The sequence below is a fragment of the Chionomys nivalis genome, chromosome 4 (genome assembly GCF_950005125.1).
Source record: "Chionomys nivalis chromosome 4, mChiNiv1.1, whole genome shotgun sequence".
In the NCBI taxonomy this organism is placed as follows: domain Eukaryota; kingdom Metazoa; phylum Chordata; class Mammalia; order Rodentia; family Cricetidae; genus Chionomys; species Chionomys nivalis.
The window spans coordinates 58360964-58493143 of record NC_080089.1 but is presented as its reverse complement, the minus strand read 5'-3'; the positions used below and the strand labels follow the sequence as shown (position 1 = coordinate 58493143).

General features: G+C 43.1%; 2 protein-coding genes across 3 annotated transcripts; one reads left to right on the top strand and one right to left on the bottom strand.

Moving 5' to 3' along the window:
* Nucleotides 1-11013: 11013 nt before the first annotated feature.
* Nucleotides 11014-48373, top strand: Bbs4 (Bardet-Biedl syndrome 4). The gene is made up of 16 exons (XM_057768136.1): nucleotides 11014-11043; nucleotides 20824-20866; nucleotides 21905-21984; nucleotides 23527-23590; nucleotides 24885-24996; nucleotides 30099-30171; nucleotides 33772-33825; nucleotides 36833-36960; nucleotides 40233-40287; nucleotides 41171-41239; nucleotides 42709-42861; nucleotides 42959-43130; nucleotides 45443-45512; nucleotides 46104-46245; nucleotides 46752-46950; nucleotides 47381-48373. The coding sequence occupies exons 1-16, from the start codon at nucleotides 11020-11022 to the stop codon at nucleotides 47488-47490; spliced, it is 1548 nt and encodes a 515-aa protein (XP_057624119.1). The 5' UTR covers nucleotides 11014-11019; the 3' UTR covers nucleotides 47491-48373.
* A 4750-nt stretch (nucleotides 48374-53123) lies between these two features.
* Nucleotides 53124-84986, bottom strand: Adpgk (ADP dependent glucokinase). 2 transcript variants are annotated; one of them, XM_057768583.1, is made up of 7 exons: nucleotides 84706-84986; nucleotides 78230-78455; nucleotides 72625-72687; nucleotides 59161-59281; nucleotides 56184-56380; nucleotides 55529-55627; nucleotides 53124-54594 (listed from the first exon to the last, which is right to left on the bottom strand). In XM_057768583.1, the coding sequence occupies exons 1-7, from the start codon at nucleotides 84930-84932 to the stop codon at nucleotides 54040-54042; spliced, it is 1488 nt and encodes a 495-aa protein (XP_057624566.1). In that variant the 5' UTR covers nucleotides 84933-84986; the 3' UTR covers nucleotides 53124-54039. The 2 variants fall into 2 exon arrangements, with proteins under 2 accessions (XP_057624566.1, XP_057624567.1); XM_057768584.1 differs by having other exon boundaries at nucleotides 53124-54591.
* Nucleotides 84987-132180: the final 47194 nt, after the last annotated feature.

Below are 132180 nucleotides of genomic sequence, written 5' to 3'. Positions count from 1 at the left end.
TTCCACCCACTGGGGACCAAGTATTGAAATAATGAGCCTATGTGAATCATTATCTAAATCACCAGTTATCTTTCCCATTTCAGTGAAAATGGATAGTCATTCCCATTAATTAAATTGCTTCAATACAGCATTGGGCACTGGAGGTTCAACAGTCCACTGAAGGGGTCTGTCAGTTTGTGTGAAGCTGTTAACCAAGGTTGTTCATGCAAATGAGTGGCCCTGTAACCCAGCCAGTTACCAAGTGGAGTCACATCTGGCCACTTGACACTACCCAGATAGCCTTAGCAAAGTACCTGCTAGGCCTTAAAGACTTCTAATAGGTTTTTCTAGGAACTCGGTGGCAAATTTTTTGTTGAAAACTTCAGATAAATCCAGCAATTTCTCGTATTTAGGAGTCACCCTATTTTAATGAGTTAAGAAGTAATAGGACCTTATATTTTCAGACCCTTCAAAGATTGCCAATCCTGACATGATGACATCGGCTCTATATGCATAAAGTAACATTTCCTGAGGACTACTTTGTGCCTTAACTAGCACCTATAAAGTGTTCCTCACTGACTACATCTGTGTGAAAGTGGCTCATTAACTTTGCAAGCTCCTTGCAGTCTGCCAGAAAAGGCAAAAAGTCAAGATTTCTGTATACAGACTAAAACAGTGCTGTACAAGTCACATCAATAGCTTTTTGAGTCTTATGCTGTGGAGATCCAGCTCTCTGGAGGAGTTGGTTCAGACAGAGATTTCAGAAACTTGTATCCTAAAACTTTAAGGGACCCTATCAACAGATGAACACTGTAGCTTGCTGCTGCTACACTTGGTACCATTCCTTGGGGTATAATATAAAATAATGCCTTGCCCTTACAGATGACCTTGTGGGCTTACCTGGGCAGCAGACATTCTAATGAGATGCTCCAAAGTCGTCAAGTACATTCTCAGATCATTTATAACTTCATTGCTGCTATTCCTGGTATGAATGATGCTTGCTTATTAATAAATTCCTATCACATATCCTGGCTTGTGGTTCATTTCTACCTGTATAAGACAAATAGAATTTTCTAATAGAAAAATATGGCCTAAATTTTTACATGATTTGGAAAAGATGTACTCTCAATATTTTACTTACAGGATCTTGCCATAATTACATATAGGTCCAGGCTGGCCTCTTAAGTTGCAACCCTCTTGGTACTGGGATTTTAGGTGTGTGCCACTATTCCCTGTCCTAGGGAGTGATTTGGAACACTAAAGATCATGACAGTAAACACCAGAGAATATGCTTCAAGAAGGGTGGTAATACTGTTCTCTATGCCTTCTCCCTCCCAGAATTTGTTATTTTGACTAGCTTGCAATAAGCCCAACAAAATAAGTAGTTTAAAGAACTCCATGTTGTAAAAATCAAATGAGTAATGTCAGTGCCTCACAGTGACCAAATGTTAGCATACTAACTCATGGGATCAGATGGTTGGTTCCAGGAAACTGCTTTGTAGATTGCAAATGCTGTTTATTTAGAGGACACTGAGTGTGTCTTTAAGATAAATGTCATAATCTAGGGCCTTGCCCTAAACAGACGAGAGCCCACAAATCACACTGAAGAAAACAGAACTGGAGACACATGCTCCTGAAATAGGCCTTCCATATCCATCATGTGTTTAACTGGCTATACTGTACACATCTTAACGTTTAGTTGGATATTTTAAGAACTGTGTACACGTGTCATCAAAAATGATGCAGGAGAATACTATTAAGCTCTCTTTAAAGTCATATTTGAGGCCCCTTTCCAGTGCTCTCTTGCTGGCTTTAGCCACTCAAGATCAGTCCTGAGCTTCATATAAATGGGTCATATGTACTTGGGTGGCTAATTTATAATGCCTTAAAGATTCTTTAAATTAATGTGTTAGGCCGGGCGATGGTGGCGCACGCCTTTAATCCCAGCACTTGGGAGGCAGAGGCAGGCGGATCTCTGTGAGTTCGAGACCAGCCTGGTCTACAGAGCTAGTTCCAGGACAGGCTCCAAAGCCACAGAGAAACCCTGTCTCGAAAAAACCAAAAAAAAAAAAAAAAAAAAAATTAATGTGTTAGATCATTCTGTGTAGTACATATTATACATAATACCAGTTTCTCAAATTTCCTACTAATAACTTGTTTCCTATTGGGGCAACATGAGTTTTTAATTTTTTAAAGTCATCATGTATGGGTGTTTTGCCTGAATATAGGACTCTATCTTTGGAAGGCTCTGTATCCCCTAGAACTAGAGTTATAGATGGCTGTAAGGCTCCATGTGGATAATGGGTCCTCTTGCAAGAGCAGCCAGTGCCCTTAACCAATGAACCATTTCTGTAACCCGTACTATGATGTTTTTAGATACATGCTTTCTTTTTTCCTGGTTAAATAGTAGTAAAACATTGCTGGGTCACATGGTTACTTTATATATAAGGTAATAAACTGTCCTATACAAAAGGTACATCATTTTGTATGCCTATGAGTGCTGTATGCAATCTCTAGTTTCTCCATATCTAAACATTTCCTGTTGTCAGTGGTTTGTTTTTGAGACAGGAGTTTGTGTAGCTCAGGCTGGACTTGAATTTAAGATGCTCCTACCTCAGCCTCCTGAGCACTAGGATTATAAGCATGCAACACCACATCTAGCTCTATCACTGTTTACTTTTTATACTAGCCATCTTAGCAGGTAGGAAATTTCTGTAATTTTATTTTATTATTATTATTTTTTATTTTTTTATTTATTTATTTTTTTTTTTTTGGATTTTTCGAGACAGGGTTTCTCTGTAGCTTTTGGTTCCTGTCCTGGAACTAGCTCTTGTAGACCAGGCTGGCCTCGAACTCACAGAGATCCGCCTGTCTCTGCCTCCCGAGTGCTGGGATTAAAGGCGTGCACCACCACCGCCCGGCTTGTAATTTTAATTTCTGTTATTTTCCCTTGGTGATATGCAGTCCATTTTCAAGGTTGGGATGTAGCTGTGTTGAGTGCTTGCCTAGCCTGTATGAAATACCTAGGACCTGGGATGGAAGTTGTGACAATTATTATTTTACATTATTGGGCATTAAACCTGCCCTTGTGCATGGTAGACCTACTTTTTATTTCATTTTATTTATTTTGACACAGGGTCTTGTTATTTTGCCCAGCTGGCTTCAAATCCCTGGGCTCAAATGATCTTCCTAATTCAGCCCCTGCTGTTTCTGAGACTGAAGCCTCTGTGCTACGGTGTCCAGCTTGTAATTTTATATTTTGACTTTTATACATTTTGTGATTTATGATTTTATGAGTTCAATGTCATAATTGAACTCATAATCCAGCATGTTTTCTGCTGGAAATTTAACGATGATCCATCTCAAGTTAATTGTTTAAACTTTTATGGTGCTTTACATTTAGGTGATCCAAAGCTCGAGGTTGATTTCTGTTAAGAGAACCACATTTTATTTCAACATGGACATTCAATTCCAGCAGCTTATTTAAAGGGTTTCTATCTCCCATTAGCTCTCGGTTGGCATTTAGGTTGAAACTCAGGTTGAAAATCTTGATAGGTTGCATTAAAATCAGGTCAGTTTAGGAAGAATATTTTATTAGGGATGAGTTCAACTCTGTCTATGAACATGGTACATATTTTGCCATTTATGTTTTTGTTTACTTTTTTTCTGCTTGTGTTTTGAGGTAGGGTCTCAAGTAACCCATGTTGGCCTTGAATTTACTATATGTAACTAGAAATGACTATGAATACCTCAAGTACTGGGGTTGCAGGCATGTGTGCCATGCTTAGCTATTTAGGATTTCTTAATTTTTTTCATAGTAGTGCTTTGTAGTTTCCCTTAGTTTTTGCTCTTGGGTATTTGAAAATAATACATACATACATACATACATACACACACACACACACACGCACGCATTCCATTTAGTTTTTTTTTTATTTTGTTTTTAGACAGGATCTCATGCTTGTAGCACAAGCTATCCTTGAACTCAAATTTTCCTGCCTCAACCACTTGAGTACTATTGTTATAGATGTAAATGACCATGCCAGGCTGATTTTTATTTTAAAAATACTAATTTTTAAATGCCATTTTTAGTTTTGCTGTTATAAAGAAATAAAACTGATCTTACATGTTGATCTTGAAGCCATTTACTAAACCTATTCTAGAAATAGCTCAGTGGGTTACAAATATGCAAAATCATTTCTGCAAGTGATTTTTTTTACTTTTGTTTTTTCATATTTTTATTTTGCCTGTATGGGGGCATACATGCCACAATACATGTGTGGAGATCAGAGGACAATGTTCTTTTCTTCCACCTTGCTGAGGTAGTGCCTATTGTTTCTGATGCTGGCTGGCTGGCTGGCTGACTCCATGTTAGATAACCCACCACTTCTAACTTTTTACAAGGGAATTGAACTCAGGTTGTCAGGTTTGTTGCAGCAGCAGTTTTTATCTTCTGGACAATCTCCATGTTCCCCCTTTGGGTTGTATGCTTATTCTGTTTTGCCCTTCCATCCTGGTGCTAAAATCTAGTACATTGCTAGAAAAATGTCACAGTGACTTTCTGGTTCTGTTCCCAGAATCAGAGATAAGGATTTTTTATTTTTTTATTTCATTTTTTTGGTTTTTGGAGACAGGGTTTCTCTGTAGCTTTGGAGCCTGTCCTGGAACTAGTTCTTGTAGCTCAGGCTGGCCTTGAACGCATAGAGACCTGCTTGCCTCTGCCTCCAGAGTGCTGGGATTAAAGACGTGCTCCACCGTCCAGCATAGAGGTATTTTATTGGGTTTTTATTAAGTGTGATTTAGTGGTAAGTTTTTTGTTGTCGTTGTTGTTTTGTTATTTTAATTTTCAAGATAGTGTTTTTCTGTATAACGGCCATAGCTGTCCTTTAACTAGCTTTCTACAAAGGCTGACCTCGAATGCAGAGACCCGCCTGCCTCTGCCTCCCAAGTGCTGGGATTAAAGTTGTGTGCCACCACTGCCCAGTTCTAGTGGTAATTTTTTTTAAATGTATGTACCTTACAAACCTGTAGGAGTTTATTTCTATCTGTATTTTACTAAGCATTTTTATTAGGAAGCATTGCTAAATTTTATCAGATGCTTTTCTGATTCTAAGTGTCATAGAGTTTTGTAGTGTGAAGAATTAACAGACTTTAACAAACTATACCATGGGCTAAATACAGTTCAAGGGCTTTGTACATTAAACCCTTGAGCTATTTTTAAAACTTTAAGCTGCAGGTCTAGTTGCTGTCCAGTCTGCTGCCTGCCTATCTGCAGGCAAGTATAGTCTATTTAAAGGGAGGAGTAAGATGACTCAGCAGGTAAAGTGGTGCATGCTGCTGAATCTGATGGCCTGAGTTCCATCCCCAAGACACACAGGGTAGGAAAGAACCAGTTTCGGCAAGTTGTCCTCTCGCATCCACACACATCATGTACAGGCTTCTCCTAGTGAAGATAAATGTCATTTTTAAAAATGGAGGGGGAAAGGTTTCGGAAGGGGAGAGGAAGAAGAGCTACAGATACGTGCATTGTAAAGCTTAAAGTACTCTTGCTACTAAGCCTGGCAGTGGTGGCACACACCTCTGATCCCAGCAGAGTCAAGTAGGTGGACTTATGAGTTCGAGGCCAGCCTGGTCTACAGAGTGAACTCCAAGATAGCCAGGGCTACTCAGAGAAACCCTGTGTTGAAAAACCGAAACTAAACAAAAAAACAGTACCCTTGTTCCCTCTCACTCTACAGTAACACTGCCCAAGGTGATGGGAATATACATTGTACTTAAAAATATGGCAGCTGATTGATGGTTATTGAACACTTAGATGTGGCTAGTATAAATGGAATTTTATTTTCAGTGAATTTATAATTTAAAAACCTAATATGTTCTGTATGGGTCTGTGTAGAACTAAAAATCACATATATGTGTGTGTTGTATATGGTACTTTAATACTTTCATGATTTATTTGCTTTTTATATATCTATAAACTTTAGAGTACATACTGTTATTCTTCCTGGTTTCCAGTAAACCTAAGGTTTCATCTGGTCTAATTTCTCAAGTCTGAATGCCAGGATTAAACCACACTCACTAGGCAGTTGCTCTACTGTAAATTGTACATCCAGCCCTCTACTCTCCTTTCTCTAGAAATGAATTCTCTGACTTTTCATTGGTGGAAGAATGTATTTTCATTTTTTTCTTTATGAGGGCTGTTTTATTTGGATACAGAATTGTAATATTCTGTTTGGGACAGGGTCTCGTGTAGCCCAGGCTGGCCTCAGATTTTCTGTGTATTAAGGATAATCTGATCCTCCTGTCGACTCCTCCCAAGTGATTATTTTTTGGGTATAGAATTCTCATTCCATGCTGACCTTTTATTCTTTTGGGACTTTAAAGAAGTCATTTAATTGTACTCTGCCCTTGGGTGTTTTGCTCAAGTTTTTATTACCTGTAATGCCCCTTTTCCCATGGTTGCAATTTTGCTGTAGTAGTTTAGCCAGTTGCCTGCGATACTTCTAGCTAAGTTGTTTTGTTTTCAAAGAGATTTTTGTTTTGTTTTTCAAGACAGGGTTTCTCTGTGTTAACAGCCCTGGCTGTCCTGGAACTTGCCACGTAGATCAGGCTGGCCTTGAACTCAGAGATCCATCTGTCTCTGCAACGTCCAAGGAAGTGGTGAGACTCCATATGGGTTCTGAGAATTGAACCTGGGTCCTTTGCAAGAACAAGTGCTCTTAACTACTGAGCCAACTCTCCCACCCTAAAATTGTTTTGAGATTTATATATTTTATGTGTTATGAGTATTTGCTTGCACTTAACGTTCTTGCACCACATATGTACCTGGTGCTTTATGATGATCAGAAGAGGATCCCTGGAACTAGAATTATGAAAATTTGTGAACCACCATGTGGGTGCTAGGAACCAACCCTGGGTCAACTGCAAGAACAAGTGCTATGGGCTGAGGGATGGTGGCGCATGCCTTTAATCCCTGCACATGGGAGGCAGAGGCAGGTGGATCTCTGTGAGATTGAGGCCAGCCTGGTCTACAGATTGAGTTCCAGGATAGTCAAGGCTACCAAAGAAACCCTGTCTCAACAAACTATATTTTATATATACATATATATACACACACACATATATATGTATATATAAACAAAAACGAATGCTCTTAACCACTAAGCCATGTCTCTAGCATGTTTTTGTTTTTAAAGGATTTGTTTTTATTTTATGTGTTTGTATATGAAGGACCGTATATGTGCATTACAGAAGCCAGAATGGGTGTCAGATCCCATGTAACTGAGTTACAGGCAGTTGATAGTTGCCTGATGTGGGTGCTGGGAACTGAATTCCAGCCCTCGGAAAGAGCCACAAGTGCTCTTAACTAATGAGCCACCTCTCTGGGCCCAGTAATTTTTTTTGGTTGTTTGTTTTCAAGATAGGTTTTTTTTTTTTTTTCTGTGAAACAGTTCTTGCTGTCCTAGAACTCACTCTGTAGACCAGGCTGGCCTCAAACTCACTGAAATCCACCTGCTTCTGCTTCCCAAGTGCTGGGATTAAAGGTGTGCACCACCACTGCCCAGTCTGGTAATTTTTATTTTTAATCAACAAATGGAAGCTTATCATATTTTTCTTCACCTTTTTCCTATATAACCTGCAGCTGCTTATTTTTTTTTTTTACATGTCCAGGAATTTTTACAAGCTAGATAGTATATCTTACAGTAGCATCTCGCTTTGATTCATTTAAACTGTCCTTGGTGATGGACATTTGGAGATGTCTAGTATTTTTGTCTTATAAGCAAAGCACTGTCTGCTTCGGCTACATTCTCCACTGACTACAGTCATTTGTACTATCATGAAGAGGCAATATTCCATGAAAGATTTTGAAAAATATGAATACTTAGTACTTAGTGTACTTTTAAAAGGGCATTTTCCTACAATGTTGACAGTTAATGGTGTGGGTTCTGGGAAGCCTGAGATACTAGAGAGATGCCTAGCAGGTGGCTTCAGAACAAAGTTGGCTGAGGACCTTAAAGTCCAGAAAGTAAATACTCCAAATAGAGAAATGTAGCTGCAGTTTCTTTAGACTTACACTGGAGAGATGGACGTTATGATGCTTAATACCTCTCCTGCCGCCATTAAACAAATGAAGGAATAGCGATTGTTCATAATTCATCCTACAGCTACATAATTTGAACATTCTGATGAGCAGAGCTGCTCTGGTGGGAGTTTGCCAAGGGAAACGAAGATGTGCTTGTGACACACTAAACATGCTCTAAGGAATTCCTAGGATTTTTCTTTGAGGATATTCTAATTACCTAACTGAAACACTAAGTTTGATGCAAACAATTTGAGAAACAAATGCCCTTTTTAAAAATGAACATGGTAGCCCTTGCATTAAAAAAAGGGAGGGGTTTCTACCTTCTCCCTAAAGTCTGGGGTCACAGAGAGATGGGTGGCATGGGCCAGTGGGAAACAATGTTTGCTGCCAAGCCCAACGACCTGAACTCCATCCTCCGGACTGACAGTGGAAGGAGAGAACTGACTTCCAAGAATTGTTCTCTGACCACTACATACGTGCCATAATATATGCAACCCTCCTCATGATAAATAAATGTAAAACATATAATAAAGGCTTCTTCATACTAAAGAATATTATCCTCACAGGGTTCCTTCAAAGGAGGTTTATGTACTGGGGAGCAAGATCATTAACTTGCTACTAACATCCTTAAGGCTCTCTACCTTAGTAACTGGCTGAACAATTCACCCAATTTGCTTTTGCTTTTTGTTTTTCGAGACAGGGTTTCCATGTATAGTCTTGGCTGTACATAATTTGTTTTCGCGGTTAGAAACCTGGCAGTATTCCTTTAACATGAATCTCTTTCCCTCATTCACCAACATTAATTTTTATGATCATAGATTTACTCTAGCTATTTCCTACATTTCTTTAATGTCTTATATAGACTAGACAGGCCTATCTTGGGTGATCCTCCTGCCTCTGCCTCTTAAATGCTGTGCCACTATGACCAGCCTGTTTGTTTTGGAGAAAAGGTCTTACCATATAGCCACGCCTAGCTTGGAACTCACGTGTAGCCCACAGTAGCCTCAGATTCATGGCAGTCCTCTGGTTTTCAGCCTTCTGAGGGCTAAGATTGCCAGGCCTGTTTTTTCCTCCTCTGTTATTTTTATTTGTTTACTACTATTTTTTGAGACAGCGTTTCATATAGCCAGGCAGGCCGACCTGGAGCTCACTATGTTATTAAGGCTGTTCATGAATTTCTGGTCTTTCTGCAGCCTCTCCAGTGCCAGGGTCACAAGTGTGTGCCACTAAGCACCTGCTTTTCTATTCTTTTGTACCATCTCTTTATCCAAGGAAACTAATCTCTCTTAGATTATCAATTCTTGACATTATTCTTTTTTGAAACAGGGTCTCACTATTTTGCTTTGACTATTCTGGAACTCCCTACTATAGACCAGGCTGGCCTCAAACTCATAAAGATCCACTTGCCTTTACCTCCCAAAGTGCTGGGATTAAATGCTTGCCACTGCACCCTGCTAATTCTTGGCATTCTTAATTAATTCTCCACTCAGTAGTTAACAAGAATTCTTTAACTGTTCATTCTTAGCAAGCCATTCCTTACTCAAAACTCTAGTGCCTTCCCACTGCCCTTTATAATAGACTCCCTCACATGGCCTTGGCGGGTCTATCCTACCAGACTGTACAACCTCCTCAACCACAGAACCAACACTTCCTCAATTTTTTCTTTTCCAGCTGTACTGTCCTCCTTTGTGCTGCAAACTAGCCAAGCTTTTTCCATCCTCAGGGTCTTGGCACAATTTCTTTCTCTGCCTTAGAATTCTTCCCTGGTCTGCATGCTTCCTCAGTCTGTTTCCTCCAGCTAATAATGCCTTATTCTTTAGATGTAATTTAAAATATCAACCTACAAGAAGCTTGCCTTGCTAGTTTAGGGTGAAGCCCCTGGTTATTTTCTCCTATTGTTCTACATTTCTTTCTTAGCAGTTCTCACCACCCAAATGCTATGTGATATTTTGTTAATTTTATCTTTATTACTGGCATAGATAATACGTGCATATAGTGTAAAATTAAAAGTTGTAAAAAGTCTACCTCTGTTCTTTGCATCTCTGCTACCCAGTTCTCTTCCCTAGAGGTAACCACTTTTAGTATCTGAATATTCTTCCAAAAATATTTTCTAATAAATAACTGTGTACATATTCTTTATTTTTGCTTTCTTTATTAACATAAATACTATATGCATTTTTGCACGTTGTCATTATCTATTAGTGTACCTTGGCAATTCTTATCATGTAAATAGTTGCCTCTTTTCATATGCCACATAATATGAACTTCTTATAATTTATTTAATTTCTACTGTTGGGTATTTAGGTTGTTTCTCAAGCTTTGGTTTATTCCAAACAATGACACACTGGATATCTTTGTATATAAAGCCATGTTTCATGTCTATACGTATAGAATAAATTCCTATAATTAAAACAATTGGGTTAAAGGTTATGTGTATTTTTAATTTTTTTTTAGTTGCTAAACTGCTGTTGAGAGCTTGACCAATTTGTTTCCACTGGTGAAGAAAGCATGTTTTCCTCACAAATATGTCGGTGACAAATTTTGTTGTCAACGTGAGGTAGATCAAATCTCTTGGAAACATACCCTTGCATTATTCCTCTTCCTGGTAGTTTTATTTTCGTATGTTTAGGAGCTACTTGTATTTATTGAGTGAACTGTTTTCTTCATAAACTTCTGACTGACATGTTACACTCTAAAGTCATCCAGACCGGTGCAGAGATCATGTCTGACCTCCGGCTGCGAGTTCCCTCACCTTTTCCTTCCGAGCTATGCCATCTGTGGTCACGCCACTCTATGGAGACGCCAGGAGTTTACTAACCTCACCGCCGCTGCCTTCCTCTCGGCAACCTACTTCCTGGCTCGGGTTCCTCCTTCCTTCCCCGGTTTACGACTTCCGGTTCTGCTGGCTGTCGGGGAAACGGTTGGCTTCCGGTCGCGCAGCGGTGGGCGGAGCCAAGATGGCTGAGGAGAAATTTAGGATGGTAAGCGCTGAGGTTCTGCTGTACAGTGACCGCCTCAGGGCGGGGCCCGGCTGGGTAGTGAGGCCGGGCGTGGGGATGCGACGCGGCCAGGTCGCGCTCCCCGCCAGGCTGGGCGAGTGCCAGGCTGTGTAGTGCTTGGTCTGTATCGGGACTGCTCCTCCGCTCGGGCAGAAGAGAGCGTTTTTCACTGGTGATGGCTGTTTTTCCTGCTCTGTAGGTTTTTTGTTTTTCCTGGGGAGGGCGTACGCACCTACGCTAGACAGTTTTTGATAACCGTGGATTCGAAATTTGATAGGATGGAGCCCGTGAGCTCTCAGCGCTCCTGCCCTCTCACTACGACTGGCCCTTGTTTCCCCTTGTGGTTATGTTTTGGAAATGAGCTCTTTCAGAACTCAGCTGTTTAAATTAAGCTTTGGTTAATTTCACAGACCGCCTACGTGAATTCAGGCTGACCCAGTAGTAGTTGGCTTTTTGCATCCCTGTACATCTCTCATGTCCTTGCTTGTTTGTGCGCGTCTTGTATGTACTTAGTATTTGCTAGTTAGTCCAGGCTGCTTTCGGATTTGCCACAATCCTTCAGCCTTAATCTCCCTAGTGCGGGGATTACAGGAGTACGTCATCACTCCCAGCTGAAATTTTTAATTGACTTATAATAATTGTACGTTTATGAGATATAGTATGATGATACGTCAGTTCATGCGTACTGTGTGTAATGGTCAAATCTGTAATTAGCATTTCTATTTTAGTATTTCTTCTTTGCGGGTTTGGAACCTTTAAACTCCTTTCCCCCCTAGTTCTTTATAACTATAAATTGTGAACAGTAGCCATCCCGCTGTGCTGCCGGTCATAAGCATTTATTCCTCCTATCTGTCGGCATTTGGTTCCTATTATTGAACTTTCTCCCACTCCATCTTTTCCTTTTCCCAACTTCTTGTTCTGCTACTTTGCTAACCTCTTGTTCTACTCTATTTTCCCATGAAATCAATGTTTTAAAAGCTTCCACAGAGGAGCAAGAACGTGCCTTGGCTTTATCTGCTCGGCATATTTTACTTGGCTTAACTTTCCCCACACTGCTGCAGATTAGACCTCATCTTTTTTCTGACTAAGTGATATATTTACCCATTTGTTTGTATCCGTTGTTGGGCACCTCCACTGATTCTCTGCTTTCATACTATGAACAGTGCTGCAGTGATTGTGTTTTCTTTATGTCTGTCCTCAGTGGTAGGCTGGCTGGATCATAGGGATGTTTTGTTGTTTTGAGATAGGGTCTTCTCGCATATCCCAAGCTGCCATTCCCTTGTCTCAGCACCAAGGTGCTGGTAATATAAATATGTACCTCTGGGCCACTAGGCAAGGACTGATGATTCTATTTTTAGTTTTTTGGCAGTAGGGTTTTTTTTGGGGGGGGGGGGTTGGCTTTTTGTTTTTTAAAGGAAGATGTTCATAATTGAATTAAATTTCTGAGAAATCCCAAATACAAAACCTTCTCCCTTACTTTACTGTTGGGTTTCAAACTTTGCCCTGCACTCCTGCACTAATAGAATCATTTTAGTTTTTTTTTATATTTTCATTTGAAAAACACCTTGGAAAATATAGACTAAATTAGCTGCCTCTGGTTGACAGTTTTATAATGTAGTGTTGTCTCAGGTAGAACCCTCTGCTGTTTGCTCGTTTATTTGTGGGGTAATCACAGCAGTCTGTATTCAGAAAACTCAATACAGAGAAAGAAGCTCAGTGCATAAGCTAAAAATTAAAATAGCATGATTAGTGTTATTAGGTTTAAGATATTGGCACCACCATCGTGGGTATCCACCAGAGAAGATCCTGGGACATGGATTTAAGCCAATAGAAAGTCTTTATTAGCTGGCTGGCCGGCAATTACACTAGATGTTCAAGATTCCATTGTAGCACCAAGCCTTTCTTAGGGTGAGCATTTAAGCACAAAAGCCATACTCTGGTTAACATACTTCAGTCAACAAGAACAGTGAGATGGAAGCATAACTACAGAAGTCAGAAAGGAAGCTTAGTACATTTAGAGACTTTCCCAGAACTATGGACTTCGATGAATTAGGTCTTTGTTTTCAGGTAGTGTTGTCTGTGTGCTGAGTTTTATGGCTTGAATGGTACTTTCATCATGGAGTCAGTTATGCCAAGACCTCAGGGCCTACTAAGGTCTAGAGGCCTATTACAACCATAAGAGAAATGCATAATGTACACAATCATAAATATGAGAGATGAAGAGTATTATAATTCCACAATACTACTGTATCATACTTTTTTACTGTTTTTGAGAAAGGGTCTAAGTTAGCATGTGGTCCTGGCTGGCCTGGGACTTGCTGTATAGCCTGGAACTAGCCTTCAACTGCCTGAGATCTGTCTGCCTCTGACTCTCATGTGTAGTACTTAGATCAAAGGTGTGTGCCACTGCACTTAGCATGTATATTATTGCTACAGAAGATAAGTGTGTAACAGACCTTGAACTTAATTTCTTTGATGGCACAAATTGTGCTGTATGTTTGAGTCTAATTGTATTGAAAGAGAATGGCTTTAGTTTTGAAATGACTTTTATGTTTGATCCTTCAGTTAGTTATTTTCATTGTTACGTTTACTGCTACAAGTTTTCTCTTTTTTGTAGCAATTTCTTATTTTCAGTGCATGGAAACTAGAATTTCAGGAAGGTGTTTTTGTTACTGGTTTTTGAGATGGGGTCTCATTCTGTAGCTTTGGTTGGCCTGGAGTTAGATAATGTAGACCAGGCTGGCTTCAAACTCACAGATACTCCTGTCTCCGCTTCCCAAGTGCTGGGATTATCTATTCATTTTAAAAGTGATCTTTAAAAACTCTCTAGAGGCTAGAGAGTTCGCTCAGTGGTTAGAGCACTTGCTTGAGAATCCTCCTGAAAAAGATCCAGGTTGGGTTCCTAGCACCCACATGGTGGTGTTTGTTTTGTGACAAAGGAAAACATACGTAGATCTGTAGGTAGATGCTGTCTATTTGGAAGAAAGGAGCTCAAGGTGTAACATCCTGGTGTGGTACTTACCTAGCACATATGAGCCTGAGTACACCAAGACAAAAACTAGAACTACCACAGGCAAAACAGTTATCAAAAACAAAAATAAAACTCCACACTTTCCCCACCATAGTCCTAGCCTTGCAGTGTTGCCATGGTTAACAGTTGTTCTAGGATACACCTGCAAGTTAATTGCCGGGTCGTCGCATGTGCACATCTTCAGCTTAATAGTTTATGGGAAACTTAAGGTGTTTATCATACTTATGCTTCTACCAACAGTTCTTTAAAATTTTGCAGTTATGGTAGATATGAAATTATGCCTTACTGTTATATTAATTTTCATTGTCCTGATTATTGGGTAGAAAATCATTGGCTATTCCTTCCTGAGGTATAATGATTCTTTGTATTGCTTATTTTTGTGCTCTTCTGTTTTCCTGATTATTTTGTATTTAGTTTCTGCTGCTAATCTTTTGTTATATGGGGATTTTTTTTTTTTTTTTTTGGTTTTTCGAGACAGGGTTTCTCTGTGGTTTTGGAGCCTGTCCTGGAACTAGCTCTTGTAGACCAGGCTGGTCTCGAACTCACAGAGATCTGCCTGCCTATGCCTCCCAAGTGCTGGGATTAAAGGCGTGCGCCACCACCACCCGGCTATATGGGGATTTTGTAATGCAAATACATCCCTTTAATTTTTTGTTCATTTCTGAGGAGAAAATGAGCCTTAGACCCAGTTTCTTCTCCTATATACACAATATGACAAGTTGCTTCCTATACCAGATGTATGTGTGAGGCTTTCCTTGCACACCAAACAAGGGAGCGATTCTGCAGCAGCAGATAGCAGCTGGATGTCCTCTTAAACCGAATTCTGTTCTGACAGTACCACGTGTCCAGAGCTCAACCTCCAGGATTGCCCCCTTCCCGTGCCAGTTGAGCTGCAGCCTGTTGGTTTGCTTCTAAGCAGCTGAAAATTTAATTCAAGATGCTTATTTATTGGTTTATTATAAAGGATTCTGATGAAGAGATATATAGGACAAGGTATGGGAGAAGGAAGTCAGAGTTTCCAGCCATGTCTTCTCCAGTTTTTCACCTGTGAACTTCCATGTGTTATCTCTGCAGAAACTCTAAAATTTCTCCTTTGGGATTTTTATGGCTACTTCACTGTATAAGAATGATTGCTGGGTTGAAGAGATGGCTTGGTGGTTAAGAGCACTTGTTCTTGAAGAGGATCCAGGTTCAATTCCAGCATTCGGATGGTGATGAAAGCCACCCATAACTCTTATATAACAAAAGCTTTTCTTTTGCAGGTATTTGTGTGCATGTTCTCTGTATGTATGTTTACATATGTGTGGGCTTATGTCTGTGGTGGGTGAGTGTGCACATGATGCATGTGAAGGCCCAAAGGTATGGTATCCAGGTGTCTTTCCCTGTTGCTCTTTATTTCTATTTATTGAGACAAGGTCTCTTCTTATTTGAACCTAGATTGTACCAAGCAGCTAGTCTAGCTAGCCAGCTTTCTTAGAGGATCTTGTTTCTGCCTGCCATGCCTACCTAACTTCTGTGTGGGTTCTGGGGATCAGTATTCCAGTTTTCACACTTTCAGGGCAAGCATTTTCTCCATGAGGCATCTCGCAGCACTAATGAAAATTTTTTATAGAGGGTGGGTAGAATCACTAAAAGCCCATTGCTGTCTGCTAGTAAGGTTCTATATAGCATGTAAAGATCTCATCACTTATATCGATTTTTTTGCTCAAAGAGCAATGTTGGGTACAACAGTTGCATGGGTGGCTAGTCTTCCATAATCCACAGTCATTTCTATGAGCATCTTGGATGCTGATGTACACCTTCCCACCTCTGATGACCTTGACTGGGGCTGAGTGCTGGTTAGCTTGACTCATGCCCAAGGGAAGCAGGACTGAAGTTTTGCCTGCTGTGCTCCTGTTGGAGCTGCCTCTGATTCTAGCAGGCTCTGGGTCAGCACTGTGGCACTTACTTTTCCATTACTAGACTGTTGAAAGGATCTTGGCCCGAATGAAGCAGCTCCCCCTGCAGTCTATTTTCTCGCAGGGGAGAAATGGATACCACATGCTCTGTCCACCTCTGAAACAAGCTTAAGATTTTTTTAGTTCTGCTTTTTTTTTTCTTAAGTCATTGATGCATTCTGTGAATTTTTGCTTGGGCTTTAAAAGTTCCCTGGCACCACATGTTTTTGTTGTTAATTTTTTCACTAATAACTCTTGTCAACACAAGTCTTGCCACTTTTGCCTTATAATGTCCTGGACAGAACCCATTCTCTGTTTTTTCTCTCATTCCCATTTGAATGATTTGGTATCTTACAAACTAAATTTATGTATATGCCTATTAAAGTACATCTTCCAGGGCTTCTCCTACTTCATAAAGATCTTATCCAACCATGGGATTCAATAAAACCACAAAAGCCCCATGCCAGTCCTGAGTACCTGCTGAATAAATACCTTTTAAAATGCTTTACAGGCTTGTGGGTTCCAGTGATTGAACTCAGGTTGTCAGGCTTGTGAGGCAAAAGCTTTTACCTGCTGAGTCATCTCACTAGTCCTTCTTTCTTTAAAAGTTTTTTATATTTACGTGTGTGTGTGTACACAGTAGTACACATGCAGAGGTCAGAGGACCTTCTACCATGTGGATCCTGGGGGTTGAACTCAAGTTGTTAGACTTTCTGAGCCATCTTGTAGTGCTTTTGGACCCCAGTAGACTGGACATCAAAGCCTGCCTTTCTCATGCCTAATCCCTCAGTAATGTCTGTCACTCTATTGTCTTCCAGCCTGTAATAACCAAGTGCCCCTAATGACTCACTCGTGTGAGTCAGTCCATCAGAAGCTTTATTTCCCTTGTATTGCCTTAACGTTCTGCAGCCTTTGGCTCAAGGGATAATGGGTAGTTATTTTACTAAGTTTTTCTGCTTGCATGGCACTTGGACTGATCACTTCACCTCCAAGTCTGTAGTCTCTGGCTATGAGAACTCTTTCATTTCCTGTTTAAAAGTCTTCCTCCAGCCCAAGAGTTCAGATGGCAGAATATTCCCTAATTACCATAGTTTCCTATTCAGGGCCATGATTCAGGCCTCTGATTGCACACTGAATCATGGACTTTCCCCTTCCTCTATCTTGAAGGTCAGACTTGAGGGGCATCTTCTCACTTCTGTGTTCCTCTTCTACACTCCAGTTCTTCCCATGGGTTCCAAGTTCTTGGATCCTAGACAGAGAGCTTCAGATCTGACTTGTATTCTTTCCCCTGTATCCTGTCAGCTGTAAGACATGGCAAGGTAGCATCTCCATCGCACCCTCCCCCTTTACTGCTAGATCAGAGGCTGATGTAGAGGACAGCCCTGCCTTTTGTTTACATAGGCAAATTCTTTGAGGCAGACAGCTGAGCTTCAGTTGCATGTCTTCTTGCCCACACTAAAGTCTGTACAATAGCTGCTACACCCTGTTTAAGGTCTACTTTCAGAGACTGCAGTGTATTCTCTAGTACATCAGTGGCTTGGAAACATCCTCAAATGTACATGGTGGTCACCCTTTATTAAAGAAGCTTGACACCCCATATTATATACTGTATACTGGGATTCCTCCCTAAGGACACTTCAGTCTTAGATGGTGTGGCTTTAATCAGATGTCTTATCACCCATTGCAGGACACGTGTAACTGCCAGTATAGTAACGAGACATACTATGCCATTCTATCTAGGGAAAGATAGCCATGTCAGGATTAGCTCTGTTCCACTCTAAGACAGATCAGCCTCAGTTAACATGTCTCCTCACCTTCATCATAGGGACCATGCAACTACTCCTCCCTACTCCTCTTTGGTTCTCTTGGTCCCTGTTTGGGTACCAGTTATGTTGTGCAACTTTTCTTGGGGCGATATGAACAAACATTTGTCCTCCCTAAGGGTAGGTTACTTAAACAAGCCAAAGAAATGATTCTCCGACTAGTTGGTGAACCAGAAAGTTTGTGTGGGGTTACTTATGATAACATAGGTGACCTAAAAGGCAGCTACATCGCAGAAAAACCCACCCTAGCATTGGTGATGACTTCCCAAGCCTGCATTCCTGCACAGCTTCACTAAGTCTGACCCGATTGTCTCCCCAGCAGTTATTTACTACTTTGATGATCCTGTGTGTATAAATCTTGAGCTTCATGAGAACAGTAAGTTTTTTCAACTATTTGAGTCTAGTAAGACTCCTTCCTTCCTCCAGGAGGAAGTAGCCACAGAGCATCTTCCTTTTGTGAGTACTGAAGACATTTAGGATGCAGACTTAATTTCTGCATGCTGCAGGAATCATCAGATACTTCAATACCCATTGCTATCTGCCTGTTTATTCTATTGTTTTTGGTTTTGTCTGTTTATTGTTTTTAATTTTGTGCTTCTGCCTTGTACATACCACAAGCTACACTTTTTCTTTGTGTAACAAGTTGCTAATACTCACATGCTTTTACCAGTTCGTTTGCTCATTTCACTCCCTCTTTCATTCTGTGATTGTTCTTTTTTTTTCATTTCCTAATGTAATTTCTTTAAAAGCATAAGAGTCTATAAACTGGAATTCTTAGTCTTCAACATTTGCCTTTTATTATTATTGTTGTTGTTATTATTATTTGTGGAACTGAGAATTAAACCTGGATCTCATCCATGCTAGCCATGCACTGCACCACTGCATGATGCCCTAGCCCTTTAGAATCTGTTGAGCTGGGGCAGGATCTCAGGGGGAGTTACTTCCTATACTGCTTTTTATTGCCCTTGCCTTACTTTTTTGGTTGTTGTTGCTTTTATTGTTTTAGGTTTTTTTTTTTTTAAACAAAGGATTACATGTATGGGGGTTTTACCTGAATATGTGTGAGTATAACATGTGCCTGATGCCCACAGAGCCCAAAAGGGGCACTGGATTCCCTGGAACTGGAGCTACAGACTGTTGTGAGCCACCACGTGGGTGCTGGGACTTGAACCTGGGTCCTCTGTAAAAATAGTGAATGCTTTTAACAGCTGAGCTGTTGTCTCCAGTTCTGTTGTTTTGTTTTTTGAAACAGGGTTTGCCTATGTATCTGTGGTTAGCCTCAAACTGAAGATCATCCTTTCTCAGCCTTCTAAGTGATGGGATTATAGGCATGCATCACCATGCTTGGCTTGGTCAGGCTTTCCTCATGATTTATCTTGAGTATGGAGTTGCTTTTGCCGGTATGGAGATGCAACTAGTAGTATGGATTGGAGAGGCGGAGACAGGAGAGTCATGAGTTTTAGGCCAGCCCACACCGTACCTTTTCACAATTTTTTGTTTTGCGACTGGAGAGATGGCTCAGTGGTTAAGATTGTTTGTTGTTTTTGCAGAGGACCAAGGTTCCATTCTCAGCACCCATGTGGTGGCTCACAACCATCCATGACTAATTCCAGGGGATCCAATGCCTCTTCTGACCTCTGTGGGTACCAAACACAGACACAGTAAATAAACATGCAGGTAAAACATTCATACACATAAAATAAACAAATATTTTTAAAAGTTTCTTTTATTTCTGAAAAATTACAGCCAGTATTTTCCTCCTTATATTGAGGCATATAAATCTTTTTGTTGTTCTTGTTTTTGTTTTGAGACAGGTTATCACTATATGGCCCTGGCTGTCCTAGGTAGATTGATAGTCTTTAACTCTGAGATCCTTCTGGCTCTGCCTTCCTAAGTACTTAGATTAAAGGTGTGTGCTACCACAACTGGCCCATATCATGGCATATAATGTATAAAATTAGGGATCTGATATAAGAAAAATCCATTTAAAGATTTTCTAATAACTTACAGGGTCAGTTAGTACACTGTCATCATGTCCAGCATCTTCCTCTATTGCTCTCCACCTTATATATTTATTTTTTTTAAAGATTTATTAATTTATTATGTATGTATGTCTGCAGGCCAGAAGAGGGCACCAGACCTCATTACAGATGATTGTGAGCCACCATGTGGTTGCTGGGAATTGACTCAGTACCTTTGGAAGAGCAGGCAGTGCTCTTAACCTCTGAACCATCTCTCCAGCCCCATCTCCACCTTATTTTTTCAGACGGAGTCTCTCACTGCACTTGGAGTACTGATTTGGCTAGGCTGGCTGGCCAGTGAACTCCAAGGGTCTATTTGATTCTGTTTCCCAGCACACATGCCTCCACACTCAGCTTTTACTCAGCTACTGAGCACTAGAACGTGGGTCTTCATACTTGTGCTAAAGGTACTTTATTGACTGAGCTGTCTACCTTTTATCAAACAGAGATCATGGACTGGTGAGATGGCTTAGTGGATAAAATGGCTTGTTACCAAGCCTGACAAGAGCTAGGTCCTTGGAACTCACATCAGTGAACGGAATAAAAGACTCTTAAAGGATGTCCCTTTTGCATGTGCACATGAGTACACACACACACACACACGCAATATGAAAAACATTTTCTGGTTTGGTTTCTTAGAAGTAGAACATTAAATATACTTTATGAGGTATCTATCAGTTTAGTGTATTAATATGAGTATATTTTATACATTGTAATTTTGGTAAGTTATAAATGCACATATAATATGTATTATGCATTATGAGCAAGTTGGATAGCCAAAGAATAATGTGGTAATTTAAGTCATAATCAGAATGCCTCTTTTTATACGTCTCTTCATTTAATGGATTGATTACATGGCTGGTGAGTTACTGATCATTCTTGTTATATGAATGTGCTTTTAATTAGCAATACGTGGGCTGCTTTAACACACATAACTTCTTTCATTTCAGAAAACTCAGGTTCCTGAATCTCAAAAACCCAGACCAAAAAAAGGTCTGTATGTAATTTATATATATATATATATATGTACCTGTTTCTTTGTCTTATTGATTCTATTGTATATATTTAGCAGAGCTTTGTAAAGCATGTTAGGAAATGGTTCAACCCTTACACAATATCTAGGTTTTATTTTATTCAGTTAGATTTATTAGTGACCTGTAATGTACTTAAATGTTCTTTGGTTAATATGTCAGTGTACACTAATTTTTATTTGCGTAATAGGCATTCAGTTCTTGTACAAATCAGAACTCCACTAATTTTATGCATATGTTAAATAAGTGTACCATTTAATTTTATTTAAAAACTTTTTTTTCTTCTGTTAATTTGCTGAGGGAAAAATCCATGTCCTATTTATCTTTAAGACTGACTCAAATTCACTGTGTAACTCAAGCTGGTCTTGAACTTAAAATACTTCTTTCTCAGCCTTCTGAGTAGCTGAGATTTATGAAATTCAGTTGTAATTATGCAAGTGTCTGACATAATTATTAGTATTTTTATACCATTTCTGGATATGAGAATCATTCTGCTGATACCTCATTTAATAACCAAATGATTGAGCTAGTTAGTAGGGCTAGTTAGTATGTGCTGTGATTGTCAATCCAGTATGTATTTTACCCTTTCTCTAGAGTCAGACCCATGGGTCACTTGACCACAGGCCTAGAAGAGGACTGTATGTCAACCAAGAATTAGTCCAAGGGTCAGCAAAATGGATCAGTGAGTTAAGGGACCTGCTGCCACTCTGATAGTCCAGATTCAATCCATAGGACCCACATGGTGGAAGGAGAGAACCAACATCTTCAATATTGTCCTCTGACTTCTATATATACAGAAGTATATATACAGCTGTGGAACATGTGTACCCACACATGGAGAGGCACAAAATAAATATAATTCAGAAAACAAGATATTTACTATTCCATGAAGAATTTAACTTGGTATCATAATTATTTATGGTTAGTTTAGACATGATATGCTAAGGGAGAAGATCTAACACTGATTATATTGTTTGTTATGTCAAAATATACTTTCTAGCTCCAGAGTTTCCTATTGTGGAGAAACAGAACTGGCTGATCCATCTCCACTATATCCGGAAGGATTATGAAGCATGCAAGGTGAGGGACTGCAGCAATGGAAGGGATGAGAGGCAGACTGGGCCAGCAGTGTCCGCAGCACAGCGTGGCAGTGAATGTCTTGAATTTGCACCCCCTACCTTCCTGCTTTAAATTTCATTATTTTAAATAATAGTTTATCTATCAACCTTGACTTTAATCTTATCTCTTTTTTAGTATGTTTCTGTATAGCAAATAGGACCAGGTTCCTACTTGCTTAAAGCTATCACAAATTTCCCCATATGCTCAAACCCTTTAGTATGACATTTTCAGTCCTTCTCTTTCTGACCCTCTCTTTTCCTTCAGCTTTTCTTCCACCCCTTGCCAACACACAGTTTGAAACTTCACTTTGGTAAGCCTTCCTTAATTCTCTGAGTTGGAATCAGATGCTGTCTTTTGAGCTCCTAAAGCACCCGAGCCGAGTCCATGTGATTTGCTGATCAGAGAATCCCTAGTGTCTGCAGTGGTACTAGCTTCACTAATTAGATTTGAAATAGGGGTTGAGAAATTTTTTCTGTCATGAACCAGATAGTAGCTTAATTAAATTTTTTTTTTTTAAAGATATGGTCTCACTTTGTATCCCTGGCTAACCGGGATCTTCCTAAGTAGACCAGGCTGTCCTCGAACTCAGAGATTCACCTGCTTCTGCCTCCTGAGTGCTGGGATTAAAGGTGTGTTTGCCTCCACGCCAGCCTAAGACAGTAATGTAGACTTTACAGTCACTGTGGTCGTCATCTCATATTTGTCATCGTTTCGTTGGTTTTGTTTGAAACAGGGTTTCATGTAGCCCAGGTTAGTCTCAAACTCAATAGTTAGTAGGGGATGATTTCTTGATCTTGTCTTTACCTCCTGAGTTCTGGGATTGTAGGCATGTGCCATAATTCATGGCTCCTTTTTAAAATAATGCAAAAACAGAAAACTTAAAAATTTTCAATATATGTGTGTGGATGTTTGCCTACATGTATGTCTGTGCACCACATGCAGGCAGTGCTGGAGGAGGCCAGAACATGGTATCAAGTGCTGGAGTTACAGACAGTTATGAGCTGCCTTTTAGGTGCTGGTAATTGAACCTCAGTCCTTTGGAAGAGCAACACGTTCCCTTACTGCTGAGCTGTCTTTTCAGCCCTAAAAGTATTCTAAATGGAAGATATACAGAAATATGCCGAGAGCCCTTAGATTGCTAGCCTCATTCTAAACTAAGTGATGGTAAGAAAAACAAAACTCTTGGGCTGGAGAGATGGCTCAGTGGTTAAGAGCATTGCCTGCTCTTCCAAAGGTCCTGAGTTCAATTCCCAGCAACCACATGGTGGCTCAATGAGGTCTGGTGCCCTCTTCTGGCCTGCAGGCATACATACAGACAGACACATAATAAATAAATAAATAAATATTTAAAAAAAAAGAAAAGAAAAAAAGAAAAACAAAACTCTTGAAGGAACTACCTGACTAGTCATTATTAGTATCCTAGGTATCTCATCCATGCCCTTGCCTATTTCTACTGTTTTCTTGGCAATACTTAATCACTACTCAAGTGTTCTTCTTTTTTAGGCTTTGATTAAAGAACAGCTTCAGGAGACTCAGGGATTGTGTGAATATGCGATCTATGTCCAAGGTAAGACATATTGTTTCTTTCCTTACTGAAAAATATATTTAGTCTAGGTTCTTTTTTTTTTTTCATTTATTTATTATGTATACAATATTCTGCCTGTGTGTATGCCTGCAGGCCAGAAGAGGGCACCATACCCCATTACAGATGGTTGTGAGCTACCATGTGGTTGCTGGGAATTGAACTCAGGACCTTTGGAAGGGCAGGCAGTGCTCTTAACCTCTGAGCCATCTCTCCAGCTCTAGTTTAGGTTCTTGGGGAATAAAACAACCAAACAACTTAGGAAATACTTAAATTCAGATACTGTCTCACAAAAGTCCTAGTCACTATCCTTTGAAATTTGAACACAATTCTGTGTGTGTGTGTTACACATGCACCTGGGAGTAGAGCATGACACCAGGTGAATATTTTTTTTAAGATTATGTATTTATTTATTTATTTATTTATTTATTTATTTATTATATATGCAGTGTTCTGCCTGCATGCACACCTGCAGGCCAGAAGAGGGTATCAGATCTCATTAAAAATGGTTGTGAGCCACCATGTGATTGCTGAGAATTGAACTCAAGACCTCTGGAAGAACAGCCAGTGCTATTATCCCGAGCCATCTCTCCAGCCTGAATGTTTTTTATTTTTAAATATATGTTAAAGTTATTGTTTGACTGTTTTGCCTACATGTATGTCTGTGTATCATTTTCATGCCTGATGCCTGTGAAGGCCAGTAGAGAGCATTGGGTCTCCTGGAACTGGAATTACAGATGGTTGTGAGCCACCATGTGGATACTGGGAATTGAATTGAACTCTAGTCTTCTGCAAGAGTAACAAATACACTTAACAAATTGAGCCACCGCCAGTCCTTCCAAGTATTATTCTTTTTTTGGGGGGGGGGTTTCTGAGACAAAGTTTCTCTATATAACAATCCTGGCTGTCCTGGACCTCATTCTAGACCAGGCTGGCCTCGAACTCCCAGAGATCCGCCTGCCTCTGCCTCCCAAGTGCTGGGATTAAAGGTGTGCGCCACCACCAACCACCCAGCCAAAATATTATGAAGAAATTCTGTGATTTTCAAAAAGATCAGTTATCTGGGTAAGATGTTGGGAGCAAGGGCAGGTAGAAGTTAGCTTATTACAGGTTTACCTTACTGACACTTTGCTCGCTTCTGCTCATTTGGTGATAAGTTATTCAAAGTTATTTAACCCTTTCTCTGATGTGGAATCTTTCCTCCTGCTCCAGTTATTCTGATGCCATCCTCTTCATCCAAGAATTTGGTTTATTTTCTGTATTTTCTTTTGCTTGGCAGCACTGATTTTCCGCCTGGAAGGAAATATCCAAGAATCCCTAGAACTCTTTCAGACGTGTGCTGTTCTCAGCCCTCAGTGTGCCGATAATCTCAAACAGGTGGCCAGATCTTTGTGAGTATTGGAGCAATCACAGAGGACCACATAAAATGCTTTCTCCTGGGCTGGGCGGTGGTGGCGCACACCTTTTATCCCAGCACTGAGGAGACAGAGGCAGGTGGATCTCTGTGAGTTTGAGGCCAGCCTGGTCTACAGAGTGAGTTCCAGAACAGAGAAACCCTGTCTGGAAAAAAAATTAGAAAAATAAAAAGGCTTTCTCCTGAAATGCATTCTAGGGAGAACCTGTTGCTGGCAGCCAGATGCCTGAGAGGTGGGAGGCCAGTGAATACTAAATAGTAGAATGGGCTTCATTTTGGAGACCATGGATTAATCTGGAATCAGCTAATATTAAGGAACTTAATTAGTCTTTTTGTTGAATGAAAACACTGTTTGTCATAGTGTGTTATACCATAACTCTTCTGTAGTCATATAAGCAACTCATAGCCTGTTCTGATATTTAGTGGAGTATTTGACATATAATAAGCTTGTGGTATTTTGAGTGAATGACCTGCAAATTCCTAAATGGAAACACTTCTGAAGTCTTCATAAACTTTGAGAGTGGTCCAGTGTTCTATGCGGTGCCACCTCCATGTTCCTCCCTACACTGCCATTCAGACTTGCATCATTTTTACATAGAAATCATTTTTTTTCCTTCAAACTCATGATCAAGGAAAGAAATTTTGATTCAGGAGGAAAAGACTTGCCCTTATTGGATGATGTTGATAAATAATGACAGCTTGTGCTTAATGGCAAATCATTTGACTTTTTTTTTGTTTATTTTTATAGAATGCTATCGGAAGTTATAGTGGTATATTATTTGTGTTTTAATAAATGAACCTTGCCTAAAGATCAGAGAGCAAAGCAGCCATTCAACTTATAAAGAGAACTAACTGGATCCTTCCTTGCATTGTATGGGACACACCAATAACTGGAACCCCTATATTCTATAGTGATGCAAATAAATCAGGAAAGGCAGGTTACAAATCAGAAAATTTAAGTAAAGTAGTTCAAAACCCTTATGATTCTGTCAAAAAGTCAGAAATATATGCTCTTCTCATGGTACTAAGGGATTTTAAAGAACCTCTCAACATAGGTACTGATTCGCAATATGCAGAAAGAGTTGTTTTGCATGTTGAAACCACTGAATTTATACCAGATGATACAGAATTGACTTCATTATTTATTCTGTTACAAGATACAATCAGGAACAGGAATTATACCATATTCATAACACACATCCAATCATTTGATCAGCTATAACTTGCCAAAAGACAATCTCTTCAAAGTTAGGATTGGGGAAGGGTTTTGTTTCTGTCTTTGTAGGAGAATAGAGGTATGCAACTAAGGAATCAGAAGACCACTGGACAGATGGGACATCTGAAGAAAATGGACAAATCACCCAGAAAAAAAGTCCCAAGAAAAAGAGTAAATTGGCCTATTGGCGTATCACATTTCAAATAGGATAACATTTCTTAAATCTTCCCAAATGTTTGTTTCTGCTGTTCTCTACAGACACATAACACAAATGGTCTTTTGGTAGTCCCAGTCCAGTTAAAGATTAAAGCCGTCTTTGGAGTTGGAGTGTGGCTCTCTCCTTCTCTAAACCCAAGCACGCTTGTTAAACTAAAATTCAAAATCTCTGTCTCATGTCAGAAGAGCCACCTGATATGTAACAGAAGAAAAACAAAAATTTAAAGACTATTTTATTGCCACTAATCTCATAATCTTTTGGTTTTATATTGACTATCAGCTTTTCTTAAGGTATAAGTTTTGTAAGATTTATATATATACATATATATTTTAACATATAAATATATATATAACATATATATAATATAATATCATGACAAAAAGTTTGTGGTATTAATGGTCGGTCATGATATTAATGGTCATATAGAGTACTAACTAATTCTAGAAAAAAGGTTTTATCTACCTTCATGTACATGATTTTGGGTTTGAGTCCCTATCAGTTTTCTTCAATGAACCATGAGCCTAACAGCAAGCGACCTTTGAAGTTTCCAAAAGGAGGATGGGGCCCCACAACAATTCCTCCAGGACTATGATAACACCACTGAGTTGAAAAACACTATCTAAAGATGGGCTTTGGACTACAAACTGCTCAGAACAATTTTGAGGTGGCTAGCTGAGATGATCCAGCCTCACAGACTGCTCTAGCCAGGACCTGAGACAAGCCCTGCCCTTCCCACTACACAGAGAAGGAACAACAAATGATAGAGCTGCCTCTCCCAGGACTTGACAAGTATCCTAAATTTTTCTCTTCAGGATCCCCTAAAGATACAGTCACCCCAGACAGCAGGAAGTAAATTTAATAATACAATACCCATACGAAAAGAAAAAAAGGGGGATACATATGATACGATAAAAGTTAGATTATTAAATCTACTCTGAAAAGAAAAAAGGGACGATGTAGTAAGGAGGAGTGGGCTGGCTAGCTTAACCCCTGAAATAACCACACAGAAAATGAATTAATTAAATTACTGCCTGGCCCATTATATCTAGCCTATTCTTGGCCAACTCTCACACCTTGATCTAACCCATTTCCATTAATATGTATCGCCACTTGACTGGCTTACCGGCATGAGTCTAACCAGCATCCATCTTGGGCAGGAGAATCATGGCATCTGCCTGTCTCTGCTTCTCGAGTGCTGGGATTAAAGGCATGCACCACCACTGCCTGGTTCTTTCACGGTGTATCCTATGTGCTAGGTTCATCTCAGTCACCAGTTGAGTGAAGTAATTTTTGAGGGTGTTTATGGCAATCTTTCAGGAAGGAGTGATGTATCATACCATATTGGTCTAGAAGCAATCCACAGGGTCTCATCCTCTGTGAAAACAAAAGAAGAACCTCTTTTCCAAACTTCATATCCTTAGACCCAAATTTTGAAGTAATAATACTTTTATAATATACATGCTGGTTTAGCTTAGCAGCACATACAATGAAAAGTCTCTCTGTACTTAGCTCCTTCACAGTCAAAAAATTTAAAGAAAACACAATAATAGACATAATCCAGACTCTCTGTGAATTTTCCACTTTTACATGGCTTATATTTTTTTACTTCCTTGAATCTATGATTATCTGGAGGTTATAGATATGAAAGATAAAAGGTTAAATTACTAAGTCTACTTTTAAAAAGCAACTACTAGTTTTAAATATTTTACATTGGATTGGACTTTTGTATATTGTATATGAATTTTTTACTGATACAAATTTGAGATTAATTTTGTTAGAACATACTGTACATACATTTCTACTGTTGTTCAAGGTATTTATTGTCCCTATACAACTCATTTAACAATGTAATGTAAATTTCTAGTCCTTGAAAATTATTATTACTCACTGTTTAGGATAATAAGGACATGCAGGTTAGTAGTTAATCACCTATTATAATCAAGTTGTAGTCATATTAGATATGTTTTAAAGGTCAAACAAAGATATATTTTAGATAGACAGGTTATCTTAAGACACTTCAGAGATCTATAGAATATGGTATTTAAGATGTTTTAATAACATAGATTCTTTTTTATGACAATGATACATGTCTGCTGGCAGCATGGATCTACTTCAGAGAAAATGATAGGCAGCAAAGAAACTCCACATGGAGTTTATATTCTTTGTGGCAAAAGTAAGTCACTGGGCAAGAAAGTGCCCTTGCCTCAACTGCTGACAATATGCTGTCCTAATTGGATAAGCAGGCCACAAAAGAAAGTGATTGCCAAACATTGTGAAGACAAAGAGAAATAGCCCTTCAAAATATCCTGCTTCAAAGAGAAGTCTGTTGGAAGTCCTGGGCCTGTAGGCTGAAAATGGATGCCCCAACATCGAGGAGGAACTTTAGATGACTGTCCAGGCAGCCAGCTGTTCCTGTTATTTCTCATATTTTTTGGAAATCGCTTGCTTGAACTTTCTGCTTACTCAGTTAATATTATTTCCTTCTTGTGTCTCTGAAGGAGTTGAAGATTAGATATAGTTTTCTTTGTTTACCAGACACAGAAAGCAAGCTATGATAGAAAGTAAATTAGGTACAAGTCTTTGGACTCACCAAGATAGCATAAATATAGAGTATTTTCTCTTTATTTGTCAAATGCAAATGGACTAGACATTGTTGATGTATTTATTACTTGTATATACTGCAATTATTGCCTATAGTTATTGTATTTATTGTATATAGTTTTTCTTATATTATAGCCTTTTTTTTTAGAGAAAAAGGGGAAATACAGTGGTATATTATTTGTGTTTTAATAAATAGAGCTTGCCTGAAGATCAGAGGGCAAAGCAGCCATACTAGTCAGCCATACAGACCAGGGAGTAGTGGCACACACCTTTAATCCCAGGACTCTGGAGACAGAGGCAGACAGATCTCTGTTAGTTCAAGGCCATCATACAAGATTGAATGTATCTAAAAGAGAAACAGAGCTCACATGAAGGTGATCCCAGCACTTGGGCTCACACACCTTTATTCCTAGCACTAGCAAGGTAAAGACAGTAGTGATATGTCTGGGCAGAGAGAAAAATATAAGGGGGAAGAGACAGGAACTCAGTGAAGTGTGGAGTGTGGGCTGTTTAATCTTCAGGATTCGTGGAGACAGGATCTTGCCCATTTTTGGTCTGAGGTAGCGGTAAGAGCCAGTGGCTGACTCCTTTGTTTTTCTGATAATCAGGTTGAACCCCAGTATCTGGGGTTTTATTATTTGTGCTACAGGAAGTAGTTACAGAAGAGTGCCACCAACATTGGTGTGTATGAGACTAAGGCTTTAGAACAACTGCCAATGCAAGCCTTATCTCTGAAGCTTCTGCTCTTGGGACACAGCACTGTCCCTTACTTTTCCCACACAACCAGCTCAAATTTAGCAAGTTTTAGCTCAATGGAATATGTGTAAAGTGTGAACTTGTAATCTTAGTGGAGTTTAGGTTATCTCGGTATGGCAGTACACACCTGTAATCCTAGTACTTGAAAGTGGAAACATGAGGATCAGACGTTTAAGGCCATCCTTGGTTACACAGTGAACTGGAGGCTAGCCTGAGTTATATGAGAACCTGCCTCAAAACAAACCAAAAATAATGAAATTTGAATAATTTTAGAAATGTATTTTTACAGATTTCTCCTGGGAAAACATAAAGCCGCCATTGAAGTATATAATGAAGCAGCTAAACTTAATCAGAAAGATTGGGTAAGAAACATCATTTCTTTCTTTGCATGTTAATAGTTTCATTTATCAAGTGGCTTTTTCTTTGGAGACAGGGTCTGATTATGTGTGTAGCCCTGGTTGGCCTCAGATTCATTATGTAGAGCAAGCTGGCCTCAAACTCAGAGAGATCTGCCTTCCTTCTGCCTCCATAGTACTTGGCCCTTGTCTAGAATTCTTAGATGATCAAATTGTCTTATTGATTCTGTTTTTAGCATGACATTTCAACATAACTGTGCATCGTTGTATAGTTTCCAGCTGTTAGTATTGCTGATAGTTTTTCACTGCTCTGATCTTGCTATGATTATCCATCTGATTTCCAAGAACTTTAGGAGTTGAGTTGCTTTACCTTTGGAATTTGAAAGCATCAGCAATAGATGTCTCATTGCACATTTCATATTTTCCCCTATCTGCTTGGCAATCAGTCAGCTATTTCTTTTGCCTTTCTTTGGGTCATGACAACTTTAAGTGGCTCTTTGAGTACTTTCCTTCCACTGTCTTCCTTTTCTTATTAGTGTATATTAATTGTACAAAACAATGGGTTTTACTGTGATATTTTCATAGCTTGACCATAATCACTTTCCCTATCCCTTTATTTCCATCATCTGCTTATATAAATTTGGGATTATATGTAGCACAAAATCAGACTAAACATTCTCTTTACAAATTAAGGTTTTTCTTCCCTGTGAAAACCCATGTCACTGGTTTTGACTTTATTTGGTAGTCCTAGAATTTCAGGGCTGAGACTTACTCATAGTTAGTTAACTGATGACTGTTGCAGCTCAGAAGTATTAATTCTCAGATAAGGAGCTCAAAGAAGCTAGAAAGAGCAAGCCCTGATAGAGCCTGTGCTTCAGCCACAGCTTCTGAAAGGAAGGCTAGAACATACCTTTTGAACTGGAACTCTACTGGTATAGGACTCCCTATTAATAAATGGGAGACTCCCTAGAAAAGGAAAACAAGAGTGTGTCCCATGTCTGAGTGTGTCAGCCCTGTCTGTACACTAATTGTCGCTTCCTATCAGATACAGCAATTTTGGCTTTTAACATACTTCTCATTTTCTGTTATTGTATATCCAGTGTATAGTTGGATATAAATGATGTTTTAGGTTATATGTGAACATTTTAGAGTCAGGAACATAAAGTTAGTGACTGAAACTATGAAACTGGCTGAGATAGTCCTTTGGCAGTGAGTTGAGGATGGAGTTCAGGAAGAGCAGAAAAAAAGGTGGAAGATGAGTCAGGAGTGCTGTGCAAAGGGGAGATGAAGCCCATCTGCTGCTCTGTGGAGCTGAAAAAGCTCACCTGGGACAGCAAACAGCCAGATACCGTCTATGTGATACCTGATAAATATCTGTAGGAAGTCTTTTAGCTCTACTTTCTTGTACTCATCATGATATTCCACAATCCGGTTCTAACAAGGGGATAATAATCCTGCATGTTATTGTCTTGACTTCAGAATCAACTGTTAAGTAGGGAGAATTTCCACTAATGTCAAGAGAGAAATCTGAGGCTTTGGAGATGGAATGGCATGGCAAAGGCACATAGCGAGGTAGTGGAAGAACAGAAGTAGATTGCAGCCTACAGTGTATGATTGCTAACTATATCTGAGATCTTTCTGCAGAGTCTACTGCCTTGGCAGGATGTCCCTGGTTACTGCTGTCCTTTTCTCGAAGAGATAGGATTCTGCTTTTCTTTTCACATTTCCTGTGCTGTTAGTTGTTTGAGGAATATTGATGCTATCTTCTCCAATATCACCTACAGCAGTGATTCACAAGGTTAGGGGTCAATTAGTGTGCAGAGCATTAGTGACTAGAAAGGTAGTGTTTCTCTTATCTGTTCATGTACTTCTATAGCATGAAAAATGGAATATGTACAAGTTTTGGAGACAGGCTTGACTTGAAGGCACAGTCATTGGTAATGTAGACATTATTTCAATTGTGGTTTAAGAGAAATAATTTAAAAATGTGAGATCTTTATGAGACATACTGGCTTTGTTTTTGTTTTTCAGGTAGGTTTAAAACAACTTTTTAAAAAATTTACTTATTTTCCTTTTGTGTGTAGGTGCTTTGGCTGCATGTATGTGTGCAATGTGGGAAGTGTTTGCAAGGCCAGAAGAGGACATTGGATCTCCTCCAAGTGAGGTTATATATAGCTGTGAGCAATCATGTGGGTGCTGGGAACTGAACCCAGGTCTGTGGAAGAGTTGCCAGTGCTTTTAACTGTTGAGCCATCTCTTCAGCCCTGAAGTTTTTTTTTTTTTAAAGACCATGTTGTCCCTATCTTGAAAAAAAGAAAATAAGAAAAAAAAAACACCTTTTCATTTGAGAAACATACTGAAATACTTGTGAGTGAAATGTTACACTATTTGGTACTTGGTTATAAAATAATAGTAGATAGGATAAGGATTGGATGGTTGTCAGGCTCATGAGTCTGTGGTGCTACTGTTTACAAACTAAAGGAAAAGGGGAAATAATCCTAATGCTGTCACTTTCTGTGTTAGGAAAACTAACTTCTCTGAGCTTCCATTTCCTATAAAACTAAAAAAACTATATTGATGTTGTAGATTTCTTGGAAAATTAAAGCAATATATATGAAATCATCTGGCATCAAGTCTACTGTATAATAGGTCATCTACCACTAATTGTTTCGCTGTTCTAGGAGATGTGGAACTTATTAAACTACTTGTCTGTGAGCCCTGTGGTCTGTGTTCCTGAGACAGGGTTGCATCCCTACCACTTATTGGGCCCTGGGCCCTTGCTGCCTTCCAGGAGCACTTTTCATACTCCTGGTTTCTTTTCTAAAGCTGCTAAAGTCAGATTTATTACAAAGGAATTCCAGAGATTTCACAACACTTAGGTCAGAAGACAGATCAGTCTTAGAGTGAACTAGAATTAGAAATTGTCAGCAGCCAGAGTAGTCACTGTGGATTTTTGATTCATCTTTCTTTTCTGCAGGTCAGAGGTTGGCAGACTTTTTTGTAAAGGACTATTTAGTATATAGTTATTACATGTATCTATACAGTATTGCATCTTTTTTACACTTACAGTTACATAACTCTGTAGTTTTAGTTCCAGTGTAGAAGAGCCATAGGAAGTCTGTATTCTGATAAAGTGTAATTTACAAAGAAAAAGAATGCATTTGCCCCACTGACCTATGCTATAGGTTTCATCAGATCAGCCATAGATCTGGGAAGATTCTGTCTTCTCTTTTGCATCTTATAATTTTTTTGAAAAATTATTTGTGTCTGGGTGTTTTTTGTCTCATGTATGTCTGTGCACCACATATATGCCTGGTTCTTGGATGCCAGAAGAGGGCATGTTAACTCCCTGGAACTGGAGCTGCTATGTGGGTGTTGGAACTCAAACTCAGGTCCTCTGCAAGAACAACCAGTGCTCCTAATTGCTGAGCCATCACTCCAACCATACATTTTACAATTTTAATTAAAAAAATACATTTAGGAAATTTTTTTTGTAGAATCACGTGTATTTATGAACACAAATACCCTCAACTACAGTCTTTAGACTGCTGTGCTCTACTGCTAACTATAGCCTATCACCTAACTACCTTCCTTTCTTTTGTGCAGGAGATCTGCCATAACCTGGGAGTGTGCTATACTTACCTAAAGGAGTTCAACAAGGTAATTCATAAAAATGGTGATGGTGGTTGACTGGAGTACACTGTGGGTCATTTGTTACAGAAGAGCCACTGTCCATTGTGTCTGCAGTAGAGTTAATTTTTACTTGAGGAGTAAAAATTGCCTTTTATAGTTACTGCCATGTTAATACTTGTCATTACTCATTTTTCCTACTTTTTTATGATTTATTTTTATTTTATGTATATTAGTGTTTTGTCTGCATGTATGTCTGTTGTAAGGGTGTCAGATCCCTTGGAACTGGAGTTACAGACAGTTGTGAGCTGCCATATGGGTGCTGAGAATTGAACCTGGATCCATGAAAGAGCAGACAGTGCTCTTAACCACTGAGCCATCTCTCTAGCCCATTTTTTCCTACTTTTGATTTTAAAAGGGGAGTGGAGGCAGGCAGTGGTGGTGCACTCCTTTAATCCCAGCACTAGGGAGGCAGAGGCAGGCGAATCTCTGTGAGTTCAAGACCAGCCTGGTCTACAAAAGCTAGTTCCACACTCGGGAGGCAGAGGCAGGCGGATCTCTGTGAGTTCGAGACCAGCCTGGTCTACAGAGCTAGTTCCAGGACAGGCTCCAAAGCCACAGAGAAACCCTGTCTCGAAAAACCAAAAAAAAAAAAAAAGCTAGTTCCAGGACAGGAACCAAAGCTACAGAGATACCCTGTCTTGAAAAAACAAAAAAAGGGGCAGGGGTGGATTCTAGACTATCAGTGGTCCAGTTGCCTTCTCTCTACCTCCCAAATCAAAAAGTGGACCTTCTCAGGCCATTGTGGCACACTCCTGAAATTTCACCACTTGAGAGACTCATTTCAGAAGAATCTGAGTTTGAGACCAGTCTAAGGCTAGTGAGACACTGTTTCAAAGTCTAAGGCTAGTGAGACACTGTTTCAAAGAAACATGTGGGCACCTTGAGCCATCATCATGACCATAAGAACCATCCTATGCTTTGACAATAACCGATTTTTACTTTTTGTTTTGTTTTTGTTTTTTGAGACAGGGTTTCTCTATGTAGCCCTGGCTGTCCTGGAACTCACACCAGGCTGGGCTCAAACCCAGTGATCTTACTGCCTCTGCCTCTGCGTGCCGGGATTAAAGATGCACTATCATGCCTGGCCTTGATTTTTCGTTTAAGGTCAATGAAAATGAATTTAGAGTGGTTTAAATTTTGATTTAGATAAGATTTTTTCTGATATGAATTTATATTTTGCTCTGAACAAATCTGTGCTCTAAGACTTTGACATAAGACAAAGCATGTTAAGCTGACCTTGGTTCTCAAATTAGGGAATAGATACCTGTTTTTTTCTTTAATTAAAACTGAAATTTTTTTATTTTATTATGTCTATGGTTGTTTTGCCTGAATGTATGTCTGTGTATTATGTGTGTGCTGGTTCCTTTGGAGCCTAGAACTTCAGATCCTCTGGAACTGTAGTTAACATGTGGTTCTGAGCCATCAGTTGGGTGTTGGGACTTAAACTCAGGTCTCCTGAAAGATCAGGCAATGTTCCTTTTTTTTTTTTTTTTTTTTTTTTTTTTTCTCGAGACAGGGTTTCTTTGTAGCTTTTGGTTCCTGTCCTGGAACTAGCTCTTCTAGACCAGGCTGGCCTCGAACTCACAGAGATCCGCCTGCCTCTGCCTCCCGAGTGCTGGGATTAAAGGCGTGCGCCACCACCACCCGGCATCAGGCAATGTTCTTAACTGGTGAGCCATCTCTTCAGCCCTAGATGCATGTCTTAACTGAGGAACAGATGAATTTTTGAGAGTTCTGAAGGGTAGTGATGGTTATGAGGTAGTTTGCTTCGTGACCTGACGAATGAGGCTTTGTTCTCCTTCTTTCTTACTGCCACCAAGACTGACTCTTATTGGTACCCACTGAACAAGGCTTTGCAAGATCACAGTAAAACCTAGTCTATCTTTCAGGAATATGAAAAAGATACCTGCATTATTAGCAATTAGAATGTAAGAATTATTTTTTGTAAGACATAATAACATATATGTTCAGTGGGATACATAAGTTTTCTTGGTGAATCTATAGTTCTGTACAGCTGATTAAATTTTCTCTTCTGAGAATATTTTTATCAGGTACATTCCTGTTCATAGTATAACTAAGTCAGGGGATAGGGATCTATACTGAGATGGAGAGTTATATTTAGATTTATTATAAAGCCTAATAGGCTAAAAAACACAACACCTGGCATTTATAGAAGCCCTCATTGATCAGTAAATGAACAAAAGTTTTATACAGCCTATTAAGATGTAGGCTTCTCCAAGCAAAAAGTTATTTTATGTTTGTTCTTTGTTGTGTGGTGTTGGAGATTGAACCCAGGGCCTCCACAAGGCAGGCACAGCCATAGCATTCTTTTCTTTTCTTTCTTTTTTTTTTTTAAAAGATTTATTTATTATGTATACAGTGTTCTGGGCACCAGATTTCATTACAGATGGTTGTGATCCACCATGTGGTTTCTGGGAATTGAACTCAGGACCTCTGGAAGAGCGGTCAGTGGCCAGTGCTCTTAACCTCTGAGCCATCTCTCCAGCCCCCTAGCATTATTTTCTTGCTAACTCTGGTATAGCAGACATCTAGACCAGCAGGCACTCAATGAGTACTTGTTGAATGAATAAATAAAAACTTTTGTATTCACTTGTTTTCATATTATTGAGGAAAACAAGGCCTAGCTGGAGAATGTTGTGCAGGTAGTCAGGAGTGTAGGTGGAATCGAATTTGCTGTGGTATTCTATACTGTACTATGATGCCCCTTTGGGGTTATGAAGTTGAAGTCATAGGTGTAAATGTCAAACAGAAAACATTCAAAAACTTGATTATCTTGTATGAACTCAGCAAGACCAGCTAGGCTATGCTTGGGTTTAGGTGGCAAAAGCTATTTTCTGAGACAAGGTATTCCCACATAAGAACACCAAAGGCCTGCCTTCACGTTCACCACAGAAAACCACTGTCCTCCAATGGTATTGACTTGGTTCTGTTTACTCCATTAACCTTTAATTAGGCACAAGAGCAGTTGCACAGTGCCCTCCAGCTTAACAAGCATGATCTGACTTACGTAATGCTGGGGAAGATCCACTTACTGGAGGGAGACTTGGACAAAGCCATTGAGATCTACAAGAAAGCAGTGGAGTAAGTGTCTCTTTCTCTTAGACTCTAACCAGCATGTCCTCCCTTTTAACACTGCAACACGAAATTATCACTTACAAAGTTCACCCTCAAGAACTTCACAGTTGAATAACAAAAAATTCTACACACACGAAAAAAAAAATCTTAGTTTTCTGTAAGTCTGCTATTTTTGTTGGGACACATTCATAGCTATTATGTAATGTATGCAGCCCAGGGACACAGGTTGGGCACACCTACTGGAAGCAATGAGAAAAGCAATGGAACAGATTCGTAAACTCTTAGGAGAATAGATGGTTTTTTTCTTCTGTAACAGTGTCTACTTGAGGCTAGCTACTTCACAGACCAACTTGGGATTTAGGTTCCTTAGGTGTTTTTTTTTCCACTTGCATGTTTAAAGCTGAGTAACTAATTATAACATGTGTTCCAGGCCATATTGAAGGAAGATGATACTGGAAGCTAAATATGGAGTAAGCATCTCTAGTTTTAAATAACCCTAAAATTGTACACTTTTTGGAATTAGGTAGGAACACACAGCTGCAGGGGAAGTGGGCTGATATGCACTCAACAAGAATTTGGAGTCAGCTGGCAGTGTGATCGTCTAGTTTAATACTTTATAGCAGATCCTATGTTCCTAGAGATCATATCAGGAACAGAAATCTCTTAGTGCAGTAGTAGACATCTGTCTTTCTTAGTCTAAGACCAATATGTTTTGTGTTACTGATATTCTGGTTTTTTATGCTGAGGATAGAAATTTGCCCATGCTTAATCAAACACGTGCTAAAACTGAGCTGCATTCTAGTCCCAATATCATGGGTTTTGTTATTGCTGGTTTTTAAAACGTATCATTGGGTGGTCTAACCTGTTGATAATGGATAACTGAATTTCTCATGCCACTGTCCCAAGTTCCCTCTCTGGGGACACATGAAATCTTGTCTTTTCTGTGTGTTATTACCTTGTTTTGTTTATTTATTTTGAGATGAGATCTCAGTATGTAGCCCTGACTGTCTTGAACTTGCTATGTAGATGAGGATGGCCTGGAACTTACAAAGATCCACCTGCCTTTGCAACTGACTTGTTTCTTTTAAATAGGACAGCTGGCTGGAGAGATGGCTCAGCAGTTAAGAGCATTGCCTGCTCTGCATAAGGTCTTGAGTTCAATTCCCAGCAACGACATGGTGGCTCACAGCCATCTGTAATGAGGTCTGGTGCCCTCTTCTGGCCTTCAGGCATACACAGATACAGAATATTGTATACATAATAAAAATATTAAAAAAAAAAAAGTTATGGGCTGGAGAGATGGCTCAGAGGGTAAGAGCACTGGCTGCTCTTCCAGAGGTCCCGAGTTCAATTCCCAGCAACCACATGATAGCTCACAACCATTTGTAATGAGACCTGGTGTCTTCCTTGCCAGCAGTACATTGTATGCTCAATAAATGAATAAATATTTTTTAAAAAAAAATAAATAGGACAGCTGTAGTCAAATGCTCAGGTGTCTTGTTTGATCACAGAATAGACTATGTGTGACTCCTGGACTAAAATTTGGAACTGGTGCAGTGTACTAGTCACTTTTTAGCTTTGTTGCCCACAGGATGAACTTCCTGGCTATATTAATCATAGTGCTGTTTTCTGCATTTTATTTAACCACATTTTGTGACAGAAAAATCTCTTGTGTTTGGTAAGCTACAGTAATTTCTTTCTTTTTCTTTCTTTTTTTTTTTTTTTTGTTTGTTTTTGAGACAGGGTTCTTTTGTGTAGCCCTAGCTATCCTGAAACTCCCTCTGTAGAGCAGGCTGACTTGAACTCAGAGATCCATCTGCCTCTGCCTCCTGAGTGCTGGGATTAAAGGCGTGCGCCACCACTGCCCAGCGCTATAGCAATTTCTATCATCAAAATGTCAGGCTTATGTGGTCAGGTTGGAAGGAGCCATAGAACAAGTCAGAGGCTCCTGTAATGCTGGAAAGTAGGCCTGTTCCTGACCCTTATCCTATACAAGGTAGCATTTTGAGTTAGTGTACATGAACCCCAGTGAGGGTAGTGACCACTCAAGAGATTTGAGTCACTTGGCTTTCCAGGGGACAAAACTAGAAAGTTGAGTATTTGAGAAGGTAGGTTCAAGACCCGAAGCTTTGGAGAAGACTGTTCTTAGGTAAGGGATAGGTACTGATGGAATCAGAAGAGTAGGAAGCACAAGTTACATATGTGGTTTGGGAAGAAGGGACATGATCAAAACGTATACTTACCACAAAAAGTGAGAGGCAGATTCTCAGTTTCACTGAGAAAGTTGTTTGCCAGCTCCCGCATGGGTTGGGTTTTAGCTTTGCAGGTTCTGTACTTCCTACAGGGAACAAGCATGAAACAGCTCTTTGCTCTTTGTTGCGTTAGCCATTGAGACTGATGATCCTATATTCAGAGGGTCGCAACCCTGGCTTTTTGACAAAGACAAGTATCAGTGAGAGACCAGTGTCTAAGTCTTCCCAAGGGCTGGTATGTGCCTTCCTTCTTTTGTTTAGTTTGGCAAGTTAGTTTAGAGAGCACAGTGTCAGGGGCCTAAATGACATAGGAAGTAGGCTGCCTACCATTGTAAGCATAGGGAAAGGGGCAGAGAGACTTCTCAACAGAAGGACTAGCATATTGTGTCCTGACTGACTTGGCTTATGCTTAATTCGTTTCAGTGTGATGAATCATTCATCGCAGTTCTTTTTTAAGGTTGCTGTTGGTTCAAAAGAAAAGGTCTAGCTGGGCGGTGGTGGGGCACACACCTTTAATCCCAGCACTCGGGATGCAGAGGCAGGCGGATCTCTGTGAGTTCGTGGCCAGCCTGGTCTACAAGAGCTAGTTCAAAGACAGGCTCCAAAGCTACAGAGAAACCCTGTCTCGAAAAACCAGATAGGTAGATAGATAGATAGATAGATAGATAGATAGATAGATAGATAGATAGATAGATAGGTAGGTAGGTAGGTAGGTAGGTAGGTAGGTAGGTAGATAGATAGATAGATAGATAGATAGATAGATAGATAGATAGATAGATAGATAGATAGAAGCTTTGAAAAGGAGTCTGGAGTCTAAGTCCCATTTCGTTCTTCTGAGCAGGTCTTCTCTGTTGACAGGATTGAGATGCTTTGCTTTTGAAGGAGATTGCCCAACTGCCCTCAGAAGTTTACTTGGGAAAGAAAGGGGTTTAATAAAGGGTCATTGGGTGTTGGCAGTGGGGCAGATGGCTGTACAAGTCTTTATCTCATAGCCATGGTTTCCTTGTGAGCATCTCTCTGTTACAGGTTCTCGCCAGAAAATACAGACCTTCTTACAACTTTAGGATTACTCTACTTACAGGTAATGAAAACTGTTTTTCACACACTGGCATTAGAAATGCTTCAGGGTTTGTATCTGTGATGGTCTCTTTCATTTCTCTATGTGACACATTTTACTAACAGTTACAGTGCGCACATGACCGTGGTTTGTTTTACATACTGATGGCTCTCAAGTCATAATTCTGTTTCAGTCTAGTATAATAGCAATACACACACACACGAGACAGCTGTGTGGTTGGGGCTATCATCTTATTGTTGTGGGGAAGAAGGAGAATCTGACATACTTTACTGTTTTGTGGGATTCTGAGGCCAAGATTGTTCTGCTGGTTCATCTTGCTAGCCAAGGTCCTGCAGGAGAGAGAAGCAAGAGAAACCTCCCCTTCCTTTCAGATTCCTAAATGTCTGCCACTTCTGTCCACTTGAGTCCCCGAAGCCTCAGGTCTCTGAGCTGTCTTACCCTGCCTACCTGACAGGTCCCTGCTCAGCCTGTGTGTCTCTAAAGTAGCTTTTATAACTACTGCTTTAAGAACAACCAAGAGTTTAGCTTGGATCTGCTAGGCTTTGGCTTGTGAGCAGGCCCAAAGGGACATGAAGCTAACTATCACAGTCCCAGTCAGGAGGCATTAATATGGATCAGAATGAGTATTTCTGAAATGGTTTTTTAGCAAAAGGTACTTTAACCTTATCAAGAGAAAAAATAAGACAATCTCACAAATATGGAGATGTGCATTTTATTTGGTATACCCACTTTATTTTTATTATTAATTATTATTATGATTTTGGGGGTGGGCAGGGTCAAGAAAACTCACAAATGACTGCATGTTTCCATTCAGGGTACAGTTGACTAGACTCCTGAACGTCACATCACCCCCTGAGGTAAATTCTTTGGTTTGTTTTCTTTCAAGCTCGGTGTTTACCAGAAGGCATTTGAACATCTTGGGAATGCACTGACTTATGACCCTGCCAACTACAAGGTATTGCAGGCTGTGGAACTACAGAGCCTTCCTGTGCATGGTCCCATGACCTCTAGAGATGATCAGACCCTAGGGAACAGAAGATGGGTTTCTCATTTTAAATACCCAAAAAGTTAAATTTGTGTGTATCTGGATGTTGGTGCTGCGGTACAAAACCAAAGCTTTATGTGTTCTAGGCAAGTAATCTACCACTGAGGTACATCCCTGTACCTGAAAACACTTTTTATATATAATTCTTACTTTTAAAAGTTAGTCCTTAACTCAAGGGTTAAGAGCACTGGCTGCTCTTCCAGAGGTCCTGAGTTCAGTTCCCAGCAACCACATGGTGGCTCACAACCACCTGTAATAAGATCTGGTGCCCTCTTTTGGTGTGCAGGCATACATGTGGGCAGAACGCTGTATACATAATAAATAAGCAAATCTTAAAAAAAAAAAAGTTAGTTCTTACTGAAACTCTGGTAAAATGTTGATGCTCGACATCAGAAGAAGCACATTTGTGGTAACAAACTGCTGCAAAGACTGAGTGCCGTTAGAGTTCATTTGTTACTTGAGAATTTAGCCAATCTTCCACAACAACTATTGAAGAAGAATGTCTTGATCCTAATGGATTTGAAATTATAAGTTCCAGATTGGCCTGGGGGTGAGAAAGAAAATCAAGTGAATGAACATTACTGAGGAAGATGTAACTAGATTGGGCTGTTAGCTCGGTCGTCATTTAGGAAGTCAGTAGCCTGGCTTTGTGGGCTACCCACCTTGACACCTTTCCTTAATGAAATGATAGGGCTGGACTGATAAAAACTAAAGCCAAGCCAGGCATAGTGGCACACACCTTTAATCCCAGCATTTGGGAAGCAGAAGCAGATCGATGTCTGTGAGTTTGGGGCCAAACTGTCTTGAAAAACCAAAAACAAACAAAACCCCCAAAAAACTAAAGCCATCTCACATTGCATCCTGAGCCAGGAAGAGCTGGGTATCAAGTAGCCATATACAGGTGTATGTGAGCTGTCTGGAGCAGTTAGTGTACAAAGATGAAAGGCAGTAGTTACCAGAATACTGATTTCCCTAGCTAGAAAGAAACAAATGGAGTTAGATAGAGCCAATGACAGTATATGTTTTTCATGCTGTGGGATTCCAAAGACATTTTTTTTTCCTTTGGGAGGAGAGGGGTTCCAAACAGGGTTTCTCTGTGTAGCTTTTGGAGTCTGTCCTGTAACTCACTCTGTAGACCAGGCTGGCCTCGAATTCAGAGATCTGCCTGCCTCTGCCTCCTGAGTGCTGGGACTGAAGGTGTGCATCATCACCACCTGGCTCCAAAAACATTTCTTATGAGCACTTGCTTTAGTAGTTTGGATATATTCATACCTGGGAGAAGTTTCTTGTTCATTTCTTGTGCTGATGGCTTATATATGCATGGCCTTGGACTTCTTAGATGACTGAATTACTAACTTTACATGCACTGTGTTTTTCAGGCCATCTTGGCAGCAGGCAGCATGATGCAGACCCATGGGGACTTTGATGTTGCCCTCACCAAATACAGAGTCGTAGCTTGTGCTATTCCAGAAAGTCCTCCACTTTGGAATAATATTGGAATGTGTTTCTTTGGCAAGAAGAAGTATGTGGCAGTGAGTGTTCCTTACAGTCCTTGTTTATACTTATCCATGTGGCTATTGAGTCTGCTGAGCTTGTCTTACCCTGGGTGGAATGCCCCTGTTTCTGCAGGCTATCAGCTGCCTAAAACGAGCCAATTACTTGGCACCCTTTGATTGGAAGATTCTGTACAATCTGGGCCTTGTCCATTTGACTATGCAGCAGTATGCATCAGCATTCCATTTTCTCAGTGCAGCTATCAACTTCCAGCCAAAGATGGGGGAACTCTACATGCTCTTGGCTGGTAAGGCACATCTATATAGAAACCCCTTCTTGTAAGTTATAATGATGGAAAAGTTAATTAGGATCATAGTCATTAGCTAAATGCCCTAACATAGACATTCCTTTGGAGATCCTATAGGAATCAGAATTACTGCCTCACTTTGAAGAAGTTTAAAAGGTGACCAAGTATCTGGTTGTTTTTAACTGAGGGATTTGAACTCAGTCTTAACAGGTTAAGTCAAGATCATCCACATCCATGGCTTTTTTTTTTTTTTTTTTTTTTTTTTTTTGAGACAGGGCCTTACTATGTGATCTCTGCTGGGCTGAAACAATCCGGGGTCTCCAACTCAGAAATGTGCATGCCTCTGCTTCTAGAGTGCTGGGGTTAAAAGTGTGTACCACTATACCTAGCTTTTTATAAAAGGATTAAAAATTTATTTTTAATTATGTATATATGTATATGTCTGTGTTAGTTTATGCACATGTGGGTTCAGGAAAAGGCATTGGGTTCTTTGGAACTAAAGTTACAGAGAGTTTTAAGCCATCTGATGTGGGTATGAGAACCAAATTTGGGGGTCTCTGCAAGAGCAGCCAGTGCTCTTAACTATTGAGCCATCTCTCCAGACCCCCATAATTCTCCTCTTACCATGTTTTTTTTTTTTCTTTTTCCTGTTGGTGTTTTTTTTTGTTTGTTTGGGGTTTTTTTTTTTTTTTTTTGTGTGTGTGTGTGTGTGCTGGAGACTGAACCTTGGGCCTTGCATGTAGCTAGGTAAACACTCTACCACTGAGCTGTACTAACAGCCCTTATATACTCATATATACTGAACCTAATTTATTTGAGCTCAATAATTAAGAACCTGGGTGTAAGGTGGAGTTCTGCCTCCACTACTAATTGTATATACTCAGGATCAATGTGAGGACTGTATGTATGGCTAAATATAATAAATGTTAAACCTTTGGAGTTTATCATGGTTACTAAATCATTTGTCTCTTTTCAAAAACAAAAAACAAAACAAACATTTATACCACAGTGTACATATGGAGGTCAGAGGATAACTTGAGGGAGATGTTTGTCTCTTTTCGTCACGTCATATGGGCCCTAGGGATCCAACTCAGGTCATTAGGCAGCAAGCATCTCACCCACTGAGCTATCCCATTGATCCCATTAGTACTTTTGTTAATATAACTGGTCTTTGGTAGTTCAGGTCAAATTAGATTATTCTAGTCCTAACTTCTATTTATACCATACAAAATAAATTAAAATTAAGGTGGGCAGAGGTGTCTATAATCTAAGCTTTTGAGGTAGGGGTAGGAAGATAATGAATTTGAATCTAGCCTGAGCTACATTAGTGAGACCCTGACACTGTGACAAACACAACAAAAATCACTTTAAAAAACTAATGAGCCGGGCGGTGGTGGCGCACACCTTTAATCCCAGCACTCGGGAGGCAGAGGCAGGCGGATCTCTGTGAGTTCGAGGCCAGCCTAGTCTATAAGAGCTAGTTCTAGGACAGGCTCCAAAAGCTACAAAGAAACCCTGTCTCAAAAAAACCATCAAAACAAACTAATGAAATATTTCTTCTGGGGAGTATTTTCTGGTGTGTATTTTGGTCATTCCTGTGGTGTTTTCAATTTATGAGAGAAAGGTTAAAAGCAACTACATGGTTGTTTGGAGAACACCAGAATACAAAGCTAGTTCAAGTTTCAGGAGAGGCTCAGAGCCTTAGTGTAAGATAAGAGTGCCTCATCAGGGCAGAAGTTTCAGGAGAGCTCAGAGCCTTAGTGTGAGATAAGAGTGCCTCATCAGGGCAGAAGTTTCAGTTCTAACTTGACAAAGTAGAGCCAGCCTCACACAGTCCTAAGGACAAACTAGACTTGAATGGCCACATAGTGTGTGTCTGTGGAACAACACAGGGTCCTTCTGTATTCCTTCTTCTCATAGTTGCCTGTTTGGCTGCTGGGAGGTGGAGTTGCCTTTAAGAATAGCTATTTTTAGGTATATTAGACTCTCAGGAAATCCTGATTTTGGATTAAAAAAAAAAGGTGAATGTTCTGTGGCTCACTAAAAGTTTTAGAAATCATTGTGGAGAACATCATCTATAAGATGAGGATTCTTAGGTAGGACAGTAATGTGGTCACTGTATTTGTAAGTCGGCGAGAGGCTGGAGGCAGGTGGGGACAAATGGAGACCTTGGTTTGGGCTTGGACAAGGCAATACCTGAAAAGCAGTGGCAGAAGTAGGATGCTTGCTGAGGTGAGGCACTAAGCTGAAGGATGAGTGGTCTAAAGTATTATTTTTGCTAAGATGAGCTCTCCTGATTTTCTCTGTGGCAGTGGCTCTGACCAATCTGGAAGATACAGAAAATGCCAAGAGAGCTTATGCAGAAGCTGTCCGCCTGGATAAGTGAGCATTCTGTTCTATGGGGAAGGGCCAGGGAGTGTTATTCTGCAAAGTGTGCCATAAGACTAATGCTTGCTGGAGTCAGCTTAGTCACTATGCAGGATAAATTTAGAAGGTTGTGGTTTTTAAGCAAGTAGAGCATGGCAAGAATTAAAAGCCGTAGAAAACAACTTCCAGTTCTGAGCTCTGTAATCAGGAATCCAAAGCAAGTTAAAGAGTTAGCAGCACTCTGGCTTGGGTTGCTGATAAGCTGTGAGCTAAACAGATTAGCAGCTGGGACTCTGGGCTCATCTTAATCAAAAATAAACGAGATTCCTGGGGAAAGTTTATTCCACCAGCATCTGCTACACAACAGGTCTGGGATTTCTTGTTCAGCCCCTCCCTGGGAGGCTTTGATAGTGCCAGTCTCGGTCCTTATCCTGTTTTGCTGCTTGGGCAGTTAGCTCCTTGACACTGGTTCGTGGGTCAGTCATAACAGCACTTTGCTGTATAATGGGGACAACCCTATTTTTGTTTGGATTTCATATAATGAGAAGGATTTTCAAATGACTATAGCAGAGCCTTAGTCCCACAGAGTCCCTGTCTCTGCCACAGGTGTAACCCTTTAGTAAACCTGAACTATGCTGTGCTGCTGTATAACCAGGGTGAGAAAAAGGGTGCCCTGGCCCAATACCAGGAGATGGAGAAGAAGGTCAACTTTCTTAAGGACAACAGTCCTCTGGAATTTGACTCTGAGGTATGTCTCTTATTAGCAATTATCATTATCATGTTATCATTATTACCATGTCTGTTATTAAGCAAACTGCTAGCAGATGAAAGGTATCATAAGCTCATGTTTCTTTCAGCTTCATGTTCATTGCAGCATGAATTTACCAGTTTTAGACAATTTACAGTCTTAGACAAATACTGCTAGAGGAAAGTAACAAAAGAATTCAGGTTTACTGAGTTATTAGTTCTCACTAATACAGTTTATCAGGAACAGGCAGTTTGGCCAGTGAAGCATCAAACTTGAATTATTGCATTTTGAGATCCTGTAAGGATTCCCCTTGGTATCCAGTAAGCAATTTCTATTCTCCATTAAAGAATGATTTCCATAGGACAAGCATGAAAACACTTGTAATCCCAGCACTTAAAAGTGATTTCCTTATTATAAGTACTTCCTCCTTCAACTGCTAGTACCAGCAGGCAGCTTGGCTCTGCTGATCTTGTCAATTGCTTTTTTTCTTCCCATGTGGGCACAAGATGGTAGAGATGGCTCAGAAGTTGGGAGCTGCCCTCCAGGTTGGAGAGGCACTGGTCTGGACCAAGCCAGTCAAAGATCCCAAGTCAAAGCACCGGACCAATTCAGCCAACAAATCTGCTCTCCAGCAGCCTCTGGGCTCCAATCAAGCGCTAGGACAGGCGATGTCTTCAGCAGCGGCATACAGGAAGCTCCCTTCAGGTAGGAGGCTACACAGAGCTCTGTGAAGACTTAGTGGAGAAAAGCTACTTCTATCAGCAGAGACCCCAGCTTTGAGTAAGGCTTGCACACTGCAAACTCATGGCCAATTTAGTACTAGCCAAGGGGGAAAAGCCCAGAGTGGAAACCAGCATTTATTTCTCAAGGGCAAGCTGTTAGGTAGATAACAGTACAGGCAGGCTTAGCTGAGTAGTCAGTTTTTAGGTTTAGAAATGCATTATTAAGTGCACGCTGTTGTACATTTTCGCTTTAATTTTCACAAGCTTAATGTTTTATTCCTTCAGTTATGGGCATCCCTCCTAGCTGCAGGATGCACTACAGTCTTGATAGTCTCAGACAATACAGAGTTCCCTCTTAAATGATTTCTTATGAAATGGAATAACTAAGAATTCAAGTTTTGTTTCTTTGCAAGGTGTTGTAGGAGGAGCCCAGCTCACAAAACCACCATCACTTCCATTGGAGCCAGAGCCCACTGTGGAGGCAAGTCCAACAGAAGCATCCGAACAAAAGAAAGAAAAATAGCAAAAGGCACGAGAAAAACAGGATGACCCTGGAGTAGGGGGTCTCTTTGGTGAGACCATATAGAAGATGGTCAGTCATAGGACCAGGCAGGTGGAGGCCAGCTCTGTTCCCTGGGTGAGCACTGCAGAATTCAAACAGAACCCAGGGTGCGGTGTGATGATCAGGAGGAGCATATAAGGCCCACGCAGCTCTTGGCTGGCCCCATCATCTAGGAACAAGGGAGAAGACATGCTAGATAGGCTTGAGGCCCTGCGTGTATAGCTCCAAGAGTCAGCAAGGCAAATGATCAAAGATCATCACTCGATGAAGGACTTTTATGTTAATAAAGGGAAAGGGACCTCTTCAGTAGTGGTGGTGTAGCCCCATTTTCACTGGATTGTGGAAACATATCAGTCTCCACTGTAAATGTAAACACAAACCTTGGATTAAGAACCTAGTTAAATAGGGCTCTCCCCTCCCCCTCCTTAGATTAAGTTGAGATCCAATCTGGAATGTATCCTAGCTATATTGGCTCAGAGAATCTAAAACAAGTCCCTATTTTCATTCTTTCAAGAATGAAAGAGGTTAGACTCTGGAGCCAGATCATGACAGTATAAGTAGTAGGAGTCAAGGCTGGTCTGGAATCGGCACCAAGGATTTAAAGAAAAGGGTGTGGGTAGGATGACTGAAGAATAGTTCAGTTGTTAGAGCTCCTGCTCAGTTTGCCAAGGCCCTGGGTTTGATCCCTAGTACAGCTGAAAAAAGAACAGAGCTCTTAGCCAAAGAATTTTAACCAAGACAATCAACGATAAATGCTGACAGATGCTCTCCTGGCCCATTAGTGGCCTTTGTAAAGATTATGGACCACAAAGAGGTCTCATTAAAAACTTTTTAAAAAGCAAAAAACCAAAAACCTGTGATCACTGTCTTTGTTTGTTTGTTTTTTACCTATTTCCAGGCCTGGTTTGAAACTATAACCACCTCCGAGCTAAGTTGGTCTTAGCTATAGTGCAGCCTCACAGCAGCCTAGAAGTTGGCCCCGGAGGCAGTCCCAGTTTTCACTATAGCTGGCAGCTAGAAAACTGACATGCTATCAAGCCAGAGTGTGGAGTTTGGCTGGGTCTGATTTGACAGTACTGAACAGAGGCCCTCTTCAGTTTTCTCATCTCTGATGGCAAGCACAGTAATTCCTTTGCCCAGGTAGCAGGAGTAATCAAGAAAACTCACCTCTACATCAGCACGAAGGGTAGTACAGACTAAATTGATTGACTAAAACTAAAAGTTGTTGGTGAGAAATAATAAGGGTATAGGCTTAGAGGGAGAGAAGAGAAAAAAAGGAGAAGAAAGAAAGAAAAGAAAGAAATGAAAGAAACCCAAGCGCTAAATCCGAAGAAAGGAGGGTCTGGTTGTAGGTGGCAAATGAGGAGAGGCTATATAGGTAAGTAGATACTCATTGTGGACTAGGAATATGGATGACTAGGATCAAGGACTTTTCAAGACTGGTTATAAGCTGGTCTGTCTTTGCGGTAACCCAATGATACCTTCTAGACACCTAAATCACCTGACTTGAGAAAGAAGTCTGTTTAAAAGTTCTGCTAGAGAAGGTTCTCAACCTGTAGGTTGCAGCTCCTTCTGGTGTCAAACAACCCTTTTACAAGGGCCGCATATCAGATATCCTGCATATCAGATAGTGCACATTATGATTCATAATACTAGCAAAGGTAGCAACAAAATCATTTTATGGTTGGGGTCAGCACAACATGAGGAACTGTATTAAAGTTTTGCAGTGTTAGGAGGTTGAGAACCACTGAGCTAGAGGAATCTGGATTTTTGTGCTAGCTGAAGAGCATGGGCTTAGAAAGTCTTTTAAGATTAAGGCAGAAACAGAAAAAGGAAAACAAGCCCGGCAGTGGTGGCAACAGAAGCCCATGAAGAGATTAAACTACTCATTTTATAAAAAGTAGAGGGAAAACTAAGATTTTTCTGAATTCCTTACTCTGAGAGGACTTTAAATATTTTTAAGACAGGGTCTCATGTAGCCCAGGCTAGCCTCAAACTCAATATATAGCTGAGAGAATAACCTCTACACCTGATCTTCCCGTCTGTACCTTCAAATGCTGTGGCTAACAGGTGTGTGCCACCACCCCTGGCTAAAGTCTTAGTGTCTAGGGACAGATAGGGGCACAGTGCTGTTCTCTTCAGGTGAAGTTGGTAGAAACTAAGAGGCCTGCTCTTTTCCCCATTCCTCAGGGGCAACACGACACCTTTCTTCCAGGAATAGTCACAGGCAGTGCTTTCCATAGTGCTTGGACTTAGGCTTTCTTAGGTAACAGGCTGCACATGTCCATTCATCTGGGTGTCTGCATTCAGTTTCTCATTCATCCTGAAAAGAATAAAAAGTTACTCTATGAAGGGAGCTCACAGCACAGTTTTAACAGACTTAGGAAAATAAGACCAAAATGATAATCACAGATACAGCTATGGCTATGAGCCTTTGGAAAGACCGAAACCCAAAACACTGACAATACTAAGTGCTAGCAAGGCCTCAGCATAGGTACCTTGGAACTAAATCTGGCATATTCTTTAAAAACTAAACAAACTGAACATATAATCCAAGAATCACACATAACGTATTTGCTGAAATGAATTGGAACTAATCACAATCCCCCACACAGACGCCCAAACCTGGAAGCAAATCAAGACATCTACAAGTAAGTAGGTGAATAAATTTCAGTAGAGCCAGACAAAAGGAAGAGTACAAAATGGAGCTGAATCAAGCTGAGAAAATCTATGGTTAGTGCATAATACTAAGTGAAAACCAATTTGAAATACCCACAAACTGCTTGATCCCAATGATGATCTGGGTATCTAGTCATTCCACAATGTGAGCAGTATTTCAAAACTATGTTATCCACACACAACACACATATACATAAAAAATAAATCTGTCCTCAGATTAACACTGCATAGGAATTAAGTCAAACTCCATTACGGACCTAACTGTAAACACTGAAGTTATAAAGCACCATGAAACCCCCACCTGAGACTGCATGGATTATGTGTCATGTTTCCCAGGGAAGACAACTGATAGGACATTAACATTAGGCTGAAGCTTGGAGAAAACAGACCTAACAAAGACCTTATCAGACCTGAAAACATGAAGAAATCGTACAGCTCAATAATAAGCAAACCACACGAACCCAACACCCAATTAGGACAAAGTGTTGTGCAACTTTACAGAGGGAAGTATAGGAGTGGCCAATGAGCACTAGCACATAGCGTTTGTCATGTGAGAAACAGAAAAAGCAGTCATTACCCACCAGAATGGCTCCAACTGAACGCTAAAAACTCCCACTGTTAGCAAGAACAAGACAGAATCAGAACTTGTCAGCAGGAGTGTAGTCTACAATTCTGGTCCTACAGTTTCTCATCTGAAAAGAACCTACTCAAGCTCTTGTTGGTGAGAGATTCTTTACCTCAAAGTGGGAACTTGTATGTACTTACAGCCATAAAATACGGAGCTGCACGATACACGTATGACTCTCTATACTGTTTTGTTTTTTGTTTTTGTTTTTCAAAACAGGGTTTCTCTGTAGCTTTGGAACCTGTCCTGGATGTAGCTCTTATAGACCAGACTGGCCTTGAAGTCACAGAGATCCGCCTGCCTCTGCCTCCCGAGTGCTGGGATTAAAGGTGTGCGCCACCACTGCAGGATTCTCTATATTCAATGAGCAACTTTATACAGGACTAGGCAGTGGAGGGAAAAAATAGTTGACTAGGGGTCAGGGTTAGGGACGGGATGACTTGAAGGAGGCATGGAGGATTTAGCCGGTGATGGAAATACATTTGCTGAGACTTACCAAGTGATAAATCGTGCAGCTTCATCACGTAAATTTTTAACCTAAAACAACAAAACAAGAAAAAGCTGTATCACAACAACAGCTTTCAAATGACTTAAAGTGGTCTTAGGCCCAGAGGTTGCCTGTTCAGCTTAGTGAGAAGTGATTATTAAAATTATGTGCTGTATACTGTGTTAAATTCGTGCAGAGCGCATCTGTCTCCTCTATAAACAACCCCGAGGAAGGTACCACGATAGCCCCATTTTACAGCTAAGTGAGGTTAAGCCACCTGTTAGACAGCATTATCAAGTAACAATCGCCAACTCAAATACCCTTTATGAATTTGGATTATGCCTCTTGATGTGTACCCCTGCCTTAAGCCCCTCAGTAAGAGAATAAAATGCAGACTCAATGTGATGATAAGGGTTACCTGCCTTTGACTGCCATCTTCTAGTGGTATTGCAGGCTGCAGCTTTTCACAGGTTAAATCAATTTCAAGGGAGCGTACCTGGGCATGTACAGTTTCTAGGTGGCCTCTATTACTGACTAGGGGACGGTCAAACCCTTTGTCTCCTTATAAACCCTGTGTGGAAACCTGAGTCTGGGGTTGAGGAGCACAGCCCCACCTGTTGAGTTCCACCCACCTCTGCACATTCATCCCAGGCAACAGATTCTAGTCTTGCTTTTATGGCTTAGCCTCCTTCACAGAAAGGTATTCTGCAGACAGGTGTATGCCCTGGGCATTCAATCTATACAATACAGCTAAAACCTAACATACATTCTGGTACATTTTACTCTGGTCAAAAATTGACCTATCAATTTTAGACAATTTATTTATTTTGTGTTTGACAGTGTAGGTGCTGGGATCTGAACTGGGTCTTCCTCACTGCAGTAGGCACTCTCCAGCTTCCTGGATCTAGCAACCATTAATGCCCAAGGTCCATCTGTGACAAACACTTGGAGGGGCTGGCCCTGCTAATTCTCAGGGGGCAGCAAACATGCCAGTGGCGTAGGTGGCGCTCACTACACCTGTCACTATAGTCTTTATTGGTATTACCAGCAAAACCCAGAAGGTGTTTGAGACTATATACTTAGGGCAGAAGCTGAACAAATAAAGCCCAAGGGAAAGAACACATGAGAGTTTACAAAGTCTTGGCCTTACGAAAGTTATCTCCTCTCACTTCAGCTTCCTGAAATGCTGAAGCCCTGGTGGTGCTCAGCACTTAGGTGACTAAAAAGGCGTAGAAACTTTTTTTTTTTTTTTTTTTTTTTTGAGACTGGGTCTAACTGTGTAGATCAGGCTGGCCTCAAACTCAAAGATCTGCTTGTTTCTGCCTCCCAGAAAACTAATTTTAACTGAGCTTCCTTGGAGGTGAAGGGTTAAGCGACAGCCACCAGTATCCTTGGATGTTTGCTTTCAATTTCAAGATTCATATTTGTGTAGACTTCAGTTTTCTCTAAAACAGAGCAAGACTTTCCCGCTTACCCAGAGCAGAGAGGGTAGTTTGCGATCCCACGAGCAGCTGCAGGGCTGGCGTGAATGGCTCCTGTTCTGTGCCATACACATCTTGCTCTTTGAACTAGGAAGCTTTTGGCTCTTTGACATGGCTATGTTTTCACTTATCTTGAAGGTAGCTCCACAGCAGAAGCTTCTGAGCCTTTGATCCTGACAAGCCTACTGCTAGGGCTCAGCTCGGGGACTACCTAGCCCATTGGCGGGAACAAAGAACAAAGGCCTCAGCAGCCAAGTGCCATGTAAGTCACTAGATCTGTTCAGAGCGAGATGAGAACAAAATCCATTAGACTCAGGATCCCTGAAGTGTAAATTCTTTTAATATTTTTAAAAGCACACAGAAATCTTGATTTATTAAAAAAATATACAACATGACACATTTATTCATGATCTTGGGGCTCTTATGAGGTCAAATTCTTTAATGGCTGTGTCAAAGCAAACATGAAACACATGTGTTCTACACAGAAACAATTCCAGTTGTAAAGCAGATCTCTTCAAGGCTCAGGAGGAACAAGTACCAGGGTTCTGCTGTAGAGAGCTCTTCCAGGGCTGAGCAATGGGGCTGACTGAGTCCAGCCAGCCCCAGTCTATGGAGCTGGGGCAGGAAGGCATGGTCCTTCCAAGCAAGTTTAGATTGATGAGGTGGCTCAGGTCTTGCCAGCATCTCCAGTCTGAGATCATAAAGCACAGGACACTTTTATCCTTTCTTGTGGCTCTGACCTATGTCTGAGCAGGAGGCTGAGAAGGAATGCATATCAAATATTGTCACTGTAACACTGAATGAACAGCTTGATTCTGCCCAGGAACATAAGCTTTATGAGCAGTCAGGCTTGTGGGGAGGGACTGCCCTTCTCTAGTGGGCAAGGAGAAAAGTGCTCTCTGTGGCTGGATGAGCTCTCCAGAGATAAATGTCATGTAACACCTGGTGGTACATCAACTGGGGACTCAGGAAGGGAGGCTCTAACCTTTGTAACACAACATAAACAAAAATCTCATTAGTACATGACTAAATTTCAATTAAACCTGAAGTGTTTTTATGCAATTGCCAACAGGCTGGAATGTATCTGTATAGTTTAATCTGCTGTGATTTCTTTGGCTGTCTTCCAATTCGGTCTAGGAACTGTTCTGACACCCACAGCCTATTTTCCAAGCTATATTATTCCTGGAATTCTTAAGATGGGTGGTTTTCATTCCTCACACGAACTGCCTACAGTCTTCCTAATCAGGATGTGCTTCTTCTGAATAGAAGAGGCCTTCAGCTGAAATGGCATCACCAAGGCCCACAGTTCGAATGGGGTCTTTACACACCAACACAGGTGTGAAATGGAAGGTTATTCCCTCCCTGTGCCACTCCACCACTGGCTTATTTGGGTTTAATACAATTCTGGAGCCGGACTCCGAATGGGATGTCATGAACTCTTGAGGTGCTCTTAGAGATACTCGGCTGGCATCTATGGTTTCAGTGGCGCAGGCTTGTGTCCCAGCCACACGAGCTCCTGCAGCCACAGCTGCAAGCTGGTTGGCCCAGTGTCCATCCACAGTTGCCAGGATGTGGTAGACCAGCGTGTGGAAATGGATCCTGGTGAGATCTGAGGATCTGGTTTTACTCCTTCCATGTTCCTTCAAGATCCAGAAGAGAATGTCACTGACCATGCCCACATCAGGAACACCATCCCAGGAGGAGAGAGAAGCATGAGGTCCAGATGCTGACTGGCTGAGAAACAACAGCTCCTGTTCATTCAGCCCAAGAGAAGTCACTGCAGGAAAGACCTGCTAACAAAAATAATGACAGGTCTCTTTTTGGTGGACACAACCTAGCTCCTGGTATATTAGTATTAGGACACAGCCAATGATGAAATGTTAGGCAGGGACCATCTTTCTTCTTACCATGGCCCGTCTCTGAAACCAGTTTCATGAATTAAATCTGTTTCCACTTCATGACTACTTGGGAAACTGTATAGAGTTGCCTCATTACCCTCCAGACCTAGACTTGCTATATGTCACTGTAGAAAGGGCCAAAGACTTGCTGTGCCTTTGCCTCTGCACATAGATCAGATACTCTTACCACTCAGAGCTCATGGGTGTCAGCAGGCATCCTGCCTGTTAAACTTCCATGTTTTCTTACCAATGTATAAAATAAGACTGGAGTTATAAATGGAACTGATGAGATTGCTGAGCAGGTATGGGGTGGAAGCAGATGTCACCCCAGATCTTGTCATACTATCTGGTGTAAGTTCATGTCACCTAAGCTCATAAAGCTAATGAGTAGCTAAGCTGACATGCCAGCCCAGGTGTGGAACGCCTATGTTTAGGCCTGACTCAGTGGGACTTATCCAAATCATCCCTGCTGTCTAGAGGGAGGTAACCTAAGATACCTAGCACTAGGGAGTCATGTTTACCTAAAGTTTGGGTTGAATTGAAAGGAGCTGACTTGGGCTTTCAGCTCTGCCTCTGAAATCTGCGAAACAAACAAACAAAATCCCCCAACACTCTTCACTTCAACATCCTCTCTCCAAAGGAAGAAACATGTCTCAGGCCATGGGTTATTCTGCCACAGTCCTAACCCAGTAGGAAATATTATCCCAACACAACACCTACATGTCAGTTAGTAAACCTGTCAGAGCCCAAACATCTGATCTCATGAGAAAGGAACTTCCCTTTGAGGCCCCAGGGCCAGAGGCAGCCAGCGAATGGCCCATGTGGTTACCTGATGCACAATGCTGCTCATGAGCTCCCTGTTGGTCATACTGGCCAGCTCTAGATGAATTGGAATACCAGTGGGGATGTCAGAAATGGAGGTCACGACCTGCAGAGAGGAGGACAGCAGTGCCATTAGGATAGAAGTCAGGCAGAAGGGAGGGCAAGATTAGGTCCTGAGTAGCCGGGATGTACTCGAAACACCCTTTGTGTCCTCATGAACTGGGAGTAGCGTGGGTCCCCACCTCCTCTGTGAACAATGGCTGCTTTTCCCCAATAGAAAAACTCTACTTTGTAGGGAGCAACCAGGGCCTTAGAATCAGAGGACACAGAACTGCACCCGTATGTTCATGTCTCCTATTCCTGGGACCTAATCTGAGCCGTTGGCCCCAATGTATACAAACCTGCGTGAAGCACAGCATAGCTGGTGTGAAGTGAGATGGTACGGAAAACACAGGACATAGCTACAAACCTTGCAGCTTGTAGCCACACTCAGTTAAGCACAGCATGTAGAGGCGCAGGCAAGATGTCTTCAATTGCCCTTCTCCTGCTACTACTTTGACAGAGCAGAGCCTAAGACAAGCCAGCATCAGCTAGAGGCTCAGTGGCAGGAGCCTGACAGGAAACACCAGCTGAGACCTATGGGTCTGTAACAGAGCCATTACCTCCAAGAGCCTCTTCCTCTGGAGCTCCTTGCTTTGTCCCTCCATCATGTGCAATCCAGAGAGGACCACCAGGTCAGGCTGGAACTCCTCCAGGCTAGACACAAACACCTCCAGCATATTCATGGCCCCGTTGGAGAGGTCGTGAGAGAAGATGAACCGGTTGGCATGGGGAGCTTTAAACGGGCCCCACTCCTCCCCTAGAAAATCCCAGTCAACACATGGGAGAAAAGGAAGAGGCTTTCAGTTTCCCAGCTGCAGGGCACAGCAGGGGCCTCACAGGAGCCTCGGCTCTGAGCAGACCCTAGAGCAGTATAAGGTCTGCAGGGTGCTGCATCCAGGACCGGACTGCAGTAGATAAAAACACAAATCAAAACCTAAACCCAAATCTAATAAAGAAACAGAAACAGGATGAGCCCTGTGCCTTTTAAGGTCACCAGCTCCCCTTTAGTTCCAAAAAAGCTCTGCTGAACTCCAGCACAGGTCATGACTACAGAGCACACAGAACATATCAGCATACATAGTAAGCCTGCACACCCAACAGAGGGGCCATGCTGCCCTCTCAAGGGCCATACCCTGAGCACTTTTCAGAGCTGGAAGCTAAATATGCTGAAAGCCTGAGCCTAGCTGACTGCACCTTTTGCTGCTGCCCACTGAAGGTTTCTGGGCTTGTGGTCTAAGACTATCTAGGTGTTCCAGCCATTTCTGTGCAGAGTGGCTTTGGAGTAGTGACTATTCAGTGGCAAGTTAAAATACTACTTCTTCCCTGAATGCGTCCTTCTCCTACTTCCTTGGCAGGGCCACTAGTTTGCCCTACTGTAGGACCTGGCATAGTTCTACACTGACCTGTTCACGTATCCATTGCCTACAGCCCCTGCGCTGAGGGCAGCTATGTTTCCCTCATCACATCCCTACTGCCTCACAACGCATCTGCCACACAGCCACGAGAATGAATTAGCAAAGAACAAGGGAATCAGAAAACAGACAGATGACCTAAATGACCACAAGGACAAAAAAGAAAAATCTAGTACTTCTGCCATCAAGACTACACAATGGTTAAAACAAGCTATTCTCCATTGGACACTGCTAGGAAGTACTGTCCCTCTTAGCCTGGGGAAAAGAGCCTCTGAGTTCTTCAGGGAATGACCAGGCAAAAGTAAACAGGCCTTTCCCAGGCAGGACAGGAGAGAATGGAGAGTGCTGCTGTTTCCACAGACATAGGACTGAGGGAGTGGCCTGACACGGGTGCAGCTAATGCTCCTCTCCTCACCAAACTCTATTAGTTTCTACAAGCAATCTCTTCTCTCAATGTATCAACTCAGTGAACCTCTGCAGTGACTCACTTAATTCCCAGACTAAGCCTGAAAGTGAGTTTTTCTGAGGTGCTCTGGAAGGACACAGAGAAGAAAAAAAGAAAAAAAAAGAAAAAGAAAGTTGAAAAATGTTCTTGGAATTTACCAATTCAGGCTACAGAAAAGCCAGGAACTGCTTCTGTTAAGGTTACCGAGGGCTGCTGCCATCAGACTCTACCTGGAACCTATGGCAGCTTCACATGAGGGTAACAGAAGGCCACTGCTTTGTCCAAGAAAACAAAAAACAAAAAACCTAGGCATCTGAACGAACAAAAATAGGAGGCTTATTAAGCCAAGGACAGAGATTCTTTTTGAGAGAGCTGAGTGGTCTCTCTACCAAAAGAGTCAGAGCTCTGACACAGTACCATTTCCACTCCCAAGTCACCGTGAGAAATCAACCGCAAAATGCCCAGGCATTTCTATGGATGCCTATAGAAGTGGCAGAAGCAGGGCCCTGGCACACACCTTAACGATCCAGAACCTTCTAGGCAGTAGTCCTAAAGCAGTTCACAAGGCTTAAAACCCACTCCCAGGTTCATCTTTGCCACCACATTTAGTGGTAAAAAGACACATTTATGTCCCATTTGGGGAACTGACTCAGCAACTCAAAGCCTGGGTATTATTAAATGTTGATTTTCTGCTAAAACATTCTGCTTCTAAGTTTAGACCTGCCCTCCATAAGTCCCCGGCTGTTTCTAGTGTATGTCAGAGGACTGGAAACATCCAATCCCTCTGTGTACTTTTTAAGAAGCATATATTTGTACCACACATGACAGTTTTTTTGTTTGTTTGTTTGTTTTTTGTTTTTTTAGTTTTTCGAGACAGGGTTTCTTTGTAGCTTTGGAGCCTGTCCTGGAAGACAGTTTCTTACTTTAGATGAGGGTCCCTGTTTGACTTAGAAGTGACTCACTGAAGACCATTAAGTACTGCTCTAGGGACACCCATCAGTATGTGTGGATGCCCAGTCAGAAAATAAGAGTTCTTCAGCACAGGAAAAGATGTAATAGGAAACACACAAAATTATTTGTGTCCAGGTATTAAAGATTTGTTGAGAGACCAGACCTTCATTCTTGTAACATAAAATCCACTGGGATAGGTTTACTTTGGACTCATAACACTGGAATATTACGTAACAGGAAGAAACATAAATAACACTGCATTTCTCCTCCAGGAAAAGAATGACGTGCTCCATGAAAGCTTGTCAGAGACCTGGTACCAACCTCAAGCAGCCTGGAAGGGCTAGGCCTGAAAAGTTCATGGCAGAATCCAAGAGAAATGAGCAAACATTTGCTGTCCTTCTTAGCTCTTGGTAATAAAGAAAAACTTTATTATAAGCATGTGCTGAACACATTCTTACTTTTAATCAAGACAGATCTCTCCTGCAGCCTTTTTCCCTAGGTTCATACCAGTGCAGTCTGCAGATGGGAGGCAGCACTGTCTTCAATACTGTTATACTCCATGGAGACAATGGCTAATGGCAGCGCCTTAAGACAATGGGCTGAGAAATCTTTGGTTCAGGAGCCTATCATGACAAGGACTTGTGGCACAGTCACCCCTGCACACAGTCCTCTTCCCGTCCTCCCATGAGCACTCGTATGCTCCACCACCCACACCCCTGCCTTCCTCACCTGCTAGGTACTCTAGAATGAGGTGGAACTCATCCACTTCCTGCAGTGACTCTGGTGGAACAAACACATTGTCATCAAGAAGTTCATGCAACTTTGGACCAATTGGACCACAAAGAAGAACCTAGAGAGAAGAAGCAACATCAAGTCAGTCTCCTGCAGAATCCAAACAGTAACTAGGAAAGTGTGTTTGAGTCAATTCTATTCATTTAGCAAGCTATCAGAATCCAACTGAATTTCAAAAGCTCCTGCTTTGGAGGTTTGTAGGACAGGACTCCTCATTGCCAAGGCTTAGGATTTTAGGAGTATGACCATAATGTGCCTAGAAATGGGAATGACAAAGTCCTTGTTATTCGGTATCTATACAACTTCTGTGGCCCACACTCAGTTACAGAATGAATGTGTCTTCCTCAAGTCCGGACACTGAAGGCCTAACCCCAAGGTGATGCTGTTGGAGCTAGAGCCTTTATGAGAATGAAGATTAAATAAGGTCTTAGTCAGATGGAACTCAGAGAAAACAATCTGTACACCCCTCAAGGCTACACTGGAATACAGTTGGCCATCTACAAGCAGCAAAAGGGCCCTTTACACCTCCATGAGACCTTCATTTTGGACCTTTGAGCCCCCAAAACTGAGAAAGTAGATTTTTGTTTTAACACAGTTTATACATACACACACCCTATATTCTCAGGATAGAGTGGGTGTCTTGTTTTCTTTTCCCGAGATGATACTGGCTAGCTAAGTAGCACAGGCTGACCTCAAACTCGCCCTCTGCCTCCTTAGCCTCCTGGGTAGCTGGAATGGCAAGCGTGCATTACTGTGTGAAGCTCCTACAAAGTCTTGTTAAAACTCCTTGTATTTTGTGGGCAGATAGACATGGAGGTGTTTGCACAAAGCTGCCAGATAATAAATACTTGTTTGGAATTTTTGCGTAGTATAGGAAAAGAGGGCTACTTCCTTTCATCAGACTGCAATGCCCAGTGACTTAACCTGTGCGACTGCACACTCTCACCAGCCTTAACTGTTACATGGCCACACAGCCTTTCAAGCTTAGGGGGCATGTGCTGCAACTTTTCCAAACCCCTTTCTTCACCCTGGACCTGAGACCCCCGGCTGTGACCTCTAGAAGCCCCTCCCATCACATCTGAACCACAGTCCAGTGTGTAGTTTCTCTCACACCCCGCAAGGTCAGCCTTGGGGACGAAAGGGATGGACCCTAGAATCCCTAACTTTGGTTCAGATTGATGCACCCTGCTCACACACTTCAAAGCCATCTTCAATGGCAAATGAGCTCCTTATTTGTATACTGTTTTGTACACAGACTCTTGAGCTTCTGGGTAAAAGTTCACCTCCCTCCCTGCTCTCCACTTTGACACAAGCCTCTTGTCAGTTCTGAAAAGTTTTGGTCCTGCCACTTTATTTCCTTCACCTAATTTTAACTTGGAGTTTTAATTCTGAGACAATAAGAGCCACATTCCTAAAACAACAAAAAACAGGTCAAAAATACAGTTTCAAAGCACTTGGACATTAGGCAAAGTACAGGATGTATGATGAACCTGTTGAGCCCTACAAACACATCTTACCATGAAAGGGCTTCCAGATGTTCAAAATCTGAAAGAATTTATGATTTACTAGCATACCCCTATCAAAGAAAATGTTATTAATAAAAGGAAGTCCTTTAGGCAGAACAACAACAAGAGAAGGTGGAACTATAGCTCAAGAACAGGAACGAAGAGAAACAGAAATGCTAACTCTAGAGTCATGTTGCTTGAAAGATAAAGTTAAAGACATAAACAACACAGCCAGAAGATTGATAACACATGTAAAACAGGTACAGCAATAACAATAGATCCTGAGATGGCTCAGTAGGTAAAAGCAATTGCCACCAAGCTCGATGGCCTGAGCCTGATCCCTGGCGCTATATGGTTGAAGGAGAGTACTGACTTCCACAGTCTGTCCCCTGGCTTCCATAAGTATCCATGTGTATGCTGTGGCACATGCACATCCACACATAAACAAATGAATATATAAAAATACAGAAACTGGGCATGGTGATACAAGCCTTCAATCTCAGCATTCCAGAGGCAGAAGGAGCCGCAGATCAACCTCTTAAATTCTAGGCCAGCCTGGTCTACATAATGAGTTCCGGGTCAGCCAGCAGTACACAGTGAGACCTTATCTCCATATAAAAATATATATAAACAAATTTCTATATATCTACATATATAAACAAATTAAAAGTAAAAATCCCCCTATTTTTAAAAAGAGGTAATTACTAAAATCTAGTGTATTTAAAATCCTTTGGAGGTCTACAAAACTTAGCATTAAAAGGGAAAAAAAAGTTCAGCATTTTAAAGATCTTACTCTGAGAGAATAGAGCTCCCAGGCTGCTCCTGAGGCTCATGGAACCCTCATGTCTCAGCAGAAGAGGACAGCCCAGCTCCCCGCAACCTCCCACCCTCTCCACTCTTACTCCTGTAACTATAAGAAAGGTTGTGGTCTTACCTAGTGCCTGGTTTCTAGGCTGGAGTAAGACACAGTCTGGAACTCCAGCCATTCCCCAGAAGCTGTGAGTCAGAGATCCCCATTGTGGAGAGATCTGAAGGCTCTTCCAGCCCCCCTCCCCTGCCCCTCATCATGTTATGTATAACAGCTAGCTCTGCTAAGACAGCTGCTCTCTACTCTGGCCCATCCCCTATAAAGGTCTTTGGAAGGTGATCTTGTGTCAGCTCCTTTCCAGAAACCTGTCATTCTTTTCTTATCATTTCTAATAACACATGGCTGTAATAAATTGTGACATTCTGTTTTCCGGGAATGACACTGTCATTGTCCTCTTGAAGTTTCAGCAGTTGTGAAAACTTTTATTGGGGAACAGAGGTTCATTAGGCCACAAACTCACAAGGTTCTGTTCTCCCCCTCTCCAAGAGGCAGTTTACTAGGAGATGTTTTGTGTGTGTGTGTGTGTGTGTGCATGCACATGCATATGCACACACACCCATGCGTTTCCTCAGTGGTGTATCAGCTCCATGTTCCCATAAATAATGCCTCACCCACACTCTTAAAAGCAACACTAACTAAACTCACTGGTTCTGCAAGCTAGATTTGAGTGTATGCCTTACTTTGGTCTGCTGGTGGTGCCCTATTTGGGGTGAAGAGACACTTGTTTGTCTTTCTGGGAAAGATTTACATAACTGTGATAAAGATATTCAGTGTAGGACTGGAGACATGGCATGATGGTTAAGAGCACCAGCTGCTCTTTCAGAGGAACCAGGTCCAATACCTAGCACCTACATGACAGCTGTCAACCACCTGCAACTCCATTTCATATGGGAGAAGCCCTTCTGGCTTCCATAGGCACTGCACATATGGGATGCACAGACATACAAGCAAGCAAAGCACCCATACACATTTTAAAAAAAGATGTTGGCCAGGTGGTGGTGCACACCTTTAATCCCAGCATTCAGGAGGCAGAGGCAGGCGGATCTCTGTGAGTTCGAGGCCAGCCTGGTCTACAAGAGCTAGTTCCAGAATAGGCTCCAAAGCTATAGAGAAAACCTGTCTCGAAAAATGGGGGTGGACGACTTGCTTCCAAGCTTGACAGCCTAATTTGATCCCCGGAATCCATATGATGGAGGGAGAGATCCAACTTGGAGGACTTATCTTCTGACCTCCAGAAGTGAATTGCACATGGGGCGTACATGCCCTCCCCCAGCACCTTGCCCCTTATAGAATCAAAACAAAACAAAACAAAACAAAACTGGAGGCAGAGGAAATAATCTCAACTTACTCTACTATACAATGGCATTATTATTCTCATAGCAAAACCAGACATTATAAGAAAAATACAAATCACTATCTCTCCATGGAAACTGACATAAACATTTTAAACAAAAATTTAGTAAACAGAACTCAAGAACTTACAAAAGAGTAATGAGTCATAAACAGTTTACCCCAGGGATGCAAAGGTGTTTTAATATTGAAAAATGAGGCTAGGGGTGTAGCTTGGTAGTATAGTGCTTCTCTAGCATGCACAAGGCCCAGCAACATATTAAAAAAAAAAAAAAAGAAAAAAGAAAAAAAAAGAAAGCCAGGCATGGTAGCACATGCCTTTAATCCCAATACTTGGTGGGTAGACACAGGTAGATCTTTGAGTTCAAAGCTAGCCTGGTCTACCCAAATTCCAGAACAGCCAGAGCTACAGAGAAACTATGTTTCAAAAATAAATAAATAAAAAGGAATATCAATATTTAAGAAAGGACAAGTCAATATTTAAAAAAGGGGGGGTGCCCTGGATGGCTCAGTGGTCAAGAGCCCTGGCTGGACATGTACATATGTATGCACACGTCTTTTTAAAGGCACTGCTTCTCTTCTGCCACCTGACTTCACTTTTACTGCTGCACTAAACTGGCCTTTACTAGACTCCCCAGGTCTACTTCTAAGAAACGGAGTACAATTCTGAAGCTGCTCTACTTAACAATAGGCAATGAGCTGTTCTGACTTCTGTGCACTTCACTCTCCTATCTCCAAGGGGGAAAATAAAAAGAGGACTTTCTTACAGGCATTGGTGAGGATTACAGGAATAAGTGTGTGTGTATATGTGAGTAGCCCTTCCAACAGTGCCTGGGCTGTGGTAAGAACTACGTATGGGTTAGCTCTTATTAGCACCTCTGGAAAACCTAGTTCCTTTTTTGGTTTTTCGAGACAAGGTTTCTTTGTGTAACAATCATGGCTGTCCTGGAACTTGCTTTGTATAGTGATATTTTATTTGTGTTTTAATAAATAAAGCTTGCCTGAAGATCAGAGTGCAGAGTTAAGCCACTAGAGATCAGGGAATGGTGGCAAACACCTTTAATCCCAGGACTCAAGACCACCCTGGACTACACGAGACTCAATCTGTCTAAAAAGAGAAAGAGACTCACACAAAGGTGCTCCATGCACTAGGGAGTCACACACCTTTAATCCCAGCACTAGGGAGGTGGAGACAGGGGTGGTAGGCTGGGCAAAGATAGTTATATAAGGCAGGAGGAGACAAGAGCTCACTGCAGTCTAAGGTTGATGGAGAGCATTGTAGTCTGCAGTCATACTGAGGACGGGACCATGCCTTTATTTGTCTGAGCCTTAGTAGAACTCTCTAGTGGCTTGGCTGCTTTGCTTTTCTGATCTTCAGCTTGAACCCAATATCTGTCTCTGGGCTTTTATTATTTGTGCTATATCTGGCACCTAACTTTTGGGGTACAAATTTATAAAAAAACCATTTGCTGGTGGCTGGACCAGAGCTACATGTGCCCAGAGTCACTACCCAACAGGCTAGGTTTTGCTTTCTTCTCTCCTGATGGGATTTCCCTGAATCCCCCTATTAAGCTGCTGCCAAACTAGGTAGCTGCCTTGAAATCCAGTCAGGTTTTTATTATTTTACACAGCAGCAATAAGCTTCACATCCTCATCATCATTGGTAGCAGATATGGTAAGAAAATTGGGAATTTTTTAAGGGAGAAATTAGTTCAAAGACAGAGTTTTTTCCCATGTTAAAAAATGGGAAACACAATTACAATAAAGTTAGATCTCTGTATGATTATGTAATGCATGATTTAAAAATGAAACAACTAAATGAAGGGATAATCACATAACCAGGATTGATGTACTGTTAATTATCACTTTGATAATCCTTGTTGTTGTTGTTTTGATAATTCTTGGTTTATCTCTTAAAAAGTTATTTGGTTTGACTGCCAAGATACAGTCTTTAGAAAAACTAAATAAAACAGACATAGAGATATTCAGATCCAGAGGAATTTAAATGACAACCAATTTCAGCATTGCATTATAAGGTTAGAGAAGAATAGCCTATGATGGGGGAGAGTCTTCTGTTTTGTGTTAATTTCATTGGTTAAATAAAGAGACTGCCTTGGCCCTGATAGGACAGAAAATTAGGTAGGTGGAGTAGACAGACAGAATGCTGGGAGAAAGAAGCCGAGTCAGTCAGTCGCCATGATTCTCCCACTCCAGACAGACGCAGGTTAAGATCTTTCCTGGTAAGCCAGCTCGTGGTGCTACACAGATTATTAGAAATGGGTTAGATCAACATGTAAGAGCTAGCCAATAAGAGGCTGGAACTAATGGGCCAGGCAGTGTTTAAAAGAATACGGTTTCCGTGTAATTATTTCGGGGCATAAGCTAGCCGGGTGGCGGGACACAGCCCCGCCGCTCCTCCTCACTACAAGCCTAAGTTTTTCAAACAACCAACCTTAATATTCAGTAACCTTATAGGAATTGCCAAATGATAGAGGCTCTGAAGAGCTGAAAGGGCTCCTGTGCCAAAGTTAGATTTAAGGAGATTCAAGGAAGTGACAGCGTCATATGGTATGTATTCACCTTTTGCAAAGCAAATATTAAACTTGTAGTCACTCTGTAATAGAATTATCTCAAAAGACTGGATAGACTTGGTTAAAGCTGTTTTAGAGCCTGGTTCACAATTACAATGGAGTATTTGGTTCAGAGATGAAGCTAAGACTATTGAACAATGGAGTAAAGCTGGAGGTATAGAAATCTCCCAAGATCAACTTCTTGGAGAAGGGGATTATGCTACAATAGAAAGACAATCTTTATATAATGACCACACCCTGGCTTTATGCCATGTAGCAGATTTGAATGTTTGGAACAGAACTGGAGAAGTAGAAAAAAAATTGACTCATTTACTAAAGTTATACAGGGCCCAAAGGAAACCATCACAGATTTTAAGAAGATTGACTTCAGCAGTAATAGAATGATACCAAATCCAGAAGCTAGACAAGTGATAATTGAATCTCTGGTTTTTGAATATGCTAATTTTCAATGCAAAAGGATAATTAGGCCTTTAAAGGCAAGGTCAGGACCTTTGGAGGAATGGATCTGAGATATAATCAATATTGAATCTCATGACCATGATGATGCTTGGCTAGGAGAGGTGATTTCCAGAGGTTTGAGGAAAAATCAAAATGTCAAGTGGTTATAATTGATGCAAACAAAGTCACCTCAAAAGAGATTATAAACAGGACATTCCTAGAAACAATGTTTTTTCTAAGCATAATCCAAACAGAATGCCTTCCCTTCTAGATTATGCAGGTGTGGCAAAGGCAGACATTGGACTAATGAATGTAGATCAGCCAAGAGATATTCAAAGTTTGCCATAGGGAAACTCCTTGAGGGGCCTCTCACAGGCCCCTATGCCAAATCTGGTCCAGTCATTTCCTGTCATCATAGAGGAAAACTCCTTCCCAGAGCAATTAAAGAACATAATGCCTATTGTAAGAAACTATACTGCTCTGGATAATAGAACAGCTATAAAAGAGAGAACAAAAAATTCAGAAGAAACAATAGAACGAGTATTTTGACAAACATATAAATGAACAAAGATCAAAATTAAAAAATATGAATAAATGATGTTGTCATCAAAGGTATGGTAAACACAGGTGTGTATGTAACAATAATTTCACCAGAATCTTGGTATCCAAATTGGCCTCTTCAGGAGGTAAATGTTCAGCTTTTAGGGATCAAAACTTTATCTTGGGTAAAACAGAGCGTGAGATAGGTCAAATGTATAGAGCCAGAAGTACAGGAAAGAAAATTAAGACCATATGTGGCTAACATAGCAAAAAATTTGTGGGAACATGATTTGTTACATGGAACAATTAGATTAATATTCTCCCAATCTTAGAAACAAACCATAAATTAACCTACATTTCTGGAAAAAATATTAGAAGTTATTATAAAAAAAGCAGTCACTGACCACCCAGGTTGTACAAGAACAGGGTACAACAGATGCTGAATTTCCAAAGGCACCAACAGCCCTACTTTTAAAATGCTCAACAGACAAAACTGTATGGGATGCGCAAAGGCCTTTAACAACAGAGAAACTGCAGGCTTTAAAACATCTGGTACAGGAGCAACTAAATGCTCTCAGCACATTGAAAAATCAACCAGCCCTTGAAATTCTATATTTGTTATTAAAATGAAAGCTGGAAAATGGAGAATGGTAACAGTTTTAAGAATTGTTAATAAGGTGATTCAGCCAATGGGTTCTCTACACTCTGGAATTCCTTTGTCTTTTCTATTGTCTTATAGTTTTTGATTTAAAAGATTGTTTCTTCACTATACCTTTAAAGAAAAAGACAGAGAAAAGTTTGCCTTCACAGTGCCTATTTACAATAATTCTCAGTCTTATAAGAGATATCAATGGAAAGTTCTCCCACAGGGACTGTTAAATAGGCCATCCTATACCAATATTATATGTCAGCCATTGAAAATAATATGTAAGAAATTTCCTCAATCTATAGTTTACCATGATATGGATGACATCTTATTAGTTTAATCAAATACAGATACTTTAGAAAGAATGTTTGAAGAAGTAAAGAAAATTTTGCCTTGCTAGGGATTACAAATTGCTTCTGAAAAAATACAAAAAGGATAGTTTATTAACTACTTTGGTTATAAAATAGGTTTACAAAAAAATTAGACCCCAAAAGGTACAAATTAGGAGAGATCAATTATAGACTCTTAATAACTTTCAAAGATTGCTAGGAGACATTTCCAATCCACAGCCCACTATTGGGATAAAGCCTGATGAACTGAGTAATTTAAACAAAACCTTAGATGGTGATAAGATGGTAAGTAGTCCCAGGAAATCATCAGCTCATGCTGAGAGAGAAATGGCTTTGGTGAAAAAAAATTACAGAAGGCACATGTGGATTATGTGGATCCAAATCTTAACTGTATTCTGGCCATATTACCCTCCAAACATTCACCTACAGAAATTTTAACACAGAGGGAAGATATTATCTTAGAGTTGATCTTTTTGCCACACAAACCGAGTAAAAAATTAAAAAACTTATGTGGAAAAGGTCTCTAAGTTAATTCTAAATGGAAAATTGAGACTTCATCAATTAACAGAACAGATCCAGCAGAAATTGTAGTACCATTCACTAATGATGAAATTGACAAATTATAGGAAGAAAATGACCCTAGGAAAGATCTTGAAGTAATTTTTTAGGAGAGATTAACAATAAATATTCCAAAAGCAGGAGAATTCAACTCACAAAGAGAACCAACTGGATCCTTCTTCACATTATATGGGAAAAATCAGTATCTGGAGACCCTACATTCTATACTGATGCAAATAAATCAGGTAAGGCAGGTTACAAATCAGAAAATTTAAGTAAAATGAATCAAAGTCCTTCGAGTTCAAAAAAGATTGACTCAGTAATCATACCATTTTCTAGAAGTTATGGCCATCATGGGTATTCCTGTACAAATAAAGACAGACAATGCTCCAGCATATGTCTCTAAGAAAATGAAACTGTTATTTGCTTATTATAATATAAAGCATATTACAGATATAACATGCAACTATACAGGCCAGGCAGTTATAGAAAGATCAAACTGAACTCCAAAAGATATGTTAAATAAACAGAAAGGGATGCAAGACCCCCAGAAATAGATTGCATAATGCTTTATTAACTTTGAGTTTTAGAATTGCTAATGAGAAAGGAACAACAGCTGTGGAGAGACAGTGAATACTAGAAAAAACTATGGAATTAAATCAGCCAGTATACTTTAAAGATATATTGACCTCAGAATGGAAACCAGGACATGAGTTACATTGGGGGAAGGGTTTTGCTTTTGTTTCCACAGGAGAAGAAAAACTATGGATACCATCAAAATTGATAAAGGTTCAATTTGAACAAGAGACACCTCTTAATTAGAAGAGATGATGATAGTTCATCAAACAGCATAGCTGTTTAATCTAAACTAACCTATAAAACTAACAAATCTTTTCATTTTATCAGATATGGCATGTCAAAAGAGAATCTCCCCAAAATTAGGATTGGGGAAGGGTTTTGTTTTTGTCTTTTCAGGAGAGTGAAGGAATCCAACTAAGGAATCTGAAGACTAGTGGACAAATGAGACATCTGAAGAAAAAGGACAAATCATCTAAAAAAAAAAAAAAAAAGAGCAAATTGGCCTGTTGGTATATCACCTTTCCAACAGGATGAAATTTCATAAAACTTCTCAAATGCTTGTTTCTGCTATTCTCTCCAGACATATAATGCAAATGGTCTTTTTGAAGTCCCAGTCCAATTAAAGATTAAAGCTGTCTTTGGAGTTGGAGTGTGGCTCTCTCCTTCTCTAAACCCAAGCATGCTTGTTAAAGTAAAATTCAAAATCTCTGTCTCATGTCAGAAGAGCCACCTGATATGGGACAGAAGAAAAACAAAAATTTGAGAACTATTTTATTGCCACTAATCTCATAATCTTTTGGTTTTATTTTGACTCTTTAACAGTTTTTCTTAAGCTATAAATAGTATCTCAAAATTTACAACATTTATATATCATATACATATACACATATACACACACACACACACATATATATATATACACACACACATATATCCTTATATCATGATGTTAACAGTTGTATAGAATATGATACAGCTACCTCTCCCAGGACTTGACAATTAACCCAAATTTTTCTCTTCAGGATCCCCTAAAGATACCATTGCCCTCAGACAGCAGGAAGTAAATTTAAGACTATGACACCCACATTCCCAAGAGGTACAGGTGGGTGGGTTTTGGTCTTTTAATGGGTTATAGATATTTGTCATTGTTGGGGGTTGGTTACAATTTGTGATTGGAAACAGGAGGAAAGCTGAATAAAGGAGATTCGGAGTTCCTGTTTTGAGAAGAAAAAAGGGAGATACAGCTGGGCGGTGGTGGTGCACGCCTTTAATCCCAGCACTCGGGAGGCAGAGACAGGCGGATCTCTGGGAGTTCGAGGCCAGCCTGGTCTACAAGAGCTAGTTCCAGGACAGGAACCAAAAGCTACAGAGAAACCCTGTTTTTTTGGGGGGGAAGGGAGGGAGATACAGATATGATAGGATAAAAGGGTAGATTACTGAATCTACTCTGAAAAGAAAAAAAGGAGAATATAGATATGATAAAAACAAAATTAGATTATTGAATCTACTTTTAAAAAGCAACTACTAATTTCAAATATTTTGGATAAGATTTTTGTATGTTATTATTGTATATTTTACAAATTTTGCATATTAATACAAATTTGAGATTAATTTTGTTAAAACATTCTGTATTTATGTTTCTAATCTTGTTCAAGGTATTGTACCTATACAGCTCATTTAATAATGTAATCCAAATTTCTAGTTCTTTAAAGTTATTATCACAACTGTTTAGAATAATAAGGAAATGCAGGCTAGTAATTAATCACCTAGTACAATTAAACTTGTAGTCATATTAGGTATGTTCTCAAGGTCTAATAGAGACATATTTTAAATAGACAGGTCATCTTCAAATACTTCAGAGATCTATTGAATATGGCATTTAAGATGTTTTAATAACATAGGTTCATTTTTTTTTTCACAATGAGACATGTCTGCTTCTGGTAGTAACAATCTACTTCATAGTAGATAATGGGCATCAAACAATATCCACATGGAGTTTATTTTCTTTGTGGCAAAAGTAAGCTGCTGGGCAAGGCTGCTGACAGTACGCTATCCCAATTAGACAAGCAAGACACAAAAGATAGTGACCTTGTCAAGAGGCAGGACAGTCCTTCAAAAACCCTCTTCACAGAAAAGTCTGTCAAACATTCTAGGCCTTTAGTCTGAAAATGGATGCCCCAACATTGCAGAGGAATTTTAGGTGACTGTCCAGGCAGCCAGCTGTTTCTGTCATTTCTCATTTATTTTGGAAATCATTTGCTCACACTTCCTGCTTACTCAGTTAATATTATTTCCTTGGCTTGGCTGCTTTGTTTTCCTTATCTTCAGCTTGAATGCAACATCTATCTCTTGGTTTATATTATTTGTGCTACAGCTTTGTAGCACAAGACCAGGGTGGCCTTGAAATCACTGAGCTTGCCTCTGCCTCCCAAGAACTGGGATTAAAGATGTGTACCACCACCACTCAGCTGAAAACCTAGTTCTTAATTTCTGCTACTTCTCAGGTACTATCTGGTCCATATTGGGATGCATTTGGACAAGTTAAACTGAATTTCTGAGAGAGCAGTAGAGGAAGGTAGTCAGTCTGGAGTGTAGTGTTTACATTGTAGCCTTTCCATTCTCTAGCTTAGGTAACCTTGGACACCCTATTTAGCCTCTCAGGACTTCTTAATTCTGAGGATCATAAAACCATGAGACTGCAGTAAGGACAGAGCAAGTGCTGTGTCTTTTCTACTCTCAAGGCCAGGCTTGTTTATTATAATGTCTTGTAGTCCTAGGCTAGCTTCTCCAGAGACAGAAGGAACACTATCCTCAGGAGAGTCCATATGAAAGGTTTAAAGTAGCTTCTGAGTAGGCAGTTTTCTTCTGCACTAAGTGGCATTGGGAGGACAGTTGGAGGCTATTGCTATTATACTGAAATCATCTTTGTTAAATCTCTGCTTACCATTTTGGTTTTGGATATATATTTTTCTTTTTTGAAAGCTCTAATCCAAACTCTGTTTTACAGTGCAAAGGCAACTACCGTCACGCTGGCTTTCCCCTTTACATCTATCCCACTACTTACTCAGATTTTACTTTACACATATCACAAGCAAATAATTAATATTTATTTATTTGGGAGATTGTTTTTGAGGCAGAGTTTTGTTATGTACTCCAACCTGGCCCAGAACTTGTGATTTTTCTGGGATTACAGATATGTACCACTACACCTGGCTAAAGGGGTCATTTAAAAGTCTACTTACATCAAAAAAGTTAAGACTTGAATATACACCGCTACGTACTTGCTTTTGTCTCTGGAGTCACCACACCTGACAGCGCTAATGTTTTTGCACTTTGGATCCAGGTTCACCAACACAACCAACTTCATTTTCTCTTATCACTTGTATTAATCTCCTACTTAGCCTGACTCCAGAATCCACATGCTTTTAGCCATTACATGTTCATCAGAACATGGGTTCTTAGGTCAGGCTATCTAGATAGCATCTGAGCATCCATATGTATTAGTGTGAATGCCTCTAGGCCTCCCATTTCCTTATGCAGAAAGCAAGAACAGTCCCATCAACAGCAGTATTAACTATCCTTTCATGACTGCAGAAGAATTGATCTAACAAACGGTAAGTACCCAAACATTAGTTACTACATTCATCCCCAACACAATACTGCTTTCTCTCCAGAAGCTCAGGTAGACCCACAGATTGAATTAAGAAACCAAGACCCACTCTTGCTCTTAACATTGAGGAAACACCAGTTGAAAGACACTGGGGCTGGAGAGATGGCTCAGCGGTTAAGAGCACTGACTGTTCTTCCAGAGGACCTGGGTTCAATTCCCAGCACTCACATGGCAGTTCACACCTGTCTGTAACTCCAAGATCTGATACTCTCACACAGACATGCATGCAGGTAAAACACTAATGCACATAAAATAAAAACGAATAAATTTTTAAAAGACACATTTTAATTTGGAAATGTGACTTACCTTCAAGTCTGCATTGGCAGCAAACCTCTGTCCAATTAAAGCTGCATTTCCTCCTACATAGTGCTGTAAGACAATTCAAGGTTATCAGCACTCAAACAAGTGCATAACCCGCCGGGCGGTGGTGGCGCACGCCTTTAATCCCAGCACTTGGGAGGCAGAGGCAGGTGGATCTCTGTGAGTTCGAGACCAGCCTGGTCTACAGAGCTAGTTCCAGGACAGGCTCCAAAACCACAGAGAAACCCTGTCTCGAAAAACCAAAAAAAAAAAAAAAAAAAAAAAAAAAAAAAACAAGTGCATAACCCAAGCTTAATCATTTCTAAGGTTAAAAACACAGTCCATTTCTACCCCAGCAATTTTAACTCTTTTTTTTCCAGAATTGTTTTTATTTTGTGTTTATGGGTGTCTTGCCTATGTCTGTGTCTGTGTACCACATGTTTGCGATACTTGAAGAGGCCAGAAGAGGATATTGGATCCCCTAGAAATATGAGCCTCCATGTGGTGCTGGCAATTGTACCCTGGTCCTCTGCAAGAGGAGTCAGTGTTCTTAACCATTGAGATATCACCCCAGCCCCCACTAATATATTTTGATTTTTCTTTTTTCCTGGTTTTTTGGGACAGAGTTTGATGTAGCTCAGACTAGCCTCAAGCTTCCTATGTAGCTGAGGCTAGTGCTGAACTTCTGATCCTTCTGTCCACTTCCCATGGGCTAGGATCACATATATCTACCACCAAGCTACCTGCACCAAGCTTGGAGGTGACGTAACAACAAAGATTACAAAGAGGTTAATAAAACAGAAACAAAGCCAGGCATCACGGTGGCTCATGCCTTTAATCTGAGCACTCTGGAGGCAGAAGCTGGCTTAACTCTGTGAGTTCAAAGCCCGCCTCATCTACAAAGCAAGCTCCAGGACAGTCAGAGCTACGTAGACAGACCCTGTCTCAAAGCAAACAAAACAAAACAGACATGGAGTAAGAAGGAAAGATGGAGAGAATAAATATGAAAATCAGTATGATTGTTTGAATTTAGATCAAACTGGCCCTGAGCTTCCAGGCAGTTAACGCAGAGAATAGAAACCACAAAAGGTATGACTGTACCTTATCCCACATACTGTGATTCCTTAATGGAGCATACAACTATGTCATTCTCCTAAATATCACTCAATACCCGAGCACATCCTTCTCTCAGTGCTGGAGCCTAGGGCCTATGAGTGCTTTCAGCTGCATCCTTAGTCCTAAGATGTAGCTGCGCAGTTTTGGTTTTGGCCATTTAATTTGTTTGTTTTTTTCCTCTGCCTCTTGAGTGCTGAGATTAGGAGTTCACATCATCACACTGGGCTCTAAAATGTAACTTTCTGTGGGGACTCTGGGGTGGAGAAGTGGGTGACACAGTGTCTTGCTATGTAGCTTAGGGCTCACAGCAATCCTCCTATATCAAGCTTCCAAAGTGCTGAAATTACAGGCATGAACCAACATGCCTAGTTTAAAATGTCCTTTAAAAAATATTTTGTATTTTATTTAATTCAATATCCATAATACAGGCAAGCTTTGCTTTGCTTGGTTCCAATATGTATGCATAAATTCCAGTTATGATCATTTAATTAAATAACATTAGTGTGGTGATATTTTGTGTGTCCTCTAACAAATAAAGTTTGCCTGAAGATCAGAGCGCAGAGTTAGCCGCTAGTTAACCATAAAGGTCTGGAGGTCTGTACAGACAGGCAGGAAGTGATATGGCTGGGTGGAGAGGGGAATATAAGGTGGGAGGAGGAGACAGGAGACAGCAGATAAGAGTTGGTTGTGGCTTGCTCCTTTGTCTCTCTCATCTTTCTGCATTTACCCTGATATCTGGCTCTGGGTCTTTATAAGTAAGAGCAATTAGAATTTGCACTGCACACTAGTTTCTCCAACAACACAGCTTAAATTTCAGTTTCTATGGTAAGCGTAGCTGCATAAAGTACAAACATTGCTTCCAGACTTTTCAGCTTACAAATTACCCCACCAAGGAGAGATGTGCATTATGAATAATTAATAACATCCTCTCTTTGTATTCTATACGTTATCCACTTTAGGAATAGACAGTAAAGTATGTAGCTGTGCTGCCTCTGTTTCCCAGTGTCAAATCCACATTAGATTTACTACAAGGAAAGGCCTAAAGGAGGAAATGCCAGCAAAGAGGGAAGTGTAAGAAAGGACCAAGGGGATACTGTGGGAAACGAACACAGAGACTAGAAGCAGCATCACTGAGGAACGCTGACATTGACACTGTGTACAGTGGGTGTACAGAGCCTTTCTTGCTTTCAGCTCATGATCTCTCTTCCACCCCTATCTTGCAACGGTGAAAGGTAGTTCTCCAAGTTAGCCTTCCTCTGGGTCCCTGGACCTTTGGTTAGGACACCCTGCCCTTCTATATTAGGTATGGTCCTGAGTCCTTTCCAACAACATATGATACTGACTCTGCTCCCCTTTTCCTACTGACATCTCAGTCTCTAAAATGGTCCTCCCGAGACAGGATTAGGAATCTCTTACCACATAATTTGAATAGCCTTTAATACAGCTCCAGCTCTTAGGTGATAAACATCTGGAACCTCCTTCAGGTTAGGGATCACCTTCTTAGGCTATGGGCTAAGTAAATGTCTGTTGCTAAGTTTGGAGAGAGGGTGGAAGTAGACGTGTTAGGAAATACAATGGCCGCCCTGGTAATAAACTCTCCCAGGTAAAGTCCCTCACACAGGACAACTCCTATTCTCTCCACGCTGCAGCTCTCATTTAGAAAGCAGGCAGTTCCAGCTGGTACTTCATGTTGCTAAGCATGGATTCGGATGCCTTGGGAACTCAAATAACAGTCAGTTCAGTTAAGAAGCCTGAGAAGTTCTCCCTGAGCAACACTCCATCTTTTTGGTCCTTAACCCACGCAGAGGCAGAGATTAAACAACTTACTCTAGATGCTGGCCATTACTCTCACCCTGTGCTTTAGGTCAATCAATCTGTGTTTAGGCAGGACAGAGATAGCTTTCTACATAAAAATTTAGGCCGGGCGGTGGTGCACGCCTTTAATCCCAGCACTCGGGAGGCAGAGGCAGGCGGATCTCTGGGAGTTCGAGGCCAACCTGGTCTACAGAGCTAGTTCCGGGTCGGGCACCAAAGCTACAGAGAAACCCTGTCTCGAAAAACCAAAAAAAAAAAAAAAAAAAAAAATTTAGAATTTTCTGTGATGGGTAGCTCAAATTTGGTCTACATGTCAGATTTAATGTTTTATTTAACTACAATGGATAGAAGAATTCACTAGGAAATGTTAGGGAAATTTCAAGATAGCTACAAACAGACACAGAGTTTGCACAGGATGGTTTATCTGCTGGTTGTCAGGCCACCAGCCTTACAGCTGATGGTAATTTGAAAAGGCACCAAACTGAGGCATCAGTAGAAGGTAAGCAAGACATTTTTATAACGTTTAGAAATAATGTGGACCATCGAAAAGCAGAATTTAATTCCTGTAGGATTCCTGCCCCCTCCATCAAAGCAGAAGAGGACATAAAGCAAACTGGCTTAAATACTAGGATCATAAAGACTAGTGTTCTCTTCCGAGAGAAGACTTCTGCTGCTGAGCTTAGCTGTCCGGATGGATATGACAACTGTGTCCTTTACAGACTTAGCTGGCTAATGCCTCGCTCATTTCTAATGCTCAGGATGGCCACTTCAAAAACCAAAACGAATTTAAATATCAAAGGGATCAAAATCAAATGGTCACCAAGGTTTGCCTGTGATTGGTACCAATTAAAAATGTTCTCCTAGCAGGGCTGGAGAACTGGCTCAGCAGTTAAGAGCACTGGCTGCTCTCCTAAAGGTCCTGAGTTCAGTTCCCAGCAACTATATATGGTGGCTCACAGCCATTCGTAATGAGATCTGATGCCCTCTTCTGGCCTGCAGGCAGAATACAAGCAGAACACTGTATACATAATAAAAATAAATCTATAAAAACAGAACAAAACAAAAAACTTCCCTAGTCAGAATTCAGGTTCATACTTATGTAAGACCTGTCTTTTGCATAAAATGAAGGCCCTACATAAGGAGGAAGAATTACTGGGGCTTAGTGGTGCTGGGATGACAGAAATCAGAACCAAAACTCATCCCCAGGGTACGTAGAGGACAGGCATGCTGGTAAGATGGGAAGAGCCAAGGCTGCGTCTCCAACTCTAGAACTGACTCTTCTACCACACACTGTGCTTCTACCATGCGGGTTCCAGGGTTTTGTTGATAATTACAGGTGATCTAAAGATCCTGAAGTTTCTATGTTTAGTGTGTTTTGCTCTATAAACAAGTGGTTCTCAAAACAAGGTCCTCAATCCAATAGTGTTAACCAAGAAACTTGCTAGAAAAGAAAACTCTAGGTTTCTACAGACTGAACAGGAAATCAGAACACCAGTGGCAATTTCTTTTAAGAGAGTCCCTATCCCACCTACCCTCAGGGATTCCAACACATACTTCAGCCTGAGAACTACCAATCTAGACCAGCAGATTTCAAACAGTGTGATTCTGCCAGCGCCTCTTCCCCACAGGAAACACAGGAGAGTGTCTGAGATAGTTTGGCCATCACAGTGGAGAGCAGAGCTTTGCACTCAGCAGTCTGAAGTGGGAGGTTGCTGACAACTCCCTAACATACAGGACAGCCCTTCTCACAGAGCATTAGCCTCCACCCTCTCAAAACACTCTGGTCTGGACAGACGAAATAAAGGTGAAGACACTCCCAACCCCCTTCCCAAAAGGATTTAGATAGAGCTCTGTGTGGGTTTATCTTTTTTTCCTTCCTTCTTAGCAAGGACACAGACATATTAAGATTACTATATATAAAACTATATATAAAAAATTATAACCTGAGGGGAGAGGGACTGGGAGGAAGAGAGGGAGGAAAACTGAGGCTGGGATGTAAAATAAATAAATACATTTATTAAAAAATAAAGTATAGAAACACACACAAATATGGAAAAAATAAATTATAACCTAAACTAGGAATAGACATACATACTTCTAACCTTTAGTCTGGTAACAAAGAAGGGGGGAGGGTGTTCTGTATGACCCAGAACAGAAATCCAAGAAAAAGAAATAGTAGGATTAATGACATACACAACACAAAATTTTACAAAAAGGGTCAACCCACAGAATTGGATTTTGGTGTACAATGAAAGAGAAAAGAGAAAGCTGCCCTTTTTTGGTTTTGTTTTATGGTTTTTGGAGACAGGGTTTCTCTGTAGCTTTGGAGACTGTCCTGGAATTCCCTCCGTACTCCAGGCTGACCTTGAACTCAGAGATCCACCTGCCTCTGCCTCTGGAGTGCTGAGAAAGCTGCTTCTAAGAACACTGTTTTTTTTTGTTTTTTTTTTTCGAGACAGGGTTTCTCTGTGGTTTTGGAGCCTGTCCTGGAGCTAGCTCTTGTAGACCAGGCTGGTCTCGAACTCACAGAGATCCGCCTGCCTCTGCCTCCCGAGTGCTGGGATTAAAGGCGTGCACCACCACCGCCCGGCTAAGAACACTGTTTTTTTTTAAAAAAAAAAAAAAAAAAGACTATCTCCCTCCCTTAACAAAATTTGTAGCACTGGTAATTGGGGCAAACCTGGGCTCCAGGGAACTCGGATGCAGTCTGGGCAATGTCATGGAAGGTTTCCTTATCGCTGAAGAAGCGCTCAGCAGCAGCTCCCTTCCCCATGAAGTACATAAAGGCTTCTTCCAGGTCACTTCTTGAGTGCAGAACAGCATGATCTCTTCCACTCCCAGGACTGAGACCAAGCGCCTGCAAAAGCTTCACGCCAGAGATCACCACATCCACACAGGCATTGACTCTGGAAGGAGAGGGACGAAAGGAAGCTAAAGCATGGGGCGGCAACTCTGAATTTACCTGCAGAGAGCAGCTCTGCAGATAGCTGGTGTAGGTTTGACACAAGGATAATAAAGCAAACATCATATATCTAAAGAATGATTTTATCTGGACATACATATTGGAACTCTTTTTCAGAGTCAGGCAAACTTTTATTGTCAGCTACAAACTGAGAATGCAGGTACTCAGCACTCAGAACAACAATATCATGGGAACAAAAACGCATTTATGCAAAGATGCTAGCAAAGCTATGCTGTCTGGATATAAGTCCCTTCAATTTCTGAATCTGTTTCCTTGCCTATAAAATGGCAACAATACAAGTTAACTTACAGTAAAGATTTAATAAATTAATATATGTTTTAAAGTGCAAAAAAAAAAAAAATCTTGTCAAAAGGCAGCTGTCAGACACTTTCCTCCAAAGACAAGACAGGACATTGGGCAGACTACACTAACTACCAAATACTCCGAGCTGAAGCTGCATATTAGAACTGAGCATGGCTAGGAAGACTTGGGCGGGCCTGTAACCTTGCTGTTAGCTCAGTACTTGACATGAGTTCACAGAAGTGGTCCATGCACTTCAAAGGGCTGTTGAGAAACCAGTACAGCATCACCTGGTTGGTTGTATGAAATTATAAAGCCTCATCAACTTAGTAAGACCTTGTTTCAGAAAAAAAAAAAAAAAAAAAGACCAGGTATATTGGCTTATGCCTTTAAGTCCAGGATTTAGGAGGCTGAGACAGGATTGCTGTGAATTCCAGGACAGCCTAGATAAGTTTAAGTGTAAAACCCTCAGCAAAAATAAACAAACAAAAAAATTCCTAAAAATAACAGAAAAATGTTACTGACCATCTACTTATGTGCAGATGCCAAACTAATAACTCTATGTACCTGTCACACCCTGTCACCAGTTAAACTCTCTCTCTAAAGCTAACAACATCCTTCAACATCAACAAGTACATTGCCAGAGCTTCACTGTGGAGAGGAAATTAAGACAAAGAAACTAACAAATTGTGCTCACTTGACAGGAGGGCAGAATTTCAAAACATATAAATCGTTGTGTGATATGGAGAAAACAAAATCAAACAATTAGGGAACAAACAGGACAAAGATATCGAATGTCTATCTAAGAAGGGAGTCAGAGAAGGAACTGGAAGCCTAGCTTCCTGGTCTATGAGCAGAGACCGGGTGGGAGCAGCGTTCTTCTCCCTAAGCTGAAGCGTCTCAAAGGATAGTGTTGCTTATCACTTCCCTCTATGGCATCCTCGGTAAAATGTTTTCTAAAGTTCATTCTAGCTTTAACAGTCTCTGCCTTGGATATTGAAAGAACTAATCATAGTCACGAGATATCTGGCTGAAGAGAATCAAGGACTGGGGGTGCTATGCCCTGGAAGGTGTCTAGTGAGGCACCAAAGTCAGGACAGGCATGTTCAGATAAGGAACACCAAGTCAACAAGGGCTGTGAGCTCAGTTATTAGTCGCCATGGCTCCAGCTGAGAGGAGCTATAGTAGAGATTAACTAACGTTCCAAAAGCCACAGACTGGAGCAGCTTTAATTCAAACTCAGATTCCTCTACACTGAATTCCTCGCGGGGGGCACAGGTAAGCAAAGCTATGAGGAAAGGTCTATAACATGAATGTTCATCTAGAGTGGAGAATTTAGAGGGAGCAAAGCTCACGGCAAAGAAAGACTCGAGTCAATGTGAGGTTGAGGGCTTCATTTTTATCCCATAGGCAATAGATATCCAGGTCCAATTCAGAAGCAGGGAAGAGTCACATTTTTAGAAAGTCAAGGTGGGCTTCATTTAAGCACTGGCATCTCAAAAGTAAGTAGTCCCGGTCCTCAGCAAACTTCTAACTTCAGCCTCATTCTCAGAAGCCGCTTCATCTGAAATCCCACAAGTCCTCTGCAGCCCAGTTTAACTGGCTCCTTTCTTTCTGTCTCTTATTCTGGTAATCATGGGGCCTAAATACGGAAGCAGAAGTGGGAAAGACCAGTCTTACACTGTTATTACAGCATCTGATGGCTCATGTGTATGTGTGTGTGACCTCGGGAAACCAGTATTTCTAAGACAGCTTGTCATTTGTGATGACTGAACACTTACAACCACCTGCTTCATAAAGTTGCTACACCTGGTATGGAGGGCCTGCTTTCTTTAACTGCCCATCCACCCTGCTATCCAGCATCTCCAATCTCACCCTCCAGTATCACTGCCAAGCAATGGTTTGGGTTCTTTCCTCCCTTCACCAGAGCCCTACAATGGCCTCTTTACCAGTATCAGGGTCTCCAGACAACCTGCCTTACGGATCACACTAAACCATGTGCTTTGAGTGAGAAATGAATCCACATGTCACTCCAAACCCACCCTCACTCCAAAATGAAATTTTAGTACATTTGCTCCCTAACCCCATGCCCTACTTTTACACTTAAACACCTCTGGGTAAGAAACAATGTTGCTAGTTGCTTTGTACTGGTCACAAAAAGGTGCTGAGCAGTTAGAATAGGTTAAAACAGCTGCTCAAAAATCTATCTTTCCCGTTCCCATCAGACATTTTCAACAAGGAACTTTAGCGGCACTCGCCTGTTTATAAAGCTTTACTCTCTTCTCCATCACCAACTCCAAATTCCCTTCTCAGCATTCTCATTCTCAAATCCTGCTACTGTAGTCCAGGATGGCCCCAAACATACCCTCTTCCCATCTCAGCTCCCAGGGCTGCAATTACAGGCGTGCACCACCACAACCGATGCCGCCTTGTTTCTTCTTCGCTATGGACTTTTTCCACACTCGGTCCTTGCTTAGATGTATCTGTTCCCTTGCCTTGATCTGAAGAAATCTTTTTCCCTCTAGATCTATCACACAAGTTACCATGAAATATATTTTCTATCATGGTCTCAACAAGATGTTCCATCCATATGGTTTTGTTACAATGTAATTTTGATATTCCTCCCAACAAGGAGTAACCCATGTCCCCTCCCCTTAAAACCAGGTAGACCAAACTCTGGGAAATCTGATCCTATAGTTAAACCATGAGACATTAAGCCATCTGCCTGATCCTCTTTGGACATTCTCCTAGCCTAGTCTCCCTGTTCTGAGAATCCAAACAGCCAGAAGATGCCTCCTGTAGGTGGAAACTCAGTGGATATTCCAGCCTTGATCAATCATAATGATAAACCTAGTCTCAGTCATCACCCTACTATAACTGTAGAAGACCCCAAATGCTAGAAGTGCTCAGCTGAACCCAATCATATCTTAGAATAACAAAAGGTCATGAAATAAGGCAGTTTTAAGTAAGTTTTGAGGTGATTCATTACTATGTAACAACAGAAAATGGAATGCCATTTCCTTGGAGTGCTTTCTACTATCCCATCCTGGGAGGAATTAGCAATTCTTCGGAATAGCTGGACTGCCTTACTCTTATCAGGAGCCAAACACAGCACCTTTCACAACTGTTATGGACAATGGTAACCCCTACCTCATCTCAAATTCCTATGTGGAAACCCTATGGTGGTTTGATTAAGAACTGTTTGGGAAGGATTAGGAGGTGTGACCATGTTGGAACAGGTGCATTACCAGGGGTGGGATTTCAAATGCCCATGCTCTTCCCAGTTAGTTAGTTCTCGTTCTCTCTCTCTCTCTCTCTCTCTCTCTCTCTCTCTCTCTCTCTCTCTCTCTCTCTTTCTCTCTCTCTCTGCCTACTACTTTTGAACAAGGATATAAACTCTCGGCTACTACTCCAGTGTCATGCTTGCCTGCCTGCTGCCATGTTTCCTGTCAAGATGGCTATGGATTCATCCTCTGAAACTGAAGGCCCCAATAAACTCTTTTATAAGTTGCTTTCGTTGTGGTGTTTTGTTATGGCAGTAGAGAAGTAACTAAGACAAACCCAGTCCCCAGTGTAACTGTATTTGGACTTCGGGCATCATGGGAAGCAATTAAGGTTAAATGGGTGGCAGAGGTAGCCCCTAATTCAACAAGCATGGTTTTCATATAAGAGGAAGAGACATCACTCTGGACTACGCAGTAAAAGTCATGTGAGAACACAAGAAGCTGGTCAGTTGCAAGGTAAACGGCATCACCACAAATCAGCTTCCCTAGAAACCACTGGAACCTTGATTTGGGACTATCAGTCTCCAGGGTCACCAGAAAGCTTTTGTTGTTTTAAGCAATTAGTCTGAGTTATTCTGTTCTAGCAGCCCATGTAGTACAATCTATCTGCTTCCAACAAATGCAGCAGAAACTTGGCCTCCTCCATACATATACTGAGAACCCAGCACATACCCGACACAGCTCAAAGAAAAAACGATCAAGAATCTGATAAGAGAGCTGGGCTTGGTGGAGCACGACTTTAATTCCAGCACTTGGGAGGCAGAAGTAGGTGGATCTCTGTGAGTTTGAGGCCAGCCTGGTCTACAAAGAGAATTCAAGGGCAACCAGGGCCATTACACAGAGAAACCCTGTCTTAAAAGAACAAAACAAAAAAGAATATAAGACCAGGTATGATGGCAAAGGCCTTTAATCCCAACACTCACACTCGGGAGGCAGAAGAAGGCCAATCTCTGAATTTGAGGCCAGTCTGGTCCAAAGAGTGAGTTCCAGGACAGCCTGGGTTACACAGAAAAATGCTGTCTTGAAAAATAAATTAAAGATAATTTAAAAAATGTAAAAAAAAAGGAAGAAGAAACAAAATCAGATAAGGAGGGCTGGAGAAGGCTCAGCAGTTAAGAACACAGGCTGCTCTTCCAGAGGAAAGAGTTTAATTCCTAGCACCAGCTGGGGTAACTCACCAGCACATGTAACTCAGCTCCAGGGGATCCAGCACTCTTTTCTGGACTCCAAGGGGTCATGTACTCCCACAGACCTGCACTCCCACCCACTCCCACACAGATACATTTTAAAATTTTTAAATCTTAAAATAAGACTCTGATAAAGAAGGCTAGAGAGATGGTTCCGTGATTAATAGTAGGGTCCTCTTGCAGAAGACCCAGGTTCAAGTCCCAGCACCCACGTGGCAGCTCACAACTGTTCATAATTCCAGTCCCAGGGGATCAGAGGCTTTTGGCAGGCACTGCACGGGCATACATGCTGACAAAAACACCCATACACACAGAAGAAGAAAAAAAAGAATCCGATAAAAGGGAGGGTGAAGAGAGTATGAATTTGTAAAGAGGTAGGAAATACACAGTAAAGACTACTTGGATACAAAACTAACTAGTTAACATGTGAGTACTTGCAAAAGCTAACATGTTATTAATAACGTGATTATTTCATCGATGCAGGTCACCTTTGCTTTGCTTTACTCCACTTAGCCACAACAATGGCACAAAATAGGAGGGACGAGTTGTTTTTGTACAGGCCTCTTGGGCATGTAACACCAGTACAGGAGGCAGGAACAGGTACATCTAGATTTGAGGCCCATTCCTCATCTATATAAGTTCCAGACCAGCCAAGGAGACCTTAGTTCAAAAAGAAGCAAAAACTCAACAAATCCAACCTAAAGAAAAGCATACTCCCCAAAAAGATAATAAACTTGGCGTTGTATGGCACCCTTGACGTGACAAGAAAAACCAAGGCGAACTGGGAGAGGGACTAAGGTTAGTGTTAATAAAATTCCGTTTCTGTGAGTTTTACAAAGAAAGGAGGTACTGTGATTTGAGAGAACCTTAAAAACACGGACTGTCACTCAGGATGGAGAAGGAAGTAGTTCTAAGGAGGGAGTGCTAAACGTGAAAGGCGCAGAGAGCAGACAATGAAACCTTAACCAAAAAAAAAAAAAAAAAATGCTGAATTTGAAAACGAGCAGTTTTAGTACAGTGGTCTTCAGACGAGATGACGTAAATAGCTACAGAACTCATTCAGCTTCAAGTTCAGAATAGGAAGAGCGCTAGAATAGGAATCTGTGACCGACAGAGAACAGTTGGCCGCGAAGGGGTGAAAGTCACGACAATGGAGTAACCTCAAAAAAATACAGGTGACAGGTTGGGTTAGATGTCTAAGAGGCTATTAGGGCTGGCTGGTTTTACACGGAAAAGAGAAGAGCAGAACCAGCCGAGGGGGAAAATTGTGCTGAGTGTCCCTGAAGCGATGACGAAAGGCTCGTCTCACACGTTCGACACTTTTGCCAGGAGGGCAACGCGGACACCAGCGCGTCCAGGGCAGACCCCGGAGCGCGCACACTTCCCGGGGAGGCCCAGAGCCGCAGGCCCCGCAGGCACTCACCCCACAGCCACGCGGCGCCAGCGCCGGGCGGGCTGCACGATGAGGGCATCCCAGGCGGCCGCCAGCCGGCCCTCGGGAGACAGAGGTCCCGGGGGCGCGGGCCCCAGCCGCAGCGAGCTCCAGAGAGAGCGCAGTGCCGAGCCCGGCAGCTCCGGCTCCAGCAGGAACACGCAGCCCACGGCCAGCGCCAGGAAGCCAGCGCACGCAGAGCCGCGCCACAGACCCATGTGAGAACACGGCCGCACTGGTGGCGACAGGCTCCGTTCTCTGCTCGCGCCTCCTCCCAGCTGGGCGCGTGATGACGTAGACACGCGTTGGCGTCACACCCGCGCGCCACACGCTCCTCCCCCTATGGGCGGGCGGGGCTATTGGAGAACGGGCGCTCAGATGTGGGCGGAGCTATGGCTGGACTTTGGGCGGGGCGATGGGCGGAGCGACAACGGCGCGAGCGTTGGAGAGTCTGTACCTTCACATTGTGAAGCTGGGCGGCGCTGTTGTGCGGTCCCGACCCTGAATGAACAAAGACGGGAATGTGGCCCTAATCCCTGCACGTCTTCCCGGAGCTCACCTGTAGAGGGGAATCCGTTTGCTTCCCTAGTAAAATGGGACAGGCAGAAAACGAAGCAGGCAATTATGTAAGAGTCAGTCGGTTTCCCGGTGACACAAGCTGAGACTGAAGAGAGCCCCTAGAGATCTTGTTCAATCTAGAGATCAAATTCAACACTCAGACCCCTAACAGGGGTGCTATTCCTTTTAATAACCTCAGAATAATCCACAAAGGCATACGATCTTATGTACTATATGGAGGGACTATAGACTCGCTTTAAGACATCCTGGTTTAGTTCTCGGCGATACTGCGGAAGTCCAGTCCTGTCTTTCTTGGTGTGACACTTTTGTGTGGGAAGGCAGGTTAAGAGCTTGTTGCCAGCTCATTCTCAGCCTCATCTTCTACTCTGGGTTGTTTCTATTCTGGTTTCCAGTTCTGCCAGCTCCTGACCAATTTTCTTATCTGTCATGACGTTTGGACTTGCTAATTGAAATGTATTTCCCTAGCTGTGATCTTGGACAATAGTCTTTATTCTCCCCCTCCTCCCCCAGCTGACCTGACCATTCAGTCCTTTTCAAAGGAGACCTTCACACAAGAAGAGACTTGGGATGCTTTGGGAAAGACAAACCAAGAGGCTTATGAGAGTTGTGTAAGTCCGTGAATACTATTTTTCCTAGAGTTACTTATGTCAACCTGTTCCAGAGAAACTTTCTGTAGTGGCTCTCGTTTTCAAGTTTCCTTGCCACCATCATCTATTTCCAAAACAGCATATCCATTAACTGGCCAGAAACTGTTTACTGGTTTGTTTACTCACTTTTGGGTTTATTAAATAAGGTCTTGTGTAGCACAGACTAGCCTCCAACTCACTCTCTTGTCAAGGATGATTTTGGTTTTTTTTTTTTTTTTTTTTTTTTTTTTTATTTTTTTATTCTTTTTTAATTAAAATTTCCACCTGCTCCCCGTTTCCCATTTCCCTCCCCTCCTCCCAAATATTGCCCCCTCCCCCCACTCCCCTCCCCCTATCCCCACTCCTCTTCTCCTCCCCCCACACCATTCCCCCTCCCTCTCGATACTGAAGAGCAGTCCAAATTCTCTGCCCTGCGGGAAGACGAAGGTCTTCTATCTACGTCCAGGAAGGTGAGCTTCTAAACAGGCTAAGCTCCCACAAAGCCAGTTCATGTATTAGGATTGAAACCTAGTGCCATTGTCCTTGGCTTCTCATCAGTCTTCGTTGACCGCCATGCTCAGAGAGTCCGGAATCAACCCATGCTTATTCAGTCCCAGACCAGCTGGCCTTGGTGGGCTCCTAATAAATCAGTTCCACTGTCACAGTGGGTGGGTGCATCCCTCGTGGTCCTGATTTTTTGCTCTTGTTCTCCCTCCTTCTGCTCCTCATTTGGACCTTAAGAGCTCAGACCGTTGCTCCAAATTGAGACTCTGTCTCTACCTTGATCCATCGCCAGATGAAGGTTCTAAGGTGATATGCAAGATATTCATCAGTATAGGATAGGGTCATTTCAGGTTCCCTCTCCTTAGTTGCCCAAGGTACCAGCTGGGGACATATTCCTGGACACCTGCGAACCCCTCTAGAGTGAAGTCTCTTGCCAACCCTAAGATGGCTCCCTTAGATAGGATATAAAGGATGATTTTGGATTTCTGATCCTCTGCCTCCACCTCTGGATTGCGCTAGGATTACAGGTACGTATCATTGTGCTTAGTGCTTAGGAAACCCCAATGTCTTATGCCTTCTAGATAAACTCTTTACCAACTGAATTGCATTTTTAGTCTCTGTTTACTGAGAACCAGGTATTTACGATGAATTGGTTTGGGTGGTGAATTGGCAAAGTTATGTGCTTGAAGGTTGGATAGAACCCATTAAGTTCCCAAGATCAGCTTTGGGAGGAGCAGAAGAAGCTAACTGTGAACTAAAGCACACAGGCAGGGAGGACTAGGGGAAGACTCCCAATAATGTGGAGTTCCCTTGGAATTCTGCTGAGTTTCCAACACTTCCCACCTGATTCTTCTGCTTCTTTCTTGGCTAGTAGAAACTTTTGTTGTTTAGTCTCAGAGGTTAAATAGCAAGAACTGGAGCAAAATCTAAGTTTATTTCTCATGTAAAAGTCCAGATGCAGTGTGGGTGCCACTGTGGGCGGTGTCAGCAAGCTAGATCCCATCTGGCAGTTCTTTTTTGGGGGGCGGGGAGATCTGGGCCTCTTCTGGATTTGGGTCAATGTGGGTTTCTGTTGGGGAAAACAGGGAGATGGGAGTTGACCTCAAATTCAACTGCAGAATAAGGAGCTGGAGCTCCACAAGGTGAAGGGCAGACACCAGCAGCAGCAGTTCATGGAGACTGGTGGAGCTTCTGGTCACAGACACAATCGCAGCAGCCTCGATTCCCTCTCCCACTTGTTGGGGCTCAGAGACAGGCACTCAATTCTCTGGAAACTACAGGCCCTCTTGAAATACTTCCTTAATGAACAAAGTCACTTCAGATTATCTGTTTGGCATCTGGAATGCTTTGCTAGCCAGTTGTTTTCCAGAAGTTAGATTTCTGGGGACAATTATACAAAACAGTCCCGAGTATAGACAAGACTCCATTGCCTGAGCTGAGGGAGAGAGAGAGAGAGAGAGAGAGAGAGAGAGAGAGAGAGAGAGGGCTGAGAGCGCCTCGTGACTACTCCTCCCCTAACCCAAATTACTTCCAGACATGGCCTTTGCTGTTGTTTCTCTCTCCTAGGGCTTTAAAATGCAAGGGGAAAAAAAGTAATTGCATTCCAGAAAAATTCAGAGAACAGCCCAGGCATCAGGTGTTCCACCCAAGACCCTAACCTGGAAGGCCATAAAGCGTACCTAGGATTTAAACAGGAAATAGCAGAGCCTATCAGAACATGAATCCACATCACCCCCACGTTCTGGAGGGTTTTGAGAACAAGTTTGCTCCCACCTTGGAGAAGAAACACAGGGACCAAAAGTCCCCGTGTTGGCTGGGCTAATCACCTTTTCCATAAACCAGGGCCTCTGGGGCTTCATCCAAGTTGCTTTCTGGAAACTACTTCCTATCAGGTGTCTGTTGATGCCAGGAACACTGCCAGCCATAGGTCAGAACTGGACTTTAAAGGTTATAGGAAAAACTCCATAGAGACAAGAGAGGGAAGAAAGGATCTCAAGACCTCCAAAGAGAAACGTCTGTGTCAGAGGCAATGGGTGCTCTCATCCCTGTCCTGCATTAATAGAACCCTAGAAGGGCTCAGGAGATGGACTGAGGCAGGGGCATGACCAAAATGGCAGCAACAAGCCTTGAGAAGGGCATGATTGTTCCTTGATGGTGACAAGATTCCTTGCATAGACTGGGGGTGGCATCTTCTCATCTTGGGAGGTGGGTCCTGAGACTTCCACTTTGGGATGAACTGCCCTGGACTGGGGAAGTGCTGAGCCTGGGAAAGCAGAAGGCTGGAGTTGTTGGTTTCTGTCTACTAGGAGCCCAGGGCCTTCAGAGGACCAATGAAGTACAATGAAGCCTGGGCTTCCACAGTTTTCCCTTGACATCTCAAGCTGTTGGAACCTTACTGTCAGACTGCCAGCCAAAACCCTTTAAGTTCACGGACACTCCAGCTTGGGTTGTCCTCTGAAGGTGTGGAAGCCAGGCCTGCTGGCAACCAGACAGCAGATATTGCAGGGATGTGGTTTGCGTTTCTGTAATACAATGATTTGGAAAGCAATGGAAAGTTAGCCTAACTCTGTTGGCTTTTCTTCTCCTTCAGCATACAATCTGAATTTGGTTCTCAATACCCATGTTGAGTGGCTCATAACTGCCTATAAATCCACCTTCAAGGGGATCCTATACCTTTGGCCTCCCAGAGTACCCACACACACGCCTCAATTCCCATGAACATACACATAATTATATACAAAATCTGTTTTAAAAAGAAGCCACGCATGGTGGTACACACCTTTAATCCCAACACTTGGGAAGCAAAGGCAGGTGGACCCTGCTGAGTTAAAAAATAAAAATAGAATAAGAAGAATAAAGGAAGAGGGGGATTAAAAAGAGGAAGGGGTAAAGATTACATAAAAAGGAAAAGGCAGAGGTATTACAGGTACGCTAAGCTGGGTTGAGAAACAGTCACAGCAGCCTTGAAACCTCACCGAGTTCTATGCAAACACTAAGCCATCACACAGCACACCTGCAAGAGTGGAAGCGAGCTAATAGGAAATAAAGAATAAGGGTACTTCTGGGACAAACTGCTGGTGCAGCCGTGCTGAGTTACTGTGAAGTTCTCAGAGCCCTCAACTGTACCAGTTTCCATGCAGTAGTTACGGCTGGATGAGCAAGGGGCCAGTGAGAACCACTGGTCTGTGAGGGCTCCGTGTTCCTTGGGGTCTGTCATGTGGGGGAAGGGAAGCCTTAGGATCTTTCCTGGTGGTTCTTGTGGACCTATAGAGTCTGTGGTAGCCTCCTGAGGTCCTGTAGATCTCTGAGTGTGTGGAACAGTACTTACCTTGTATCTTAAGTACTTACCACTCTAGCTGAAGTTTTGCTAGTTGGAAAGGGGCTTCCAGCCGGGCTGTAATCCTAGCTTTCTTGCCTGCTTCACTGTAGAGATCTCTCCTGGCTCAATGGGTTTGCTTACAGACTTTGTCTCTTGCAAAGAGCTCACTGTATATTGTCTTCGTTGTTTACTTTCCTTGAGTTTCAGGGGTCTTCTCCACTATCTTACCTGGCATTGTTTTGCCAGTCATACTGATGAGGGTCACTCCCAATGACCTCATTTAACCTTAGTGATTTTTTTTAAAGACCTGATATCAAATTTGACTTTTGTGCATGTGTTACATGTATACATGTGTGTAGATGTACACAGAAGTATGTGTGTGCATGAAAGCCAGAGAAAGATATTAAATGTCTTGCTATCTGTCACTTTAGTCCCTTGAGACAAAGTCTTCCACTGAAGCTGGATAGTTCCAGCAATCCTTTGGTCTCTGTCCTTTATAGCTCTGAGATTATAGGTGCTTGCAACCAAGTCCTGCTTTTTATATGGGTGCTGAGATCCACACTCAATTCATCATGCTTGCACAACAAGCATGTGTACCCGCATGAGCCATTTCTCTAGCCCCAAAATTTCAATTTTTGAATTTTCTGTTTTGGGAATGGAGAAAAAACAATTTGGGTCATTTTCTACTTAGTAACTGCTGTGGCTACATTGGCATTATATTCGTTCTTTAATCTTGCCTATAATATGTTACAGGAATCAGGGTCTTTCTCCCATGTCCATGTCTCTTCCGGTCCCCTCACTGGGCAGTATGATCTCCTCTGTTCCCCCGTCTAGGCTATGGCAGAAGTGATGCTGCAGTTCTGAGCCAGTGCCTTCAGCAACATGCTTCCACTCTTTCGAAACTCTTCATTAACACATAACCAAGCCCACACTAGCTGTGAAAGACACATGGCCTAGAGATTCCCATCTCCCCAGCTCACAGCCAGCCAATCCTAAGAAGAGCAAAGCTACCAGCTGATTGGTGCTAGAGTTAATACCATCTGAGACCAGAAGAACAACCCAGCGGAACCCAGCTCAAATCACTGGTTTACATACTATAGATTGAATAAATGGTTGCTATTTTTACGCCACTAATGTTTGAAAAAATTTTTTTTTTCCGAAACAAGGTTTTTCTCTGTGTAATCCTGGCTGTTTTGGAACTCGCTCTGAAGACCAGGCTGGCCTTGAAGAACTGAGATTGGCCTGCTTCTGCCTCCTGAGTTCTGGGATTACAGGCATGCACCACCACTGCCCCGGCTTTTTGTTTTTTACGAAGTGAAAGCTATCTGATACCCTTTGCTCTAACTCTCATCTGTGTCTTGATGTTTGCATGCCTGGCTGCCCTGATCTATCCTTCAAATCGCTTCTTAAATACACTATGTTCCAACAGGCCTTCTCTGTCAGAGCAGCGTAACACCATAACTTAGGGCTGTCATCACTTCTGACTTCCTTCTCTGTCTAGCATTACCTAAATCTGTTCATTTTTTTGTTTATTGCAGCCTCACCCTGTTAGAATATGAATTCCATGGGAGCAGGGAGCATGCATACTCCAGCCAGTGACTACATTAGTGCCTGAAAGTCAACAAGTAGTTGCTGGATAATCAAATTCAGAATCCTCTACAGGGGCCTTCAAAGGCTGCCAAGCCTGACAGCCTGATTTTGATTCCCAGGACCTATATGACAGAAGGGGAAACAGATTCCCAAAAGTTGTCACCCTGACATTCACACAATGATGTGGCGCATAATAAATAAATGAGCAAATACATGAACATAATAAATGTGTTGTTGCATGAATAATAAAAACCCAGAGACAAATATTGGAGTTCAACCTGAAGATCATAAAAGCAAAGCAGCCAGCCACTGGCTCTGACCTCTACCTCAGACCAAAAATGGGCCATCCTGCCTCCACGAATCCTCAGACTGAGACTGAGAGTAAGACCTGTCTCCTCCCATTTTATATTACTCTAGTGCTGGGATTAAAGGTGAAGGCATGCACTACTACCATCCGACCTCTATGGCTAACTAGTGTGGCTGCTAGGATTAAAGGTGTGTGTAACCACTGCCTGGCCTGTGTGGCTCACTAGTCTGGCTGCTTTGCACTGATCTTCAGGCAAGCTTTATTTATTATAACACTGTAATGTGTTTTAAAGAAAAGAATCTCCCAGCAATCACATTATTTTTCCATGATGTGGATGTGAAACTAGGCTGCTAAAGGAAAGCACTTGCTCCAAACTGCACAATTTAACGCAAGGCTATTGGAGAGGATGCTGTGGCTTAAGTCTTATGACACCCCATACTTTGTGTTGTTGTTGTTGTTGTTGTGAGACAGGGTTTCTCCGTGTAGCGCCGATTGTCTTGGAACTCACTCTGTAGGCCGGTCTGGCCTTGAACTCACAGAAATCCGTCTGCCTCTGCCTCCTGAGTGCTGGGATTAAAGATACAGGCCACCACTGCCTCGCTCCATACTTTGTTGTTAAAGTATGAAGAACCAGAGTAGACAGAAGCTGACTGTGGTCACCTCCTTCTGTGGCAATGGTTCTTATCTGTAACACAGACGGGCTATATAGTGCTTGAGCCAGGAGTAGCTGATCTCAGTGGCCAGTCCTTGGGGGAAGGAGTCCACAAGGCTTTGGCAGCAGTGGCTGTGCCTGAACTGCACGTTCTCTTGTTGTTTCTTCCTAACATCCAGAAGGAGCAAGCAAGCAATTCGCCAAATTCCCATTAATGTTTATTCCTCCCACCTCATCTCAGTCAATTAATCTTGCAACCAATCTACTTTTTTTTTTTTTGAGACAGGGTTTCTCTGTGTAACAACCCTATTTGTCCTAGAATTAGTTCTGTAGACGAGGCTAGCCTAGAACTCACAGAGATCTGCCTGCCTCTGCCTCCCGTGTGCTAGGATTAAAGGCGTGCGCCACCACCTCTCAGCCCAATCCATTTCTATATCTTCCTTTGAAGGGACATTCCAGTCCCTTGAAGTTTATTTCAAGTAAGATTAATTAAGTGATTCAGTCCCAATGTTGAAACTGTAATACAATGGCTTTTTGATTTCTTTTAGTTTTGGGCACTATTTACTGTTTTGAACAATTGAGATTAACTTATAGTATAAAACGTGAATGATAATTCATTGGGAAAATAGTCTAACAAAATCATAGTATTTTCAAAACAAATACTACCTATATTTAGTCAAAGTTATGTTAACAAGCTACAAATCAAACATGGTGGTACAGGCCTTTAATCCCAGCATTTTGGAGGCAGAAGCATGTGTTTCTGTGAGCCTGGGCTGCATAGTGAATTCTAGGCCAGCCTGGGTTACATAGTGAGATCCTCTCTCAGAGAGAGAGAGAGAGACAGAGAGGCAGAGATGCCTCACAAAGTGAGCTGTGTGTTTTGGAGAAATGCTAATTAAAAAAAACAGATTCTGTTGCTTTCTTTTTACCAAGTTCCACTTTGCTGAGTCTTAGAAGGCAGGAGACTGACAGTTTCAGTACTGTCTCTGTGCCTGGGAGAATCTGGGGGACCTGCTCCAGTGTGATAGTTTGGTTTGTCACCACAGACTCCATTAATATGATGGCTTTACCTCTTTAAATAGCCCAGAGCTGCCAACCTGGGTGATGTGGAGAGATTCTGCTGCCACTTCACTAAAAGCTGGTCCATGTGTTCCAATTTGCATGGAGCTAGAACAAGAGAAAAACCACATCTTACTGCAAGTGTGCAAACTTTTTGCAACAATGACTCAGCACATGTGTCCATTACTCAACCTGTTACAACATGAATAGATACACATTGCACTTTAACCCTCAGAATATTCCCCCATTACAACATGAATACATACATATTGCACTTTAACCCTCAGACACCCTCTCACTCCCCCTTTCTCCCCACCCCCACCTTCTGATTTGCTCTCTCAGTGCTAGGTACGAACTGAACCTAAGGCCTTGCCCATGCTAGTCAATCACCCTATTATTATTTCTTATTTTGAGAATGGGTCTTGACTCAGGGTCTCCCTCCCTGAGTTGCCCAGTCAGGCCTTGAACTTTCAATAATGTTTCAGCCTCTGAAACAGCTGAGATCCCAAACCTGTACCACCAGATTTTGTCTTTGAAGTGTGTTTTAATCTATGATACAGTCTGCTCATGCTACAAACCCTGTTAGCATCAACACTGAAAAAATTTTTGTCACAGTGCCGTTCTTCATTAGGAGTGTCTCTTGGTGGCTATTTTTGTGGCTATCCTGGGAACTGGGAAAAGGAAATACCAAGGTGGATCATAAACATCTGTAATGGGATCTGATTCCCTCTTCCGGTGTTCTTTTTTTTTTTTTTTTGGTTTTTCGAGACAGGGTTTCTCTGTGGCTTTGGAGCCTGTCCTGGAACTAGCTCTGTAGACCAGGCTGGTCTCGAACTCACAGAGATCCGCCTGCCTCTGCCTCCCGAGTGCTGGGATTAAAGGCATGCGCCACCATCGCCCGGCTGTTCCGGTGTTCTTGAAGAAAAATAAATAACTTTGGAGCCACTCCTGGAACTTGTAGACCAGGCTGGCCTTGAACTCACAGAGATCCACCTGCTTCTGCCTCCCAAGTGCTGGAATTAAAGGCATGCGCCACCACGGCCCTGCTCTCATTAGGCTTCTTGGGGTAGGGAAGAAAACTATTGAGGTTTTCTGCTTAAAAGCAAGCCCACAACATATCACACACACACACACACACACACACACACACACACACGTATTGTTTAGAAATGCAGAAGAGTAAAAAGAAATTATTTTATTTCATTTCTGAGACACAGTCTCACAGCGTCTCTTTGGCTGGCCTAGGATTCACTGAGTTCTGCATGCCTCTGCCTTCTCCATGCTTAGGTTAAAGGCGCTGGCCACTATGTCCAGTTTACAAAGAAAGTTTTAAATCACTGCTTAATGCTAGTATTCAGTCTTTTTAGTTCATGTTTTGAAGAGTTTTTAAAAACTTATTTAACCAATGAATAAAATTATTTTAATGTGCACACACATGCATTTTCATAGAAATGGACTGTTATTTCCTGTTTCTTTGGGTACTTGGGATCAACCCAGGGCCTGGTACATGCTAGGCAATTGTCCTACCATTAATCTACATCTGCAGCCCAATTTTATTAGTCATGGTATATTGTGACCTTTTTACCTAGTAACAGAGAGAGTATTTTGATAGATCACTAATGCATTTTATTCAATAGGATTTTTCTTGTTGGTGTAGGCTCTTATTTATTTAAAGTCCTAGTAGAGGGTTAGGCTGTGTACAAGTATGGGGCTGTTGTAGACCATGTCTAAACATTCCTAGAGCAAAATCCTTGCTGAGTTTCTTTTTTTGAAACAGGGTCTCTCTACATAGCCCTAGCTATTCTGGAACTTATTATGTAGACCAGACTGGCCTTGAACTCACAAAGAGTTCAACTCGCTTTGTTGAGTTTCTTTATTGTCTCCTTAGAGTCACACAGAGTCACACCTTATGCTGTGGTCAAATCTTTCTTAATGCAGTAGTCATAGCTCTTTTGGAAGTAGCTAAAGGCAAACCCACCTCACACCTCTATCTTCCTGCTCTGTAGAGTTCTCAGATCAAGAAAACTGGGCGCGCAGGGTGCTACACAGCCACACCAGAACCCTGTAGGACAACAAAGGGAGCAGGAATATGGGCGGGAAATGAGTCTGGGTGAGGGAAGTCCTTAATGTCTCATAATGATGCATTGGTTTGACTCTTTGGGCGGCGGTTTCCTCAATGGTTATAGGATTCTGCATCCATGAAGTTGCACGGATGAGGCGCCTCCGGGTGCAAAAAACCGAACCCGGCCTGCAGGAAGGAGCCCAGCAGCAGCAGTAATGGGCTGAGCCAGGCCCCTCCAAGCCCCTCGGTGCTTCACACAAGCGGGCGGTTCCCCGGGGTGGCCGGCTCGCGGAGCGCGCTTTATTGCCAGCAGGGGGCACTGCGAGCACATCGCCGGGGCCGCTGCGCTGGGCGAGCCACTCTGTGGTCCTACCTTCAGTTCTGTTCATTTCATTCTCTTTCACAGAGGAAACACACACACGCACACGCACACACACAGGATCTTGCTTTCTCTCTCACAGAATAAAACACACACACACACACGCACGCACGCACGCACGCACGCACTCATGCACGCACACCACTCGGGTCTCGGGTCGTTGAGTATAAAAAAGGGAGCCGTTTCTATCTCAGTGAGCACGGGATGACCCGAGAGGATCGTTACTCCATCCCAAACCTTCAGGGAAAAGAGAGAGAATGAGTGAGCAGGGCAGGCAAGGAGGAGCTGGCAAGGTGCCTGTGTCCCCCGTGAAGGGAAGGAGAGCCAACCTTGGTGGGAAAGTCGGCAGGAGCCCCTGTTTATGCGTGCACCCCATGTGGCCCCTTCTCCTGGTCTGGAAACGCCACAGAGCGCGCGCGGGGGGGGGGTGTGTGTGCATGTGGAGGCAGGAGGACAACCTTGGGTGTCATCCTTAGGAATGCACTCTACCTCCTTTGAGACCGGGTCTCTCTGGCCTAAAAAGCTCAACATTTGGGCTAGGCAGATAGCTGAGCTTAGGGATCCTCCTGTCTCTGCCTCCTAGTTCGGGATTTTAAGTGTGCCACCATGCCCAGCATCTTTATGTGATTTCTGGGAATGAATTCCAAGTTCTGCTATTTAGAAGGCAAGCACTGTACCAACTGAGCTAACTCCTCCTCAGCCCTCTCACCCCTGAGCTGTATATTTGTGTGTTGGGTGTGTATGTGTGCACGTGCGCATGTACTAATTGGTCTTTGTGTATGGAGACCAGAGATGGATGCTGAGTATCTTCCTGGATAGTGCTCCACTTTATTTATGTATTTATGTATGTGTGTATGTATGTATGTATGTGAGATGGTGTCTTACTGTGTAGCCTTAGCTAACCTGAAACTCAATGGATAGGCTGGCCACAAAGACCCACCTGCCTCTGCCTAACCACTGCTAGGATTAAAGGCCTATGCCACCAACCAGGCCTCACTTTATTTTTTGCCACAAGGTTTCTCACTGAACCCTCCCAAGTGCTGGGATTAAAGGTGTGTAGCACCATTGCTTGGCTGAAAACATGCATCTTGCATGAATATAAATTAAGAGCCTATGTCTAAGATTTAGAAACTCATGAGAGGCACTGCTAATATGGGCAGAAGACAGTAGGAAGACTAAGTTCACAAATGGTCAGTCACTTAGATTATGAAATGAATTTCATAATTGATACAAAACTAGCTTCTTCCACAGTTGGGCAGGAAGGGGGTGGGGTCATTTCCTTCTTCACTGCACAACATTTGTCGGTGTTGCCTTGGTCAAGAATAAATTGTATTATTTTTAGTTTTCCATTGGTTAGAGTCAAGGGGAAAGAAAAATGGAAATATCTATATGCAGTTGGGTCACCTGGAAGTGCACACTAGTCCAGCATTCCATAGACTGCTTCTTAATCCCTGTTTCAAAAGTCTGTCCAAACTTCTGCTGGCTGCTTAGACAACAGGTTTGGCATGAATAAAAGTTTCCAAAACAGCTTAATAGCAGTGGGATTAATTTTCCAAGTGAACTCTCACAGGAAGCCCTTATATATATATAAATATCTCAACATCGAAATGATTTGTTACCATTAATTGCATATCAGTGTAGAAAGTCAGGCAAACGACATTTAAGTAAAAATGTAGCCTGCCTTCATGTCCTCCTTGTTCTTGCTCTTCGTATCTACCAGCTTCTGATGCGACTTATGATTGCTTTACGTGCCTCTGCAAACATGCACAGGGAAGATGTGTGGTGTGTGTGTGTGTGTGTACTGACGCCTGCACGTGTGCTTGCCTGAATGGAGACCAGAGGGGGATGTCGGGTGCCTGCTCTTCCCCTCCCCACCTTATTCCCTTGAGACAGGGTCTGTCCTGGATCCGTAGATAGGCTGGCAGCCAGCAAACCCCAGTTCTCCTGTCCCATCCCCCACAGTGCTGGGCTTACAGAGACAAGAGCAACCATAGCTGCATGAGTGTTGGGGATTCAGATTCAGATCGTTACCGCACAAGCAACAAGCACTTTTACCCACTGAGTCACTTCCCCAGCTCAACACATGCATTTAAGAACATAACTATAGCAGAAACAATCTGGTTTTGTGTATCTATTTTTTTTCAACTAAAGACTATATTGTGGATGTTTCTCAGAACATAGAGGGCTACCTTTAGTTTTTATTATTTTATTTTGTTTATAGCACAGGGGAGTGGAGAGGGGGCCTTGCACTTACACTCTACACCAACTATACCTTCAGCGATCCTCAGGATTTTAAATGTTTAATACTGTTCCATGCCTTGCTAGTCACTTCTGGGCAATTGTGCCCAAAATCCTTTGACATAAATAACTTAAAACGGGAAAGGCCTAATTTGGCTCCTAGTTTCAGAGGGTTCATTCAGGCCATGATGTCTCAGCCCCGTGCATTTGGACAGAAATAGCGTTGTGATGGTGTGGTAGCCAGTGGGATGGGGCGAGTCCAGTATTTATAGGAGGGCAGCTCCCAGTGACCTGCTTCCTCCAGCGAGCTTCCAGAACCTCTCAAATGATCACCAGCAGCTGGGGACTGCACGTTCAACACAGGAGCCTGTGGGGGAATATCTTATGTTCAAATCGAAACTATGATGTGATGTTTTAGTTTGCTTAGAATTCTATTAATAGATACTTTTTAATGCTTCTACTTTTATGGAATTATAAACAAATGCTACGATGAATTTCCTTAATTTTTATAATAATAAAACACTTAAATTTATTTTTATTTATTTGTGTATGTGTGTACCTGCTTGTATTTATGTGTATCACACATGTGCATATACCCAAGGATGTCAAAAGAGGGTGACACATCCCCTGGAGCCAGAGTTATAGGCAGTTTTGTGTAAATAGAGGTTTCTTTCCCTCCCACAAGCTCCTGAATAACCACTCAGAGGCTTAAATTAATTATAAATGTTTACCTGATGGCTCAGAATTATTACTAGCTAGCTCTTACATTTAAATTAACCCATTTCTATTAATATATATATAGTGCCACATGGCCGTGGCATTATCTCATTTTCTCCATATCTCACTTCCTTGGCATCTGTCTGGTGTCTCCCAGACTCCACCCTCCACCCCTTCTTCTCCTGTATCTCTGCTTGGATTTACTGCTTGGCTCTGTCCTGCCTTGCCATAGGCCAAAGCAGATTTTTTTTTTAATCAACCAATAAGAACAATACATATTCACAAATAACAGAAAGATATCCTACATCAGTTGTGAGTCGTCACATGCAGATGCTGGGAACTGAACCTGGGTCCTCTGCGAAGCAGCCAGTACTTCTAAGTGCTGAGTCACCTCTCTAGAGCCAAGCTTCCACCATCATCATCACCATAATAGTAAAACTATTGTTTTAGATTTTATTTTATATATATGTATACATGCATATATATGTGTGTATATGTGTGTGTGTGTGAACCTTCATGAGTTAGGTGTACTATGTGAGTGAAGGAACCCACAGAAGCCAGAAGAGGGTGTTCAATTGTAGTTATAGGCAGTTGTGAGCTGGACACTTAACCAGGGTCATCTAGAGGAACAGTATGTATTCTTCACCACTAATTCTTCTCTCCAGTTCCTAATTTTTTTAAAATTCTGAGGCAAGGTCTTAAGTAGCCCAGGGTGACCTTGAACTCTCTGTGTAGTAGAAGATGACCTTAAATTTATGACCCTCTGTCTTTACCTCTGGAGTTCTGGGGTTACAGACATGCATCACCATACCTGGTTTTACATGGCGCTGGGCCTGGAACCCGGGGGCTTCATGTATGCTAGGCAGTCACTCTGCCAACTGAGCTACAGCCCCAGCCAGCCCTGTCTCTGTTTTCGATTTTTTAAGTCAGGGTCTCACTATTGCAAATTATAATCACCCTGTCTTAAGCTCCTGGGTGCTGAAATGCATATCACCGTGCCTAGTGTGTGTGTGTGTGTGTGTGTGCGTGCGTGTGTATCTGTGTATGTATGTGTGTCTGTGTGCATGTATGTATGTATGTGTCTGTGTGTGCACGTGTTCCTGGGTGTGCATGTGTGCATTTGTGTGTGTGTCTATGTATATGTATGTGTGTGTGCGCGCTCATATGTGTCTCTGTGTGTACGTGTGTATCTGTGTGTGTATGTCTGTGTGTGCGTGTGTGTGTGTCTGTATGCGTGCACGTGTGTGTCTGTATGCGTGTGCATGTGTGTGTGTGTGCTTTTTGGCAATGGAGTTCCTGGGCTTAAGGGTAGCTCCATGTAACGCTTTGTCATACACTGCTGCGCTGCCTTCCCTGGAAGTTGACATACTTTATTTTCTGAAAAGTGTCCTCTTTTACACTCCACCTGCATTGGGTGGTATCAAACTATTAAGAGAAACAGTACCTTGTAATTTCAGCACACCCTTCTACAATTCTCTCCAGCAACTGAAACAGTCTCTTGGCGAGAAACTGCTTTGGTGAGCGCTCTCTGGAAAAGCGCTCTCGTGGTGTGGTTGGTGGACCCTGGGTGCCACAGACTCTGGGAGTCAGGCTGCCTTAGTGGGTGAGTTTTCTCCACTTTTTTTTTGTCACCGTGGAGCCACGTGCTACCCCAGCATGCGTCTCAGTGCTAGTGTGTTCATATCTCCCTGCTGTGAGGAACAGACCCACTTACACGAAGGAGCAGGGTTTAAGAAGGCTTATCACAGGATGCAGAGATCGCTCCCTATTGGAGCAAGGCCCGTGCCTGGACCTCCTGTAACCAGGAACACTGCATAGGGAAACGTGGAGCACGGAGGCTCGCTGAATCTTCCATGTCACTCATGACCCGGCCCCTCCCAGGGAGCCGCTCCCTTTTCTGCCTGGTCCATCTGTTCCTGGACCCAAAGCAGCCACCTTGGCCTCACTTTCAGCTAAAAGGGTCGTTGCTGCCTGGAACAATGACTCAGATTCCCAGTCAAGCACTCTGTCTAACTGGAGAAGAGGAAGCAGGCACCATTAGGTCCGTTGTGTGAGGCGATGTAATAATGATCGTGGATTTCCACTCCAGTCCACATGACAAAGTGGCCGACTGGATGTTTGGGTCATTTCCCTCGGACAGTTTATTTGGAGAAAGAGCAAGGACGCTGGAGTGAGACAGATCTGTGTTTTAGTTTCACCTGGGCCCCTTACTGGATGGGTGTCTGAGGGTCTTGATTTTTCCTGGTCTTATGATTTTGTCTGCATCCACCTCAGGGACCATGTGAGCATCAAACGACATAATAAACAATGGACCTTCATAAGTGAGTACTCAGTAAGAAGTGACAATCTCACGGAGCATCAGGGAGCATCATACACCAGAAGCGGAGGGAATCCATTCCTCTGTGGTACAAATTTGAGGGCAGTTTCAGGCCTGGGCAGGACTGTGGAAACGGCAAGGTCTGTCCCAACCTGTCCTCGTGTGACACTTAGTTGCGGTGTGCTGGTAAATTGTAGCCACACCTGTATGAGCGGCTGCAGTCAGCCTGCTGATTCATGCCTCAGACCTTCTCTTTGTCACGCATTGTTCTCTGTGCAAGTGTTATCACTGAAAATGCCCCCCTTAGGGGTGCTGTGGAGATGGGTCTGTCAGTGAAGCAGCAGCCATGCAAACATGGGAACCTGAGTTCGGATCCCTAGTACCCCCACCAAAAGCCAGGCACAGTGGTGTGTGCCTGTAATCCTAGCAACGAAAGGCAATGACAGGAGGATCCCTAACAAAATCTGTGAGCTCCAGGTTCAGTGAGATACTCTGTGTCAATAATACACCATTAAATAAGCAAATACAATAAGGTGAAGAGATCAGGCCTGGTGGGCATGCTTTTGATCCTAACAGTCAGGAGACAGAGCCAGGAGATCTCTATGAGTTTGAGACTGGCCTTGTCTAGACAGTGAGTTCTAGGCCAGCCAGGGCCACACAGTGAGAGCCTGTCTCAAAAACAAAGGTGAACAGCAGTTGAGGGAGACACCTGGCATTGGCCTCTGGCTTTCCCGTGCACACCCCACAAAAGAAAACACCTGCCTAGACCACAAGCCATGTCTGGAACAAACTATATCATTTCATATCTGGTTCTCTGTCTGGAAGAGATCCAGAGTAGACTTTTATCTTACTATAGATGAAAAGAACATTCCAGATGGATTAAGAACTGAAAATGCGAAAATTATTAGAGATCTCGCAAGACAAACTACTATACAACACCAGCATCTCCCAGAATGACCAAATGAAAAGGTCAGGTGGGGTCAGGTGTTCAGGCATTTATAGGACAATAGTGGGGGCATCAGTGGCACAGCCAAGCTGGATGGCTGGCGGGATCTAAGGAAATGGGACAGGCATAGTCCCCACCACCCAGAAAGTACAGCCCTAAGTAAATCCTCGGCAGAAATGCAACTGTGTCTCCTCTAAAGACTATGAGAAAGCTCAGAGTAGCACTGTTGGGGAAAAGCCCCAAACAGGAAGCAACACAAATGTTTCTCAACCTAAAACAGAGAAAGTGTGTTAAATTTACAGAATAGGAATCTCAGTCATGATGGTGAATTAAACAGCTAGCAGGAAGTGAGCACGCAAGGGTGTTTAGATAAAGTTCAATCGTAAGCTATGGCGTGCACATGGATGTAGATGCATTGGGATGGGAAGTGCTGGAGGGGATAGGAGGAGGGCTAGGTGCTGGTCAGAGTCTCTTTCTTTCAAAAACCATTCTTAGTAATTTCATATATGAATATGATCTATTGAGATCATATCCCCAACTCCAACTCCTCTCAGACCCGCCCCCCACATGCATCTCTCAACTTCATGTCTTCTTTTTCTTTTTCGTAATCCACTGATTCCAGTTAGTGCTGTCTGCACGCGCCTAAGAGCAGGCGTGCTCCACTGGAGTGTGGCCAACCTACCATGGCCACCCCACTAAAAGAAACTGATACCCCCTTCCCGGCCTGTGGACACTGTTGATAGCTCCTCAGTTAGAGTGGAGCTGCCTAGTCTCCTTCCCTCTCCTTGTTGGAGTGCCCACTGACTTCATCTTGTGCGTTCCTGTGTCAGCATCCAGGCCTGCTGTAGGTTTATGTGTGCAATGGCTCCGTCAGATGCAGAAGACACTATTTAGCAGTAATCATCCCTGACCTCTGGCTCTTACAATCTTTCCTCTTGCCTCTTCCTTGGTTGTCCCCGAGGCTTGGAGGGAGGGAATGTGAGATTCTCTTTCTTGATCTGGGTCCTATTATATTGAATGTGCCTACCTCTTAAGAGTTCACCTATCTGCAAGAGAACACTTATCTCATAGGTATGTTATAATTCAATAAAATTTTGGCAATACATATAAGCTTTTTTGTATGTCTGTGTGGTATATATACATGGTTATGTGAGTGTGAACATGAATGTACGAAGGTGCGTGTATGCGTGTTTGGAGGCTAAAAGCCAATGTTGGCTAGCCTTCTCAAGTGCTCTTTATTTCTTGTGACTGAACACTGGTTAGGTTGGCAGGCTGATGGGCTCCAGGTATCTGTCCTTCTCTGCTGGAGTTACAGACAGCTGCCTCCACACCCAGTTTTATGACCTGGGTGCTGAGGATATGAACTCGCAGAGCAAGCTTTTTTCAGACTGAGCCACCTCTACAGCCCCCCGGGCTTCATACGCTCTAAATCTTGGAGGATTTTCTCAAACCAAGTTTGGAAACCTCGATCTAAAAGATAGATATTTTTGCCTTTAAGTATGCATTTTTAATGCATTTTGTGGCAAGATGCTGTAAGCAAAGTCAAAAGACAAACAGATTTGGAGAATGTATTTGCAATGCAGATGACAGACAAAGGTTAATCACTACAATATGCAAAGAGCTCTTATAAATTGATTAAAGAAAAAAGACAAAAATCCAAAGGAGAAAACAGGCAATGAATCGGTTATTCAGAGGGGGGAAAATCAAACTGTATGGAAAGATGCTCACGTTCATTAGAATGCAGGGGAATGCAAATTAAAGTAATAAAAGATACTCATTTACACCCTTCAGACTGACAAAATTAAAAAGAGCTTCTACGGCGATTACATGTTGGGGGGAAAACCCCCACTCTCAGTCATTGCTGGTGGAGATGTAAATTATTATAGCATTTTTGGAACTCAATCTGGAAAAATCCATCAAAATTAAAAATACATATGCCCTTTGACCCAGCAATTCCACTCCTGGGAAACAAAAGCACGTAAGGGCCTACGAGTGGAGGTGTTGTAGCCCTTGCTGTCGGTGTCTGTGCACGCCTGTGCCCCTGCGTGTGCGCACAGTGGAGACAAAACAAAGACCAGCAGAGAAGCAGGAAAGACAGCAGGCTCTCCTGCAGAGTTCAAGGCAGAAGGCCTGGGGCTCTTCCATCTTCTTAGCCCACAAGAGCTCCCTTTCCCTGGGGCAGATGTGGACAGTGGGTAGCAGCCTTCCCTCCTTGATTTAGCCACAACATGGCCACCAGGAAAGGGCGTGGAGGAGTGGCTTCCTAGTGTGGAACCCTCTCTGTGGGACTCGGGTTCTGTCGCTCCGTGATCAAAGAAAGAAGAGCAATGAAAGAGGTTCCAAAGGTGGCTTCTGCGGGCGGGCGTCTGTTGTCCCACCTAGACTGGCTTTCCCAGGCAAAGACAGGCCAGCATCTTTATGATGAGACATAGCATCAACAGCAAACAATGATTTCCAAAGAGCTTCATCTCCCTTCTGTTAGGAAGGAAGCCCCTCCAGGGCTCCTGCTCTAGAGGACAACATGGCACATGTAGAAACGCTTGAAATTATAAAACAAGTTGATAAATTAAAAGGTTCTGTTCTTCTACACTGAAAAATACGTGTTCATAGAATGAAAAATTAGATCTTTTATGTTTTTTTTATTTCTGTGGCTCTAAGGATTGAGCCAGGTCCTTCTGCATTCTAAGAATATACTCTTCCACTAAGGTAATCTGTTCCTTGTAGCCCAAGAATGGGCCGAGGATGGCGTTGGGTTTGTAATCTCTGGTCTTAGCCTCCTAATTGCTAGAATTACAGGCATGTAGCACCACAAGATACATGTAGTTATACATGTAGTGGCTGGGATATAGTTCACTGGTAGAGTGCTTGCCTAGTATGTCCTAGGCTGAATTAACAACAACAACAACACACTCTGTAACATATGTTTTTATTGATTTAGCTTTTCTGCTTTCCTTATTGTAAAATTACTAATTATGTTGTTAGAATCAAGATTTTCACATAATTTATATTCTCTTGATAGAGATGTGAAGTTGTCCATCTCTTTTGAGTCACCATAATTCTGAGATCATTTTAAAAATTATTTTTGATCTAGAGTGTTAAGTCTGGAGCATAGCCCCTAGCCCCTGGCATCCATCCCAGCCTCAGGCCTTGGTCTGAACTCCAAATCCCAGCATGCCAGGGTCAGGACCACGCCCATAGGGTATTTACGTGGACTCCCAGAGGAGAAACAGTGGTTCTGGGCTTGCATGGGCTCCCTGCTTTTCTGTCTCCCTGCCATGCGCTCGGCCACCCGAGAGCATCTTACTTAATAAAACGATGGGCATTTTGATTTGGTTTGGTTTGACCTAATTGGAGTTCTTGTGCCGGCAGAGCTGCCCTTTCTTATTATTTTTTCTTAACATAGAGAATGCTAAATTGTAAAATAATTTTTAAATTTGGGACTTGAATTGTAAGTTTTACTTAACTTATTTAAATCGTTTAGTGGCATTGCTTAGGAAAAAAATACTCACTGAGGATCTAGAAAGGTGGCTCGGGAGTTCCTTGCTTTTCCAGAAAGTCAAACTTTTCCAGAGTTACAAACTGCTTGTAACTCTAACCTCAGGGGATCTGATGCCCTTTTCTGGCCTCCGTAGGCACTTGCACTCACATGGCACATACAGACATACAGTAAAAGTCTTTAAAGAAAGCGTCTCGCCAGGTGGTGGTGGCGGCAGTGCACGCCTTTAATCCCAGCACTCGGGAGGCAGAGGCAGGCGGATCTCTGTGAGTTCGAGGCCAGCCTGCTCTACAAGAGCTAGTTCCAGGACAGGGGGACACAGGGCAAAAGGTTGGAGAGTCTTGCTTCCCTGGGGCCTGAACAATGTTGTCACCAGAGCTGATGTTGTGGGTGTTGTCTGTTAAGACGCTGGTGCTAAACACAGATCCTGTGTATTTGTGACATGTGAGCCCTTCTCAAGTGAGGCTTCTTGAACTTTACGTTCTGCAAGATCTGATTTTAATTTCCCAATCTAGTACAGCCATTCTTCTTGTTTTTTGGTTTGTTTGTTTGTTTTTTAAAAATGCACTAGAAAAGAAAAAAAAAGAAGAACAAGAAAAAAAAAGAAAAAAGAAATATTTACAAATGACGGTACTTTTTTATTTCTCTTTCATATCACTTCAAATTTCCTCCCTACCTGATCTAGTAGTCATGTAACAAGGACTTAGAGGCTGCCTTTGCTTAAAAAACAAAAAAACAAAAACAAAAAAGTGCCTGAAGATGACCCGTGCATGTGTCTCCTTTATCATCTTAAACTTTTGTCCAGATTCCTGCTCAACTCTGAGCATAGATGTGTCAATCATTTAAAGACAGGGTGTGGGGACTGGAAAGATGACTCGGGGGTTAAGAGCTCCTACTGCTCTTGCAGGGGACCTGAGTTTGATTCCCAGAACCCATATTGGGTGACTTATAGCTGCCTCCCTCCATCTCCACCTCCAGATACGATGCTCCCTTCTGGCCTCCAAGAACATCTGTAGACAAATGCACATACACATAGCTAAAAAGTCATCTTTTAAAAGTAATTTATTTAAATTAATTTTATGTGCATTAGTGTGAAGATGCCCTTGAACTGAAAATTACAGACAGTTGTGAGCCACCATGTGGGTGCTGGAAATTGAACCCAGGTCCTCTGGAAGAGCAGCCAGTGTTCTTAACCTCTCAGCCATCTCTCCAGCCCCTACAAGAAATCTTCTTATAAAAGAATGTTCGTGTAAACCTAGTAATCCTAGTTCTTTGTGACTGAAGGCAGCAAGCTTTTAGAAACAGGAATCTGCAGGCAGACCTCCCTCCAAGGGGCTGCACCTAAGCGAGGAACTGAACTGCCCTACAAACTGTAAAACATCTTGGGCTGGGTGATAGTTCAGTCAATAAAGTGCTTGCAAGCCTGAGGGTCTGAGTCTGGTCCTGCTTGTAATCCTAGAGCTGAGAAGCTGGAGGCAAGCAGATCCCTGTGGTTCACTGACTGTCAGCTTCACTTAGTGAGTTCCAGGCAATGAGAGACTGGATCTCAAAAGTCAAGTTGGACAGTGCCTGAGGAACGACAGCTAAGGTTGTCTTCAGAACACACACACACACACACACACAGTCTGTAGACATCCACAGGGACTCATGGACTCAGACTGAAATGGTAAAGCACATCCCAGACTGACTGAGATTTTTTTTTTTTAAAACAACAACAACATTTATTTAGCTCTTTATTTATTTTCTTTTTTCTATCACCCTGCTTTTGTTTTTTCTCTTTTTGAGACAGGGGTGTTCTCTGTGTAACCCTGGCTGTCCTGGAACTTGCTCTTAGGCCAGGCTGGCCTCGAACTCAGAGCTCGACCTGCCTCTGCCTTCTGAGTGCTGGGATTAAAGGTGTGCACCGCCACCATCACCCGACCCAAGATTTATTGATTGTGTACACACCTCGCTTGTTCTTTGTTCCAGTTCTTTCCTGATACTGCTCTGGGGATCAAAGCCAGGACTGAGGGCATTTAGCCCCCTTGTCTTTCCAGCATGGTTCTACTTGTTATGCCCAGATCTGTGAAGTCCTTCAAAACCCAACAAGGAGACCGAGTCCGGTATGTAAGAGCAAAGAGCCTTTATTCTATCCAAGTCTGCCAACTCAGACTCTCCGTGTGTCCAACGGATTGGAGTGATCGGAGAGCCCCAAGCTCAGTTAGAGTCAGGTTTTTATAGTAGGGGTGTCCTGGTGAGTGTGTGCAGGCAGGTGTTCCTATCTACAATAGTTGGAACGTTAGGTATTTCCTTTGGATGATCTGTTTCTGGGTGGTGCCTGGGTAATGTGGTCCTTCCTACAACCAGGTATTGCCTCAGGGTAAACTACTGAGACTCAGCCCTCGTTAAGCTTAGCGTGGCCCAGTCCTACACTGGCAGGTAATAATGGTTGGAACGTTAAGAACTTCTATCGTGGCTGGGTCCTACGCTGCTGAGTAGATTTCTTTCCTGTTTCACTACTATCTTTCCATTTGCTTTCTGGGGAAAATGGTTGGGCCGGTTTTGGGGGACTCCCTAACGTCAGACCTTAGAACTCCAGTGACAGTCACAGGATTGCGCGTCACAGCTTTGGGTGCTGGAAGCAAAGATAATCCCAAGGAGGAAACTGTGGCTTGGTTTAGGAATTTCCAGGGCCCTGAGAGGTGGGGTCATTCCTCCTCTCCTCCATTAGGCAAACTTGAGGTAACCGTGAACGCGGGTATACTGTTTTGTAGTGAAATTGGGCCACAGTTCTGTGCTGTGTTACCTTGCCCTGTCCTAACGGTAGTGGACCCCGGGGTACCATGTACCGCAGCCAAGCGTAGTGGTGGGGCTGCATGCTGACCTCAGACCTTTCAGATACTGCTGTTTGAAACAGATCAGGCCACACCCCCTGAAGCGCTCTACCCTCACAGTTGCAGGGAGGTGGTCCCCAGAAGCAAGCTGCTGTGACCCTGTAGTCTGTGGGCTGCTTATTAACCACGCTTGCTGTCTCATGGTGTGGATTCTCCCATGAGAAACCAAAAGAGGTGTGTGTGTGTGTGTGTGTGTGTGTGTGCTCCTTTCTGCTGTGCTGTCTAGTGTTCATAAATTTCCTAATAAATTTCACACCCTCCAGGGCAACTCAACTCTCACACCAAACCACCTCCCATCTCTTTCTCCAAACCTAACATTGAGCGTCACTTCTAAAGGTAGACATTAGGATACAGCTGAGGAGAAGGAAGCCCAGTAGCTCCATGTAAAGGAGTCAATAAAGGGGTTATGAGTGGAAACACAATACCACATTAATCTATAAAGGGGCTGAGAGCCAGCAAGTGAAAGCCCTGGATAACTCCAGGTATCCCCAAAGAAGGCCCTGGATAACTCCAGGTATCCCCAAAGAAGGCCCTGGATAAATCCAGGTTCCCCCCCACACACACCCCCAGCAGGAAGAAAATAGCAAAAAATCCAAGCAGGAAGAGAGGAATCAAAAGTCTAGAATTTAGCTGAAGTTATGATAAAGGTAGATTGTGATCTTGAGAATAATCTTGAGAAACAGGGAGTTTCCCCCTTGTGATTGTCATTGTACTGTGTTTTAGGAACTAGCTGATTATGACCCTGGGAGTGGTCCTGAGAGGCAGGGAGTTGCTCCCTTGTGATCTTCACTGGTATTTTCAGAATTTTCTGTGACACACTCCCTGCCAATTCCGGATCACTGGACTGTGGTTTTTTTCCCTTAAAAATCGGTTCTCCCGGTCACTCGGGGCCGAACTCTTCCCCTGCGTGGGTTATGAGTCTCGGCCCCAGTGCACTGGTTCCCATCTCGTCTCATCTCATCAATTAAAGCCTCGTGTGATTGCAGCAAGGACGGTCTCTCGTGAGTTACTGGGGGGTCGTGTTATCCCGAGACTTGAGCGAGAGTCTCTCCACACTGGGGGTCTTTCACAAGGACATTGTCACTTAGCTCACCACCAGGTGTCTGAAAGAGAGAAGTCATGTGTCTGTGGAGACCACCCCTGTCTTTGGGGGCTGACAAGATCAAAGAGAAGACTATGGCTCTCAGTGGCCTTGCCTGGGAGACGTATTCATACGTAATGGACTGGACTGGTTATTAATATCAAGTGGGGTTCTAGCCATGTTCTTGTACCTTTTGGATTGCACAGCCTTCTGATGTAAGGGTTCTGAAATACTATGAAATATTTATTTGGTTTTGCGGTATTCTGGCAAAGGACTCCTAAATGTTTGGTGGGAAGCTTCACCCCAGTTCCTGGCATAAGCTCCCTCCCCTGGGAGTTGCCTCAGTCCAAACTGCACCTCCGAGAAATCCCGCCAAATGGCAACCCCTCTCTAGGGAAGGTCAAGACCACTCCCACAGGTTACTTAAACTGCTCCCCCCCAGAGAATGGACATGTGGTCTCTGGGTTTTGTGTGGTCTTCCCCTCTCCATGTTTTTCCCGGGGCCATCCAGGAGTAAGGTCATCTATTAAATATGGGTGTCTTTTAATTCAATTTGATTTGGTTTGATTGGGATTATTTGAGGCAATGGAGAGGTTCATCTAAGAAAGAAAATACTTAACATTTGGAGATTCCACCGGAGTGAGGGGGGAGGGAGGGCTGTTTTTCCCACTGGCCCAGGGCCACATGTTGGAAAACTCCCTTCTCGCGTGTTCTTGGGACCCATTTGCGTTTATTTTTGTCAAAGCTGGATCCTCAAACGCCCTTGGGCTACCTTTTACAAAAATCCTTTTAAATTGGGACTAACATCTAATGTAAAAACAAACAAGGCTCCAAAAGCCCATGGTTTCTAGATGTGTGTTCCTGCCCCAACTCCCATTCCCCTTTCTCCTCCCTGCTTCTCTAGCGGTTTGTCTCTCACTGTTTGTTGGATCTGGATCCATCTTCCCATCCTTTCACTCTAAAACTCTGCAGGTGTCCTTCTTTATTCCCTCCTGCAGCATCTGCTAATCCTATCCTCAGTGGGACCACCTCTGTGCTTCCCGGGCTTCTGCCACTTGCCTGTATCAGGATTTTATTTTATTTTATTTTTTTGCATCAGTATTTCTAAGTTGGTCAGCTGACACAGTTTCCTAAAAAGAGTTTTATTTGTCTGTCTGTTAAAGTAATGTGGCCACAGTATGCTTGTTTTATGTCTATGTATGTGGATGCGTTTCCACAGTATTCTTGTTTATGTCTCTGTGAGTATGTATGTTTGATTTCACAGTATGCTTGTTTTAGTTCTCTGTGTGTATGTGTGCATGTTTTAAGATCTGTAAAACTTATAACTCCAGATTATAACAGTTCTGGAAAATACAAAAATGTGGGTAACCTCTGTTTGGACCCCACCACCATCATGGGTAAGAGTACCAACATGTGCTAGTATTCTTTGACTTATTAAAATATTCCTTTTAATCTTCTTACATTTACTAGCATTGGTAAGCTGTAACTACTGGGTAAAATATATGTCTAAATTTAACTAACAGGTAATGGTACCTAATTCTCAAGTGCCTTTACAGATCTGAGAGTACGGCATTTAACAAAAGAGCTTCTAACACAGAGTCATGCCAGCTCCTGCAGCATCCTATTGCTCCTCCAGGAAGATATGTGATTACTAAAGACCTTCCACCTTGATGCTTGCCTTTGGGTTTGGCAAAGTCACCAGCACAGCAAAAGCTGCCTTCCACCTCTTCAGTTTCATGAATGCCACCCAGGGAATCGATCTTCTCATCTTGCCAAGACAGATAGACTAAATCTTCCTCCCACAGGAAAATCTTCGGGCCTTTTGTACTCAGCAGCTAATGGCAAGCACTGCTTCTAGGCTGGTGTTCTCCAAAGACTAAGGAGAGACTTGGGATAGCCTGCATAGCTAAATAAACTGTCTCATTTCTGCTCATTTATCCCCCTTAGATCTGTCTAATGGCATTTGAAGACTTAAGGTACTGGTAGCTCATTACTTCATTTGTTAAGTTTCCTGCTAAAATACAGACAGGTGTGCCTCTTTAACAGGCTTCATAGTCCAGGTTTCAGGTGTATCTTCAGAGAGAAGTTCAATGTTTCCAGTTCCCTTTAATTGTCTTCTAAAATGTGCACACCTTTTAACCTAAAGCAATAATAGCCTTTTGCTATGATACCAAGTTGTAAATCTGTTCCAGTTGTTTTACTGATACCTAGAGGTTCCTGGGGAAAAGTTCTGCTGCTGTATCAAAAATCAGGCTTGGTAAAAACTAACAGTCTCCAAAGTCTATTTTAATTCCACCCATTTTCAAGCATATTTTGCAGGTCACTCCTGCTGCCTGGGCCAAGACCAATTTACAAAGCACTCTACAGGCAATACCAACATCTGCATCAGTTCCTGGGACTTCACCATTGCTACCAACTCTCCTGGATCAAGGACACCTACCAACTAAAATCTGTTTTTTCTGCTATTGTGTTCCACTTATACACCTGAGCCTCACCTGCACAACCAGGGCACTTCTCTGTCCCATTCTTTTTGGCAGTTAATAACTCTTCCCATGGCTAGCCCCATTCATAGGGGCAATAATAACAATATATTTTTTTCTCCTAGCCACCTGCCTTCTCATCTCCCTCAAGAAACAGCTGCCTGAGTCTCCAGGATGACAGTAAACTGGATGCTACTCCAGCCACACCTCTCGCAGAACGTGAACCCACCAGCTCCCAGCTCTCCCCTCTTCTATGCTGCTCCAGGCCCACAGGAAGCAGCCAGACTTGAGCTGGTGCCCCTTTATCCAAGGAGTCTAAAACATTTGGTTGAGTGGCTTCACCTCAGCTCCCTAACACCCTTTTATCCAAAAAGTCTGGAATGTTTGGTCGGAAGCTTCACTCTAGCTCCTGATGGAAGCTCCCCTTCAGGAGTTGCCTCAGTCCAAACTCCACTTCCGAGACAGCCTGCCAAACAGTGACCCCTCCCTAGGGAACATCAAGACCACTCCCACAGGCTATTTAAACTGTCCCCCCCCCCCCGAGAATGAACATGTGGTATCCGGGTTTTGTGTGGTCTTCCCCTTTCCATGTTTTCCTGGGGCCAACCCGGAGTAAGGTCATCTATTAAACATGAGTGTCTTTTAATTTGATATGATTCGGTTTCATTGGGATTATTCGTGCCAGTGGAGAGGTTCATCTAAGAAAGAAAATACTTAACACTAAAATCCTCAGATTCTCCAAACTGGTAGTATTTTTTTTTCTTTGTATGCAATGCATTGATCATAGCTTCAGTGTGGGGGCTGGTCACCAGAAACTCTGTGGTAGGGTAGAGCAGCACTTCTCAACCTGTGGGTTGTAATCCCTTTGGGAGGGTTGAATAATAACAGATGTCCTGCATATCAGACATTTACATTACGATTAGCAAAAGTACACTTATGAAGTAGCAATGAAAATAATTTTATGGTTGGGGTCACCACAACATGAGGAACTGTAGTAAAGGGTCGCAGCATCAGAAGATTGAGAACTATTGGGTTAGAGGGATGGTTCCCTAGGGTGTGGAGAGGGGCTTGAAGACTGTTAGTTGGTTCACAGTGGCCAATGACGCAATCACTTGCGTCTGTGCAGTGGAACCTTTGTTAAAACACCAAGGAAGAGTGTTGGTGAGTTTGTGAGCCCAAAGGTGTCTGGAGGGTGACGCTCCCAGCCAGGGTTCTCCCTCCACCAGCCTCACTCTATGTATGCTTTCATCTGTATGCATTGTAATGTCTTCTATAATGACTGATAAACTTAAAAATCATACAAAATATAAACTCCTAATATGTGGGGGGGGGGGTTGTAGATGTGTGCAGTTTCTATGCGAAGGCCAGAGGACACTGGGTATCTGGGTCTGTCGCTGTCTACCTTAGTCCCTGAAAATAGAGTCCCTTACTGAAATGGAGCTATGTTGGCAGACATCAGACCTCAGCAGTCCTCCTGTCTCTGCCCTTTGCAGCCGTGGGCCTATAGGTATATATGGCTACACCTGTTTTTTTTTTTTTTTTTTTTTTCTGGTATGGGAACTTGAACTCAGATCCTCACACACAAGCATGAGGGTCTCTTATCCACAGAGCTGCCTCCTCAGCACCAAACCAGACTCAAGAAGGAAAAGTAGAGAAACAATTATCTCAGTTTCTGCAAGTCCTCACCAAGGGCTGCCAGTGGAGTGGGTAGGGTGGTACACAACTGTAATTCCAGAACTCAGAAAGCTGAAGCGGGCAGGAGGATCGCCAGTTCTAGGGCAGCCTGAGCTATACAATGAGGTCAACCTGGGCTATATATACAGCAAGACCCTGTCTTACCTCCTCCACTCCCAAAGAACTGGGAACAGTGTAGGTACTGACTGGCACAGACCATACACACGGGAACACTGCTCTGGTCCCTGAATGGGGCTTTTTTTGCCTCTGCTAGGAATCCCCAGAGGTGTGCCAGGGCAGCTTAAGACACTGCAGGAGGATGCCATCTTTCTGGTCATCTGCAGAGGGCAGATGTTTTCCTGAAGCTAAGAGTGACGCTGCCAGACCGTCCTCACTCTTGACGGCTGACACTGAAGTCCAGAGCTGACCTGTCCTGGTTGCCATCTGTGTGAGGGGACTGGGAAAACGACTCTGTGTGCCTCAGGGAGCAGCAGATGGTTGAGTTTGGCCGGTTTATCAAGATCTGGTCAGAAAGTCCACAGTCAACTCCAAACAGGCAGCTGGCTGCAGAAAGCCACGCCTAGCTAAAAAGGAGCTGCCACCTCTGTAAAGTCAGTGGACAAGGAAGAAGGATTGGGTTCCCAGAATGCCTTGGGCTTTCTCACCATTCTTACCTGGCCAGGGTTCTACCCACATAGACATCCCTAAAACCACCTACATATTTTTTTTTTGGTCACCCATGGCATTTGTATGTGTGACCCGTTTTAAATTCTCTGCCTTTATCATTTCTCCTCATGGGTATATTTTGCAATGGACATGGCAACTGTAGATTTATTTATACGTCCACCTTTAAAAATGTGCGTATGTGTGTATATGAGCACACACATGTGTTTTACATATGTGTACAACAGGTGTCTTCCTTTGTAATTTTCCGTCTTATTCTCTTGAGACAGTCTCTCAGTGAACCTGGAACTTGAAGTCTTTCCACCTAGGCTGCTGGCCAGCATGCCCCACTGATCATTCTCTTCTTTTCCCTTCCATGCTCACATTACAGGAATGCATGGCTTCAAGAAATTTTTTTTTTAAAAAATTACATTTATTTATCTGTCGTGAGTGTGTGGGTGTATGTGTACCACAGCACATATACAGAGATCAGAGGACAACTTGCAGGAATTGGGTCCCTCCCTCCACCATGTGGGTCCTAGAGATTGAATTCAGGTCATCTGGCTTAGCTACAAGTGTCTTTACCCATTGGACCAACTCAGCAGACCCTGAATGTGTGACTGAACTGAGAGCTTCATGCTTGTCCCCCCCCCTCCCCAGCCATCTCCCAGTCCCTGGATGTCTGAAATTAAAAAGGAATAGCAAGCTTATAATACAGAAGCTAGGCTCTATTGTCTCCACAGCTGTGACCCTCTCAGCCCACTCCCGAGAGGTAAAGGCTTTCACAGCTTCTGATGGTGTGTCCTGATCAGTTCTTGCCTGTGTGCTAATAAACACCTGTCTCATTCATTATCCGCTCAGGGGTGGCAATGCCCTGAGCAGCTCCCCACCCTAGGGATGGCTAAGTAAGTGGAGAGGAACTGACGCCCCTGGCTAAGAGCTATGAGTAGGTTTGGGGGCGGCTCTCACAGCTGCCCAGGCTTCCGGCAGGGCGGCTGACATTCTGACTACAGCCTCCGAGCCAGGACCACCCTGAGGAGTTCACGTCATTGCATAATAAACCACATAAATTTAAGATGCTAAAGTCGGGGATGCTATGCTATGTAAACAGTACAATTTTCATTTCTCTTCAGTGTCTGACCATTTTGTTATTTTCTTAGCTCCCCTCTATAACAAAGCTCTATTCTCATTTCCCCTCCCCTCGTCAATCGTGGAGGAGCCTGTGCTGGCAACACTAAATTCTAGCTAGTTGAGAATTTCCCTTTATTTCTTTTAGATGCACCCTGCCTGTCTCAGGAGGGTTCCTATGTACATGACTTGCCAGAAAGTGCCCCCAAGAGACACAGGAAGGAACTGAGGAGCAGTCTGAAGAAGGGAGGAGACCAAGTCGGGGAGTTTTAGAGGAAGGCTAAATCTCAGATGGACCCTGGTGGACATCACATCTTAGGGCTTGTTCCATCTCCACACAAATGAACAGCCCCCCCCCCCCCAGCTAGATATTGTGCTAGTCACAGCAGGGGATGTAAGTCAATTCCTAGACGTGTCTCCAGAACACACAAGCAGCTCAGAAAAGAGGCGTGTACACAGAGCCTGGATAGTGAACTCACTATCCAGGACAGAAGCCAAGGACACTTGGGCAGATGCAGCCAGGCTCACCTTGCCAGTGCTTCTTATTCTTTTGTGTGCTAGTGTTCTTTAGGGGCTGTCATTAAAATGACGACTCTCACCTGGTATGATGAGGTTTGGGGCCTATGTGTACATGTGAGTGCGTGTGTGTTCATGCACGTGCAGGTTTGTGTATGCGTGTTTAGAGGTGTGTGTACATGTTTGTGCATGCGTGTGAAGGCCAGAGGTCAGTTCAAGTGTGTGTTCCTCAGAAGCCATTCACCTTGGTTGTATTTATTTATTGTTGTGTGTGTGAGAGACATGTGTATGTGAATATGTGTGTCATACTGTGTGGACAGTCAGAGGACAATTCTTTGGAGTCATTTCTCTCTTCCATCTTCTCATGGGTTCCAGGGATCAATCTCAAAAGCAAGCAGTTCCCACCTGGAGCCATCATGCCAGCCCCTATCTTAGGATTTTTAGTTAAAATGGGTTTTTGTTTATTTATTTTTATTTTATATGTGGGCATTGTCCTGGCTGGTTTTGGGTGTCAACTTAACAAAATCTAGAGTCATCAGAGGCGAAGGTGCCTCAGTTGAGATCCAGTTGTTAGGCATCTTCTCAATTAGTGAGCAAAGGGGGAGGGGGCCCAGACCATGGTAGGTGGTGCCACCCCTGGGCTGCTTGTCCTAGGTTTTATAAGAAAGCAGGCTGAGCAAGCCAGGGGAAGGAAGACAGTAAGCAGCACCCCTCCACGGCCTCTGCATCAGCTCCTGCCTCCAGGATCTTGCCCTGTTTGAGTTCCTGTTCTGACTTCATTCAATGACGGACTATGATCTGGAAACGGAAGTCAAGCCAAATGAACAACACTTTCTTCCCCGGCGTGTGTGTGTGTGTGTGTGTGTTTTCTTGGTTATGGTGTTTCTGCACAGCAGTAGAAAACTAAGACAAGAATTTTGCCTGTGTGTATGCACCATGTGTGTGTCTGGTGGCCATGTTTGCCAGAGGAGGGTGTTAGACCCCTTGCAACTTGAGTCGCAGATGTTTGTGAGCCACCATGTGGGTACTGGGACACAAACACAGGTCCCTGGAAGAGCAACAAGGGCTCATAACTGCTGAACCATCTCTTCAGTTCCCTATCATGTTAGACAGCGCCTGTCATGGATTTGGAGACCACTAATTAGGTTGGCTGGACTGTGAGCCCCAGGGATCCACCTGACTCTACCTCCCCAGTGTGGGGATTACAAGCATGTACCACCAACTTCAACTGCGGCTGTTGCGGATTGAACTCAGGCTCTCCTGATCACATTGCAAACATGTTACTGACCAAACTGTCCTCTAGCTACCAAATCTTGCATTTCTAACATGGTCGCTGATGCTGCCCATGCTTTGGACTTTACACTGCAGTTGGGTGCTACAGGACCATTTGTGGCAGCCTTTTCCTATGGGAATGCGTGCGACAGTGAAATGCCACTGTGTCGTGAAACACCATCGTGCTCGCTTCGGTCTTTCATCTGCTGTGTGTCTGCTCCCAGGCTGTAAAGGTTCACACAGAAATTCATGCTTCTGTGGCCGACTGGGATCAGTTTAGAACTCCTCAGAATAATTTAGCACTCACTAGTATAATTGCAGCGAGCTGTCGTTATCGGCCCTGGATGTCTGTAAGGATGTCCAAGAGTTCCTTTCCCATTGCTGGCACTTGACACAAGCTTTTGGGGGCGGGGTGCTGCTGACTGCCATGCTTTCATGCATCCTCTTCCCGTGGTCAGGGCTTCTTAGTTTGCTAGCTGTTCTGAAGCAGCCAGGATTTATTATAATCAGATGCGGTAAGATGTACAGGTGTGGAACTCGTTGCTGTAGAAGGAGAATACGTTGTGTAGTGGGAAGCATCAAGGCAGGGGGGGACAGGGAGACAGGAGAGCAGGACCCTTTCCTGGGAAGAATTGTGTGAAGCAGGGTAGGTATACTGAGTACGTTTACAACTGGATTATTTAATTTGGAGGGATTGCGGGTTGTATATAAGATGTATCTAGGTTTCCAGAACCTGGTCTGCTTTAATTTAGGTGTTTTAATTTAATTAATTAATAATTTAATTTAATTTAATTGTGTGTGTGTGTGTGTGTGTGAGCTTGCTAATGGAAGTGGCTGCGGGTAGTGTGTGCCCTGGATAGCTTGGTTGGTTAATCAAAGGCATGTTCACCGGGGCATCATTTTCTACCCCTAGGCATCAGGTAGCCACGGAAAGAACAGTCTCTCTAGGATCAAGGACCCCAGTGCTACAGCATCCAGGATTCTAAATATAGTCAGTCCAATGGCAGGGTTTGGAGAGAACCCCAAGAGTGAACAGTGCAAGGGTGGGAAGCAGAGGGTGGCTGGGCAGTTGGGGGCCCTGCCTGGAACTGACACGGTGACTCCTGCTGTGCTCTGGTGATAAAACAGACCTGGACTACAGGACACAAGAGGGAAGTAAACTCCACATCTGTGGAGAGGGGGGCAAAGGCAAGTTGCCAAAAGGCCAATGATACTCTTACCATCTTGCAAAAGTACAGTCGGTTACATGTTGGGTGTTTCAGGCAAGTATGTGAGTCCCCAAGGGGGTGGATTATGCTGGTAAAAATCCGTATAAAAAGTTCTTTCTGGTGCTGGACAGTCACCAATTTGAACGGGAGGAAGGTTTTCGTTCTCAGTATTCCAGAGATAGACTTGAAAGTCTTGTTTATTGCTCATTGCTGCCCTCTACTGGAAGAGCACAAACTTAACCACTCCCACCAGTGTTCAGACCCCTGCCTTCCCTCGTGGTTTCAATTCTCCGAACCTGGTTGGTTGGTTGATTGAATGATTAAAGGTGTGTTTGTAGGGGAGTCAACCATAGACTACTTAGATTTCAGTTCCAGGACGGTAAGTTTTTTTTTTTTTTTTTTTTAAGGATTCACTATTCACTGCTGGCGTGGTTTCTGTGAGCGCCCGATCGCATTTGGCATGGCTTCCCACCTTCCTCCACGGAGAGTGGTAACTTTCTCTGAGGCAAGAACAGTCCTAAGAACTCAGCTCGGTTCTCGAGCCTCCAGGCTCATCCCGTGGAAACAGACATGCCGCGGGGGAGGTTGCCACCTCTTCGAAGCCGGGAAGCATCCTCAGCTCACACATGCAGGGATCGTAGGGTAGGGGTTTTAGATACAGAAAGGAGGACGATAGGAGCTTTATTCTGCCATAGTAGGTTAGAGCTTTGCCTTTCCTTTTGCGTCAGAGGCTTTCCCAGATGTAGGGCCTCAAAGGACCTTTAGAGTAACTCCTACTTCCGTGCTCCGAGTGGTGCAGGCTTGATACCGATGTTCAGAGCCTCAGAGCCCACCTTCATTGTGTGGTTCTTATCAGCTCCTAAAATCCCCAAGCTGCCTCAGAGGGATTGTCGGATTGTCCGGATTGTCCGTGGGACAATAGCTGAGCAGGGCCCAGCATGTGCTTCAGAAACTGCGGTGATAACTGGTCGATTCCCGGAAGCGAAGGCTGGCTCATAGGGTACACTCACTCCCGTGGTTGACGAACCAGTGGGCGAGAAAATGGTGTCCCGTTATGGCAGGATAGTGGTTCGGACACCTCATTACGGCCTCTCTTTGTATGTTCTTGCAAAGGTCCCCATAGGTCTTGCTGGCAAAGACATTTCACACATTTTTAACTACTTGGCAAGTGGTTTACAAATCCTTCTAAATACAGCAGATTAGTCAGTGCAAATCCAAAATTTTAGAAAAACATTAATTGAAAGAGCTATTGAATCGAGGAGGGTTTGCTTGAATAAATATTTTCTCTATGGAATTCTGATCTGTTCATTTAATAATCCTAACTACGGTTTTGTTTGTTTAGGGGTCATTGTAGAGAGTGCCTTATTTTCCCTCGGGACCATCTCAGGGTTAAGAGACTTGTTTTTCACTTGTGATGTTCAAAGTTAACAAGAAAATGTGTTGTGCCTCCTCCACCCCCACCCCATGGCTGCTTCTTTGTATAGCTTTCTGGGGATTCATAAGAAATACACACAGGAGTGGGGTCCCTTCTCCTTTTTGGCTTCAAAAGAGTAGCCAGAATATCAGAGCGAGGGCCAGGCCTCCTAGGCCTTGATATCTTTGTGTACCTAACGTCCTTCTGCCGAACGCTCCCTTTCTGTTTTTGGTGGCCGCTCCCTTCCCATTATTCTTGTTTCTCAACTTAGCTTCCACCTCCCTTAGGCAGTCTCATCGGATTCTGTGCCTACACCAGTAGTCTTCGACTCATCTAAGAGCTCCAGGCAAGTCTGTTGATGTCCGGTGTTTTGTTGCAGGTCTTGCGGGCACCTCACATTAAGCATACCCCAAACTGGATGCGTCACTGCCCTCTCCTCCCCTCCTCCTTCTCTTTTCTGAGTCTGCTGGCCCCCCTGCACTATATGTTCCCAAGTAGGGAATTGTGGGCCACCAAGGAAACTTATTGGTTTGTGCAAGCAGATATTCAGTTCTGGTGTGGTTTCAGGAATGCCTAAATCCAACGGTTTTGGAAAACTGTTTCTCAGTGTTTTGTCTACTGGTTCTCTTTGTGGAATGAGGTGAGAGCTACCTACAGGTCTAGAATGCTCCATTCTCATAGGATCAAATCCAGCATCCATGCCTGTCCTAGTCAGCTTTGTTTTCAATCTGATGTCATCTAGAGTCCTCTGAGAAATTACCTAGGCCAGACTGTCCTGTGGGCATGTCTGTAGAGACTGCTTTAATTATTCATTGACTTGGGAGGGCCCGGCCCACTGTGGGTAGCTCCCTTCCCTGGGCAGGTGTCCTGGGCTGTTTAAGGAAGCGAGTTAAGCTTGAGTCTAGGAGTGAGTCAGCAAATCATGTTCTTCCATGGTTTTGGCTCCAGTTCCTGCTCAGGTTTCCCAGATGAGCCCCCTCCTGCTGCCCCGTTCTCCCCATTGCTTTCAGGAACAGAGCAGCTATATCACACCTTTGGGTGCTGTGGGTCTCTTTTTACAGACTGTGAGCTCCTTGACAACAGGAGAACCCTTTGCAGTTTGGTCTTCCCTGTACATTGTGCAGGTCTTGGCTCGGATTGGGACCTATTGTATGCAAGTTGAGGGATGAGAGAAGCCATTAGGAGGACATAGCTGTCATAGGGCCTTAGTCTCGCATGTCATCAAGATAGGAAGAGTAGCCAGGATCATGGCTAACAGAACTGAACACACAAAGAGCTCAACAGCCTGAAAAATTGGACCAAATATGCAAAGAAAAAATGAAAAGAATCCTATGCGAAGGGATTAGGTCTGAAAACCAAACAGTTGGGTGTAGACTGAGAGGGGTAGAAATATCTGGAAAGGAGCCTTGTGGTCTTCATGAGGCTCCTTTAAAATGCTAACATGGCTGTGGGCATGTTCAGAATGGCTTTGTTACTCAGTCACACATGCTGATGCGAACCACAGGGAACTTCGTGAAAAGCAGAGTCCCCACAAAAAGCACCCTGTGCTCTTGAATGCCGTGGCCTTCAGGGGAGTGGCTTCCCGTCAGACTTATATTGTCAAAAACCTGCTAAAAATGTTTCTAATGTAAAGGGAGGTGACTATAGGTTGAGCATTTCTATTTTTGTCAGTTAAGAACACAAAGGGGGGGTGGTGAGAATCCTTTTAATGAAAGAAGGGCACAGGGCAGGAGAGTTGTGTTTCTGCAGGTGACTCAGGTCTGGTTCCCAGCATCCATAACAGGTGAGTCACAACCTCTAGCTCTAGGGGATCTGAAGCTTCTGGGCTCTGAGGGTAGCATGTGTACACACATCCCCAATTCAAAATAGGAGAGAGAGAGAGAGAGAGAGAGAGAGAGAGAGAGAGAGAGAGAGAGAGAGATAACCTAAGATAAAGAACACATTTAGTTTTAGGTAGAGCCCGGAAGTTACTAAGCGTGATCTCTTGCGTGCACACTGGCATTTGGTCCCATACCCCGATAGACAGCTAGGACCCCACAGGTTATAGCAAGTAATGGATATTTTACTGATGATCTGGGTGACAAGATGGGAGAGGAGGTAACCTTGCAAACAGAGCAGAGTGAACTCCTTGGTCCTGAACCTCCTCCGTGGCCATTTGCCATGTCCTCAGAGCTGGGAGGAGCCCCCAAAGTGCTTGTTGACTGTGTTATAATAAAAATTCATAGACCGAGGCAGTGGACTCATTGTAAGTTGTCATACTTATAACTTGGCATTCTAGCCCCCTAGGGGGAGCCCTGGGGAAAGTGACTCCTACAAGCCATGGGAAAACCCTAGCTGTCCCCCAGCAGAAGGCACTGGGAGGGGAAGGAAGCCTGTTCTTCTCGTTAGCAATCATTTTTCTTGGGTCTCTGGATGTTTTTCTTGGTAGATCCCCCCCCTTTTCCAAGGTTACCTCCTGGGATAGCTCCAAAATTTCCTGTGTGTATTAAGCAGTGCAAGTTAGCTTCTTGATTTCTCCTCCTCCAGCCTGGAGCAGCCCTGGGGCTTCTCTTTGCATAATTAAAAGATCCATTAAGGTGTTTTCCCAAACAAAAGAGCAGTTTCTCTTCCTCAGAGGATTCTGTCATCCTCTGAGGACAACCGCCTCAGCTGCAGTCAGGTTTTAAAATAATACCGATTTGAACACACACACACACACACACACACACACTCGTGCATACACACTCATCTCTAATCTCTTTCCTCTAGTTATATGGAGAAAGGTGTCAGACATCTTTTTCTGTGATGGATGCCTAGAGAAGCGGGTTGTCACTGGAAGCCGCTGGAGTGATTTGCCAGCATTCGTGACTTCAGGACTGCCTGCGCACAGGCACACAGAGGCAGGCCCCTTCTTCATCCACGTCTGCAGGCACAAAAGGAGTGTGGAGCTGGTGAACAGAACCCTGTGTGCCTTTCTCTGAATTAGAGGTGGCTGCCCTTCAGGTCTCAAGACATCCTGGCCTGCTGCTACCATCCAGTGTCTGTCTTCACACACAAATACCCTCAAGTCTACAGCCTGGTGATTTTCTTCCGGCTGTGTTTGTGTGGGTCCTGCTATCACTGCCCTCGATGACCCTCCTCCTTTCTGGTTCCCCTCTTCTGGACTTTCTCTTTTGGAACTGAATCCCTGTGGTGGGGTATTACCAGACCAGACTAACCCAAAATGGAGTCACTTATGTTAAGCACCACATAAGCAAGCTGAATTGTAAAGAAAGATCCCTCACCAGGCTGACTTTTCCTGAAAATAGGACATTCCATACAGGAAAGTCCCCTTACAGAAAAAGCCACGTGATGCCAGAACTGTGGCTGAATAAACCTCTTTTCTTCATAAAGTACCCAGACTTAGGTATTTCGTTACTGTAACAACCAGTGAGCTAATACAGATGGTCGCTACTGTGAATGTCACTTCCCTTGTGAGTGAAAACTGGAAGAAAGCTTTCTGCAGAGACTGATTGGCTGACGGGAACTGCAGCACTGTGGGGTGATGGGAACCCTTTGGGTCCAGAAGCGAATGAATTGTCTCCTCTAGGGCTAGTTCTAGCCCTCCTGAGCTTCCTTCCTTCCTTGTTTCCTTCCTTCCTTGCTTCCTTCCTTGTTTCCTTCCTTCCTTGCTTCCTTCCTTGCTTCCTTCCTTGTTTCCTTCCTTGTTTCCTTCCTTGTTTCCTTCCTTGTTTCCTTCCTTCCTTGCTTCCTTCCTTGTTTCCTTCCTTCCTTGCTTCCTTCCTTGCTTCCTTCCTTGCTTCCTTCCTTGCTTCCTTCCTTGCTTCCTTCCTTGCTTCCTTCCTTGCTTCCTTCCTTGCTTCCTTCCTTCCTTCCTTCCTTCCTTCCTTCCTTCCTTCCTTCCTTCCTTCGCTCTGGGCCAGAACTGATACTTTGTGACTGAGAGGTAAACCCTTTGGGATTTGCTGACTTAGCAGGCCACTAGCTTCCATCGGTCTAAAAGCCACTAATGTTGTCCGAGAGCATCTTGAAGTTATAGAGAAGCTCCCCCATCTCTCTGTTTCTGCCTCTCTGGTGCACCCATCAATATATTTTAAACTTGCCTGGATTTATCACTCTCTTGGTTCTGTAAAAGCTTCATGAAGCTGCTTCCACACTGGAACATGGATGGAATTTGGGGGTAGCCTAAATTTGGGGGTAGCCTGAATTTGTGTTCCCAGATCATTTGTCACTCAAAAGGGCTCCAGAATAAACTATCTCTTATTTCCTTTGAGAGCTTTGGCTTTTGAGTCATGAGGCAGGGAGTAGGCCCCTAAGGAGCCTTTGGCACTGTGGAAGGATGGAGGGAGATCTCCTTCACTTTGTAAACCCATGTGAGAGGCTTTGTTTTTGGGAGGGTGGCCCCCGGAGTTGGGCTTAGTGGGCTTGTCTTAAGTAGCAGTGTCAGGTAATCACAGGCCCTAACAAAAGGGGAACACACCTGCAATTGTCATAGACAAGTGACCACATGTGGGATCCCTCCAGGGACTCTCAGAAACACGTGAACAGATATGTGGCAGTGGGGTCTTTCCTGAGCTGGAGAACCCGTGCCCACTGTGTTCTCTGGCTATAGAGCTCTCCAGTAGGCTTGCGTGGGGGGACAGGGGGTGGGTCAAGAAGAAACCAGGTTTTCTGTAGGAGAAAATGAAACTTCCCCTTTGCTTGTAGCCAGATCTGCTCAGACAGCTGCTGTTGGAAAGGGCTGGGCTTCTAGATCCCTGCCTCATGTGTGCCTTGGAGATGAGAGGTGGCCTGGCAGAGCTGTTGGTGGCTGTGGTTCAGGCTGTGGGGGCCTTGGGGCTGGGACGTGACTCCAGACTGCACAGACAGTGTCTGTTGCCAGCACCTGCCATTCCTCAAGGTGAACGCTCTCTCCAGCGGGTCATTCTGGCTGCGTCTGAGTGGTTTTCTGCTGGCAGAATCATTTATTTCTGGTGTCAGGGAGGCCCAGACGGCTTTTCCCACTGGCTGTAAATGCTCTGAGCATCATCGATTCCTCCCATCCCTGGAAATCTGCTGGAGCAGCAAGTCTGGGATTCCTAGCCAAGGAGGGGTCGGGAGGGCAGGGCCTGGTGGCTGTGTTCCCTCCCTCTCAGTGGGGGTGGGTAGGATGTTAAGGCCTCCTTGGCTCCCCTGGGAGCTGCTCCACTGTTGAGACATTGTGTTGCAGTTTCCCAGACTGCAGCTGGGAGAGTATGTCTGCTTGTTGTCTGTACACTCCAAGGTTTGCAATGCTACCAGACACTGGCCTAGGAATAGCCCTGTCATAGGTCAGCAGTGTGGCCAGTGCATTTTTCTGGCCCCAGAACTCAAGAACTGTTTGTTAGTTCTGTCGCAGGCCCACCAGATAGCGGCGACTGCCAACTACCAGACTGTAGGGAGGGGTGCCCCCAGCTTCAGTGCAACCCAGCATGATACATGTGTCTCCTATTGTAAACCTCATGTAAACATGCCTGCAGGAGTGCCTATGTGTTGGTGGCAGCATGTGTGTGCCTCCATGATCTCTTTGTGTTTGCATTTGTTTCTGTGTGATGGTGTGATTTAATAAAAAGGTGTACTTATGTATGTATGCTTACTTGGATGTAATGCTGCAAACATTTGTGTCTGTGTCTGTATGTGTGTTACTGGTGTCTGTGGTTGTATGCCTATTGTGTGAATCTGTGTGTATGTTTATGGTATGCCTGTCTGCATGTGAATATAGAACATGAGCACACACAATCATGTGTATGTCTGTGCACATGCTCATGGAGTATGTGTGTCTGCTTGTCAGTGTGGGGTATGGGCATATATGCTGTAGTGGTTTGAATGAGAATGGCTTCCATAGGATCATACATTTGAATGCTTGGTCCCCACTTGGTAGAGCTATTTAGAAAGATTAGGAAGAGTGGGCTTGCTGGGCCAGACGTGTCATTGGGGGTGGGCTTCGAAGTGTCAAAAGATTTGTGCCGTTCCCAGCATGTTCTCTGCCTGCTTCTTGTGGTTTAAGATGTGCACTCTCAGCTGTTGCTCCAGAGACACGATGCCTGCTACCTTCATTCTGCATCATGAACTCGACCCCTCTGAAACTGTAAGTCCCAAGTAAACTTCTTTTATAAGTTGCCTTGGCCATGGTGTCTTATCACAGCAACAGAAAAGTAACTAAGCCAGAAGTCGGTACCAGGAGCCGGGCATTGTGGCAGACCATGTTTTGTTTTTGTTTTTTGATGAATATGGAAGACTTTGGGACTTGGGACTAGAAAAGCAGCTGATCAAGTATATGCAGAACTTAACGGGCCATTCTAGAAGAAGCTTGGGAGACAGGACTGCTGGGAGCTGTGTGGACTGTGGAGGCCCAGGAGAGAGGCTTCAGAGGGAAGCGAGGACTTTAACAGCAGTGGGCATAGGGGGCCATTCCTGTAGTATTTTGGCAAAGTATCTGGCTGCCTTTGCTCTTGTCTGAGCTGAAAAGTAATCTCTACTTTCTTTGGCGGAGAAGATTTCGAGAGCCTAACCCTGACACAGTCGCACGATCATCAGTGGTTACTCTTACGCAGGTCCGTGTGGAAAAAGAAGAGGTCAGACAAAAAGGAGCACAAAAATAATAGTTCAAAGAAAAAATAATTCCAGGAAATTTAATGTTGGAACCAAGGTTTGTGCTGAAAAAGGTGAGGCCTGACCAGAAATAGAATAAAGGAAGGGGGACCCTCAGGGCAAGACCCCACCCAGCTGAGCTTCCAACTTGTGGAAGGCAAAGGCCTAAGGACTTTTCTGCTCCTAAAAGGCAGCAACAAAGGAAAGCTGCTGCAGATGTGGTCAAAGGGGCCAGGCTCATTCCAGCGGGCAGCGTCCTCTGGGCTCATCTCAGCCGGCAGTGTCCTCCGGGCTCTTCCCAGCAGGCAGCGTCCTCCAGGCTCATCCCAGCAGGCAGCATCCTCCAGGCTCATCCCAGTGGGCAGCGTCCTCCATGTCTGGCTGTAGACTCACGAAAGACATATAAGAAAACAGAGTGTGGAATTTTCCTCCTTGGTTAAGGAGAGCTGTTGAGACCAGGCAATGTGTGTCTGGGAAGTCTCTGAATGAAGGCCCTCTGAGGGCAAGGGGCCATTGTTTGAAATAGTGAAGCCTGGATGGGGTTGGAGACCCCAGGATGTGGGAGATGCCAGAGCTAGGAGACATCTGCCAAGGAGACCTGCAGACAGAAAGTGGTACCGCCCAAGAGAGTATTGCACTAGGCAAACCTGGGGGTGGGTGGGGGTGGAGCCATCTAAGCCTTCTGACATAAGACATGGCACAGGCTTGGAGTTTTCCCGCTGGGGTTTGATCTTGCTTTTGATCCAGTATTTCCTCACCATGCCCTTATTTCTCCCTTTTGGAATGGTAATATATATATTCTGTACCATTGTAAGTTGAAAACATGTAATTTGCTTTTGATTTTACAGGGATTTATAGTTAAGAGATCATGTTGAATTTCAAAAGAGATTTTTGAACATCAGACGTTAAACAGTGTTGAGACTGAGAGACTGTGAGGATTTGTGAAGTTGGACTAAATGCATTTTGCATTATGGTATGGTCACAAGCTGTGGGAATCAAGGGGTGGAATGCAGGGGTTTGAATGAGAATGGTCTCTATAGACTCATATGTTTGAATGCTTGGTCCCCAGTTGGTGGAACTGTTAAGGAAGGATTGGAAGATGTGACCTCATGGGAAGAGGTGTGTCACTGGGGGTGGGTTTTGAGGATTCAAAAGACTTATGTCATTCCCAGTGTGTTCTCTGTCCCATTCTTGTGGTTCAAGATGTGAGCTCTCAGCCGTTGCTTCACAGTCCTGCTGCTTGCTACCTCCATTCTGTCATGAGCTCTACCCCTCTGAAGTCCCAAATAAATGTTTTCTTTTATAGGTTGCCTTGATCATGGTGTCTTATTACAGCAATAGAAAAGTAATTAAGACACATGCTGGTGTGTGTGTGTGTGTGTACGTACTTATGGTATATGTCTGTATGTGAGTATAGGACATGAGCACAAATGCTCGTGTGTGTGTGTGTGTGTGTGTGTGTGTGATCACAATGTACTAGTGTTAATCACTCAGGCCATATGTGCCATGTCTGATTGGGATATGTGGGAATTTGTGTGGGGCATAAGGATGCTTGTGTGTGTGTCCACATGTTTGCGTGTGCACTTCTATCCAGTCATACCTCTCTCTGTTCTTTCCTTTCTGGCACCTAAGGATTTATGGAAAATTTTAGGGAGGAGGTGGTGGTTGGGGAGGGAGACCTCAAATACAGAGTCCCTGCCCTCAGAGCTGCTCTGAAGCTGGAGGGGACAATATTTCCCATGCTTTAAAAGCCTCTCCAGAGAGAAAAGCATCCATCTGCTTGTCAGGGGAAATGACCTTTGTCCAGGGTCTGTAAGGACTCGAGGGCAGGGCTGGGCATGAGCTGCTTTTCGGCTTGGACTCAGTTCAGGGCTATGATTGTGAATGACTATGAACTCTCGGAACTCTGGGACTGTTGTACTGCGGACTAGGGGCGGCTAAGAGTGAGGAACTGAGGGAAGGTGGCCTGGATGGGGCTGTGCCTGGGCTGCCTCAGTTGCCCGCTGGGGCAGGAGGCTGGGGATGATTCGCAGACTTCGGGGATCAGGATTGGGAAGGGGATGGTGTTCCTTTTTAATAGGCTGGGAAAACATGGCAGGCTTGGGACCCAGAGACACTCCAGCCCTGGTCAGGAAGGGAAGGCTCTGTTCAGTTTCTCTGGGGAAAGGTCAACTTCCCTATTTCCCTTTGCCCTGTACCCTTTCCTCAGTGCCTGGGACAGCAGCCTGGGACAGCTGGACTCTAAAGTCGGATGCCATGCCAGCCTCCATTTCTGGGCCTACCTTCCCTGCTGGGTGAGAACAGGGCCCTCCTACTCTGCCCACCTATGACTGTGGGGCTGGGAAGACCTTTCTGAGAGCAAGAAACTATATGGTGGCGGGAAAGTCTGGCCCACTGCCCTGTCCCCTTTCTGTCCTTTGTCCAGCCATCTGTCTTTGCCCCATGGGGAAAGTATTGTGTTTCTGGGTTTCAAAAGAGAGTCCCTTCCCTTCCGGTCAGGGTAGCCCAGTCGTATTGACACCCGAGATGCCCACTGTGGCTGCTCGAATGGCCTTTCCAGGCTTGTTCCGTGTCTGGGTGAACGGGTAGGGGAAGGCCATATATGCTGGGACCTAGGAAAGAGCATGGGGAGGATACCAGGGAAGAGCCCTGTGATCTCTCTTCAGCCGTGTGAGCGACTGTGTGGTCTCTCTTCAGCCGTGTGAGCGACTGTGTGATCTCTCTTCAGCTGTGTGAGCGACTGTGTGATCTCTCTTTGGCTGTGTGAGCGACTGTGTGATCTCTCTTCAGCCAGGTGAGCGACTCTCCACTTGGAGAGGAAAGTACAGGTTCATCTGCTCCTTCGTCACAGCCACTGAGCCGCAGCCCTCCTTTGCCTGGAGCAGCTGTCTCTCCTGGTCTTCAGTTCCCGCTCCTCTATAGTTGGCCTCCGTGTTGTAACCCACTCACTCAAGTAAATAAGCTGCAGCTAAAGGGATAAGGGGACTGTGTAAATTTTGAATCTGGTCTTTAAGGGATTTTTGCAGCCTCTGCTTTCCTGCCCAAAGGAGCTGTGCAGGCTCCCCGGGAGAGGGAACAAAGCCTGTGCAGAGGCAGTGGGCCAGCCCGCCACAGCCCTGTCTGCTGTCTCAGGATAGGCTTGTGAGAGAGGTGCTCTTAGGCCCTCCTCCACTTCCAGCTGAGGCAGCAGCTAGCTGCCAGTCCCTGAGTGACTCAGCAGAAACCATGTGTTGCAGAAACAAATCACCCAGCAGAGAGAGCACATCCTACATTGCTGAGTTCAGGGCCCTAAGTTTGAAGGTCGATTTTTTTTTTTTTAATGTATTGAGGCTGAAATAGACGTTTGTACCTAGGCCTAGAGCGACGCTATAATAAAGTTTCACAGCGTGTAGACAGGCTTTGGGACTAAGTGGTGGCTGGATGCTGGGAGAAAGGGGCAGTGACTGGGAGTGGTTGTTTGACGGTCAGCAGGGGAGATGGCTACTGGTGGATGCGGAGAGGGCAGTGTGCGTTATCTTGTGAGGGGGCAACTAGTGCTGTGGAGAGGAGAGGGTGTAGGTAGGGAACCCGCAGACCTGGCTGAGGTGACTCCTATGACCAACCGTTGAATGTGCTTGTTTCTTTTAACAACACAAGATGAACATTGTGAAAGAGAGGAAATTCAGGAGTTACTCAATCTGCAGGCAGAAGGTGGAGGCCATAGACAGAGCCCAGGACAGTCTTCCACCGAAGGATTCTTGAAATAAACAGTCTCTGAGTAAAGGGTGGACATGCATTGAAGCGGTGAGATTCTTTTTGCATTTCGGAAGGACTTAAGTGGTACCTCGCAGATCCTTTGAGATGGACAGATGAACTTCACATACAGCCCACATGTCTCTTCCAAGTACAAAAGGCCATAGACCAGAAAGTGTGTTGAATATGTCTTTTGCAGCTATGGAGTGACTTCAAATCAGATTTATGGGAAACTCACAGAATTCTAAAGAGAAATTGTTTCAACAACAACAACCACCCCCAAGAAGTTTGGGTTTGAAAGGACTATAGATAGTAAAATAAAAAGAAGTCCCTAGGCATCCAAGTTATGTAGGAAGTATTCAGAGATTGAGCTACCCACTGAAAACATGACCCACTAATCTTCAGAAAGATTTCTAAGGGGATGGATCCCAGAGTGCAGAGTGTAGAACCAAAAATCAAGAACAATGCATGTCAGACTTGGAGGCCCCTATCTCTAATCCAAGCATTCAGGAAGCAAGGTGGAGGAATCATGATTTTAAGACCTGTTGGGGACTATGAACTCCCAGACCCTGAATTTCCTGTGACCCCTGCCTGCCAGAGTAAACAGCTTGTTTTCCTATGCTTGCAGCTGCTCTGAGCAAACAACTTGTTTTGCAGCTGAGACGAGACCCTCAGGAGTTCCTGATGGCAGGGGAGTGGTTTCTGGTGGATTTGCAGCTGAGAGTTAGGGTGTGGCCATTAGTCAAAGAAACCCTATATAAGCTGCCCTGGAACACAATAAAGGGGGCATTACCATAGCACGTAGCACGTAGAGCAGGCATTGCGCTACAAAGACCAACCTGGGCTACATACTGGGTTCCAGGTCCACTCAATGCGAGTCTGTCTCAAAACCAAACCAAAACAATAAACAAGAGAAACAGAGGAAGAATAGATGGATCAGAAAAAGTACTCCTTGCAGGGAGAGAATGGGCCTAGTCAAGCGATTCTCTTTGCTCCTGGAGTTGAGGGAACTGATGACATCTACCCAGTTAAACTTCAATCACGGTCCCACATGATTACATCCCTGTGCTGGTTAGGTTTTTGTTGCCAGGTTGACATAACCTAGAGTCATCTGGTGTCTTAGTCACTGCTCCATGGTGAAGAGACTCCATGGCCAAGGCAACCCTTATAAAAGAAAGCATTTAATAGGGGCCTTGCTTACAGTTTCAGAGGTTTGGTCCATTATCATCATGGCAGGGAGTATGCTGGAGTGCATGATGCTGGACCAATAGCTACATCCTTATCCATAGGCCTAGAGAGAGAAATGTTGGTCTGGATGCAGACTTTTGGGAACCATAAAGCTCACCCCTAGTGACACACTTCCTCTAACTAGGCCTCACCTCCCAATCCTTCTACTCCTATCAAAGAGTTCACTCCCTGGTGAGTAAGCATTCAAATGTATGAGCCTATGAGGGTCATTCTTATTCAAATCACCACATCTGGAAAGAGGGGACCTAAATTGAGGAATTTCTCAGATCAGTGGTCATATCTATAAAAGACCAACTGATTGATGATTGGCATGGGAGGACTCAGCCCACTTTGGGCAGCACCACACTTGAGGCCAGCTGAGCATGGACCAGTGAGCAAGAGGGTAAGCAGAGTTCACTCATGTTTTCTGCTTCAGTTCTGACTTGAGTTCCTGACTTTATCTGGATGGATCAAGACCTGGAAGTATAATCCAAATAAGTCCTTTCCTCCCTTAACTTGCTTTTGGTCAGAGCATTTTATCACAGCACCAGAGTAGAACTAGATGGCACCCTTCCCACTTATGTCTGTTGGTTCCTTGGCATATCCCATCCTGTCTCACCATCACAGTGTAAGTGTGTTAAGGTCAAGTAACTTATCAATTCATCAGTCTCTGGATCAACATGAACTCAACCCAAGAAGTTCTATCAACCTGTTTCTGGGTTATGTGGGGCAACAAGAATTGCTCCTCAGAGACTCTGGCCTTTTTGGGTACCACTTTCTTTATGTGAAGCACAGGTAACCTCATTGGTCTCTCTGATA

Excerpts from the sequence above, each read along its gene's own strand:
- Bbs4 (XM_057768136.1), top strand. The coding sequence starts at position 11,020 with ATGGCTGAGGAGAAATTTAGGATG. Across the intron at positions 40,288-41,170 it reads TAGGATTACTCTACTTACAG|CTCGGTGTTTACCAGAAGGC; the intron begins GTAATGAAAACT and ends TTTTCTTTCAAG. Across the intron at positions 42,862-42,958 it reads GCAAGAAGAAGTATGTGGCA|GCTATCAGCTGCCTAAAACG; the intron begins GTGAGTGTTCCT and ends CTGTTTCTGCAG.
- Adpgk (XM_057768583.1), bottom strand. The coding sequence starts at position 84,932 with ATGGGTCTGTGGCGCGGCTCTGCGTGCGCTGGCTTCCTGGCGCTGGCC. Across the intron at positions 78,456-84,705 it reads TGGCGCCGCGTGGCTGTGGG|AGTCAATGCCTGTGTGGATG; the intron begins GTGAGTGCCTGC and ends CTCTCCTTCCAG. Across the intron at positions 54,595-55,528 it reads TGAGCAGCATTGTGCATCAG|CAGGTCTTTCCTGCAGTGAC; the intron begins GTAACCACATGG and ends TATTTTTGTTAG.